The 144,179-nt window shown below is 33.5% G+C and overlaps 11 protein-coding genes and 1 non-coding gene across 12 annotated transcripts; 8 read left to right on the plus strand and 4 right to left on the minus strand.

Moving 5' to 3' along the window:
• Nucleotides 1-7,190: 7,190 nt before the first annotated feature.
• LOC130933619 (agamous-like MADS-box protein AGL62) lies at nucleotides 7,191-8,042 on the plus strand. Its single transcript, XM_057863242.1, has one exon. It carries the CDS (start codon nucleotides 7,191-7,193, stop codon nucleotides 8,040-8,042), a length of 852 nt encoding a protein of 283 aa, XP_057719225.1.
• A 7,725-nt stretch (nucleotides 8,043-15,767) lies between these two features.
• Nucleotides 15,768-21,226, plus strand: LOC130933620 (vacuolar protein sorting-associated protein 51 homolog). The gene is made up of 19 exons (XM_057863243.1): nucleotides 15,768-16,099; nucleotides 16,177-16,231; nucleotides 16,346-16,453; nucleotides 16,551-16,649; nucleotides 16,823-16,900; nucleotides 17,082-17,159; nucleotides 17,410-17,514; nucleotides 17,635-17,735; nucleotides 17,821-17,888; nucleotides 18,468-18,541; nucleotides 18,629-18,695; nucleotides 18,828-18,937; nucleotides 19,060-19,317; nucleotides 19,416-19,523; nucleotides 19,781-19,852; nucleotides 19,993-20,043; nucleotides 20,122-20,346; nucleotides 20,811-20,987; nucleotides 21,107-21,226. The coding sequence occupies exons 1-19, from the start codon at nucleotides 15,768-15,770 to the stop codon at nucleotides 21,224-21,226; spliced, it is 2,286 nt and encodes a 761-aa protein (XP_057719226.1).
• An 816-nt stretch (nucleotides 21,227-22,042) lies between these two features.
• TRNAH-GUG (transfer RNA histidin (anticodon GUG)) lies at nucleotides 22,043-22,114 on the plus strand. Its single transcript has one exon. It is a non-coding gene; the product is annotated as a tRNA-His (tRNA).
• Nucleotides 22,115-22,282: 168 nt separating this feature from the next.
• On the plus strand, nucleotides 22,283-27,401 carry LOC130932792 (DNA replication licensing factor MCM7). The gene is made up of 15 exons (XM_057862208.1): nucleotides 22,283-22,386; nucleotides 22,482-22,549; nucleotides 22,664-22,723; nucleotides 22,835-23,058; nucleotides 23,293-23,470; nucleotides 23,592-23,714; nucleotides 23,823-23,912; nucleotides 24,169-24,311; nucleotides 24,563-24,740; nucleotides 24,987-25,178; nucleotides 25,429-25,601; nucleotides 25,700-25,903; nucleotides 26,087-26,252; nucleotides 26,441-26,662; nucleotides 26,914-27,401. Exons 1-15 carry the CDS (start codon nucleotides 22,350-22,352, stop codon nucleotides 27,013-27,015), a joined length of 2,160 nt encoding a protein of 719 aa, XP_057718191.1. The 5' UTR covers nucleotides 22,283-22,349; the 3' UTR covers nucleotides 27,016-27,401.
• A 1,623-nt stretch (nucleotides 27,402-29,024) lies between these two features.
• On the minus strand, nucleotides 29,025-45,116 carry LOC130933621 (histidine kinase CKI1-like). Its single transcript, XM_057863244.1, has 7 exons — nucleotides 44,523-45,116; nucleotides 32,743-32,865; nucleotides 31,987-32,658; nucleotides 31,476-31,824; nucleotides 30,603-31,192; nucleotides 29,341-30,420; nucleotides 29,025-29,243 (listed from the first exon to the last, which is right to left on the minus strand). The coding sequence occupies exons 1-7, from the start codon at nucleotides 45,114-45,116 to the stop codon at nucleotides 29,025-29,027; spliced, it is 3,627 nt and encodes a 1,208-aa protein (XP_057719227.1).
• Nucleotides 45,117-52,763: 7,647 nt separating this feature from the next.
• Nucleotides 52,764-60,587, plus strand: LOC130935398 (DNA mismatch repair protein MSH6). The gene is made up of 21 exons (XM_057865129.1): nucleotides 52,764-53,800; nucleotides 54,154-54,250; nucleotides 54,383-54,485; nucleotides 54,559-54,612; nucleotides 54,700-54,774; nucleotides 54,919-54,987; nucleotides 55,121-55,201; nucleotides 55,385-55,579; nucleotides 55,844-56,346; nucleotides 56,449-56,578; nucleotides 56,758-56,849; nucleotides 56,947-57,125; nucleotides 57,203-57,405; nucleotides 57,495-57,596; nucleotides 57,938-58,100; nucleotides 58,562-58,851; nucleotides 59,008-59,145; nucleotides 59,335-59,414; nucleotides 59,498-59,597; nucleotides 59,813-59,942; nucleotides 60,048-60,587. The coding sequence occupies exons 1-21, from the start codon at nucleotides 52,969-52,971 to the stop codon at nucleotides 60,290-60,292; spliced, it is 3,861 nt and encodes a 1,286-aa protein (XP_057721112.1). The 5' UTR covers nucleotides 52,764-52,968; the 3' UTR covers nucleotides 60,293-60,587.
• A 54-nt stretch (nucleotides 60,588-60,641) lies between these two features.
• Nucleotides 60,642-63,122, minus strand: LOC130935399 (uncharacterized). The gene is made up of 6 exons (XM_057865130.1): nucleotides 62,895-63,122; nucleotides 62,692-62,763; nucleotides 61,667-61,734; nucleotides 61,441-61,558; nucleotides 61,050-61,130; nucleotides 60,642-60,958 (listed from the first exon to the last, which is right to left on the minus strand). Exons 1-6 carry the CDS (start codon nucleotides 63,030-63,032, stop codon nucleotides 60,779-60,781), a joined length of 657 nt encoding a protein of 218 aa, XP_057721113.1. The 5' UTR covers nucleotides 63,033-63,122; the 3' UTR covers nucleotides 60,642-60,778.
• A 4,521-nt stretch (nucleotides 63,123-67,643) lies between these two features.
• Nucleotides 67,644-68,752, plus strand: LOC130935400 (universal stress protein A-like protein). The gene is made up of 4 exons (XM_057865131.1): nucleotides 67,644-67,973; nucleotides 68,076-68,188; nucleotides 68,270-68,388; nucleotides 68,475-68,752. Exons 1-4 carry the CDS (start codon nucleotides 67,799-67,801, stop codon nucleotides 68,548-68,550), a joined length of 483 nt encoding a protein of 160 aa, XP_057721114.1. The 5' UTR covers nucleotides 67,644-67,798; the 3' UTR covers nucleotides 68,551-68,752.
• A 519-nt stretch (nucleotides 68,753-69,271) lies between these two features.
• On the plus strand, nucleotides 69,272-70,026 carry LOC130935401 (uncharacterized). The gene has a single exon (XM_057865132.1). It carries the CDS (start codon nucleotides 69,337-69,339, stop codon nucleotides 69,766-69,768), a length of 432 nt encoding a protein of 143 aa, XP_057721115.1. The 5' UTR covers nucleotides 69,272-69,336; the 3' UTR covers nucleotides 69,769-70,026.
• Nucleotides 70,027-72,078: 2,052 nt separating this feature from the next.
• On the plus strand, nucleotides 72,079-72,983 carry LOC130936768 (uncharacterized). The gene has a single exon (XM_057866921.1). It carries the CDS (start codon nucleotides 72,153-72,155, stop codon nucleotides 72,732-72,734), a length of 582 nt encoding a protein of 193 aa, XP_057722904.1. The 5' UTR covers nucleotides 72,079-72,152; the 3' UTR covers nucleotides 72,735-72,983.
• Nucleotides 72,984-79,575: 6,592 nt separating this feature from the next.
• LOC130936618 (protein ALP1-like) lies at nucleotides 79,576-80,610 on the minus strand. The gene is made up of 3 exons (XM_057866712.1): nucleotides 80,538-80,610; nucleotides 80,230-80,452; nucleotides 79,576-80,146 (listed from the first exon to the last, which is right to left on the minus strand). Exons 1-3 carry the CDS (start codon nucleotides 80,562-80,564, stop codon nucleotides 79,698-79,700), a joined length of 699 nt encoding a protein of 232 aa, XP_057722695.1. The 5' UTR covers nucleotides 80,565-80,610; the 3' UTR covers nucleotides 79,576-79,697.
• Nucleotides 80,611-80,755: 145 nt separating this feature from the next.
• LOC130933622 (uncharacterized) lies at nucleotides 80,756-83,565 on the minus strand. Its single transcript, XM_057863245.1, has 5 exons — nucleotides 83,416-83,565; nucleotides 83,254-83,319; nucleotides 82,515-82,603; nucleotides 80,892-81,051; nucleotides 80,756-80,779 (listed from the first exon to the last, which is right to left on the minus strand). Exons 1-5 carry the CDS (start codon nucleotides 83,563-83,565, stop codon nucleotides 80,756-80,758), a joined length of 489 nt encoding a protein of 162 aa, XP_057719228.1.
• Nucleotides 83,566-144,179: the final 60,614 nt, after the last annotated feature.

Consider the following 144,179-nt stretch of genomic DNA (forward strand, 5'->3'; position numbering starts at 1 on the left):
ATTATCTACTTGGCAGAAAATTCACCGTAAAAACTGATCATCAAGGTTTAAAAGAGCTGCTGGCACAGGTGGTGTTGACCCCTGAACAACAATTTTATTTGCACAAATTACTTGGATATGATTTTAACATAGAATACCGACCGGAGAAACAAAACCAGGTGGCAGACGCACTATCCAGGCATCCAGAGACAACTATGACTCATGAATTCATGGCTTTCACTTCAATCCATCTCACACTGATGGAGGATTTATTGGAAGGGAATCAGAATGATCCAGCCATGCTGCGCCTCCATGATAAGTTGAAAACAGGAGAATTGGGGCCAGATTATACAATCAAGGAGGGTCTTTTGATGTATCAAGGGCGAGTTTGGGTTCCCGATTTCAAAGGGTTGAGGGAATTATTGTTGCAAGAGTTTCACTCGTCACTTAGGGGCGGTCACAGGGAATTCTCAAGACTTACAAGGCCCTTGGGGAGTCATTTTTTTGGCCTGGAATGCGAAGCCAAGTCCACAGGTTTGTTGAGCATTGTCAAGAGTGCCAAGTCACTAAGTACATTCCTGCCAAGTCCCAATGTTTGCTACAGCCATTACCAATTCCAGTTAGACCATGGGCCGATATTTCCATGGATTTTATTGTACAACTTCCTAAGTCGGCTGGGTTTACAGGGATCTTAGTCGTGGTGGACCGTTTCAGCAAAGTGAGTCATTTCAGTGCTCTGAAACTGAGTTTACAGCCAAAGATGTGGCACAAGTATTCATTACTTTAGTAGTACGGTTACATGGCTTTCCTGTTTCTATTATTTCGGATCGAGACCCGATTTTCTTGAGTCAGTTTTGGAAGAGTTTGTTTGAATTAAGTGGGATTAAGTTACTTTATAGCTCTGCATATCACCCTCAGAGTGATGGCCAAATAGAGGTGGTTAATCGAACACTTGAGCAGTACCCACGCGTATTCACACACACCTATTCGAAACAGTGGACTTCCTATTTATCATGGGCAGAGTTCTGTTATAATGGCTCCTACCATTCTACTATTAATATGACTCCACATGAAGCTTTATTTGGATTTTCCATGAATGTACTCCCTGGGTATTTCTCAGGTACTACGAGTGTTATAGAGGTGGATGAGATGTTAAAGGTGAGGGAAGTTCTGAATAAGAAACTGACTTACTTTATTCAAAGGGCTCAAGATAGAATGAAGAAGCAAGCTGATTCACATAGAAGGGACATGAAATTTAACCTTGGGGATTGGGTTTTACTCAAGATTAAACCCTATAGGCAGCGCTCCCTAACCTTAGAGTCACATAATAAACTGCGGAAGAGATATTATGGTCCCTACAAAGTCATTCAAAAGGTAGGGAAGGTGGCTTACCGATTGGAGTTGCCAGAGTCGTGTGCCCTTCATCCGGTCTTCCATGTGTCAGTGCTAAAACCTTTCCACGGTCCTCCACCAGTGTTAGTGCCATCTGCAGCTGAATTACCGTCTTTCATGCAGCCACGCCCAACCACCGTCATAGCAAGTTGTGTTGTCTCCACTCCAGATGTGGACCTTGAGGACAAGGTCATAATGGAGCGGGGGATAATTGATGCGAACCCAAATCCAAACCAATAAGGCCAGTTGAAGAGGAACCAATTGAAGATATGCCAGAGATATTGGGTCCTAGAAGAAAGAAACGCCCAACTTGGCACCAAGATTATATGATGTAACAAATTGCTTCTAGAATGCCTACCTGTCAAAGTTAGTTACATTTGAGTATGAGAATGATTGATATAGGGTAAAAGTAGCATCAAGAGAGACTAGAGAATTATCATTTGGCCATTAGAGAGTTGGCTTTGGAGTATAATCCTCACTCGAAGCAGTGAAACGTTTGTGTTCGTACTCCTTTTCATTCATACTATTCACTAGTAATACACACTAATTCAGTATACTTTCTTCCCATTATACAAATTCATTACAAATCCTATTACACATCTAGTATACCCTTTGAAAGTGTATCTGAGTGCCGCCATTAATGTACATGACACCTCCCGTACAAGATACTTTCGCAAAAGACACCTCTGTTTAAAAGACACCTCAATTAAAAGACACGTGTATAAAAAGACACTTCATAAAGACACATGCATAAAAGGACACATTCATTAAAAGAACATTCATAATCCACATTAATGGATGATTCATTCGTTCATTTTTCTCCAAATATACGTTCCATCGACGAAGTCGTCGGAGAATGCAGGATTTTTGTTCGCGGCTTCAGGATGACGTCAAGGGATACGCGTTCGATGGCAATCAGGTGATGGAACACGCACGAGTTTTCGCGATAACAATAATTACAATGACCTTGTGGGTAGTTACTCGACACAATCCTTATTATTCAAATTTCTCATTAATATCATTTTTTAAAATTCAAATTTATTAAAATAATTTAAAATTATTAATTATTAATTGAGTTGTCAAAAGTTGACAAATTGACTCTTGGTACCCAGTACTTTTCTTAAAATCTTTCACCCTGTAAAATCTAATCTAGACCTACAACTACAATGCTCCTCTTCTATCGCCGCGTTCCTCATCCGCGCTGCGTTTCTCCGTCAATGCACTCCTCATCTTCGTCATACTCCTCTGCCAGCTTCACCAGCATCAAAAACGCATTTTAGCAACACACTCTTCTTCTTCTCCGTCTCTCTGGATCTCTTCACCACGGTTCCCTGTCTCAACAACGCATTTTTTTTATATTGTAAAAGATTCTATTTTTTAAATTTATGCATAATTTTGGATGTATCTCTATATATTTATTTGGATGTATTTGTGTTGATATTTGTTTGTACTACTCTATTTGATTTGAAATTTTTTATCTCTTTCACATTTTCTAGGTTATTAGAGTACATGGTCTCTCATTCCTTCTTTTTTTTTTTTTTAACAAAACGTTCTATCTTTTTAATTTATGCATAATGTTAAATGTATCTTTGTTTTTTTTTATGTATTTGTGTTAATAATTTTTTTACACTATTCTACATAATTTAGAATTTATAATATTAATATAATTTTGATGTGACAATACCTAATTTTATATGTGTTTGTGTTTTTATATATTTTTTTGCAAAATTTGTGTGAGCAAAATAAGAATTTTGAATGTGTTTTGAAAGTATTATATTTGTTATTTTCTTATTTTATATGTGTCTTGAGTACATTTAAAATACTAAATTAAATATGTATAACACATCTAAAATAGTATAATTGCACACAAAATAAATTATGAATATATTCAAAATGAAATTGTGTTTCAAAACACATTTTAAACGATTTTAATGTCTCATAAAAAAAACTATTTTTTGAAAATAAAAAAATTTGTTAGTGGTATTTTTTTTCTTTTGTTTTACGTGTTTGTGTTGAATTTTTTTTTACTACTCTATTGATTTGGTGCAAAATTTTGGATGTTTATTTTATTCATAATGAAAAGAAAACAATGAAACCATCAACAAAGCAGAACAGTCGAGCCCTAATAAGAAAATAAATGTTGTGCCTATATGCGGTGGTGATGATAATAAAAAACAAAAAAAAATGTAAAAATATCGTAAATTAAAATCTAAACAGTAATTTTTTAATGAGGAGAAAAATTTAATAACCTTAATTAATAAAAAAATTACATGATGTATTCTATTTTTTTATAAATTTAGAATATAAATTTATTAAAAATATTATAATTAATAAATTAAATTTAAAAACTAATTAATGGATAATTATTAAACAAAAATATTATTGTATATTAAAATTAGCACTAAAATTAGTCACTAATATATTTGTGTATAAATACATGTGTGGTTTAATTTATTTTCAATGTGTACTTATATTTTAACATGTATTTTATACTTGTGATTGACTTTGATGGCTGATTTTAGTGTACACCTAACATAACTCACTATTACAAAGAACTACCAATATTACTCAATAGTCCTAAAATGAAAAACGTTACATAAATGTCCCAATGCATATATTTTTGTAAATCAAATTGATGATTTAATTCGAATTACACATTCTGGTACTAAATTGAATCAATTTGATTCGAATTAGCAAGGTTATTGGTAAATCGAAGTTATTTGATTCGAATTAGCAAGGATTGATATTCGAAATATAGCCAATGAGTAATAAATTGAATCTAGTATCGAATCAACTATATTCGATTTACTATTTAACAATCCATATATTGATATATAGTAAATTAAATCAGCTTAATTCGATTTAGTACTGATACATATTATTGACATTTACTATTTATAAGTTAATTGTTTATTAACTTTAAAACATAAATGTCAATAAGAAAATACCCCTCACTTGAATTCAAATAAAATATTAAAAAAATTAAAACGAATAAGGATAGAAATCTAATTTGTGTGTTTTAGTTCAAATTCCATAAGCTATATATTTTTATAAACTTATAAATTTAAAACGGAACAATAAACGATTTTTAAAAATTCACTAAAAATCATTCTTTGACTCATTAGCATATAAAGAATCATTATCAAAACTTTTGATGTTAAAAAAGTTAATATAAAATATGATCTCCTAAGGTGGCCTAGGAGTTAAAACTTGAATTTTTTCTCAGAATAAAAAATAACATATTGTTATATAATATAAAAAGACTAACTATATTTATACAATGTGTAATTTAAAACTTTAAATATATTATTTCTCAAAGTTTAAATATATTTATATATAAATTTGAAACTTTAAATTTAAAGTTTCTCAAAGTTTAAATATATTTATACAATATGTAATTTGAAATTTTCAATTAATTTTAAAAAATGTTGAGAAACTTTAAATTTAAAGTTTCAAATTTAACATATTGTATAAATATATTTAAATTTTGAAAAATAATAAATTTAAAGTTTTAAATTACATATTATATAAATATATAGTTAGTCTTTTTATATTGTATAACTACCTGTTATTTTTTATTTTGAAAAAAATTCAAGTTTTAATCTCTATGCTGCTTTAGAGGGCTATACTTTATATTAACTAAAGTTCCAGTAATGATTTTTTAGATTCTAATGAGTCAAAGAATGATTTTTAGTAATTTTTAAAAATTATTTATTCTGTAATTAGAACTAAAACACAAAAATTGTATTTTTATTCTTATTTGTTTTGATTTTTTTTGATATTTTATTTGAATTCAAATAGGAGGTATGCGCATGCGTACTAAATCAAATTAAGTTGATTCGATTTACTATATGGATTGTTCAATTGTGATTCGAATCAATTTGATTCGATTTAATACCAGAATGTGTACTTCGAATTAAATCAATTCGATTTACGTAGATATATACATTAGAACATCTACGTAATGTTTTTCATTTTAAGACTATTGAATAATATTAGTGGCTCTTTAGTTTATTTAGGTATTTTGTCCTAATAGATGAATAGTATTTCTCGTTGGTTCCTATACTTTTCCTTCTCGTAATAATTTATTAAGTTACTTATCATATTCCTCTGGCGGTTTATGTTTGTATTATTGTTGGCAGTAAACTCCTCACGTGCAAAATACTATTCACTAGCAAATTAAGATTTGATTAGTGTAACATTGAAATTTCTTGAGTTAAAAAGTAAATAGACATACTTATGTTGAGAGAGCTTTTTTCAAGAGCACACACCAGAGAGGCATATGCGGTTCCTAAATAATTCAGTGAAATAACTCGGAGCCTTTCAATATCCCAAAAGTCAAATTGTGTTAATGAACACGTTTTATGTCCTCAGAGTAAATGCTTCCAGTAATCTCATTGTTGCTTTTTGAACAGACAATGCTAGATGACCTTTTGTTCAATCTTAGTTAAGTATTCTGCTGCATAAGATTTTATATTATAATGATCTAGTGGGATGTGCTTTTGATTTTCTTATCAAATTAAGTCTATGTCTTAAGTCACTTGGTGATTTATCAAATCATTATCACCTGATCTTTGGATTTTTCTATCCTCCTTCCATACTGTCGCGAAAAACACCACCTCTTAATAAGAGAAGAATAAAAAATTTAGAATTACTAAAAAAGAAATTTAGAATAGTTAAGAGGCTAAATTTAGAATAATTTATTCTTAAGAAAAGTATTTTGATGAATTGGTCCAACAAATTTCGTGAACTTTTTTAAATCCTATAATTAATAAGCGTTTTAAAAGACTCAAATTTAATCTACATAATAAAACGAGTTAAATCAAATCGAACCTAAATCGAATCAAATTACGAACTTCCATCAAATAATCCGATCCAGCCCATTTAAATCCGTACTCTTACGACTACTTTCCTTCAATTATTGCTCTCTAATTTAGTATAATTAGTAATTTATAATTACTCCTTCCAATCAACTTCACATCCTCGAAATTGATCATAGATTCATACCAAAAATCATAGATAGCTCTAAAAAATTGTTTTACATTTAAATATATTGTTATATTTAAAAAAAGTAAAAACTATAATTATTTTAAGACGAATGGAATAATTAAAATTTTTGATACAATTGTAAAATACAGAAGGAATTCAAACAGTCTTAAAAATATAAACATAGATAGATCAAAAAAATTTTTAAAAAGAAAGACAATCTCCAATTTTTTTATTATATTGATATTATAAAATATTTAGAGTCATTTTGGATAGTCTTTAAAAAAAACTTGATTTTTTATTTTTTTTAAAATCTTTTTTTAATAGATAAAATCTATGTTATATTTAAATTAATTTTTATAAAAAAAATTTAAATATTAAGAATATCTTTTGTTTATGTTGCTTTTTTTTAAGCAAGGTATTATTACAATAAAAAAATTATTTTTCAATAAAACTAATTTTTTAAAAAGATGTATTTAAATAAATTTAAAATTAAATAAAAATATTTTATTTAAAAAAATAATTCAAAAAACCAGTCCAAACCAATTCTTAGTGGATCAAAGACAGATAAAATAAAAATAAAAATAAAAAAGAATAAAATAAAATCCTAGAAAAAAAAAAGATTTTCTAAATTTTCATGGGATCATATTTCCATCAAATCCAATTTGGTTGGTTAATCAAATATTTTATTACCATCAAATTAAATAAACAAATACTGATCATGCCACTCCAAAACTATATATAGACGTCTCTCTCACCCTCACTGTCCCTCTCACTCTCACTCATCAATTCTTTCTTTCTTTCTTTTTCTTTCTCCCCTTCCCTAATCTACAATGGTTTCTTCCCAAGCCACAACACGTAGAAGGAAGATTGAGATCAAGAGAGTTGAACAAAGCAACAAGCGCCACGTTACCTTCTCCAAGAGAAAGTTAGGGCTTTTCAACAAGGTCACGGAGCTCTCCATCCTCTGCCAGGCGGAAACCGCCTTAATCATCTCGTCGCAAAACGGAAAGCTTTACGCGTGTGGTTATCCCTCGCCGGATGCCGTGATCTGGCGTTTCCTCTATGGAGGAGATTCCTCGCCTCCGCAAAGGAACGACGTGCGATTCTTGAAGAAGAAGCAAAAGGAGAATGTGGAAGCTCAAAGGGCGCAGTACGAGTCTGCTCAAGAAGCCCTCAAAGAAGAGAAGAAGCGACTCGACGAGACCAAGAAGGAAAGAAACAGCGACAACAATGGCGGTTGCTTAGGGTTTTCGCAGTGGTGGGAGAATCCAATTGATGATATGGATTTGGAGGAGCTCGTCAAGTTCAAAAAATCGTTGGAACAGTTGAAGACGAACCTGATTGCAGCCACTGACAATAAGATCAACATGTTCCAACAAATGATGATGCCGTCACCAGTTGCTGCTCCTTCTTCTTTAATCATGGCTCCAATGCAAACTAGGTTTTCCAATTTTAATTCAGTCTTGAATAATAATCACGGTGGATTCAGCGCTGTTTATCAACCACAACAGCAAGCATATTGGAATTGGACCCGTAATAACGTCATCAATAATAATGGAATAATTGCTAGTAGTAGTAGTAACAATCTTAATCCTTTATTAGGAAGATGGGATTCTGGGAACAATGCTATTATGGTTGATGTTAATGGTAACGGGAGTAGTGGTTGTTCCTTTTTTTCTTAACATTGGTTTTGGCCATTATTAATGTCAGCTCTTAGTCACATTGCTGAACCTGTTAACTATATAGTACTTTATTACCTTCAATTTCCTTCTGGTTTTGTGAGTCTGTAATAACTTGATTCATTACAAGATTTTTATTTGTTTGTGGTAATTTTTTAAGAGGTCTGCTACACATACAAGTCTTTTTGGCTTACAAGTCTTACAAATCCAATAAAACACACACATTACACTTAATTAATGCATTACACACTTCCACATTCAAGAGTAAATAAAACGCACGTTATTCAACAACTTCCTGTTTTCAAAGTGCGCTACTCACCATGCATTATGAACGACTCTTCTTCTTCCTCCATAAAAACAATTTTCTTGCCAAATTTGAAGATAATGGAATTATAGAAATATACTCAAAGGATTACAGAAATACACCCAAACGGTTACAGGAATTCACCCAAACGATTATAGAAATACACCCAAGGATTACAGAAATACACCCAAAGGATTTAAGAAATACACCCAAAATTCGTTCAAGTGCACCTTATGCATATTTCAGAACTCTTTCTCTTTCTCCTCCTCATCTTCTGCTGCTTCTTCTTCTTCAAAAACGATTTCAGAGCTTGATGTCAAAAAAAATGGAAATCGAGAATAACGAAGAAAGAAAACAGAGAGAAAAGCACGTAAATAAAGAAGAAGAACAGAAAGAGGAAGAAGAACTGCAGCAAGAAGAAGAAGAAGGAGAAAGAGAAGGCAAGAAACGAAAGAAAAGAAGAAGAAGAGGAAGAGAAAGAAGAACGTGCAAGAAGAAGAAGAAGAACGAGAAAGAGAAAGCAAGAAACGAAAGAAAAGAAGAAGAAGAAGGAGAAAGAGAAGGCAAGAAACGAAAGAAAAGAAGAAGAAGAAGAAGAGGAAGAAGAAGAAGAACGTAGACCTTACATCGCGTTTTTGGGGTTTATTCGTTAATTAACTTGTAAAGCATACAAGCCCTAATGACTTGTATGCAGAGCTTTTCTCATTTTTTAACAGGAGTTATTAAAAACTTCCATAATATATTTTATTGGTAACAAATTATAAAATTTGCCTAAATAATTAACAAAAACTCCCACTATTTTCAATATAATCAATTAGAAAAAAGTCCAACCCAAACAAATATTCATTCAACCCATACAAAAAAAAAAAAATCAAAATAGGCTTTGAGAGAAAGGACGTGGATGAGTGAGATCTCTCTGAAACCCTAGAATCTCAATGTCATCGCCACCGGACAATGATTCCATTTAGATCGTTGAGGGAGGGGAAGAAAGCTTCAGTGATGAGGATATTTAAATATAAAATGTTATTAAAATTTCAGTTTCTGTCTCTAAAAATTTCATTTCCCTATGTCCTCACTTTTTTTAGGTACTGAAATATTGAAATTTTGAGGATAGAGACAGAAATTTTAGTACCAATCTCTGAGCCAACAAATATGATACTGAGTCTCAGTCTCTCAGTTTTTGTCCTAGTATTTCAAAACAAATGCTACCTTAGAGTGAATTTTCTTTTTAAAAAATAAAAAATTTTACTGCATCGTTGTACTTTACATACTGGTAAAATATTAAGTTGATCAATTTATACAAGTAAGATCGATCAAGAACATCCCTTACCATATAAAAACTTAAACTAAACAATGAAAATGATAAAGTTTAAGAGAATCAAGATAAAGATGAATTGAGAGATTGAAATTGAATTATAAATACTTATCGTAATTGTTTTGTGTCAATCACAATGGATATATGACTGCTATATATATGGTAGCTGTTATAACTGATACGAGTTAATTTATCTTGCTGTTAAAGCAAGTAGCTTAATTTCTTGGTTTTCTTGCTCTATTCCCTTATCACCTCCTGCAAACTCATGGGTGTTCTAGGAATAACCTTGAGTTTGAGTCGAAATCGATCAAAACCAGCCAGGAACAAAGATTTGGTGAATAGATCCGCAATTTAATCCAAAGCAGAAATGTGCACTATGTGAAGTCTGTTGCTATTGACCCGATATCTAACAAAGTGGAGGTTTAATTCAAAATGTTTAGTTTTGTGAAGCAATATAGGATTGGAAGCAAGTGAAACAGCACTGATGTTATCACAAAAAAGTGTTGGAGGAGTGGTAATTAGAATGTGCAACTCAGTGAGTAAATTTTCGAGTCAAATGAGTTCTGAATCAATTGCTGCTAAGCCTCGATATTCTGCCTCAGCACTGGATCGACTAACAACTCCTTGCTTTCTACTGGACCAAGATACAAGGTTGTCTCAAAAATATACACAATAGCCACAAGTGTTGCGTCTATCATCAAAGATCAGAGCTTCAATTCAAATCTGAGAAAGCATAGAGTTGAAGATTAGTACTAGGATAAAATATCAAACCATGATGAGTTGTTCAAGCAAGATACCCGAGAATTCGTTTGACACATTGCCAATGTATAATAAATGGATTATGCATGTACTAACTAACCTTATTTACAGAAAATGTAATGTCTGGTCTAGTGAAGGTAGCATATTGAAGAGAACCAATAATTGATCTATAAAGAGATGGGTTATCAAATGGTTCACCAGCAAATGCGGTAAGTTTTAGAGTTGTGATCATTGGAGTAGGGACCGGTTTACATCCGTTCATGTTAGCTTTGTCAAGAAGATCAATAACATACTTATATTGAGAGACATGATGAGAACCAGATGACAATTTATGAACTTCAATACCAAGAAAGTAAGAGAATTCACCAAGATCTTTTAACGAAAAAATGTTATGAAGTTGAGAAATCAAATGGGAAATAACAGTGGGATCATTACCCGTAATCAATATATCATCAACATAAATTAAGAGATAAATAACAAGCTTACCAGAGTATTTAATGAAGAGAGAAGGGTCAGACCTAGTGTTAGTGAAGCCAAATGTTAGGGGTAGCAAAGCGGGCCGGCCCGTCCCGCCCCGCCTCATAAACGGGGCGGACCGGCCCGCCCTGCCAACTAAAATGAGTTTAAAATGCTAGTCCGCCTCGCTTTATGGCGGATTGGCGGGTTGGCGGGCTAGTCCGTTTGACTCTTTTTTTTTTGTTTTTTGAAAAATAAAATTCATTAAAATTAACTAAAAAATAATAATTAAAAAATAAAATACAAATAAAAAAAGTCAAATTATAATATAATTTGTTTATTATTTTTTTTAATTTTTAACTTCAATAAAATTGTTCAAAATAATATTTGTCAATAAAATCATCTTTATTTTAAAAAATAAGTCATATAATTTGAGCATATATACGAAATTGTAAAATAAAATAAATAAAGTTAATAACTAAAAGAAGAATAAAAACAAAAAATGAAAAAAATGTTTAAAAATTCTATAATTATTAATTTTATAATAGTAACCACTATTTTATTTAATAAAAAAAATATAAAACTTCGGCCCGGCGGACCGTCCCGCCCCGCCCCGCCAATTTGGCGGTGCGGGTTTGGCGGGTTTTTTTAATTTGGCGGACTCGAAATTCTAGTCCGACTCGTCTTTTTTAGCGGGTTTTGCGGATCAGCCCGACGGGCTCGACCCGTTTTGCCACCCCTACCAAATGTGGATAGGGTAGCTGTTAATTTCAAAAACCAGCTCCTTGGGGCCTGTCTCAAGCCATATAGAGCTCAATTTAATTTGCAGACTTGACCAGAGTTGGAAGATTCAAAACTCGGAGGTTGTTGCATATAAACCAACTCAGATAAATCTCCATTTAAGAAGGTGTTGTTAAAATCAAACTGTCAAATTATCCATTTGTGAGTGAGTGCCAAAGTCAGAATTACTCTTATAGTCGCAGGTTTAATGATAGGTGCAAACACTTTATCAAAATCGATTCCTTCGATTTGATGGTTGCCTATGGCAACAAGCCTTGCTTTATATTTCAAGATCCAACCATCAGGATGTCGTTTAATGGCATACACCCATCTACAACCAGTGATTTTACTGGTTGGGGGTGGAACAACCAAAGTCCACGTTTGACTTTTGGAAAGAGTATGCAATTCTTTTTTCATGACATTCGTCCAGTGTTCAAATTTTAAGGCAGTAGTAACAGTTTTAGGAACATTTTTATAATAATCAATAAATGATGGAGTATTAACAATAGTAGCATTAAGAGAAGAGGGCTCTAAATAGGAGGTCCTATGTATACGTAAGGAAAAAATGGATGGCACTGGAAGAGATGGGGTTGGTGAAGCAGAACTTGAAAGGGAAGAATTAGAAGAATCTGTGAAAGTGGCATGGTAAGGAGTATCATTAACAAAAGAGGGAAAATTGGCAAAATAGTATGAGGATATTGAATTTTGGTAGGTGAGGTAGTATTGTGGACAAACATAGAAAATTAAGAAAATATAAACTCATCAAATAAAATATGTCTACTAATAAAGATCTTACACTAGCATTTATACACTTATAACCCTTATGATTTAGAGTATAACCTAAGAACACACATTATTAGAATTTAAATTTCAATTTATTATGTGTATAAGTTTTAAAAGAAGAATAGCAAGCACAACAAAAAAATTTCAAAATGAAAGAATCAGGCAATTTGTGATGCAACAGTTCAAAAGGGGACTTATTAGAATTTGAAAAGGATTATTGATCTCATCCAGGAAGAAAACAAATGGACATAACAAATTAAAGAAAGGTAAATTTTCATTCATCATCACCATCATATTACTATTTTTAAACACTTAGTTGAACTTAATTATTGATTACGTATTATATTGCCCGAAGTGGCATCACTTTGAGAATGACTATTCAAAATTTTTATATCTAAGCAACGATAAAAATTATTTAGTCTGACAGCAAAACAGAATAATAGTTATACAGAGAGAATTATTTTTTAATATTTTTAAATATATAAGTTATGTTATTATTATTTTTATAAAATAATTTGTTATATCATAAGTTTTTTAAAATATTATTTTATCATGTCATGAGAATGCTATTTAAATTATGCGAAAAAAAATAAATGAAAAATTAGTAGATTTAAAAGAATAAAAAAAATTGGTCTAGGAACTACTTTGATTTACGAAGTTTAATTTTAGAGATTAAATTGAATCATTTAACAAAATTCATGGACTAGATTAAATGGCTTAACAAAATTCAGTTATTAAATCAAGTCACTTGTAATGATGATGGTTAGTAACATATAAACAAATCATGTTATGACATGTGGACAACCATGTCTTGCCACATGACACTTTCATTTACATTCATATGTCACATGTCATTTAAGAACTTGTTTGGGTAAGCTTTTAAAAAAAAAAATTTGAGTTATTTTATTTTAAAAGATTTTATAAAAAAATGAAAGTAATTTTATGTTTGATATCTCATATAAAAAGATTTTTTATTTATCAGTTATGTTTGGGTATAATAATATAAAAGTACTTTTTGTTTATTTATTATATGAAAACATCTTTTTTTAAAAGAAAAAAGATCTTTAAAAAAAGATGTAAATTACAACTTCTTAAAAAAGATATTTTTCATTTTTTTAGTATTTTTACTTTTATTACTAAAAATTTGCGAAATGCCCTAACAAATAAAAAAAATATCTTTTTTTCATCACAATAATAACGCCTGAACAAATACTAAGTGTCATATCATCACTATTACATAATTAGACGTATAGATCAAGGCTTTTTTATTTATATACGCACGAGAAAAACATTATTTTCCATATTGCGTATGACTCAAAAGTATTCCTAAATTGAGCATGACCATTTCATGTGAAGCATCAACGAATTCATTTTAAGGGAGGTGAACACGAGATGAATAAGAAGCTACTATGCGCGACAGAAAACTCACTCTAAGGGAGGCAACCACGAATTGGAGCAAGTCATGTATACCAACCACAAAATGAAGCAATTAGTGATTGATACACGCGAAATGGGGACTTCAATGAAAATGCGCCTCCTTATACACATAATCAAAATAACGATGGACAAAGATTAAGAGAGAAATAAAATTTTAAAAGAAATAAAAAAATATTGGTTGATTATTTTAAGTTTAGTTTTATTTCTAGTGTTGTATTATTTTTTTATTTTAGTCTTTTTGTTAAAATTATTTTTTAAAATATTTTTTATTATAATTTTTCTTTAATCAAGTTAATCTAATTTATCCAAAATTTAGTTTTAAAAAAAGTAAAAGTCATTTTGTACTTAAGTTACAAATGTTATTTATCTTTATCTATTTTGGACAAAAAAATTATATGCCTCATATTTTAAAATATCAAAATTATTTTTATATTTTTAATTAATTAAAAATTTTATTTATTTTTAAATTAAAAAATCAGAAATTTATTTATCATTTTTTCAAAAAATGAAGTGATAAGTCTAAATGCCAATAATAAATATTCTTTTTAAGTACTCTCAATAATAAGATTATTATGTATGATTAATTTTTTATTTATTTTGTCCAAAAAAAATCAACAATTCATACATAATAATCTTATTATTGAGAGTACTTAAATTAAAAAAAAATACTTATTATTGACATTTAGACTCATCACTTAATTTTTTTAGAAAATGATAAATAAATTTTTGACTTTTTAATTTAAAAATAAATAAAATTTTTTATTAATTAAAAATACAAAAATAATTTTCATATTTTAAAATATGAGACATATAAATTTTTTTATTCAAAATATATAAAGATAAATAGCATTTGTAACTTAAGTACAAATGACTTTTACTTTTTTAAACTAAATTTTGGATGAATTAGACTCATTTGATTAAAGAAAAATTATAATAAAAAATATTTTTAACAAAAGGACTAAAATAAAAAAATAATACAATACTAGAAATAAAACTAAGACTTAAAATAATCAACTAATATTTATTTATTTCTTTTAAAATTTTATTTCTCTCTTAATCTTTGTCCATCACTATTTTGATTATGTGTACCAGGAGGATTCGAGAAAGAAAAAGTATAAAGAGCTAATGGTCTAAACATTCAATGTGTAATTGTGTACAATGAAGGTTTAGAAAGTATTAGAGATATGACCATTAGTGTTACATTATCCTGTTAAGTTACGCTTTTTGGATGAGTGAGTTTATAATATGGTATTAGAGTTCTAGATCCGAAAAGTCAAGAGTTCGATTCTTGTGAACTCCAAAATCAGCTTAAGTTACCCTTTACCCATTTCGTGTTCACCTCCCTTAAAATGAAAGCTAATTCCATTTAGTCGATACTTCACATGAAATGGCCATGCACAATTCAAAAATACTTTTTGAGTCATGTCCATTATAAAAAATAGTATTTTTCTCATACAAAAAATAGTCAAAGAACTATCTTAAATAACTGTATTTGACTAAATTGAGTAAACTTAAATTTTAATAGCATATTATCTCATATTTTAATACAACAAATTGAGTATTATCTCATATTAACTTAAATGATTGGTATCAGGAACAAATTAAATATTATCTCAGATTTTAATACAACAAACCAAACATATTATGTCATATACTTAATCTGATTTATACATGTTTTGCATTGATAAGTAACTGTAACCAAAGGCAACTGTCTAGAGTATGGTTGATTATATTGTGATGTACACTGAGAAACCAGGAAAATAGCATCAGCTGAAAAAAAGAGCTCAACTCCGATTCTGGAAACACACACACAAGCCTCCAAATCTCTATATGATTCCCTGATCGAAGCAAGAAGCATTGAAATTCTTCAAGAGAGAAAGTTAAATTAAGAATGATGGGGAGCGATGGCGACGGTGATGCACCATTATTGGACGACAAAGCAAAGCGAATGAGGGATCTGCTATCCAGTTTTTACGCTCCAAACCCCTCAATGTTGTCTCATTCCCCCACCGCCTCCTCCAAGCATTCAACACCCGACGATATCAACTCCTCCTCCTTCGATCCCAACCATTACATGAACATTCTCGTCAATAACTCCAACTTGGAAGGCCTTCTCAAGCGCCACGTTGATATGGCCGCTGAGATCAAGAATCTCGACACCGACTTGCAGATGCTTGTTTACGAGAATTACAACAAGTTCATCAGCGCCACTGATACTATCAAGAGGTATATTAATATCATTCATCATATTTTTATGTATATCTAAATTATCCATTAATAATATGCATGCTTTGTTTGAGCAGGATGAAAAGTAATATTTTGGGGATGGAGGGAAATATGGAGTACCTTCTTGAAAAAGTAAGTCTAGCATTAAATTAATAATTATTGATCATTAGCAAGAATAGGAGGCTTGAGAGTTTATTAGCAATTAATTAATCACGTCTTTCTTTCTTTTTTCCCTAAAAAATCCAGATCATGTCTGTACAGTCCAGGAGTGACAGTGTTAACACTTCTTTATTTGAGAAGAGGGAGCACATTGAGAAATTGCATCGCACTTGTAATCTTCTTCGAAAAGTTCAGGTATTAAATAATGTTCATCAAGTTTATATATATTATTCTAAGCATGATGATTTTGTCTCTCATGTAACTTATACTTTTCACTGATATGGAAGAGTAGTTCATATATGATCTACCTGATAGACTTGGCAAGTGCATCAAATCAGAAGCCTATGCGGATGCTGTCAGATTCTACACTGGTGCAATGCCAATTTTTAAGGTTGGATATGTAGGAATAGTTATTATTATTAACTAATTCAATTTCTTATTTGTCTAATTTTTACATTTTACACATACAAATAGTTTCATGCAATGCAAACCATCTAGGCCTTATATGGCATATCTTTCTAAGTTTAGTTTTAGTTTATTTATTTATTTTACCTTCTTTATCAGGCATATGGAGACTCTTCATTCCATGATTGTAAGCGAGCATCCGATGAAGCAATAGCTATCATAGTTAAAAACTTGCAGGTATAGTTCTTTGGCATTCATGATATGAGGGCTATGTTAGATATATGCTAAGCATCCTACGCTGGCAAACGTGATTAAAAATTTTCATTCAATTCTTTGATAATATGTTGAATAAAAAGCTAATGTTCAATTTGTCATTGAGAAGCCTGTCATCTTAATCAACATTCTCTTCTCCAACCAGGAAAAGCTGTTTTCAGATTCTGAACCTATACAAGTGAGAGCTGAGGCTGCATTGCTGCTTAAGCAGTTGGATTTTCCGGTTTGTATTAATTCCCCCCTCCCCCTCTCTCTCACATTGACATGCTATCCTAATTATTGCATCATGATGGAGCTTTATCAACTGCTGAATATTTTTCTTCTAGATGTTTACTATACGTCTATAAACTATCTTCTTCTTGATGTAAACCCAATTCCAACCCCCATCCCCACCCTTTAGATGAATATAATCATATTATCATATTTGGTGTTTTTAATTAAAACCATGGTGTTCTACTTTTGTCTTTTGGTAGGTGGACAATTTGAAGACAAAGCTGTTAGAGAGGTTGGAACATTCCCTTAGAGACATTCAACTGAAACCTGAAGAGATAAAGAATGCTTCACCCTCTGCACGTGAGGTAGTACTGTCAATATTATTTTGTTTACTTTCAGTTTCATATATATGATATATCTTATTTGGTAGTTATGATTAGGTGATTGATCACTTGATCATGTTTTCTTGCTATTTCTAAACAAAGGTAGCTATTCTCGAATTTGTGGAGGCTATTCATGCATTTCGAGTAATTTTCCCAGATTCAGAAACTCAATTAGTTAAAATTGCTAAAGGCTTGATTACCAGGTCTGCTGCAGCCAGAAGTTTTCTTAATTTCTGTGCTCGAAATTTTCATTTTTTATTTAATACAAACCACTTTATTATTTTCTAGGGACTTTGTAATTACCGAGGAGTATGTAACGACTAGAATTTGTGCGGCAGATCTACTAGGTGTTCTTCGTAAGTATATGACTCTGATGTCCTTTTGAGAGATTAACATGATTTCTAGATCCAGGTGACTCTTATATAAACTTTCTGATCATACCTTGATATGTGAATCATTGTCTTTTAACACCTATATCTTGGATGTGATGTGATGTGATGTGATATTGATTATTGAGTAATTTTTTATATGAACAAGTATGAAATTTCTTTTCTAGTTTAAGTTCTTCCCTTAACTGAAAGGTTTTGAATACATGGTGTGTAATAAATGTTGATCATATCCCTATACTTTCTTTTAAATGTTTATCATCCAAACTTAATCTGTATGGGGACATGGTAATAATATTTTCTTTTCATAACTGTATTGATCTATTTGGTTTTATGATGTCTTTTGGGAAGCATTTTATTGCAATGCACTACATGTATGAGCATGTAGGAGTGAGGAGCTCGCCAGAATCTCCATTTGATGCAATTTATTATGCTTCAAAAGATGTGCAATATCAACTTAGTTAAAAGTAGTGTAGTTCTATGATATCATGGTTTTAAATTGCTATTAACCACTGATATAATATGCTGTTACACTTCACCTGGCCACAGGAGTTATTTGGAATGAATCACTCCTGATGGACGAGGTCTTGCAGGATTCAGCTCTATCTGATCATTTTCTTGAGGTCATTCATCAAACTTCTTCACAATTCAATCTCATGGAAGCTCATTTTTAAAATGGATTTTCATCAACTGGTCCTAAATATTTCCAGGGTGCTAAGGCTGCTGTCAAGCTATATGTGGAAAGTGCATTTTCTCAACTTTTGCTAGATATCTCAGGTTAATGCAGAAAATGTCTGTTTTTAGTTTCAGCTCAAAGTATCCTGCCAATTAGATATGCTTGAGCTAGTTACGAAATTTGCAATTGCAAAATTGTTGTATGATTATGCTGACATAGCTTCCACTTCTTAGATTGCCTCTTAAAAATTTTGAAACGAGATGAAACAGAAGAGTACTCCCTGGAAACTGCTCTAGATGCTAGCACAAAACTTGCTCTCCAAGGAGGCAGGAACCTCTTGCTGGTAAACACATTTACGTACCTAACCTTTTAGATGTAAGATCAGTTGCATGTACATGAACAAAATTTCCCATTGTAAGATTTCTTTGTTATTTCATTTATCTCTCCAGTCATTGTTCATTTCAGGATGTTTGCAAGATTCTAGATGATGGCTCAGGGATTATAGACAAACTAAGAGAGCCAATAATTGATTGGGTACAAGAAGGGTTACAAGATTTTTTCAGGCAACTTGAGGATCAGTTCCAATCGTTTTCAGGGAAGAATAATTCTTCAGCTACACAAATTCATGGGCTGACAGAGGCAGCTGCTTTTGCTGGCCTTGTCCTAGTGCTGGCTCAATTGTCTGCTTTCATTGAACAAACTGCCATCCCTAAGATCAACGAGGTAAAGATCCACTCAACAAACTTGCATTGGTTCCATAAAATTTATTCCTTTTTGTATCATGATGGCATGCCTTAAACAAATTTCTTCCAAATGGTCAGGAATTAGCAGTTTCTTTTTCTGCTGGTCCATATGAATATGGACCCGCCTTTGTTCCGGGAGAGATCTCTCGAAAATTTAGATCAGCTGGTGACAAGTTCCTACAGCAGGTATGCTTTCAAGCCTATCTAGCTATCTATCATCTGTTAGTGTTTGTAGTCCAGTTCTACTTTAATACTTAATAACATGGCTGTGTCAACATTGTGCCATTTTTTGGTTAGTAGAACAGAATGGTTTTTTCTTTTCTTTTTATAGAAATATTTATTCCCTATTTTCCCTGTTGCGACTTTATTTCTTTAACAATGTTTTCTTGTATAAAAAAATAGTTCACAATTAAGCAGTGTTTTACATATTTGATTCTTTTCAGTACATAAATATTCGAACTCAACGAATATCACTACTCCAGAAGAAGAGATTTGCCACACCTAAATGGGTTAAGGTCAGCAATGCTATGTCTATTTTGTTAGTGTTTAAGAGGTTCACCACACGTAATATCACTTCTAGGTGCTACATACACAAAGCTTATATTGAAAGGGCTTGACTATAATTATATGAAATCATTTCTTTTGCTTTGAGCAGCATAAGGAGCCAAGAGAAGTTCATATGTTTGTTGATCTATTTCTACAAGAGGTTGGTTATCTATATTGTATATTCATTACTTGAAGCATTAGAGTAAGATTCTTATTCCAATTGTATATGATGTTCCAGCTCAAGGTCATAGTCAATGAAGTGAAGCAGGTTTTGCCTCAAGATATGCGAAAGCATCGTAGAAGTAACGCAAGCAGTGCTTCGTCGAAAAGTAATTCCTTCCGAGAGGAGAAATTATTGCACCGCTCAAATACTCAAAGGGCGAGGAGCCAGCTTCTGGAAACACATTTAGCCAAACTGTTTAAGCAAAAAGTTGAAATTTTCACAAAAGTAGAACACACCCAGGTATTGAATATTTATCATATTCGTGGTGCACAATTTGAATAAGGTTTAATTACTTTCTCGGTCCTTATAGTTTTGTATGGTCCTTATAGTTTCACCGAATTTTAAATTAGATTTCTATACTTTTTTTTTTCTTTTCAATTAGGTCCTTATACCATATCCGATTTTGTAACTAAGTCTCTACCGTGACAAAAACATTGAAACTAACGGAATATTCTATTATAGTATACAGAACATCCAATCAAATATTAAGCATGTTCGTTTTGTTATAAAGGAATATTCTGTTAATTCCAATGTCCGACAGAGACTTAATTACAAAATCTGATATAATATAGGGACTCAATCGAAAAAAAAATATAAGAACCTAATTGAAAATTCAGTGAAATTATAGGGACTACAGAATAATTAAACCTTTGAATAATTGATTGCAAACATTGTTCATTATCCTTTGTTTATATAAACTGCAGGAATCAGTTGTAATGACCATAGTTAAATTATCCCTTAAAAGTTTACAAGAATTTGTAAGGCTTCAGACTTTTAACCGGAGTGGATTTCAGCAAATTCAATTGGATATGCAGTTCCTAAGGACTCCTTTAAGGGAAATAGTTGAAGATGAAGCTGCAATGGATTTCTTGCTTGATGAGGTTGGAAAAGTAGTTTACAGTTAGTTATAAAATTGAAAATTCTGATGCAGTGTTATATACTCATGAAAATAACAGGTTTAAAATATTTTGTTTTTTTCTTTCGGTGGGGGGTGACACAGGTGATTGTTGCTGCTACAGAGAGGTGCCTTGATCCAATTCCATTGGAGTCCCCCATTCTGGACAAACTAATTCAAGCAAAGCTGGCAAAATCTTTGGAGGAGAACACATCCTCTTCATAAAACCTTATACATTCTGTTCTTAGGGGAATATTTTTTTTGTTATTCGTTGTCCAAATTATAAGCAGGATTAAAGAGAAGGATGCATTTTCCAAAATAAATTCTCACTCTATTATTAAGGCTGCATTCGTTGCACTATCTGAAATGCCGTAAACATTACCTATCATTAATTCGGAATTATTTACATATATCAGCCATATTTGGTACATTATTGTATGATGATATTTGGTTTTATAAACTAGATAATAGAAAATTACATGTATAACACACAATTAGTTGTATAATTTTACATCAAAAAGAAGAAAAAATAACAAAATTTAAAAATCGTTGAAAATTTAAATAGTTCATCTAAATGACAACAGAATAAAATAAAAACTTTCTTTCTCTCGAGAACAGTTTTTTCAATGTGCATTGTCAAATATTGATATTCTTATAAAAGGTTATACACATTTAAGTAATTTTATTATTTTGTTAAATATTAAAAATGGATTGGAATAGGATTTTTATAATTAAAAAGAAATTCCAAGAGAGATAATGAGATTTAAATTTATAAAAATACGATTTGAATATCAAAATCAGCTATTAAAATCAATCACCAATATTTTTGTGTATAAATATATATGTGGTTTAATTTATTTTTAAAGTGTATTTATATTTTAATATATATTTTATATTGGCGGCTAAATTTATAATAACATTTGTGTATAACTGTATATTAGCAAAAACTTTCAATGGTAGATATTAAAATAAAGTGTCATTTATGTATATATAGAAAAAAACAATATATTGATTTTCTATAGAGAGGGAGCAACATGTTCAGTGGCTGTAGTTTAGTGGTAAGAATTCCACGTTGTGGCCGTGGAGACCTGGGCTCGAATCCCAGCAGCCACATAATTTTTGTGCTTTTTGATTTCTTATCTGATATTCGTTAGGGTGTACCGTGTACCCGACCACACCTTATCTCCATACCCTTACCAAGGGGGTCGTTCCCGCCAAAACCTCCCTCGTTCTTTTATAGTTTGGCGCCCAAATTCCATTTCATTCCCACTCTACCCTCTCTCACTCTTCTACCCACTTCTCTCTCGCACGCACTCTCTCTCCGTCGCCGTCTCCTCCGAAGTGCAAGATGAACACCACGGTCCTCGATTTCGACTCAGACAAACGTAAACCTCTCTCTCTCTCTCTCTCTCTCTCTCATATGTTGTTTCTCTTTTGTCATTTCGTTAACACCATTTCCTTCTTTTTATTTTACCGGCAGTTTTGGCCAGTGACTTTCTCAAGAACTTCGCTGACATCAATGGCGAATCAAAATACATGAACATCCTTGTAAGTTCTCCAGCTTCGTTTTTCCCTCTTATTTCTTTCCTCCTAACTTATCCAACTTCAAAGAATACTAACCCTAGTTCGCTTCGTTTTATTTATTTGTCTTTTTGGTTTCAGCAAGATGTAGCAAACCACAAAACTCGTGCTGTCCAGATCGATCTCGACGATTTAATTAATGTAAATATTTTACTTCATTTTCCCTTTACTTCTAGTTTTTGCTTCTTGTTGATCTGATAATCTGTATATTTATGCGTGTCTGTTCACCTGTTGATTTCTGGGGGTTTTCAGTACAAGGATTTAGACGAGGAATTTTTGAGGCGTGTAACCGAGAATACTAGGAGGTACATTGGGATTTTTTCGGATGCCATTGATGAGATCATGCCGGAACCTACTGAGGCCTTCATAGATGATGACCATGACATATTGATGACACAGAGATCAGACGAAGTTGCAGACGGTGAAGATGGTTCAGACCCACAGCAGAGGATGCCTCCTGAAATCAAGCGCTACTAGTGAGTATCGCTTCTCCTCTTCCCCTTTAAATATCTATTGGCTTCGTGCACTATGAATGCTGCAATTTAGCTTGACATTGCAATTTCCTGTGTTTTGGTTGTAGCAAAAAATTCAATAGTCATTAGTGTTATTTTTGTAAGTGGCAAAAAAAATGACTAGATTTTGCAAATTATGCCTGCCCTGACTTATATGTGACACTGCATATAGTTATCTTATTTTTGTGGGAATTGCAGTGAAGTTTATATTAAAGCATCTTCAAAGGGACGACCATATACGATTAGGGAGGTGAAGGCTTCATATATTGGTCAGATTGTAAGGATATCTGGTATAGTGACACGCTGCTCAGATGTTAAACCTTTAATGAAGGTTGCTGTATACACATGTGAAGATTGTGGTTTTGAAATTTACCAGGTAATTTGGGAAATCGCTGCACCAACTGCTCTGTTCCCAATTTTTTTTTTTCTCATTATGTTTTTATTTGTTAGAATCTACTAAATCTTGACATGGTTTTTTCCTTCCCCTCCACAAACAGGAAGTAACAGCTCGAGTCTTCATGCCTTTGTTTGAGTGTCCATCCACCCGCTGTAAAATAAACAACAATAAGGGGAACCTTATCCTTCAGCTGAGAGCTTCAAAGTTTTTAAAATTTCAAGAGGTCTGTACTCAATTCTGTCTCAGTCATCAAAATGTGCGGACTTCTTATTTTTCTGTACAATTACTTGTTTACTTTAACTAAGTAACTGGAGATATGGTTCAACTGCAGGCAAAAATTCAAGAATTAGCTGAACATGTTCCAAAGGGCCATATTCCACGAACAATGACTGTTCATTTCAGGGGAGAGCTCACAAGAAAGGTGCTATTTTCTACCTGTTGACATTAAACTAACAGTCAGAACATAGTTTTATTTATCAAGCATGTGATAGTTGTGTTAACTTCATACTTGGACTTCCTTTACTGTTTATATTTCCTTAAAAGCTCATGAATAAAATCTTTGCTGAAAATAGATGGGCATACTGAGAATTATTGACAAATGATTCAGCTATGGAAGCTTAGCTGGCTAGTTATCTGATTCTGTTTTTAACCCTTTCCTGCTTCTTGTATGTTGTCAGGTGGCTCCTGGCGATGTGGTTGAATTGTCTGGGATTTTTCTTCCTATACCTTACACTGGTTTCAGAGCAATGCGTGCTGGTCTGGTTGCTGACACTTACTTAGAGGCGATGTCTGTAACTCATTTCAAGAAAAAATATGAGGAGTGAGTTACCTTTTTTTTAATCTTAACTGATAATGGCTGGCACTTTTTTTAATCCCACTTCCAATAAATTAGTTTCTGTCAGGTCTGCCAAAAAATACATTTTTTAATAATATATGTTTATTTCTTTTTATAAATAAGCAGCTTTGATTGGGCTTTTTATGACTTGTACAAAATGAAATCCTTGATTAATTTTACTCATAGTAGAGTAGTTGGGGAAACAGCAGCTGCCTAATCAATTTATTCTTTCACAGATATGAACTTAGAGGAGACGAGGAGGAGCAGATTGCTCGTTTAGCAGAAGATGGCGACATCTACAATAAGTTAGCAAGATCATTGGCTCCTGAAATTTTTGGACATGAAGATATTAAAAAAGCACTGCTTCTTCTTCTTGTTGGTGCTCCCCATCGGAAGCTGAAAGATGGAATGAAGGTAACTATAAACATTGAACCAAATATGTTAAGTGGAGTATTTTTCTTTGCTGGATATTCATGTTGAGTTGGTAGGGAATAGAAATTGTTTTCATATGACACTTACCAATTTCTAACGTGTAAATACGACTAAGTTTGTATGATTTTGATTATACATTTTGGTTTTGTTTATTTTGTATTCTGTTTAGCTTATAGTTCCTATGGTATGTTATTTACCTACTACTTATCAGTCTTCATTTAATTGCAGATTAGAGGAGATTTACACATATGTTTGATGGGTGATCCTGGTGTTGCCAAGAGTCAGCTCCTTAAGCATATAATCAATGTAGCTCCAAGGGGGGTGTACACCACTGGAAGAGGTAGTAGTGGAGTTGGTCTAACTGCTGCTGTTCAGAGAGATCCAGTGACAAATGAGATGGTTCTTGAAGGTGGAGCATTGGTAATGCCAGCTTCCATTTTGTAGTGATACAATTTCTTTTTATATTCCCTAGTGATTATGTTGCACTTAAGTTAGCAAAAAATGTGGTAAAACAGTTAAACACAAGCAATGCTGTTAGTGCCTGCAAAATTAAAATGGTGAATGATTGTTTTCTCTAAATTATTTCCGTAGTTCCTATATCAATACATCAATGTCCTCTGAACTGTATTTATCCAGCTGTTAATGTATGATGGAATATTCTGGATTTCAGGTGTTAGCAGATATGGGCATATGTGCCATTGATGAGTTTGACAAGATGGATGAATCAGATCGAACAGCTATACATGAAGTCATGGAACAGCAGACTGTTAGCATTGCCAAAGCTGGGATCACTACTTCACTGAATGCAAGGACTGCTGTGCTTGCTGCAGCTAATCCCGCCTGGTATTGTTATTTCTTTTCAACTAGGTGGTGACAGGTTCTTATTGATGTTCATGCATGTGGTTCCCAAAATCTAATTTTATCTACACTTTATTGTGAAGGGGAAGATATGATCTACGAAGAACTCCAGCTGAAAATATTAATCTTCCCCCTGCCCTCCTATCAAGATTTGATTTGCTGTGGTTAATCCTTGATCGAGCTGATATGGATAGTGATCTTGAAATGGCTAGGCATGTTGTCTATGTCCACCAAAATAAAGAGTCCCCTGCACTAGGATTTACTCCTCTTGATCCCTCTGTTCTTCGGTAATAACAGAAGGATTACTAACTGCTCTGATTTTTATTTATTCGTTTTTGTCATATTGGAGTTTATTGCATATATGATGTCCATTTGATTGCATGATTCTTTGACATCTCTCAGTTTCAAGTATGCTCTTCTTGCTTGTAAAAGAAAATTATTACAAATTAAATTGCTTGGCATTTTTCCAGTGCCTATATATCTGCTGCAAGAAGATCATCTCCCAGTGTCCCAAGAGATCTGGAAGAGTATATTGCAAGTGCATACTCCAGCATTCGACAAGAAGAAGCCAAGTCTAGTACTCCCCATTCATACACAACTGTCAGAACATTGCTCAGTATTCTCCGTGTATCAGCTGTAAGTCCTTTTTTCTTTTAATTGTTGATTCTCCTTGATAATTTAAGTTTCTTTACAGGTTGCATAAAAATTAAGTTCAGATGAGGCAAAGGAGATCAATAACTAAGTATTTGGGATATATATATATATATATTTGGATGGATTAGTGGTCTGTGTGTATGCTTAGATTGTCTCCAATTTCTTGACAGGCGCTTGCAAGACTCCGTTTCTCTGAAACTGTTGCTCAGAGTGATGTGGACGAGGCACTGAGGTTAATGCAGATGTCAAAATTCTCTTTGTACTCCGATGAACGTCAGAGATCTGGTCTGGATGCCATATCAGATATTTATTCCATTCTGCGTGATGAAGCTGCAAGGAGTGGCAAAACGGATGTCAGCTATGGTGATGCACTGAATTGGATATCTAGAAAGGTCAGTTCATAGTTCATACTACCCTATTTGGGCTAAGTTTGACTGCTAACACGTGAGGTTGAAAACTAAAAGGACCCTAAAAATAATAACAAAAAGAATCTTACTTTATTGAATAAAGGGCCGTACACTACAAAAGCATTGACGTTATGAGGAGTGTAGGCAATCTTCAATATGAAGCCTATGGGTTTGTTTTAAAGATCATGTTCTAATCTTGTAAAGCCTGACTGCATTACTTTTTGGCTTTGGAACAGGGGTACAGCGAAGGTCAATTGAAAGAGTGTTTAGAGGAGTATGCAGCGCTAAATGTATGGCAGATAAGTCCCTCGTTTGATATCAAGTTTATTGATGCTTGATGAGGCAATCTGGTTTCAAGAAGCTAATATTAGAGTACTGGGCTCACTATTGGGAATCATGTTCGGTATTCTATATCTTTTACTCGTAGTTTGATTTTTGCCAACCCGGTGTAAGTTCCTTTTATTACGGAGTTGCTATTTTATTTTGGTTTAATTTATTCATCCCGTTTCTAAAACTTTTATGCTACAGCTAAGTTAGGGCTAGTACAAATTAGAAGCACATTAGTTGCTTGTTCATTGTAAAATCTATTAAGGTGACAAACTATTTGACGCGGATTATGTTGATACTTTGTAACAGACGAAGGCAGGAATTGGGGAAAGAAAAACTATGTAGTAGTTTTCACAAGGTTTAAATTAATAATTTGAGTTAGCTATCTTATGGAGACGAGATGTTTGACTATATTTGGGATTAACAAGTAATCTAAAAGTATTCTTTAAAGACATACAAAATGAAAAGTAATAAAAAAAATTATACACTCCCTGTCCCGAAACCTCTGCGTAGGGTTTGGAATGCAGAATTCTAAGGCTTGGCTGTGCACCATTGTAGTTGCAATCTCTACATTATGGTTTGTCAGGAACAAATTTGTCTTCGAAGGTGATAGAATGCACCTAATTTGTGTCACCAACCAAATTGGAATCAGGAGCGACGAACTTTTGAACACTCCCCTACTGCGTCTAGTCCGTGCTATGCTGCTCATCCGTTGTACACCACCACCTCAGAATTGTCAATTTGTCAAATTGAATGTTGATGGTTCTTTCACAGCTAGCTTGGGCAGCGTTGCTTGTGGTTGACTCATCCTTGATAATTCGGTAGTTCATGCATACCTTTGGGGAATTCTTTGTGGTCTTCAGCTGTGGCAAATGATCATGGGAATGTGATTGTAGAATCTGACTCAACTACAGTAATTAACTTCATCAAGGATGGCTGTCTCCCTCGTCATCCTTGCGCTTCTTTGGTGGAAGATATGAAGAATCAGGCCCTAGAAAAAGATTTAAAGAGAAGAATAGAGGACCCGGAAAATAATGATAAAGAAAAGAAAGAATAATAAAGCTTATCGTCATGATATCTTAATTCTTAACAAGATAACAATCGACGGAGGAAGTATCTATTTATTTATTTATAATATATAAAAGTTAATACTAACTTTTTTCACAATAAGTTTAAACTTTTTCTTCTTTATTAACGATATCGCATTAATAATTCTAATGATTTAGCAAAAGATGTTAATCAATTAATTACTATTTAATAAAATATTTTTAAAAAATTAAAAAAAACTTTTATCTATTATTCAATTGAAGCATCAAATACTAATTAAATATAATAAACATATATTAAAAAGTGTTATAATAATAATTATAAAAAATTTCAGTTACAAATATTCAAATTACAACTTATATATATTAATTATTAAGACTCTTACTACTTTTCATTTCTTAATTTTTCATACCAATTGTCAAAAGGTTTTTAAAAAATAATATAACATTTTAATATGTTTTTCATTCTCATTTATTCATTTTTTAATTATTCACAAACAAAAAAACGTATGAAAAGACAAAGTGTAACAATTAATACAAATCAAAAATTAAAAAATGAAAAAAAATAAGATGCAGTTTTGTACAACTTTAATATACATAACTCATGTCTTTTTTAAAAATAAATAAATTCAAAATATTAAAATGATATATTCTGTAAAATATTTTTAATATAACATTTATTAAAATATACTATATAATATAAATAATCTACCTCTTTGCACGTTGCGTGGTCTCACTCTAGTATGTTTGAAAAGCTAGAACATTTTATAAAGGAGTTGTGCAAATTTTACATAACAAAATATGGAGAAAGAATCCAAGTTTCAGTGTTGACTATTGAAAAAGAAACTAGTGAAGTTTGAGCTTCTACAAATAAAATATGCACTTCAACAAGGTTAGCTAGTAAATCCTACCTAAAAAATATACTATATACCCCAAAATATATACCTACGGAACTACCAAGAAATACATAAATTTCACTCTCTAATGGCAACTCTATCGTGTACTTTTGTGATGGCTTCAAGCAAACCCTTTTTGTCAATGGGTTTGACTAAGTGATGGTCCATTCCAGCTTCTAATGGGTTTGCCTCTTCCTGAGTATTAGCAGTTAATGCAAATATAGGAATGTGAATATTATACTCCTTCTCTATCTCTCTTATTAGCCTTGTTGCTTCATATCCATTCATCACTGGCATCTGTTCAATCACAAACAATAACACTAATCAGCTTCATTGCACCCATATGATATCCAGTAATACAATAGAAAACTTGGCAGTGACTATAATTAATTACCTGGCAGTCCATAAAAATGTAATCATATGGAAGATTTGGAAAATCTCTAGTTAGACCCTCTTTAACTAGCTCCACAGCTTGTTCACCATTCTCACATTTCTCAACAGAAGCACCAAGCTGTTCCAAAGAAGCAGAAGCTATCTTGCGGATCGTGTTATTGTCTTCAACCACCATGATTCTCTTACCACTCAAGGGCTTGTCACTGCTTCTTGGAACTTCACACTCTTTTGTTCCTCCTTGATCATGAGATTGATCTCCAATGGATTGTTGTGGTTCCTTCCCACTCCTTGACCTTGAAGTGCCGCACTTTTCTAGTTCAGCTCTTTGAATTGATCCATCACCATACTCTGGAAGAAGACTTAAAACTTGGAACAAAGAGGTACCATGTAATGGTTTATGAAGAACAATGTCATTGGGATCATAATCATCCTCATTTAGGCTATTGAAATCAAGATTAGGAGAAATTGGATTCTCTAACCAAACAACTCTACAAGAAATACAAATGCCTCTCTTGAATTCAGAGACCACCCTGCATAGTTCTTGAAATGGTCCTGCTTTTGCATCAATCACAATCAGGACGAATCCTTGGGTAGATTCAATTTCATCCATGGAAGCACTCAAAGGGGCATTAGTAGAACCATGTGTTGCAGAACTAGAACTAGAACCTGAACTTAAGCTATTCAGACCCTTCTTTTTTATCTTATTGAGGGTATGAGACAGATTAGTCCACTGCTTAACAACCTTAACTTTGATCCCTTTTCTCTCTATGAACCTTTGTGTTGCTCTTCGGCGCTCTTCTCCTTGAATCAAGAGAACAACTCGAGATCCCTCATGCCGAAAAGTGCTAGGGCCGAAAATAGGTAACTTGGGACTCAAGGAACACATGCTTGAACCAGAACTAGTAGCATGAATGGTTGACCTGTGTGATTGAGTTCTGTCAACTGGTTTAGATTCACTTTCTCTTGTGATATCATCTGTTCTTTTCTCACATACAGTGAGGTGCACATTGAACCTGAAACATGTTCCTTTTCCACCATTATCCTTCTCCACAATTCTAATATCTCCATGCATCAATCGAACCTAGATAGGGAGAAAAAAAAAACATGTTAGAATTATTTCCTTAAGAGCTCTTCCCTCCCTCCAAGAATAACTGTCTAATACTCACATTGACAAAATTGTTACATCAAAAAATCAATGTACCTAAACATAATTTATATCAAAATACGTGTGTGACTATAGAAAGCTGCAAAATGGTTACATACCAAAGATCTCACACTGCCAAGTCCCAAGCCAGTTCCACCATGGTCAATAGCAGTTTCTTTGACTTGGACATAATTCTCAAACACAGACTCATGCTTGTCTTTGGGAATTCCTTTGCCAGTATCTTCAACTTCAAATATGAAATCCATGGTATTACTAGGATCTGGTTGGGTTGAATTAGCAGCTTCTATGTCATCATCATTCCGTCGTTCATTATTTTTTCTTTTGATGAATAAGCATGACCAAGGTCTATTTTGGTTAGTAACCCTCATCATGGACATTGAGTTTTGCAATGCAGGTTTCTGTGCCCTTACCCTAACTGCTATGTGTCCTTCATCAGTGAATTTAACAGCATTGTCTAATAAGTTGCATAAGACTCTCTTGAGTTTAACTCTGTCACCTTTTGTGTGTGAATATCTGTGAACTGAGTCATTGAAAGGTTCCAATACAATATCTACTCCTTTCTTCATAGCCACATTATGGTAAGAATCAACTACCTCCTCTAGGAATTGGAACACATCAAATTCTTCTTCTTCAAGTTGCATTTCCCCTGCTTCAATCTTGCTTGCATCCAATATGGAATTCAGCATTCCTATTCATTGTATTTAATGTTAATCAAGTTAATATACCATTACACATGGATGGTAAATATGTCTTTGTGAAACTGTTATATCTACATATAAAATATAGATGCTACTCTAAGAAACAAGAAATAATTTCATCAGATTTTATTGATATAGATTTGCAAGGTCAAAAAGTTTAGGAAGTGATTTTAATATTGAAATGAGTTGCATCTTTCATGAGCAAAATCTTTTTACAAATGAATCAAGTACTTGCAATAAGGGTAATTAAGAGGAATCATTAGGCAATGTTACCTAGTAAATCTTTGGTATAAGAGTCCATTTGTTTGAGATTGGAGTTTAATTCTGATGAAGAAGGGACAAGTTGCGAAGATGACAACTCTATCAAACCAGTCAGGGCTGCGAGGGAAGCACGAACATCATGGCATGCTGTCGCAAAAGCAATGCTCTTATTCTTACTCTTTCTCTCAGCTTCCTCCGTTGCTTCTTTTTGCTTCTTTAGTGCCTTTTTCATAATTACAATGCTAATTGTGCCAATTAAGGACATAATCACCATGGCACTCAGTACCATCAACTCATATCTCTTAAATTCCTTTATGAAACTGATCATTGCTCCATTTTTCGGCACTCCCACAACATACACCTGAACACATATTATATGTAAATAATCAAACAAGAAACTAAAGAATATAGGAAACTTGTGCTCCAAGTAACGATAAACAGGTTCAAAGATAATCAATAAAAAAATATAATTGTTTTTTGTTTGTTATAAAAGATGATAAATAAAAAGATTAAGAAGTTGTACCAATTTGATTCCCATTATCTGAATTGAGGAGCAGTGCGTTAAATACTCAACACCCTGAATCTTCAAAGTAGAAGCAACAACTTCATCATTTTTGCATGTAACTGAACCCTGATAATAACTAGTGTGATTATTCACATATTGAACCGAAACTGTGTCGTTCTTAGAAACAATCATATGAGTATTCTTGATCCCTTCTTGAAGCACTTGTCCATCTTTTGTAGCTAGATACAACATGGCACCTTGGTGATGACTAATAACACTAAAGAAAAAACCAGTTATTTTTGTTGCTTGAACTCCAAGGGAGATCACTGAACCTGTTTTTGTGATTCTTGATGAACTAATGAACAAGAATTCTTGATCATTGCTAAGCTTTTTTCCCAATGTGACAAATCCATCATTTGAACCATGTAGTGCTTCCCCAACCCAAGTTGTATTAACATAGGAATCAAATATTGTTGCATTCCCATATAATTTTCCATTTTCAGGATTCACCGGCTGAACATAATAATGCTTAGAAATAATGGAAGAAGATGTTGAACGATTTGAGTATATTGCGAGAGGTTGACCATGATCACCATTGTAGAATGAAAAAAAGTAACCTTCCATTCCTATGTATGAGATTTGGGCTAATTGAGGAACCGTCTCAAATGATTCAAATAATAATGGAGCAACCTACACCAGAAAATAAATAAAACAAACAAGGTTAGATTAAAATGTTGAAACAATAATATTTGTACTGATTAACATTAAATTAACCTTGGTTTTAATGTCAGAGAATGAGATGTTGGTAGCATTGAGAGATGAATTTATAAATCTTGCTAAATTCTTGGAGGAATAATTCATGGGTTGTATGAGTGTTGTCAATGCCTCAATTTCTGACTGGAATTGAAAGAGAACTTTATGTGAATTTAAATTCACATGATACTCCAAGCGTGTGAACAATACATATGAGCATAGTATCAACGACACAAGTAGAATAAAGTATGTCTGTCACAAAAAAAACATATATAAGTATATTATTAAATGGTAAATAATTAACAAAAAATTATTAATGGTAGTAAAGTACCAGTATGAGAAAAAATGAACAAGGCCTTAACGGCATCGACAAGAACGGCTTCATTGGTCATGTGATGAGGAACAATGTGTATCTTTGTTCTGTGAATTACAAACTTCATCAACTCACTCACCTGTATATATATATATATATATATATATATATATATATATATATATATAAATAATTATAATGCAGGATAGATGTTTTCTGAAAATTTTCCTACAAAAATATAGGAGAAGATCTTTTTTATTTTGTTTCTTTATTTGATATGATATGATTGATTGATTGATTTTAGGAAATATTTTATGTGGGGACCAGATGTTATGACAATTAGCTAACTGAAATAATTGATTTAATGTTCTAATAGTATAATTTAAGTTGTTAAGTTCTTAAACAATACCCATATCACCTAAAATAAATTAATAAGGTAGTTGGATAAGTTAAGTTCCATAGAAATGAAACAACGGCTATAGAAATGAAATTCTATAAAATATTATAAGGTCCTCAATTAGATTAAAAATAAATAGAGTAAAATATCATTTTTGTCCCCAATATTTGGGTCCCAAAGTTATTTCTAACGTTTCGATTATTCTATTTAAGTCTCTAACGTTTCAAAATTGACTCAATGTTGTACAGCCGTTAGGGATCCGTTAATAGAATTAACGGTAGAACAAAATTGAGACGATTTTGAAACTTAGGGACTCAAATAGGACAAAAACGTTAGGGACAAAAACGATACATAGAAATAAATTTTAGTTTTATCCTTCAATAATAACAATTTTTTACTATAGATAGTATTCAATTATTTTTTAATAATATCTACGTAAATTACACTTAATCACATTATTTTCATTCTAAATAAATTCATTTTCTTTTATAATTTTACACTTAAAATTATAAGTTAATATAAAAAACTTTATTTAGAATGAAAGTAGTGTGATTAAGTGTAATTTACTTAGATGTGATTACAAAATAATTGAATATTATATACATTAAAAAATTGATATTATTGAAGAATAAAATTAAAATTTATTTCTACGTATCGTTTTTGTCCCCAATGTTTTCATTCTATTTAAATCCCTAATGTTTCAAAATCGTCTCAATTTTGTCCGTCCGTCAATTCTGTTAGCAGATTCCTAACGATATGATAACATTGAGCCAAGTTTGAAACTTTAGAGACTTAAATAGGACGATTGAAACGTTAGAACTTAGAAATAACTTTGAGATTTATCCCAAACGTTGAGAACAAACACCATACTTTACTCAAATAAATATCAAACTTAAGATATATACTAATGCGCTCCACATAAAATAAGGAGTGTATTGCTTTTTTTATATCACATTTTAAATTTGAGTCATCATATAAAATATAATAAATTGATAATTAAGATTTATTTAATTAATAAAGAGTGCAATATTTTTTACTTGGTAAAAAGTATTTAAACTTTAAAGATGAGCCGACACTTAAAAAAGAAATTGATAACAAAAAAAATCTACCACAAAATGCTTAACATATAAAACTAATAAAATTATATAAAAGAGTAAGTAATACATATATAATTTTTTTATTGACATGTTTCCTTCTTACTAAGCTATTCACCTTTCAATTACTCGGTTATTTTATGCTCATGAGTGACTGAGTGAGCTTCCTCTGATCTCTCTGCAAAAAGGAGAATTTTTTTTCCCTTCAATATGTTTTCCTCTTCTTTTACAACTGTTTAGAATTTAAGTAGAAGCTTATATCACATGCAGCTTCATTACTCAAGTTAGTTCAACATTAATATTTAAGCCATTGGTATTAACCTTTCTTGTTTTCTTTTTGAGTGAATACCCCATTTAATTTCTGACAATTATCTCAAAAGGACAACGAGATCCTTATAAAAAAATATCCGGTTTTTGATTTTTTTTAGACTGATTAATTTTTGTGCAAAAAAAATAACATTAACTTTTTTTGGCACAGGAGCTAATCAGTCCTATAAAAATAAATCTCAGGAGCTGGATTGATATTTTTTTTGTCAAAAACTTCGTTATCTTTTGAGGTAATTATTAGGGGCTATTTTGTGTTTTTCTCTTTTTTTTTTTTTACCTCTAAAACCATCACATTGTGAATTTAGCTTTTAACTAATATCTTAGATTCAGACAAAAACTTGATCATTAGGAAGAATATGATATTTTTCCAATTTATAGCTTTTATATTAAGATATGATTTTTATTTTTACATAAAAATATTTCTACTATTGGATTGGAATAAATTGTTATATTATTATTTAAAATATTTAATTTTTGACAAAATAGCTTTTAAAAATAACTAATATTTTGATTCTTTAATAATGATCTCAATTTGACAAAATAAAGTAATAAACTAAATATAGGAAGAAATATTCAAAATTTTTTACAAGCCTATTAAAAAAATTAGATCTTTTTATCTTTTAAATGTGATGATTTTAATTTTTTAAGTCAATCCTTTATGACAATTTTTTTTAGTGAAGGGTAAAAGATAACAATAAAAAAAAAACTAACAACAAAACTTTATATAATTAAGTGGAGCCAATTACATAAATCAAATGATGCTATTAAATTCTATCTAAATTATGTCTACAATGAAAAAGAATAATAAATAAAAAAATTAAAAAAATAGTATACAAATAAAAATTTTCCTCTAAATTAATTTTTTTAAGGAAAAGTATAGATAAACAATAAAAATACTAAACAATGTGAAGAATAAATATATCGAATGTTCATTTTACTAGTGTACGGATGACTATTTTAATATTAAGATTTAGGTATATAATTTAAAAATGTAGTATATTTTTATTTGATTGGTGGTTGTTCATCTTGTTCAAAAAAATCATTGTTTACTTAGCACTTTTTTTTTAATACTAAAACGTTTTTCTTTTTACTGGAAATAATGAACAAACAAAACAAAGAAACAAAGAAACGCCCCCTTAAGAAGAGCTGATCAAATCAAAATGCATAACTACCCAAGGGTGTGTCCAAGGTGCAGCCACTCAGAATACTAAAACTAAGGGGGCATATGGCCCGGCTTGCCCCGAAATTCAGTTCGGTCTAGAATATTTTAGAAATTAATTTAGTATAATTTTATTGGGTTTAGGGTTGGATAAAGGTTTTAAAAATAGACTAAATTATTATTTTGGGTCGAATTCGAGTCAAGACAAATCCGACTTCACCTCACTCATGTGTGTTTTAAAGGAACTAAAAAATGAATATATGTTTTAAATTAATTTTAGTATTATGTTATATTAATTATAAGCTTATTGTTTTATTTTTAATCATGCTTGTTGAATTAGAAAATAGATCAAAGAAGTATCAAATTAGAATTTATAAACAAATTCAAATTCAAATATGGATATCAATTTTTTGGTAACAAGTTTTTTTTTATAAATAAGTATATCATAAATAAATTTTTTTATAAATAATTTTTTTTATAAATTATTGTTAAAATTTTAAAGATTCGGTTTTTACTGGGTTTAGACTCGATATACTTATGGCCCAAAAATATTTAGGTTTTATCGGATTTAAGGCCGGGTTAAGGTCTAAAAAATAAATTCAGTGTATGGGTCAGGACAAATTCGATTTCATTCGGCCATAAATAATTAAATACCCCTGACTAAAATGATTGTTTGTTCTAATTGATTGATATAATGAAATATTCCTATAACTTTTTTTGAGATTATTTAGAGCATGTATATGACAACTAAGGGATTAGTTTAAGTTGTACATGCAGTTTTTTCACTTATGAAAAAATTATATATTTATCAAAAATTAAATTTTTTTAGAGGCAAAAATAACAATTTATTCTATTAAATTGATATTATTAGATATATAACTTTTTTAAAATGAGATTAATTTAGAGCATGTGTTAGTTATACATGCATGTTTTCTCTTATACAAGGTTTCATGTTAGAATATTGTGAATGTTAAAAAAAAATTGCTGAAATGACAAATATATATAGTTATTAAAAGGAGATAAACTTTTTTTTTGATTTTTTTTTTTTTTGGAGTAGAACTTGCCTGAATTTTAAGTTGAGAGAATTCTAAGGAAGAGGGTGGCAAATTTTCGAATCTTCGTTCCAAGAATTGATGGTAGCTTACCTACAAGAAATTATGAGAAATATAAGGATTAGAGTTTGATAATATATTCTGAATGTGTATTTATAGTGGTTGAGTGAATGAAAGATCTTAATAAAATTCGAATGAAATCTCTCTAGATTTATTACTAATCTAATTGTGATATGTATCAGATATTACTTCTTATGAACTAGCATTTAAAAAACACGATTTTTGGGCTAGTAATAGTCCTAGGCTAAGTTGAGGAATTAGACCATAACACTTTTTTTAGGAGTTAATATTTAATTTGACTTTTGAAATTTAAGATTGGATTTAAATTAATTTTTAAAATTATAATTGTTCAAATCCTGGCCCAACGATAAAGGCCCAGGTCCAAATAAAAGGCCTAGCCCAAAGGACTGAGCCTCGTTAAGCACCGACCTTCATACTAAGAAGTCGGTGTTAACTACGACTTACTCTAAAAGAAGTCGGGCATGAGATTAGCTGGCAGATAAACACTCATTCAAATGAGTAACCGCCCCTAAAATCTCTCTAACCGCTTCATCAAGCCATATCTTAACCTCCCTAAGATAGTGGGACGGTTAACACCCAAAAGATACGGCACTACTCCAACGGTGGTTATTGGCTCACCACTATAAATACACTGACACCCCTCAGGTATCTCTAAGCCCAATACTCTCTAGATCTGCTAACACCCTTGCTAACTTAAGCATCGGAGTGTCTTTGCAGGTACCACCCCCCATTCACTCACGTACACAAGTCGGAAGGAGGCTCCAGCGTGCGTGCAAACTAGCTCGGAAACCACCATCCGCGGACGATTGGGCCAGCCAAAGCCATCCATCTTATTAATCTCTGGTTACCCACCGTAACATTGGCGCCGTTGCCGGGGACCCGAAAGATCATCCATCGATGGCAGACAGATCCCACGAAGAAGGCCATGTGGAGACAGATTCTGAGCAAGAGAATCTGGACACAGGCAACAACGATGTGGACTTCACCCTCCACCAGGAAATCGATAATCAACACAGGGAAGGCACCTCCGGAGTAAAAAAACCCAAAGGTAAACTCCTCAGAAGGGCGCGAGTCAGAAAAAGAAGGACCACCCCATGTAACTGAACTCATGGGATTAGTCCACAGCCGCCTGGAGCAGTTAGAGCAGGAGCGAGAGCGGCAAAAGGAAACTGAAAAGAGCCTAAAAGAGGAGATGGAACGACGAAAAGAGTTAGAAAGAAAACTCTTAAAGTTGGAATCCTCCCTCAAAAGTCGCAACTCCCGTGACGAACAAGAAGAGCCACCCTTAGGTGGGGAGGATCCCTTCAGCGAGGACATAATGAGGGCTAAAGTTCCGAGTAACTTCAAAAGCCCTGATATGGACCTCTATGACGGAACCACGGATCCAAAGCATCACCTGAGCAACTTCAAAAGTCAGATGTACCTAGCTGATGCTTCCGACGCCACGCGATGCAAAGCCTTCCCGACCACTCTATCGAAAGCAGCGATGAAGTGGTTCGATAGCCTCCCCCCGAGGTCGGTTACTAGTTTTGAAGACCTCTCAAGAAAGTTTTTGATGAGGTTCTCAATCCAGAAAGACAAAGTAAAACATGCACCGAGCCTCCTGGGAATAAAACAGGAGATCGGAGAATCTTTACGAGCCTATATGGAAAGGTTCAACAAAGCATGTTTGGAGATTCAAGACATGCCCACAGAGGCAGTCATAATGGGATTAGTCAATGGACTCAGAGAAGGTCCTTTCTCGCAATCCATATCTAAAAGACATCCCGTTTCTCTAAGTGATGTACATAAAAGAGTTGAGAAGTACATCAATATGGAGGAAAACGCCAAACTAAGAGACCTGAGTTGGCGACCTGGGCCCCCTCCCTCAACAAAAGAGAGGGAAAGGGAAACCAAGAAAAAGGAAGAACTCGGTCTCGAAAGGCCAAGAAAATATCACTCTTATACTCCTCTGAAAGTTTCTATAGTGGATGTATACAGAAAGATTTGTAACACTGAGAGATTGCCACCCCCTAGACCCATTAAAAATAAAAAAGGGGGAAGCCGCAGCGATTATTGCGAGTACCATAAAATATATGGTCACTCCACAAACGACTGCTACGACCTTAAAAATGTGATAGAAAAGCTGGTTAGAGAAGGTCGGCTTGATAGATATCTCATAGAAAGGTCGGACGGTCATGGAAAGAGAAAGCGAGACGACATGGATAGAAGAGACCCACCACCGCAGACACCAGAGAGACATATCCATATGATCTCAGGAGGGTTCGCAGGAGGGGGACTTACCAAATCCTCTCGCAAAAGACATCTCAAAAGAGTCTATCAGGTCGGGGAAGAGTCATCCGACCTCCCCACCATTTCATTCACAAAAGAAGATGGGCAAGGAATAATCCCTTGACATGATGATCCAGTAGTGATAACCATGATCCTAGCAAATGCCCATCTCCACAGAACCCTAGTAGACCAAGGAAGCTCAGTGGACATCCTTTTTAAACCCGCTTTCGACAAGCTAGGGTTAGATGAGAAAGAATTAAGAGCCTACCCCGACACCCTATATGGATTAGGGGACACGCCAATAAGACCACTAGGATTTTTGCCCCTTCACACCCCTTTGGAAAAGGGGAAAAATCAAAGACTCTGAGTATAGACTTCATAGTCATTGATGTGGGGTCAGCATATAATGCTCTAATCGGCAGAGCTACCTTTAATCGGCTCGGAGCAGTGGTATCCACTCCCCACCTTTGCATGAAATTCCCGACCTCAGCAGGAATAGCGACGGTAAGGGGAGACCAAAAATTGGCGAGGAAATGCTACAATGAAAGTCTAAATCTGAGAGGAAAGGGCAGAGAGGTTAACACAATAGAGCTCGGTAGCGCAAGGGCCAGAGAAGAGCTGCGACCACAACCGGGAGGAAAAACTGAGGAGATACAGGTTGGTAAAGAGGAAGGGAAAAACACTCATATAGGAGCCAACCTAGGGGAAACTCTAAAACAAGGGTTGGTTAGGCTCCTAAGAGATAATTCCGACCTCTTCGCCTGGAAGGCCTCTGACATGCCTGGGATTGACCCCGAGCTCATGTCCCACAAGCTCTCGGTTTATCCAGGGTCCCGACCTGTACAACAAAGAAGACGCAAGCTCGGCCCAGAACGAGCCCTAATAGTAGAAGAACAAGTACAGGCACTCCTGGAAGCTGGCTTCATCAGAGAAGTCAAGTACCCAACATGGCTAGCCAATGTAGTGCTAGTCAAAAAACAGAATGGCAAATGGAGAATGTGTGTCGATTACACCGATTTAAATAAGGCATGTCCCAAGGACCCTTATCCCCTGCCAAGTATTGATACCCTAGTAGACTCTAGCTCGGGGTACCAATACTTATCATTTATGGACGCCTACTCGGGATATAATCAAATCCCAATGCATGAGCCAGACCAAGAGAAAACATCATTCATCACACCCAGAGCTAATTTCTGCTACGTGATCATGCCATTCGGATTAAAGAATGCAGGGGCCACATATCAAAGGTTGATGAATAAAGTGTTTTTCCCTCATCTGGGGAGTCTAATGGAAGTATACGTCGATGATATGCTGGTAAAGACCAAGAAGGAAGTCGACCTCTTGTCAGACCTCTCTCAAGTCTTTGACACCATAAGGCTGCACGGGATGAGACTAAATCCCGCAAAGTGCGCCTTCGCAGTGGAAGCAGGGAAATTTCTAGGGTTTATGCTAACACAAAGAGGGATCGAAGCCAATCCCGACAAGTGTAGAGCCATCCTAGAAATGAAAAGTCCGACTTGTTTGAGAGAAGTCCAGCAGCTAAACGGCCGACTTGCAGCCCTCTCCAGATTTTTGGCAGGATCGGCACTGAAATCCCTTCCACTATTTTCCTTATTAAGAAAGGGATGCCAGTTTGAATGGACTCCTGAATGCGAGGAGGCATTCCAGGACTTCAAAAAGTTTTTAAGCCAACCTCCTATTCTAACCTGACCAGTACCTGGGAAAGACCTCGTCCTGTACTTATCCGTAGCGAACAAGGCTGTCTCATCAGCCCTGATAAAAGAAGACGAGGTCGGACAACATCCAGTCTACTTCATCAGTAAAGTTCTACAAGGCCTTGAACTAAGGTACCATAAACTAGAAAAGTTTGCCTACTCCTTAGTAGTAGCCTCACGAAGGCTACGGCCTTACTTTCAAGCTCACACAATAAGAGTCCGCACGAACCAACCCATGAAGCGAATCCTCCAAAAGACGGATGTTGCAGGGAGAATGGTTCAATGGGCAATAGAGATCTCCGAGTTCGACTTAAGATATGAAACTCGGACAGCGATCAAAGCTCAATGCCTCGCCGACTTCGTTGCAGAATACGCAGGGGATCAGGAGGAAAAACCAACTACATGGGAACTCTATGTAGATGGATCCTCCAACAAAACGGGAAGCGGCGCAGGCATAATATTGGCGGATGAAAGAGGAACCCAGATAGAGGTTTCCTTAAAATTTGAATTTCCGGCTTCAAATAATCAGGCAGAATATGAGGCCTTGATTGCTGGACTAAAACTAGCAGAGGAAGTCGGTGCTACAAAGGTGATGATATACAGCGACTCACAAGTGGTGACCTCCCAGATAAGTGGAGAGTATCAGGCAAAGGACCCAAATATGAAGAGGTACTTGGAAAAAACTTTGGAGTACCTTGGGCGCTTTGCAGAAACCGTGGTCAAACACATAACTCGGGATCTAAACAGCAGAGCAGACACCCTATCCAAGTTAGCAAGTACCAAACCAGGAGGGAACAACAGAAGCCTGATCCAAGAAACCCTCCAGGAACCCTCAGTAGTAAAAATAGAAGACAAACAAGAAGTACTTGAGGTAGTCGGTTTAAACCTCGGATGGATGAACCCCTTAGTTGAATACATGAAATTCGACATCCTCCCTAAAGAGGAGAAAGAAGCTAAAAAGATCCGAAGAGAAGCACAACACTACATCTTGGTGAGAAATATCCTCTACAGAAGGGGAATATCAACACCATTGTTAAAGTGTGTACCGACCTCAAGAACCACCGAGGTATTGGAGGAAGTACATAGTGCGGAAACCATCTCGGAGCGAGGTCACTAGCCAGGAAAATAATCCGAGCTGGATTCTATTGGCCGACCTTGCAGAAAGATGCCACAGAATTTGTGAAAAAATGTCAACCATGTCAGATGCATGCAAATTTCCACGTGGCTCCACCAGAAGAGCTTATCAGTATCACTTCTCCATGGCCTTTTGCAAAATGGGGAATGGATTTGTTAGGTCCTTTTCCCCAAGCGCCAGGACAAGTCAAATACCTGATCGTGGGAATAGATTATTTCACAAAGTGGATAGAAGCAGAACCATTGGCCACCATCACCGCTCAAAGAAGTCGGAGGTTCCTCTACAAAAATATCATCACAAGATATGGGATACCTTATTCCATCACTACGGATAATGGAACCCAATTCACCGATGCCACCTTCAGAAGCTTAATAGCCAGTATGAAAATCAAACATCAGTTCACCTCGATGGAGCACCCACAAGCCAATGGGCAAGCCGAGGCAGCCAACAAAGTCATACTGGCAGGGTTAAAGAAGAGATTGCAAGAAGCAAAAGGAGCTTGGGCTGAAGAGCTCCCTCAAGTGCTATGGGCTTACAGGACAACACCCCAATCCGCCACTGGAAAAACACCCTTCCGACTAGTCTATGGTATAGAGGCAATGATACCAATAGAAATCAATGAGCAAAGCCCAAGGGTAATTCTCCATGACGAGATCGGAAACATACAGGGGCACAAAGAGGAGCTCGACCTGCTCCCCGAAGTCCGAGAAAATGCCCAGATAAGAGAAACAGCGTTAAAGCAAAGGATGACTGCAAGGTACAACAAAAAAGTCATTCGAAGAACATTTGCCCCAGATGATTTGGTCTTAATCAGAAACGACATTGGAGTCAACAAATCAGGAGAAGGAAAGCTCGCCGCGAATTGGAAGGGACCGTACAAAGTCAATGACGTTTTAGGAAAAAGGTTATTATAAAGTAACCGACCTGAACGGCACTGAGCTCCCAAGGTCGTGGCATGCTTGTAATATGAAAAGGTACTACAGTTAAAAGCGAACTCTACTCCCTGATGTACTATTTTCCCAACTTCATGATTTTTTCCCAAAAGGGTTTTTTCTGGAGAAGGGTTTTTAACGAGGCATCATAGTAGAGGCTAAGGGAAAATAGGCTATTAAAACCCTTAGTAGCAAGAAGGTACCTCCCCAATTAATAAAGATCTTTTTCATCTACAATATCTCTTATAAAATCCTTTTTATTTTCTAAGTCTTCTACAAAACGCGCCGACTTAAGCTCGACAAAACGTGAAAATCACATGAACCGACCTAGATGGTCGTCAGGATAAAAAGACGAGGTACAAGTCGGTGTAAAGAGGTTATATGAGTTGATCGTAAAAAACTCGGGAACAATCCGACTTATAAGCTGAGATGAGAACCCGAGTAGGAAAGCTCGGAAATACTTCGACCCGTAAATCGGAGCGAAGGACCGAGTAGAAGAAAAACGCATCGCAAAAATAACTTAAGTCATAAGAACTCGCTAAAACAAAGTTGAGTATAGGGGATAACAAAAAGAGGTTGAAAAACCTAGGAAAAAGTTTAAAGGCTGTCCCAAAAGTCCTTAAACAAAAAGCTCAGAAAAACAAGCAAGCCAAAAGGAAAGGTTTTCAAGAAAAGATCAAGGGGGATTCAGAAAATCAAAAAAGCATACACGCATAAGGTAATCTAAACCCTTATCCAAAAAAGGGTATCCATTTTGTCAACTTAAAAACCCTTATCAAAAAGGGTATTTTTTAATATTTTGTTTACGGCCTGGAAAGGCCAGAGGAAATTGTTCAACCAACACCACCAAAAATAAATAAATAAAGAGTTTAAAAACGAGGGGCCCACAGGCCGGACCCCCAAATAGCCACAAATCATTTTTTAGGAAGAAAAGTAGACGGATCGCCACCACCGGAGTCAGGAGGAGCGCCACCAGAAGCATCCATGGGACAGGAAGAGATAGAAGGATCTACTGAAGAACTCGGAGCGTCTTTAGACCGAGAAGGGGACTCAATAATCCTCTGCCTCCGAGTCTTCAATTCTGACTCGGAAACGATTACGGGGGCAGGAGGATCCACAATGGCACCATCAATAACAACTTTGTCAGGATGTAAAGGAGAAAGATCCAAGTCGGGAGCAATAACTCTGACTTGCTCCAGGAAAATCCTCCAAGACTCCTCGGCGCCATCAGCAATAGAGTCCTCCAACTCATCATATGCCTTCCGAGAATTCAGCAGATCATTCTTCACAGACACAAGATCATTGAATAAACTTTGATAGCTGGCCTGCGCTGTTTTCCTCAACTCCATCTCCATGTTGCATTGGGCCTGCAAAACCGTCCCTTTCTCCCGGAGGGTATCTCTCTCCTTCCTCAGCTTGGCGATTTCCTTCTTCAACTCTCCCTCATGCTCTTGGTATGAACGAAGCCTTCCTTCCAGCTCCTCGACCCTCGAGGTCATCCCTAAAGAGCTAAGAGGAGCCTTCTCGAAAATATCCAAGAGTTTGCCACAAACCCCCGCCGCTTTGAGACTCTCCTCGATCATAGTGGTAAGGTGGCTCCGAACGGACATATCATCCATGCTTATACGAGCATGAGGATAGATATTCTTTCGGACGAACACAATAGCATCCGCCTTAACCTCACCAGAAGAGCCAGACTGTAAGGTCTTGCGCTTCTTTGGATCGGGGGAAGGTCGAACGACAAGGGGCGGCTGAGAGGGAGCTGAAGAAGAAATCACCATGGGCTTGGAAAGAGTACCAATGTTCCGAGGAGGAGGAGGAGGAGGAGAGATAACCCTGGCACCACCAGTCCGAGCGCGAGACTTGGCTTTGGCCTCCTGGACTCTCTGGAAAGATTCTTGAGCGTTTGTCTTTGCCATTTCTGAAAAAGAAAACAATAGCTAAGGAATCAAACAAGTCGGAATGATCCGTTAACAAGTCGGGAATCTAACAAACAAGAGAAAGCTACCTAGCTGTGCTTGGATAAAGGCCGGAGACCCTTGGAGAAACTTTTTAATATCCAAATACGGGGCCCTCCCCCACACTTCTCGGAGGAACCCCACAATGGCAGCCTCTACTTCATCCAGGTCATCCAGACCATATTTCTCACAAGGGGAGGCCTCCAGCCAGTATAAGGGAAAGCGAGGAGAAGAGTTATCATCCAGAAAAAAGGGGTGGTGACCCTCTACAGCTTGCACTTTGAAAAAATAATTTTTGAAGTCATGGAAGGACTCGTCAAAAAGGGTGAAAATTCTCCGACCTTGTATGGCTCGGAAGGACACCCATTGCTGCTTGTTGTTTAGCCCACTAAAGGGCTTAGTCATATGAAAAAGAAAAAAGAAAATCCTCAAAGAGGTCGGGAAGTCCAAAGCATGACTAATAAATTGATAAATTTTCAGAAAACTCCAAGAATTGGGGTGAAGTTGGGTAGGGGCAACTCGACAGTGGTGTAAAACAGACATCTCAAAATCCGAAAAAGGAAGAAAAACACCCAGACGGGTGATCATACATTCATACATAAAGAAAAAATGAGGGGCCGCCTCATTGGCCCTCCCAAAACAAACCCGGTCTTCTGGACCCGGGACTACCAACTCATACTTTGGCTCATCATCCTCAGAAACACAAATCCTGTGGTGAGTACGAAGATGAGTAATAAACTCAGCATCGACCAAAGGTTCCTCTCCTAGGACTGTGACATCAACCCATTGAGAAAGAGCTTCTACAGAAGACATTTTTCTAAAAACGCGATGAAAACCTACAAAGGAAAACGGAAAAAGAATCAAAAACGAGAGTCCCTAAGGGGATACGAAAGCCTACAACGTCACTTCTCCCTCTCCAAAGAAAATAAAAGCATGCAATCACAAAGCATGTCATAAAAGTAAACACTAACCTTTATCCAAAAGCGAAGGTTGGAAGAAGCAGAGGTCTCCGAACGCAAGAACAAAGCACGAACAAAGAAAGAAGAAATTTGAAAAATTGCAGAAACGAAAAAATGAAAGAGAGGGAAAGTATTTATAAACATGCTAAGGGGCATAATGGTAAAAGCGGGGCAGTCATTAATGAGAATGCACCGTTACCAAAGCCTACGCACATCCCTAACGGACACGACGCTTGATTAGACGTAACTGTCAGAACCAAAAAGACACGGAAAAGTCACGTCGGTTTCGGAAAATCACATCGGTCCCCAACAAGTCGACTACGACCCCGAGTAAAATACTCGAACCCAAGTCTTATAAAGATCTTGGGCTCAAGTAGAGGCACTGTTCATACCCTGGCCCAACGATAAAGGTCCAGATCCAAATAAAAGGCCTAGCCCAAAGGACTGAGCCTCGCTAAGCACCGACCTTCATACTAAGAAGTCGGTGTTAACTACGACTTACTCTAAAAGAAGTCGGGCATGAGATTAGCTGGCAGATAAACACTCATTCAAATGAGTAACCGCCCCTAAAATCTCTCTAACCGCTTCATCAAGCCATATCTTAACCTCCCTAAGATAGTGGGACGGTTAACACCCAAAAGATACGGCACTACTCCAACGGTGGTTATTGGCTCACCACTATAAATACACTGACACCCCTCAGGTATCTCTAAGTCCAATACTCTCTAGACCTGCTAACACCCTTGCTAACTTAAGCATCGGAGTGTCTTTGCAGGTACCACCCCCCATTCACTCACGTACACAAGTCGGAAGGAGGCTCCAGCGTGCAAACTAGCTCGGAAACCACCATCCGCGGACGATTGGGCCAGCCAAAGCCATCCATCTTATAAGTATCCGGTTACCCACCGTAACAATAATTAATTTAATTTAGCTTTTAAAATTTATAATAGTCACTCAAGTTAGTTTTTAAGCTGATTTCTGTAAATGATATATTGATTTTATACGCTAATTTGTTAAGATTTTGACTCTTTATTTATATTTTATGTGACTAAGACCTACTAGATCTTCTAAATGTTTGATTGGCTCTAGAACATTCTTGTAAAGATGATAATGACAAATTCAATTTAAAAAATTTTGCGACTTTGGGAGCAACAATCAAAGTTTTGGAACTCTAATAAATGTTGATCATATGAAATCTGGATAAGAAATTCAAATCACAACAAGTTAATATACTAAATCAACATGTCGTTAACGAAGATTAGCTGAAGGATTAGTGTGAGTTAGGATTACAAATTTTCAGGTCTAATATGAGTCTATTAAAATTTTAAGGGTCAAATTGAAACCGACTTCAAATTTCAAGAGTCAAATTAAGTATTAACTCCTTCTATTAGAGTTTGTTTCAGTTAAATTGTTAGAAAATAAAATTGTTAGAAAAAGATTTTTTTTTAAGGAAAAGTATTAGTGTATTTGACAAAATTTTGATAATAAAAGTAAAAGTATTAAACTAACTTAAATTGGTCGAACGGTTAGTTCACTCGTCTATTTAAGCAAAAACCAGGGTTCAAAAGTTACATATTTAATTTAATACTGAATAAACTCCAAATTAAAGAATTCACATACTTTATTTTGTTAAGTATTACATTTTCTTATATCAATTTACTTTTTTAATATTAAGATATAAGAAAATATAATACTTGACAAAATAAAATATGTTAATTCTTTCATTTGGAGCTTATTCAGGATTAAGGCTTGGTTTGGTAAAGTAGCTTATGAGCTGTCTTTTAAAAGACAGCTTTTTAAGAGCTGCAACACTTGCGTTTAGTAAAATCAAATTAAAAATGACTTTTAACAAGCATAAATACCACAATTGTATTTGATAAAATAGCTTTTAAAACTTAAAAAAAATTATAATAAACATGTTTATAACGAAGAATAATTTATTTCTTTATATTCTTTAAAATTTTATATGATATTTTAAAATAAAATAATTTTAAAATAAAAAATTCAAAATAAACATAAATATAATAAATAAACTCTTTTATTTTTTAAATTTAAAATTTTATATAACTATCATAAAAAATTATTTTATCCTAAACATCATTATTAAAAATACTAAATTACCTAACTCAAATTTTAGAAACTAATAGTTTAAATATTTACTTGATTGTACTAATGTAAATAGAGTTATCATTAGTCAATAATAAAATTTGTATGTAATCCAATGTTAGTACTGGATACGTATTACCCATCTATATATATTGGCTCATCTTTATAAATCACAAAAAATGGATCACATATTTCAAATAAACTACTCTTATGATTATATATCTATATTTACATATGTATATACATGTTATTATAATTTTGACTAATGTTCTTGCAAGAAAAATTTTATAATTGGTTTTCATAAACCAAGTCAACCTCTTCACATTTCAAAGAACAGATAAAAAAGAAACAAACATAATAGATATACTTAAAAAATACAAAAATAACGCACAAATAAATAATATAGATAGATAGAAGTTCATACCTAATATGTGATAGAGATGTATTTATGTTGAAATTTGTGAAGATTAGATTGAAAAATAAAAAATATATGAAGACTTGTGTTAGAATATGTGAAGGTTAAGATAAGAAGCTAGAAATATACGAGGATTTCAACAACAATATAATAGCGAGAAGGGGCTACTACTTTGACGGGATCGGCAGCGGACTTTAAATCTTGGATTCAGGATATGGAACTAGTGAACTTAGACTTATCTGACCGCTGTTTACCTGGTTCAGGGGCCAATCTTGTAGCCGCATTGATAGAATGTTGGTTACTTTGGAATGGCTAGAAGAGTTTCCCGATACAAGGCTATGAGGTGGTCCAAGAGGGTTATCGGATCATTGCCCAATGGTGATGGAAGCTGCAAGGGTCAGAAGGAAGCCGAGACCTTTTCGAAGTCTTGATTCATGGTTCACTCATGAAGGGTTCTTGAGGATGGTGAAGGAGGAGTGGAGAAGTCTAGGGGAGGTGCGGTTCCTGGACAAGTTAAAGGCCATGACGATTCCTTTGGGCAGATGGCATAGAGAGAATTTTAGGTCTATGGACATGAGAATTAAAAAAGTTTAAGGAGGAGATTAAGAAAGTAGACGATATGGTCAATAATGGAGTGCATGATAGAACCTTGGAAGCAAGAAGGAAGGCACTGGTCAGCTCTTGTAAGCGGTGGTATATCAGGAAGGAGGTACATTGGAAGCAGATGTCAAGATCCAGGCATGCAAAGGAGATGGACAAAAATATTCGGTACTTTCACAATTTAGCCTCAGCTCGAAGGAGGATTAACCGGATTGATGCTTTAATAATTCATGAAAGAGTAGTGAGGAATCAAACCAGGATTAAGGTGGCTATAAGAGATTTCTACAAGGACTTGTACCAACAGGAAATGTCACCTAACGTATGCTTTCGAAATGGGTTAGTAATGCAGATAGATGTGGAAGAGGCAACAGAACTGGAGTTGATGCCATCTGTTGAATAGATAAAGGAGTCAGTATGGGATTGCGAGTCAACAAAAGTACCAGGAAGTGACGGATATAATATGAATTTTATCAAGAAGTGTTGGAAAGAAGTTGGGCAGGAGTTTACTGGAGCAGTCTTGGATTTTTTTCGGTCTTCTAGGTTACCTAGAGATTCGAATTTCACTTGGGTGGCGCTGGCGCCAAAGTTTGTTGGGGATAAAGAAATAAAATACCTCAGGCCGATTAGTATGGTGGGTTGTGTGTATAAGGTCATATCTAAGGTATTGGTTCGGAGAATGAGGAAGGTCATGCCAGGGTTAATAGGAGAGACACAGAGTGCGTTTGTGAAGGGCAGAAAAATTCATGATGGGGCATTGATAGCCTGTGAGACTGTGCAGTGGCTGAAGGCTAGGAAGAAGAGTGCTGTGATTATTAAATTTTATTTTCAAAAGGCATACGACCGGGTCAAATGGAGCTTTGTGGATATTATTTTTGCAGAAGATGGGCTTTGGCCATATATGGAGGGGGGTGGATTAAGGAGTGTGTCTGCTCTGCGTCTATGAACGGTTTTGATAAATGGGTCCCCCACTAAGCCTTTCAAGATGGAAAGGGGACTACGACAAGGAGACCTTTTATCGCCGTTTCTGTTTGTGCTAGTTATTGATGTGCTACATAGGATAATCAGGGAGGCGGTGAGGAATGGCCGCATCTATCCACTTTTGGTTGGAAGGGATAATATTGAGCTGTCGCACTTACAGTTTGCAGATGATACCATTCTCTTCTGTCATACTGAGAAAGAGACTATCAGGAACTACAAGCGATTGTTACACTGCTTTGAGTTGATGTCGGGGTTGAGTATCAATTTTGAGAAGTCTAGCTTCATTCCGGTTAATAGTGATCGGCATTGGGCACGTAAGATGTGTCAGTTGCTGAGATGCAAGGAGGAGTCTCTACCAGTCCGATATCTTGGCATTTTTTTTGGAGTAAACCCGAGACTTGTGAAGACTTGAAAACCATTTATTGATAAGGTGGAAGACAAGTTAAGTCTGTAGAAAGCAAAGACCCTAAACAAAGCGGGTAAGCTGGTTCTTATTAAGTCTGTTCTGAATAGTTTGCTATCTACTATCTTAGCCTATACAAGATGCCGAAGGCGGTAGCGGAGAAGTTGATCTCACTCCAAAGGCGCTTCTTGTGGAGTAAAGAGAATGGGAGAAATGAGATACCACTAGTAAAATGGGAAGTGGTGATGGCTCCAAAAAAGGCAGGTGGTCTGGGAATTGGAAACGCAGTAATTCGGAATACAGCTTTGCTCTTTAAGTGGTGGTGGAGGTTCTCGAAAGAGGATTGTCCTGTGTGGAAGAAATTCATCTGCTCCTGTAATAACTTGAATCTGAATGAGATGTTGTGTGGTCAGCCTGTATCTACAAGGGGTCCTTGGAAGTATATTTGCCAGTTACAAATCAGTGAGCCACATGTGAGAGAAAAAATGATCAGGGGTTTGTATATGGATGTAGGGAATGGCAGAACAGTATGATTCTGGGAGGATATCTGGTTACCTCACGGTATTCTTAAAGAGTTGTTTCCAAGGCTTTTCTCGGTCTCAAACCTCAAAGGTTCTGTTATTGGGGATTGCGGGTTTTGGGATGGGCTAGAGTGGATATTAAATTTTCAATGGAGGAGAGAGCTTTTTCAGTGGGAGTTGGCACTAGTAAACCAACTCCATCAGGTTTTACAGTCTGTTCAGCTAACATCTGAGAGGGAGGACAGAGTGGTCTGAAAATTTGATAGATCTGGTATTTATTCGACTTACTCATTTGTGCAGGTGTTGCAGGAAGCAGTTCTCCCAGAGGAAATAACAAGCTATAGCTTCACAAGTGCAATTTGGAAGGGTTTCGTTCCACCAAAGATCGATTTATTCTCTTGGTTTGTGTTGGTGGGGAAAGTGAATACTAAGGACAGACTGTGTAGACTAGGTATAATTAACCTAAATGATCGTACATGCGTCTTATGTGGTAAGTCTGTGGAGTCTGCTTTTCATTTGTTTATAGATTGTGAGATTTCCTAGCAGGTGTGGTGTGCTTGGCTATTCGCTCTTGGAAGAAAATGGACCATGCCTGGTACACTCAAACAACACTTTGAAAGCTGGACGAATGCTGCAGCAAGAAGAGTGAGAGGAGGAGGTGGGTGATTGGCTTCTTTGCTCTTATCTGGATAGTTTGGCAAGAACGAAATGATAGAATCTTCAGGAATCAAAGCTCACGTGTGGTGGATATTATTAATAGATCTTTCTTGCTCTCCGATGAGTGGAGTGGTGGTAAACCCTATGGTTGTTGATGACAATGCCGAAGATAACTAGCGATTTGTCATGACTAGAGTTATCGGGTTGTTTTTTATTATTTTATATGCTCCACCTTGTTGTGTTTAGCTTTTTCCTTAAAAAAAACAATATAATAACGAGAAATATGTGCGAAAAAATAAATAAAATTGTATAAGCACAAGCCAGCTTTAAAAAGCTCCTGCTGAGGTGTTTTCACTTTTAAAAGCCGCAAACACAAATACTTGAACTTTTTAATTTACCAAACACAAAATGAGGTGCTTGTGTTTTTTAAAAGTCAAACACCTCTTGAAAAAAAGTTTTACCAAATCCAACCTAAGTTAAATATGTAATTGACATAAAAATATTTTATAAAAAACTCTTCTCACCTTTTATTGTGAAGAATGGCACTTAATTACTTCACATTTACCTTCCACTATTGTATACAAGGAGTTTAGCTATGTATAATCGTTGGCTTCCTTCCACATATTTTATCAACTTTTATTTTCGCATAAACCGCTACACTCTCCAACAATTTATGCATGTTTATTCTTGTTCAAAAATAACTATAGTATGTAGTGATTTTTAGTCAATCAATTTCTCTTCTTAATTTGCATTAGGTTGTCACGATTTTTTTTGTATTTCGTAAACTTTTCTATTCTGTAGCGATTTACATCAAGTTGTGAAAAAGTTTATTGGAATAACGAATTGTAAAAAGTTATAATTGAGTAATTTTAGTTGTATTTTAATTTATTTAAGTAATTTGTCAAAAAATTATTGTTATTTTTTTTTCATAATTTTGGTAAGAAATTAAGAATCGGGTTAGAGGAGTGAAGAAGGGAAAGTGTAACAGAGTGGAGAGAATTCCCGCCAGAACGGAGAAGCATTTCCCGCCACCTCTTGTAATTATTAATTGGTTATCGCCACTAATCTCCCAAGCTTTGCAATACGCATGCTTCATACTTGATAGTTGATACTACATTACTTTGTCATTTTCTGTGTTTGTTCAACAACACGCACACACATACTGATCGCTAAGATGCGTCGCAACACCAACGGTCGATCGCCGCTGGTGAATCAACAGCGCCAAATCACTGCTTTCTTCTCCAAATCCACTTCTTCTTCTCCTTCTCCTTCTCCCATTCTCTCCGATTCCAAATCCATCAGCAACAATAAAACCTCTAAGTTAAACCCTAACCCTAACCTTACCTCTGCTAGCCCTACCCCTCCCACGCCTTCCCCTTCTAATCCCAAACCCATTCTTCTCGTCGGAGCTTCTTCTCCTCTATACTCCGATGACGTCATTGGAAAAAGGATCAAGGTTTATTGGCCTCTTGATAAAGCATGGTACGAAGGTACTGTCAAATCGTTCGATAATGCCACTTCTAAGCATTTAGTGTTATACGACGATGACGAAGAGGAATCGCTCGACCTTTCCAAGGAGAAGTTCGAATGGGTTCAGGATTCATCATCGTCTGTCAAGAAGCTTAAACGGTTGCGTCGCAGCTGCGACATCCCCATTGTTAGGAAGATGGTGATTGACGACGACGAGAGTGATGGAAGTCCCAAAGGTGTTGATGATGGTAATTGTGGCAGTGATGATTCGGATGAAGATTGGGGGAAGAATGCGGTGGATGAAGGCGCTGAGGAGGAAGATGACGTGGAGCTAGACAACGAGGAAGATGACTATGAAGATGCTGCTGCAGAGAGGTCTAAAAGAAAGTCAAGTGCGAAGGTGGAGCCAAAGAAGCGGAAAATGAGTGGAACAGAGAAACCGGAGCCTGCAAAAAAGAGCAAGAACGTCGGGGAAGCTGGTGGTGTTAAGGGAGCTTTCAAGTTCTCAGTATTGGAGCCTTCAAGTACTTCGGATAGTGAGTGATTATTTTTGGGTTTTATTTATTATTAATCTATGTACTTTGAGACCCAGTTTTCAGTTATGTGACTAATGCAGCTCCTTATTGAATGATTTTTTTATTGTTTTTATTTTAAGTTGGGGTGGGTTGGGGTTGTGGCCGTTAAATCTGGTAATTTTCAAATTTGGAAGTAAATTGCTTGTGGTTGTCCTTCAAATAAGGAAGATTAATGGTCAAATGCAACCTGTTAAGTAATTTTCCCCTTTCAGTGGCATCAGCTTTGAGAGGCTGCTTCTTATATTGTCACTGGATAACTGAACTGCCAAGTTCAATATATTTTGTAATTTATAATTTTGGTCATGTCTTTGAAGCTAAAAAGATATCCAATGGCGTTGACAATGTGGCAATTGATGATGCCTCTGAAAGATTTGCGACAAGGGATGCTCAGAAATTTCGCTTTCTCAGAGAGTGAGTGTTGAATGTTGTCATCTACTCTTTCTGTGCAACTGGTTCTAATCAGAATTGTTATTGCCATGTTTTTTGGTATCTTAATTTGTATATTTATTTTAAAGATTTATGATAAATATGGTCTTCTTACAGAGACCGCAGGGATGCTAAACGAAGGCGTCCTACTGATGAAAATTATGATCCAAGAACTCTCTATTTGCCTCCTGATTTCTTAAGGAGTTTGTCAGATGGCCAGGTAATTACTGCTAAAGTGTTATGGTGAATTCTCAAGGGTGAATGTTATTTATGTGGTCATTTAATGAATGCAGAAACAATGGTGGGAGTTCAAGTCAAAGCATATGGACAAAGTTTTATTTTTCAAGGTTTGAGTTGGTTAAGTTTTGTTGATGCTGTTGACCCATCCCTACAACCAAATGAATTTCAGTTTCCATATTTTTTTGCTGGTACAGATGGGTAAATTTTATGAACTTTTTGAGATGGATGCACATGTAGGAGTGAAAGAGCTTGACTTGCAGTATATGAAGGTAAGTATAAATGTTCAAGAGTTGTAGACCTACTTCAGAATCTCAAATTTTTTATACTGAATCATGCAGATTAATCTCTGGTCAATACTACATTTATACTCCCTCTCTCATGTTGATTTACATCATTACATGTGCTATTGTCAGGGGGAACAACCTCATTGTGGTTTTCCGGAGAGGAATTTCTCAATGAATGTGGAGAAACTTGCTAGGAAGGTTAGCCTCATAAATTACCCTTTTTTTTTTAATTTTTGCATTGCTACTTTTTTAATGTCTGCTGTTCTAATGAGCACGTCCAACAAGGCAGCCTCTGAAACTAAGAACTTACTGAATTGTTTTGGTGGAGCAGGGTTACCGAGTTCTTGTTATAGAGCAGACTGAAACACCTGTACAGTTAGAGCTTCGTCGCAAGAATGGCTCAAAAGATAAGGTCTGATTATATCACAATAACTAGAAAAATAATTCTTTCTTATCCAGTAATGCACGCTTCATGTACTTTCAAATAGTGTTTTATATTTTACTTCTCTTTTTCCTCACATTTGATTCCATTTGATAGTACCTTATTGTTGATAGAAGAACATTGCTCTATAAGTTAGATATCTATTTCTTCTAGGTTGTGAGACGGGAAATATGTGCAGTGGTTACAAAAGGCACACTAACTGATGGGGAGTTGCTGTCAGCAAACCCAGAAGCTGCGTATTTGATGGCACTGACAGAGCAACATGAAAACAACGCAAATGAAGTTTCAGAGCGCATTTATGGACTTTGTATAGTCGATGTTGCCACAAGCAGAATCATTCTTGGACAGGTGCGACTCTACAATTTTGAGTCTCTGGAAAAATCCACATGCATTGACTTAGTCAAAATCTTACATGAATGCTGCTAATGTCAATAATTTGGTTAAGCACCCAATCCTTTTACCTCTATTGGGAATAAAGACAAATGGAGGCAGATAGGGCTTAAGATCTTTTTGGGGGTGGAGATTTTTATTTCAAGGATGCATTTTTACTTTATGTTTATTAATTATGTTTGCTCAGAATCTCAATAATGGGTTTGCTTCTCTGCACCACAGTTTAAGGATGACTTGGAATGCAGTGCTTTATGCTGCATCTTGTCTGAGATTAGGCCAGTTGAAATTGTGAAACCTGCTGAAGTGCTCAGTGCTGAAACAGAGAGAGTACTGCTGAAGCATACTAGAAATCCTCTAGTGAATGAATTAGTTCCTAATGTGGAGTTTTGGGATGCTGAAAAAACCGTGGATCAATTGAAGAGAATTTACAGGCACACTGATGAAGTTAGTCTAGAAGATAATGAGCTAGGTTGCTTGCCAGATGTTTTGCTGGAGCTGGTGAAAACTGTCAATGACAATAAAAGTGCACTTTCAGCTCTTGGGGGTGCTCTATATTATCTGAAACAGGCTTTCTTAGATGAGGCATTGCTTAGATTTGCACACTTTGAGTTACTTCCATGTTCTGGCTTCTGTGATCTTGCCTCAAAACCATACATGGTTCTTGATGCAGCAGCCTTGGAGAATCTTGAAATTTTTGAGAATAGCAGAAATGGAGATTCTTCAGGGTATGCTTATCATTGTCACATTCAATATCGTTACTCCTTTATTTTAATACAATGGGGATATTTTATGTTTATATTTTAACTGAAATGATGATAATCTTACAGTACTCTGTATTCCCAATTAAACCATTGTGTTACCGCATTTGGAAAGAGACTACTAAAGGCATGGCTTGCAAGACCATTATGTCATATAGAGTTAATTAAGGAACGCCAGGAAGCCATTACTAGTTTAAAGGTGGGTTTTCTTGGCCATCATTGTTACTTCTGTTTTTTATGATCCTTCATGATTTTATGCTAGTGGTGCTTAATATTATGCCATTTAGATGTTAAGATTGATTTTATCATAATCAACAGATTCAGAATCAATACATATTAGTAAATAATAGTTTCTTTGATATATGATTTGCTTTTTAGGGAGTTAATTTACCTTATGCACTAGAATTTCGAAAAGCTTTGTCAAGGCTACCTGACATGGAGCGATTGCTGGCCCGCATCTTCTCCACTAGGTAAAAGATATCTATGCAACTGTGTGATGTTTAATTATTTATACTTGCCTCACTGATCATATTCTTAAGTACTCACTTTTCTTTTTCATGAATGTAGTGAAGCTAATGGAAGGAATGCTAATAAAGTGGTTCTGTATGAGGATGCAGCAAAGAAACAACTACAAGAGTTTATTTCTGCTCTTCGTGGTTGTGAACTAATGTTGCAAGCATGCTCTTCTCTTGGCGTTATTCTGAATGATGTCAAATCTAGACTACTCCATCATCTGTTAACACCTGGTATGGTTATCTCAATGAAATATGCTATAAAATTACTCTGGGCTACTGTTTGAGGTATTGTATGTTGTCAACTGTAGGAAAAGTTCTTCCTGATGTCTGCTTGGCTCTGAACCATTTCAAGGATGCCTTTGATTGGGTGGAAGCCAATAATTCAGGCCGTGTAATACCTCATGAAGGAGTTGACCCTGAGTATGACTCAGCCTGTAAGGCAGTTAAAGAAATTGAGTCCAGTTTATCAAAACATCTTATTGAACAAAGGAAATTGCTTGGAGACACATCTGTAAGACCAAGACCTCAGATGGAAACAATGAGTTTAGTCCTTTTATTGTGCATAAAATCAACATTTGAATGCTCCTATTTGTGTTACAGATCACTTATGTCACTGTTGGAAAGGACACATACCTTTTAGAAGTCCCAGAAAATTTGCGTGGGAAAGTTCCTCGGGACTATGAGCTGCGTTCATCTAAAAAAGTAAGGTCAATGTTTTGACAATTTAATGCGAACAAAATTGGAAACTGTTTGGTACTATCTGTTTGATTCTCATGTCTGAATATAACAGTCTGCGGTATTAATTTGTTGGATTCTAGTTCTAAGTATCCTTGCCTTAGTTTAGCCCATTTATTATGCTGGCGGGTCTTGGTATTTTATATCAGTTAACAGAAGTGAATTATTAGAAGTCCTACATTACTTAGGGATATGGCAAGATAGCTTTTATTATTGCTCGACAATATTCACCCTTTGCTTCTGGGTTGAAATATGTCCTTCTAACATGAATTAATCATTCTTTTGATTTCTTCATTTGGTCCATGCAGGGCTTCTTTAGGTACTGGACTCCTGCTATTAAAAAGTTCCTGGGAGAACTCTCCCAAGCTGAATCTGAAAAGGAGTCCTTATTGAAAAGTACATTGCAGAGATTAATTGGACGCTTTTGTGAAAATCATACTAAGTGGAGGCAATTGGTGTCTACTACAGCTGGTACTTATTGCTCTTCTGAACCCAATTAATAGCACTCCTGCTTAAGCCTCATTAGTGACAAGGTTGTCATTTTATTGTATTACGACCAGAAATATGAATTGAAACTGTAAAATTAGTATTTTTAAAATAATGACTTTCCTATTGCCCATGGAGGGGGAATGTACAAACATGAACCTGGTACCATTTGATCAATACAAGATTACAAGAAGATTAAATGAAAATGTGAAAGATGCATGTCTTGTACATGTTCAGCTGTCAAATTTTGTATTGTGCCTATTGTTTGCTCACTATATTTCTTCTGCTGAAATGATTCTCTTTGTTTTAGCCTTTCTTATCTTGATTCAATACACTCCTTTCCTTTAGGATATTTTTTCCAAGATAAATTTTTCATGCATTTAAATAGAAAATCAAAAGCATTTCTTTGTTTATGGCTTAAACTGGATGCCACCAACATATTGCAGAGCTGGATGTTTTGATCAGTTTAGCTATTGCTCGTGATTACTATGAAGGGCCAACATGCAGACCAAGTTTTTTAAGCATGCTATCTACCAAAGACAGTCCTTACCTCTCTGCTAAAAGTTTGGGACACCCAGTCCTTAGGAGTGATTCCTTAGGAAAGGGGGCCTTTGTACCCAATGACATATCAATTGGTGGTCAACACGATGCCAACTTTATTCTTCTAACTGGTCCTAACATGGGTGGAAAGTCAACTCTCCTTCGCCAAGTTTGCCTGGCGGTGGTTTTGGCCCAGGTGAAGCTTTTTCAGTCATGTTGCTTCCTTTGATCTCTTCTTTATATATATATTGGGAGGGAGAAGTGTTGGAGTTTTTTTTTTTTTGGAAACTGCTGAGGTGCAAAAGAGTGTGGCAGAGCATTTGATAATTTAATAACATGTTTTCTTCTGCAGGTAGGGGCTGATGTCCCAGCAGAGAGTTTTGATTTGTCACCTGTGGACCGTATCTTTGTTCGCATGGGTGCCAAAGATAATATCATGGCTGGCCAGAGTACATTTTTAACTGAGCTTTCAGAAACTGCAACAATGCTGGTGAGACCCCTCTGGCATCAACTTTAATAACGTGAAATAAGGGTTAAGTAGGCACGATAATAAGACGGACTTAGGACAAGCTTTATGAACCCTTTTATTTGGCTTGTTACATATTTTAGATCTATTACGTATATGAATTTGATCTGATTAAAGTATTCATACTCTAAATGTGTTTGATGATGAATATAGTCTTCAGCCACTCGTAATTCATTGGTGGCTCTTGATGAGCTTGGGCGTGGGACCTCAACTTCTGATGGGCAAGCCATTGCGTAAGTCTTTTGTGGCACTGGAATACTTCTATACCCTATGATGTCTTTATTAATATTTGATATTTGATTTCTTACCTATGCAGGGAATCTGTTCTAGAACATTTTGTGCGGAAGGTTCAGTGTCGTGGATTGTTTTCTACACATTATCATCGATTAGCTATCGATTATTACAAAGATCCCAAGGTATTCCATGTGTGTTTCATACACGATAATTAAACCCATCCTCCGATGCTCAGAAGAGATATTTGAGCTCATTTGTGTTAGTTTATGTGTACCCATGGGTTCACAAGTAGCCTTTTAAAATATGCTATTGAAGTCTTGCATTATATGTTATGGAATTTCCAGTTTTCTATTTTGTTTAGTAGTTCTTAGTTTGTCTTTCATATATTGTTGTAAAGGTCTCCCTCTGCCATATGGCATGCCAAGTTGGTAGTGGAACAATTGGCGTGGATGAAGTCACCTTTCTTTATAGGCTGACCCCTGGTGCATGTCCCAAGAGCTATGGTGTTAATGTTGCACGGTTGGCAGGTATTATTCTTTTCCACTTTGAAAATTGTCTGCGATTTCTTTTTAATGTGTTAAATAGTTCTTAGCCAGTTCTTGTTATAACAAAGTACATTAAATTTGTTGCAGGGCTTCCAACTTCCGTGCTTCAGAAGGCTGCTGCTAAGTCCAAAGAATTTGAGGCCTCTTATGGTAAATCTAGAAATGCGTCTCTTGAAACAAACTCTCCAAATCAGGAATGGGTTGATGAGATGATAGTTGTAATGAAAATGTTGAACAAGGCTGCTGCAAATTTGAGTTATCAGGAAGGTGGTTGTGACAGCTCCCTCCATGAACTTAAGAGTAGAGCAAGAGAACTTATGCAGCGATGTTAATTGCTGTAGAGAATCTAGATATATTTGCCATGATTCATTTTTTTTGAAAAACAAGGTTTTGGTGGCCAGATTCTGTAGTAATCAATCCAGATGGGATAAGGGCCATCTTGCTTTTCATGTTGGTTGTCCAACATACCACTTTTGTTGATGGCGTGCTTGTAAATAGTTGTAGCGATAGTGATTGGTTACAACTAACAAATTGAAGCCTGACCCGTTGTACATGTTTAGGAGTTCTCCTAATAGACTTGTTTTTAAAGTTAATACAACAGGCGAATTCGGTTGGGCTTTTTCTTCCCCCTATTCGGTATTGTTAGGTCGGTGGGTGATACAAACTACAAGGTATGAATGCTGCATGCGTAAATGGGAAATTCATTTCAATTCGAATTGCTTTTTCTATGAACTTATGTTCAATGTTTCAACCAAAAAATAAAAAAATTGACGAGAAGCATCTTCATAATGCTCCTGATTAATATACATAAATAATGTCTATATACTTGTTGCATATGCATGAAGCCGTCTTGACTCGCTTTCGTCACTTGTATCAGACAATGATATTGCATATTCATAATCCCCGTAGTGTCGCTGAACACTGTTGTGAATGGCTCCGATCGTTCTAATAATTATGTACATGGGTAAAATTATTCCGCTAGCCTTTAGTATAATAACCTACATCAAAGACAAGTTCCATTCAGTTCCACAGCCAAACGCATAAATATCATATATGAGGAACATTGAGTATCAAATAGGATGGACTTACTGTTACAAGTGTAAATGGATAATCCTCCGTTCCACTTGAAAGCACTGCGAATATATGTCTTACAAGCAACACAAATGTAAACTGCAAAAGATAAGTCCAGAGAGTTATTACATGAAGATACTTTAAATTAAACAAACTCAAGGAAATGGGATAGAAATGTGAACATAAACTATTATTATTCAAGCCTTTCTAAATGGAAGCGGCTAATCTAGTTGGCAATATTGAAAGAATCAATGTAAGTCATTGACTCGTTAAATTTTCCAAATCCAGCCAAACTGATTAATTGATTTTGTTGTATTATCAAAGTACAACCTAAGGCACCTACGAAGCTGCTGCAAGAAATAAAGATTCGAATTTATTAACGCCGCCAAGAAAACACGTAAATGCTTACAGCTAATGCAATTGTTCGACAGCAAGACGCGCTTCTTTGAGTTGCAGCATTGCATTCTGGCTGCTCTTCCACTTCATCCATTATCTCTATTCTTCCGTTTGATTCTTCTTCCTCCATCCTTCACATAAATACAACACATTCTCCAAATTTAATATCCAAACACATCTTAATTTAGTCCTAATATAAGTTCACATTCATAGTTGCATATATACATGTTATAGAATACCTAGTGGACATTGCTTCATCATTTATGTGAGACTTCTTAGGATTTGCTGTATATCCAGGTTGATATTGCTGCAAAGAAAAAAACAAAACAAAATCACAATTAACAAACCTGAAATACATACATGTCTTGTAACAAAATATTAAATTGGGTGGCGACACGTCGCCACGTCGGTGAGAACGAAAATATTATATTATATCAATTCAAAACCGTCCCATAGAGGCCCATTATTTTACTAGAATAGTTTCAAAATGGAAATTAATATTAAACCGAACAAGTACCAAAGTATGTGATCCTATTCCCCAACAACAAATAAACATTCCTACATTAACTAAATGTAATACTAATACGGTGGGACTTCTAAATTCTAATAATAGTTAAGAAGGAAAGCTATATACATTGAGCTTACATATAACTATATAAGCCAAACAGCTAAATTACAAAAGGAACGCACCTCAATAATAATAATAATAATAATAATAAGCAAGTTAATATCATTTTGTTGCTATAGCCATTACGTCAAAACCGGATAGAGAAGCTCACCCTTTTTTTCTCGATACCGACAAACAAATATAAATAAATAAATAGTAACACACGACAAATATTTTAAATAGCATCAGTATTCAGTAAAGTTAATTTTCATTGTAATAATAATAATAATGAATAAAATAGTAACACGGTGGTAAGTGGTAACTTTAAACTTTCTCTTCTCTTTTGATATTGTTAGAAAAGTATGAAGGGAACAAGATATTAGTTTCGCTCTTAACTTAATAAATAAGTCAATTAATATCAAGTTATCAACAAATGCATAACTTAAAACACTCTCTTTCTTTCTCCCCTTTTTCTTTATTGAAGAAAAGAAAATGAATATTCCAAAAAATTAATTAGCGTCAGGAAAGTAATTTCTGATTGTAACTTTTTTAAAACGATATGAAAACAACGCTATCACCAATAATTAAAAAATAAAAAAATAAAGAAGAAGAAGAAGAAGAAGAAGAAGAAGAAGAATGATCGAGGTTGGTTCATACCTGAAGACATAATTCACATATCGTATTTCCTTTCTCGTTGCACCATCTCTGTATGCAATCTCTATGAGCAAACTGAATAGTAAAGAAAAAAAAAAACAGAGTTATTGATCATACTTGAGAAGAAAAAGAAGAATAATATTGTAAATAAATAAATAATCGATTGAGAAGAACAAAAGCTGAAGAAAATTTTGATGTGTTTGTACCTTAACAGTTCCAGAACAAGCACATGGTGCTTCCAAGGTTGTTGAGCTCTCAAACTCTTCTTCGTGACATATTCTACAGCGAGGAACAACCGCAGATATTAATTTCGAGTCATTGATTATGATCACAACCTCTTCCATCTTTCTTGCTTCCTATGATCTCTGTTTCTTTCAAGTTTGTTTTCGAATTCTTTCTGATACTCTGTTTTTGGGTTCCCCTGTTTTCTCACTCTCTCTCTCTCGAATCTCAACTTTGTTTATAAATACAGGGCAAAACTTTGGAGTTACCAAAATGCCCTTGCAAGTTCTTAAGGAAAAAGGTGGAAATTATTAAAATAGAAATATTATTAATGTGACTGAATTTCTGAGACCATAATTATGAAGGGTCGCTTTTACCCTTTGCAGGGTCAGATTAGTAAGTAGATTATTATTACTATTTTAACTTCCTTAGCTTTCAGCCTTGTAAGGTTCAAATATTGTTAATTTTGAAATAATGGTTTATAGTAACAAATATGAACTTTATAAAAATTGAATGATTGTTTGGATATAGCAAAATATAAAAATATTATTTATATATTAAAATTAATTATTAAAATTAATCACGTATATTTAAAAATCATATAAAATTATAACTTTTTTTGGTTTTTTAATATATTTATTTTTTTAATTTTATATTTTAAGTTAATAATTAATTTTAGTAATTAATATTCATATACTATTATAATTAATTAAAATAGTAGTACAAAGTATTTATATCTCGATAGGGAGTCGTAGTGTTCATTTATTTGGTCAAATATGTTGACAAAGACATTCGCGGTGTTCAATATTTTCCTTAAATTATTCAGTCAAGTTATAAGAGATATTATATTTTTCTTAGAATATTAAAACTAAATCATTTGAGGATAACCATCCTCTTTATCTTCCGTAACAGTATGAGGATATTTTCCTTTATATGTTGCTCGAAATCGATATAAGAAGGTGATTATTATTATTATTATTATTATTATTATTATTATTATTATTATAACAAGAGGATAGTCTTTTGTTCCTTTTTCTTCATCTTCTGTTGAGATTTTCAAAAAAAGATGTTATATATATATTAAAAATAATTATAAAATACACAATATATTATATATAAATATACGATGGTTGTTTTAGTAGATAACTTTTAGTGTATATATATATATATAATAAATTTTTTTAAAAAATTATATTATTTTTTTAAAATTAAAATTATTTATCATATATGTCATCCTACCCAACATTTCAAAATTATGTTTTCATTTATGGGTGATCTTTTCAACTTTCCCGTTTTTTGATCAAATTTTCCTCCGTTGACAATTAAACATCTCAAAGGTTGGTGACATTGCTTAATCAGGAATTAAATTTTTTCTTGTCTCTAAATAGATAACCAGATTAAGCTACTGTCCGAAGCAAAACCTACATATTATTCATGAATTCACAAAATCTATTAGAGAGATTAGTGCGTTAGTTAAAAAAATATATTAATTACTTGTTATACACAACTGATCTATTAGGCAGTTAATGCTAATTAACTTAAAAATTAATTAAAAATGTTAAAATTGAGAAAAAAGATAAAAAAAATATAATTTAAATAAAAATGATATTTTGTATTAAAATACTTTACTTATAACATTCTTGATTAATATTCCTAGCACAGTTATTAGTAAGATTTAAAAAATAAAAAATAAAAAATAAAAAATAAAACAGAAAACAAAATGGTATGATCCTGTGCACCTTTACTTGTATTCATTTATTATAGTGAAGAAGGGGGGGCACAATTGCAAATTATTGCAACTATGAAAGAAAGATAGGTACCTTATTTTTCCTGTGCTCCTCCGCTTACAGTTCCAACACTGCACTTTACTCAGTTTTAAATCTGGGGCCTACGATCCTTCTTCGCCAACGGTAAGTAACAAACGTTCATAGCAAACTGAAATTTGAATTAATGGGCCCCATTCTATTTATTTATTATTATTATTATTTTCTTTTTCTAAAATTAGAATAATAGAGTTAGATTAATCCAAAACGCGCTCACCCAAATGCATCATTAGCCACATTCGGTGACTCTCCTTTCCACGCCAACCTCCTTTTCGCCTTTTTAAAATCCTTCAATTCCTAACTTATTTCATGATTGATCCATGAACGAAATAACACACAAGTTAAACATATTCTTCAATAATTCAATTCTTATAGTTACATGTTTGACAAATACGATGTACATATAAATATTATTGCGTATTGTGCAATTAGGATCTTTAATTGTGTCCTGCGATAAGAAAATAAAGCTACGATATTTATTGCATTTCATACTGTATGGGAGGAAGCTGACACACGTTACTTAATGCTTAGGTCTTAGTGCTTATCCTTTCTAGTTTTTTTTTTTTTTGTTCTTATCGCCTCCCTTCAAATTGTTCTGGATTTATCCAACAATTATTTGCAATCCTTGTCATTTAGAACATTCACTAATCACAAATTCACACAAATTCATAGGGGTATTAAAAGTTTTCTGGTGACATTTTTTATGGGCAAGTGGTCGGTACAATATTGGATTATGTAGGGACAAGAGCCTTACATTGAGAAAAGTGGACCCCACCCACTCATCTTGTTAATGTTCTTAGCTAAGTACCCAAAGCCGCGTAAGAAAAACTAATATTATTAATAAAATAAACTGAAACTAATTATAATTTATTTGTATAGCTATAGTAATTTATAAACATTGTAATTTATAGGAGTTGGAGCCATTTGTTGGTGGTGGTTTGGTAACCAAGTTAGTTCCGTTAATGCATGTTGTCGTTGTTGAGTTGTGTTTAAGCTAAGTCTTTAATTAAAGTGAATAAAGGAGGGAAGGATGCAATAAATCAACCTAAAATTTGGAAATTTCTATCATTTGTTTGATTAGGAATGTGAGCTAGAAAGGTATCGTTATAGTTGTGAACGTTGATGTCTTAGCTTGAAAGTACATGGATTTGCATGGATAAAAATCATATAAGATTGAGGGTCATGTATGATTAAAAAAAAATTTGAATTTTTTAAATTTTAAATTTTACTTTAGAAAATAAAGTGTGATCTTTTACCATATATTTTATAAATGGGATCAAAAGTAAATATGAGAGAAAAACTATTTAATGATAAAAGATTACACTTTACCTTCTAAAATAAAAATTACAATTTGGAGGATCCAAATTTAAAAAAAAAGGGAAAATAATAATAAATTATGATGATGATAATATGTTTTTATTCCCAAAGGGGAAAAGGGATGGGCCAATATCATAGTTAGGTAGGTTTATTTCTATCTGGGCCGTTGTTGGGTTTGATCACTTCCAAAGTTAGAGGCACCTAAACATGGGCTTAGGTTTCATTAAGTTTAATTTTTAGACCTCTATTAAGCTTACCACCAATTGATGAGTTATGACCCAAGAAAAATAATGCAGCTCTATACAATGAAGATGTCGTTGACTATGAAGAAAAGAACAATGAAAATGTCTGTCCAGTTGATAAAGAATGTCTTGAGAAGAAAAGGAAAGCACATAGGGCATATGCATAGCTGATAGCTCTTCCAAGAGGAGATTGAAGAGTCACAAGTCACACAGTTCCCATATAATCTCCCAGGTTGCTTGGATTAAGTGGTAGTTACAATTTCACCCATCAACCGTAAGTGATGAGGGCAATAATGTGATATTTTTCTGGCCCTTGAGAGGCATGTCTATACCTATACACATGCTACATTGCTACAATGCTTCTATCGACTAAAGTTTTACACTATACACAATTCTTTATGTGCTAAATTGACTCAATTATGTTCACAAAATTATTCTCTTTATTATGTCAAATAACTAGTTACGTGTTTTAAATACTAACGGATCTCTAATCTCTTCAATAGATTTCACACAAACGAACAATTCGCAAGTATATATAAGGGCTTGACACGTAATATTTGAAATTGTGGAGAAAACGCAACATGTACACATGCAGTTAGCTAGTTTGTCTGATTGAGATACTTCAAATTATGAATCTACTTTACAAAGTAAGAAATTAACCCGAGTCAAATAACTATTATAATTATAATTATAATAAAATAACGATGATATTATTGTGTCCCTACCTAAAGATCAAGTAGATATGTGTCATTCTATACATTAGTTTTCTGTCTGCTTTTTAATGATCCCTTAAGCTACGTTATTGTGGGAGGTAGTTTATGCCTTGGAGTTTCGATTCTAACCACTCATTCAATGGATTATGGATATGAAATAGACAGCCACATCCAATTCAATTGCCTGAGATGTAAACAGCACACACTGGACATTGACCTTTAGCTTAATCATAGTAAACTCCACTCTACTTTTATTTGTATCGAATTTCCCACTAAATTAAAATACTTAATTTTCTATACTCTAATTTGTTTGGTTCTTCTTCAATCCTAGTCCTAGTATAATAAAAACATATATAGGGCTTTCCCTCACTTGGATTCTGAACATGACACGGTTGTTTCCTTGTTGATCTTTTGTGCAACATAACAAAATTATAACTTGGCGTAGCATCGTTAGATATTTGGTTTCGCAAGCCAAAGACTAAGTCAATATGTTATTAAGCTCATACTTAGAGATATTTTAAAATAAATTTAAATATTTTAATCACAAATGTAAGTAGTAACCAAAAGTCTAGAATTACATTCTAAGTTCCACTTTTTTCAAGAAGCTAATTAGTCCATGCGACGTTGATTGACAACTGACATAGTATTAATTTCTAACTACTACGAAGAAATTAAATCCGGAAATAACACAAGGTTCTAAGTTCTATATATACATAATCCAATCCCATTTGGTTCAGCATTATCTACATTCTAAGGCCAAAACAAACACTGGTAGTGAAGAGTGAATAGAGGAATGGAAATGGAGAAAAGAGAGAGGAAGATTATGGTAGCTGTGGATGAGAGCCAAGAGAGTATGTATGCGCTGTCATGGTGTCTAAGCAACCTTGTTTCTGACAACGTCGACAACGTTAAACTTGTCCTCCTCTATGTCAAGCCACCCCCTTCTGTTTACCCCTTAGATGCTGCAGGTTTTCTTGCTTAATTAGTTTCTTCCCACTTTAGTTTTTTAGTTAGAATTAAATAAATAATTACTATAAATTTGGAAAAACTCTCTGACCTTTTTTTAACAGGGTACATATTTTCAAGTGATGTTGTTTCAACTATGGAAAAGTATGGGAAGGATTTGGCTAACTCGGTAATGGAAAGAGCTGGGGATATTTGCAGAAAATTGAACACTACGAATGTATGTAGGCGTTCTTGCATGTACCCTTTTGTTTTGTATTTTGTTCTTGAACTTTATACCAATGATGGGTTTGGTATGCAGATGAGTATGGAGAGAGTAATTGGTAGTGGAGATGCCAAGAATGTGATATGCAGTGCTGTGAAGAAACTTGAGGCTGATACCTTGGTCATGGGAACCCATAGTTATGGATTCTTTAAGAGGTATAATTTGGATATATAAAAGATGTGATTATGATTATAAATTTATAATTTATGAATAAGAAGAGTATTGGGTAAACTTGTTGCAGGGCACTCCTTGGAAGCGTTAGTGATCATTGTGCTAAGCATGCCAAGTGTCCTGTTGTAATTGTTAAGCATCCTTGATTCTCATATTTGGAAGCAGGTTCCAGGGCATACCTACAACTATAACTATCTAGCATCAAGAAGAATGGATTTTTTTGTGTGTATATGTACATATATCTAAAGCATAGGGGGAAAAGATGGTTGGGGAGAATGTTTATTTCATTTTATGATACTTATGCTTAATTTCATGTTAAGAAATACTAGTTGTTATTGATTCGGATTATTCCAAGTTGCTGTTTACATCCTCAATCACAAGCTAGAAAGTCCAATAGATATAGTGAAAAAATCAGAGGGTAATTAAGGTAACAAAATGTGAAGCGCAGTGAATATGTGGAATCAAAATTGAAATGAAAAGGTTTGGATGACCGGATTGCGTGTTTTGTGGTTGTGACAGTTGGGTATATGTTGGGAATTGGAATCCATCAATCAATCACTCAAAAGTAGGAAAGATACCATGCACTCACCTCTCAGCTGCACCATTTCTTGAGTATTTAAAAGCAACCAATTTGTGATATGATTGGCCCATAAACTAAACTAAATCTGTTGCATAAAGGTTAGTAGTGCAAGTTACAAATAAAATAAAGGAGAATAATACAAGAATAAAGTGTGCGCGTCTTTTGCACTAATCCAAAAGTTGTCCTGACTCCACGTCATTCCAAAATCAAGTGGTTAATGGCCATGCTTGACCCAACCCACACACTCTTCTTACACTCATATAACACCCTCATCAACTTGTAACTAACTCCTGTTCCCTATCAACACCTATATATACCATTAGGTTTAATTAATAATCAAAATCATATAAACATGGGGAATTGTTATTGTACCTCTAGTAAGACGACGGCCATGATGGTGGACACAAGCGGGAATGTTCACCGGATCAAGCTGCCACTCAACTCCGGGGAGCTTATGATCGAGCAAATCGGCCACGTCATCACTCCCGCAGACGTACTCCAAAGAACGCGACGGATCTCGCCCTTGGGGGCCGACGAGGAGCTCCTACCGGGAAAACTTTACCTGCTGGTTCCGGCGAGTAGGGTGCACTCAAAGGCTTCCCCATCGGAGATCGCCAAAACTCATATCAAGAACCACAAGAGTCTCAAGATGGAACACGGAGAAGACAAAATTACCCCTGTGGGTGTGGGTGTGGGTGTGGGGTTAGGGTACCAAGGGAAAAGAAGATGGAATCCTGTTCTGGACCCTATTCTGGAATCTTCTAGAGAATCTAACTACCCTTAAGCAGTAAAATATAGAGTATACTTTCTCTTATTTATTTGATGGAGTAGTACGTTAGACTCACTACTCCTCTTGTTAGTTAATCACTTCTAGAATCACCTCAATTATACATTTTCTTTTCGGAATATACCCTTAAACATTATGTAATCATTCATTGACACAGATCAAAGCTACAGATGCTAGTCAAAAGCAAAAGCTTCTAGAATGGCAACTACTTCCCTCAAATTTAAGAATAATACCCTTGTTCCTATTTTCAATCTATTTCTGCATTTGGAGGAGACACTAGGACTACTGAGACATAAATTGAAAGATATAAAAATTAAGAGACAAAGACCAAAATAAATTTATTGTATTGTGTTTGGTGCAAAGTATATAGAATTGAATTGAGATAAATACAGAAAATAAATTAAACAAAATGATTTAATTACCCTTTTTTTCTCTTTCCCATTTTTCGCCTCAAATTTCTTCTTCCATCACAAAACAGTCAGAGCGTGGGATTAGCAAGTCATTGAACAAATTCCAACTCAAGCAAAAGGCGTTACTGTCCATCATCTAGATCTTTGTATATCTTCTTTGGTCTGAGTAAAAGGCAATGACCATTAGCCATTACATACAACTAATATTCAATTTTAACACTTTCAATTTGTGAATCATAATTTTTAACTCAATTTTATACAACGAGCAAAACAATAAACAGCAAAACCAAGCTCAGTTTTAGAATAGTTTTGACAATAATCATAAAAAAAAAAAAAAATTCAAAAACACTAACTACGAGAAATTTCACATTCGTTCTTACAAAAATCAAGCAATTGAAAATTTCTAAAACAAAAACAATTATCGATGAAAATTAGAAAAAAAAAATTAAAAAACGTACATCAAGAATGAACGCTACAAACCAATGGTTAAATTAATTATATATTAAAATATGAAAAAAATGTTAAAACTTAAAAATATGTGAATAATAAATATATTTATATACAAATATATAATAATTAATTTTTATTATGCTAATAATATTTTTTATTTACAGATCAAAAGATAGTAGTGGGGCCGAACACTATTTTATTCCCCAACAGCCCAAAATGATGCTAAAACCGTGAGAAAATCTCTCTGATAAAGTCGAAAAAAAATCTCTGATATAGGGTTCTTTCTTATTTTCTCCCACTTCAGTTGGGCTTCTATCAGTTCCAACCGAAAAAAAATTTGTAAGGAAAGAAAGAGAAGTAGGGCCCAAAAGCAGAAAAAATGTTATTGCAGTTTTTTTATATAATAATACATTTCATATTGCTGTGGTATATGACCGACTGACCGTCATTTGCATTTTGCAATGGTTGCTATCATTCTTCTTAAGTTGCAAATTTTATTTTCCACCATCGATATACATCCTGCTAATATGTCACACATTAAAGTTAGGTTTGCAAACCTAACAAGTAGATTTAATACACTTCATCTTTGACCCTCCATCCTTTCTCAACACTCTCTATTTTGTCTAAAGGGCACTTGACAATAATTTTTAGCAATATTTCTGTTCCTATTTTTAAAATGAAGTATTATTCCATTCTAAGGGTTTTAAATATTGCTTTAATTTTAATTAGAGTGTCTTGCATTATATAAGTACAGATTCCTTATACAAATTAAAGTTGTCAACTTAATTAAATCTTGATCTGCGACAAACTAATTTTACTTAAACTAATCCTTTATATTTAAATATCATTATATTACACTTGAAAACAATATTCTACTGAGAAGAACTCTAAATGTATTTTTAGTATTAACAATAAATACACACACAAAATTATTATTATATTGAAATAAATGGAATAGCTCAAAATATAGTGCATCACACACCACCAATAATAATATAATAAAATTAGTTAACTTAGTTGTAGTTGAACGGTTCCTTTTTCCCCTTAAATTCATCTCCTGTTAGGTAATTGGAGAGATTAAGAACACACAAATGGGCCACCATCACCACCTCATCCTATATACATCAACTCACAATCTCTAAATAAAAAAATTACCAAAATCATTATTCTTCAAACAAAAAAAAAAATATTTAATAAATAAATATGGGGAACAGCCCAATTTTGAAGTCAAAAATGGTGAATAAGTAATTATGTACTTGTAACTCAGCTTAGAAAGCCAACGACCCAAACAAAGAAAATGAAACTACCAATTCCACCATTTAATATCCGTCACAAGATGGAGCCGTTTAACCAACACCATCAGTATATCTACATCTAGTTACGTACATAACTAAATTCACATTCTATCTCACTTTAAATTAAAACTATAGTCTTCTCATTTCTCATTCTATTTCTATTCCTATTCCTAGTAGCTATTATCTCATCTCACTAAGCATAATAATAATAATAATAATAATAACAATGGGAAACCACGTCTCATTTGGCGCCTCACATGTAAGGGGCAAAATTGTGTTCTGCGATGGATCCGTTCAAGAATTCGACGAGCCGTTAACGGCGGCGGAGCTCATGTTAGAGCATCCGCAACAGGTGGTGGTGGAGTTGGACTCCGCCATGAAGGAGAGAAGGCCAACTCCATTGCCTGCTGACAAGAAGTTAGAGATGAGAAAAATGTACGTCATGCTTCCGGTGAAGCGAGGGAAGGCGGTGGGACTGAGCGGCGAAGAGTGCCGCCGCATTGTGATGATGGTTAATTATTCTGCCACACTTCATTGCAAGTACAACGATCTTGCGGTGTGTTCTCCAAGGCTTCTTCCTTGGATCGCAAGGCTTTGGCGGAACAATGAAATGTTGCAGAGAAAGGAGGAAAACATGGCGGGAAATAATATTGAACAACAAGTGCCAGAAATCATTGAAGAGAGGCCGGAATATTATCTGAGTAGGCAAATGTCCGGGAAAGGATGGAAGCCTAGCTTGGACACCATTAAGGAGAAGAACAAGATTAAGACAAAACTCTCTCATTGGTTCTTCATTAAAAGTTTTTAATTAGGTGAAAATTTACGTGTATTTATTATTTATGTAAAATTTATAATTAAGAATTATTATATGATTTAATATGTTATTTAATAATTTTTAATTATTAATTTTACATAAAAATAAGTGTACGTGAGTCATCGCATTTAATTAAGTGGCAATTACTGCACAGATTACATTTTTTTAACCAGTATGTATGTAATGTGCATCCTTTTGTTGTTTGTTTAAGTTTCATGTTAACTCGCCTAGAACTGCATAATGAAACAAGAATATAGCAAAATCGATCTATCTTTTCCTCTTTTTCATGTTATTGTATGTCGTTCAATTAAGCCAAACCAAGAGATTGGGAAAATTAGAGCATTGCCCCCTTTGTTTTCTTATTATTTATGACTCTTTTATGTTTTTGGTTGTAAATTACACAAGAATAAAGCATGCATATAGGGGGAAAAAGCATAATTCAGAAAGACGTGAAATGCTTACATAAAGGTGACCACAAAATACTTTTCAGTCGTGATAACAAGTTTTGTTCAGAGAAGGTTTTTATATGTTTTTTATTAAAAAAATTCAATTGACAATATTTTATTTTAAGATATATATTATTAGTTAAACTCATCCTTTTAAAATTTTCATAAATCATTATTTAGATCAAATTTTATTTCTTACAAATAAAGCTGGAAGCGAGTGAAATCTCAAATTCCACTAGTTATAAGCTCAATAAATTGGCTTAATAAAATTGTGAGCCAAATAATTAATTTAGGTTGGTCGAGTGGTCAACTCACTCGTTCGCTTAAGTAAGTGTCGGAATTCGAATCTCGTCTTGTGTATGAAGTAACTAATTGGTGAGATCCTTAAATGAAATTCATATTTACAACAGATTAGTCTTTGACCTGTCGAATTAAGGAATACTGTGAGAAACAAAAAAAATTGTGAGCCGAATTAAATAAACTGAACCATTGATCCTAGGCTTGTTTGGATTTGGATAGAGTAGATCAACGGTAAACCGTTGTCAAAGTTAGTGAGTCTATTTTATACCTTCTATAGTATATAGGCTCATGAAGCACAACCTACCTCCACTGAAAATTGTTGAGTAGGAATACGCACCGCGGCACCGATCTAGTGTTTTTTTTTTTTTTCTTTTTTGTGGTATGGGACTGGCTGATGGGGTTTATTTTGGAGACGAGCTACATTTTTTTGTATTTTTGGTTGCTACTAATTAGTTAATTATACCCAGACAGAGTGGGCCGTATGAGCTATGCTAAAAAAATCTAACAAAACAATCCATTATGAGTTTCACGACCGTAAAGAAAAAAAAAAAAGACTCCTGACAAGAAAATAGACAATCACATTGCCAGGCCTGATCTAGTGGCAACAAAGTATGTCTTGCTAGCAAATATATCGGATTCGAATCCTAGTTACAAGTTATAACGTGGCTGAGGCATGTGATGTAGTGACAAATTATTTGTTTCAAACTAAAGTCACACAGATTCGAATTCTAGCAGTGGTGATTAAGTTAGTGTGTGTGAGCAGGGATGGGTGAATGTATTTGTATGACAAAACAAAAAAAAATCCTAATTATAATTGATAACATCATTAAGCTGATTCGACAGCAAAGAGAGTACTACAGTAGTGAAAAAACATTTTTTTTTTTTTTTTTTTTACTTGCCGAAGAAACATGAAAAAATAGGCTGTTGAACATGTGTTATTTGCCAATGAGCCTTGGCTCTAGTGGCACTTCTCCCCCCTGGGGTTGTCCAATCCACCGACCAAAAAAAAAAAAAAAACACATGTGTTATTTTATTCTTCGAAGGACGGCAAGTACTGACTGAAAGGACCCACGAAGACAAATTAATTAGGTAAGTATAATTTTTGGACTTTTTTATTTTGGATCCAATAATATTTTTTGTAGTTGGGCTTTTTTGCCACATAAATAGATTTGGATAGACAAAAATGAGTTAGTCAAGAATAGTTTAAACTAGACACATGTACTTAATTCTTAGACATCACTTATTGATTTAGGATATCTCTTTGTTGATGACCAAAATAGAGTGTCTATACCCCAAAAACTATAATATTCTAATTCTTCTCTCTTTTTGGGTTTAGCTCCGTTTAACAACAACAACAACTACTACTACTATGTGTAAACAGTAGTATCAATAAGACTATAGTTTATCTCATATAATCAGAGAAAAAAATTATGAGCGGAGGAGAGAGTGGGAGAGAGTGTTCGAATGAGAAATACAGTAAGAATGCTGGTAATGTCGGCGGTAAAAATAAGGAGAAGAGTGTAGGGGAGTTTGTATCTGGAGACAAGTAAGCGATCAATTTGGAAGAGACGACTAAGGTTTTTATATGGACATAATCTCTTTTTGGAGATAGCATAATTATGGTGATTGAAAAGTAGGGAGATTCCACGACCACATGTAACTTTTTTGAAGAAAGCTAGATCTTCTTTGGCTGAACCATATTTTTATGGTAAGGTATAATATTACTAAGGATAATATGTTAGCGAATATGTTCTGGGCTGACGGTGGCAGTAGGGTTGATTACCAATACTTTAGAAATGTTCTTGCTTTTGATTCGATCTACAAAAAAATAAATATTGGAGACCGTTGATAATATTTTCTGGTTCGAATAATCATATGCAGACAACAATATTTAGGTTTGGTAATGGTGTTAGACGACAATATTTAGTGAGAAGTGTCATGATAATGGTTATTTACACAATGATTAATGTGATCATTAATCAATTCGATTTTTTTTGTTTCAGAGATACATTTTTGATTAAGTAGAATTGGGCTGATTTTTTTTGCTATGACTTCAAATTTTGTGGAACTTATCATGATAATAAATTTCAGTTAGAACCAAGTTGGGTTGGTCTAGTGGTTAGCTCACTAGTCCGCTTAAGCAAGTGTCGGGGGTTCGAATCCCGCCTTGTGCATGCAGCAATCCATTGGCCAGCGGCAAACCCTTAAATGGAGCTCAGTACCGCGACGGATTAGTCCTTGACCTGCCGGGTTGGGGGATACCGTGGGAAACCAAAAAAAAAAAAATCTCAGTTAGAAAACAACAATAATAGCTCATCCAAAATATAAATAACAACAACAATAACAATAATAAGAATAAAATCAAATTGGGTTGGTCTAATGGTTAGTTTACTAGTTGCTTAAGCAAGTATCGGAAAATAAAAAAATAAAAAATAAAATAATAATATTAATATCAAATTTAATTTTTTTATAGTTCTTATTTTCAAATAATTTAATTTATACTAAATTTTATATCAATTTTCAATTAATATTCACAAATTTTAAATTTATAAACTATTTTTTTGAAAAAAAATCAAATACTCATCATCTTAAGTCTTAAACCTATATTAATATATTTTATTTATTTATTTTGTCTTACAATATGAATTTTTGTTACTTATTTCTGTCTCATATATCTATCGTACTCCAAGGTATAATACGACAACATAAAATAAAAATATATAAATACAAAAAATAAACATTTCTATTATTTTGTATATTCTAAATGGCAATAAAATGAAAACCAATAAATTAAGAATAACATGATTAACAAAATAATAAAATACGAATAAAAAATATTTAACCATATTATTGAATGATTAAAAAAGAATAGAGTTGTGAAATAAAACTCTAACCAATTTACTTACTATAAAACTAAAATAAATTAATTTTTATTTGTAAAAAAATATTCAAAATCCCAAAAATTGACAATTTTTATTAGATAATCTATTTAATAATATACACTAATCAAATGTACAATAGCTAATATTTTTTCCTACCTTCAGCAACAAAAAAACAATTTCGATCCATACTATGTCTAATGAATAAAATTAAAAATCAAATACCCACAACACAATAGCTCACACTATAACATAACAAAAATTGTTACTAGGCAATAAAAAAGTCCGAAAATATAATCATAATCATTAACATAAAATTATACTTACCTGATTAATTTTTTTTCATGCGTTACAGTCTGCAGTCTTTGATTCCAATCACGATGTGTCGTCTTTAGAGAACAAAATAACACATGTTCAGTAGTTTGCTTCTCCACGTCTCTTCTCTTCAGCAGCTAAAAAAATATATCCTTTATCACGGTAGTATTGGCCAATATATGAAATTCATAGAAGGACGAGCAACGGCGGATTTAAGGGGGCCTAAGGTGGCCATGATCCCCCATTTTTGTAAAAAAAATTAATACTATTAGTTTATTATTATTATATAATTAATATATATATTATAGATTAAATATATTTTAGTATATTAATATACTAAAAAAATTTACATGTTAGTAACTTAATATGTATAAATTATAATGTGTATTATAATATATTAGTAACAATTAACAAATAGGTTGAAAAAATAAAAAATGTATAAATATATAAATAATTAAAAAGTTATTAAAAAATATAGGTTTGTATTAATGTAAAAAAAGTAACAACTATAAAAATTTTTTTTATTTTGATTCTTTCTATGACAATAGCAATAATTAAATAGACTTTTTAAATAATAAAATTTATTAAAACAAGACTTTAAAATAAGATAAAAGATAAATTTTTAGCAAATTATATAATTGTATATATTGAAAAAGAGAATGCTTCAAAATTTATTTCAGAAGATAAATTGATAATTTTAGTTATATAAAATATTACAGAACAAATTTAAAAATACAAAAATCTTAAAATATGTAGTTAAATATCAATTTCTATATAATATAATTATTAATTTTGACTTATATACTATAAATTATATTTTATTGATTTTTTATTTTATTATATTTTAATTTATTTTATATTTAATTTGGTCCCTTCTTATAAAATTTTTAGATCCGCCACTGAAGACGAGTGTGTGTTAGTAATTTAAGATATAATTTGACGAAAAAAAATAGACAAGCAATCAAAAGAAGAAAAAAAAAAGTTTGATTAAATAAATCTAATCTTAATACTAAAAATATTTATGTAATTTTTAGAACCTCAAACACCCCCACCCCACAAAAGTCCATCGTTTTAGTCCAGTTTTTTTTTATTAAAGTCTTTCTAAAGACATGTATTAAAGTTACTCATCCAAGTACAAAATTACAAATATAGTAAAACACAAATTAATTTTAATTTTTCGATATAAAATTTTCATACTAGTAATCTTAATGAGTGGGCTAAAGTAAAACTCTTATTAATATTGCGAGATGCATGGATATTGCTTCTTTAGTTTGCAACAAAAAAAATTGAGACTGTATGTGGAGCAGTGCCTAAATATATGACGGTTATGAGTTATGAGCGAGGAAGATAGCTTGTGAATGGCGCGTGGCAAGCAACTTATTAACATACAGTTGTAAGCGTTTGCATTAAATCCATGGATCCTTCTATACAAACACCATATAGCAATATACCAATTTCAAATTTGCACAAACATTCTTACATGGAAGACATCATAACAGTCCTCGAATGGAAATGCACGCCACTACTGATGTATGATGTGCTTGAGTATACACCAACAACAAGTATGGCCCCGAATATAGTACAATAATGTTTCACATTTCAATTATAATTAATTTTTGCATAGGTTTGTATATAGTTATAGAATGAAATTCTTGACAAGTTCTAAATGGTTGGTTCGTTACATATTTGGTGTCACTACATGTTTAGACTTTAGAAAACCATACGACCGAGAAAATTAGGCAATGAAAGTGCACCTGTATATTAGTAATCTATCTATTATTTAGCCATCGTCAAGAGTTGAACATATATACATTTAGGGTGTGTGTGGTTCAAAGATTAAATTTTATTACTAGGAATGTCATTCCTAGGAATATAATGTCTAGGAATAAGATTACTTGGAATATAAGATACCTATGTTTGTTTATAAAATTTAATATTTTGGAATGTTATGTAATAATCCTAGGGATGAATAAATTTTTGTTTGGTTGAGTTTAAATTTCTTGGTCATATTATGTAATATGTCAAAATTACCCTTATTCATTCAAATTAAAATATTAATGACTAAAAAATAAATATAAAGCTAATTAAATATTATTTTTTTTACATTGATTTTTTTTAATTTACAAAATATCTCTAATAATAAATTTACTAAAATACCCCTAATAATAAATATGTTTAGCTAAAATTATTATTAATTCTAATTTTTTTTAGAATTTACTAAAATACCCCTAATATCAAATATTTTAGCTAAATTGTTTATTGATTCTAATTTTTTAAATTATTAAAATACCCTTAATACTAAATATGTTCAAATAAAATTATTCTTGATTTTATTTTTTTAGAATTTACTTAAATACCCTAATATCAAATATGTTTAACTAAAATTATTATTGATTCTAAATTTTTTTAAATTATTAAAATATTCTTAATATCAAATAATTATTATTAAATAATTATTACTAACATATTCCTAATATTCCTATTATTATTGATTCTAATTTTTTTAAAAAATTTACTTAAATACTCCCAATATCAAATATATTTAAATAAAATTATTTTTTATTCTAATTTTTTTTTAAAATTTACTAAAATATCCCATATCAATATCTTTAGTTAAATTATTATTGATTCCAAAATTTCACTTAATACAATATGTTTAATTAAAATTATTACTTTTTTACATTTTGAATTTACAAAAATACTTCTAATAAAAAATTTACTAAAATGCCCTTAATAAAAATAGGTTTAATTAAAATTATTATCGATTCTAATCTTTTTAAATTTACTAAAATACCCTTAATAACAAATATCTTTAATTAAAATTAACATTATCACAATTAAATTTACTAAAAAAGCATTACTATTATCCAATAAAAGTTACAAAGAAGTCTCAAAAGTAAAAAATTACTTGCACTAATAAGCATACATGCACAACTCTTGTACAAGAACGCAACCACATCAATAAAATGAAATCAATGTTACAATAGACAGCCTTATACATAGAAAAATGAACATAATTATCGTGTATGATGTCTTCTCCTCCATTGGTTCCACATTTCTTGTGCAAGTTGATCCCTCCATCTACCCCAAGCATCGCTCGTCTCAATATGGTAGATCGTCCCCCCATCTACTCCAAGCATATTTTGATCTACTATCTCATCAATAGGATCCACAACCATCACTCTTCTAATGTGATTATGCAAAAGGCAACATGCAGTTATAATTCTTCCTTGAGTTTTAATAGGATAAAATGACCTTCCTCTTAAAATTCCCCATCTTGCTTTCAATACTCCAAATGCCCTTTCAATGACATTTCTAGCTTGTGAGTGTTTCATATTAAAAAGTTCTTGGGCCGTACTAGGTTGATTATGTGGATTAAACTCACTCAAATGATATTTTTGTCCTCTATAAGGTGCCAAAAATCCTTCACAATTCATGTATCCAGCATCACATAAGTAATAATGACCTAGTGTGACATACACAATTGAACAAAATTAATGAAAGATCAAATGGTTACTTTGATAACATATTAAAGTCTCGATAAAATACCTTGGGGAACACTAAACCCATTGCGAAATAGTGCATCTCGCAATACCCTAGAATCCGCAGCTGAACCCTCCCAACCCGCCAGTACGTAGATAAATTGCATATCGGGAGCAACCACTCCAAGCACATTGGTTGTTATGTCACCTTTTCTGTTTCGATATCTAGGCTTATCAGCCTCAAGGACATTGACTTTGATATGAGTACCATCTAAGGCTCCTAGGCAATCCTAAAATCCAAAACAAAGATCAATTAACTCAATCCTAAAGAACACCAACCATATGAGATTTAATAACATTAGCAAGATAAATTACCTTGAACCATTTCCATCGTTCATCCATTTTATCCTGGCTAAATGGTTGAGGTTTCTTCAGTAAGAGATTATGACATCTCAAAATAGCAAGCATACATCATTAAATCGCCTACTAATTGTTTCTTCAGATCTCACAAATTGTCTCTTTATTACTCTAATTTGACGTCATGTGCTATAATATGTAAAAACATGGCAACCATTTCTTCAACACCCATATTCCTACTTGGTTCTAACCTTCCATCCCTTTTAAGCATGTTACACAATGCATGAAAGGCACATCTATCCATTCTTGTGTTTTCTATACATGCTAGATCACTAAAATAAATAATCCTATCACACTAACATCTCTTATTACTTGCCTACTATAACTATCATTCCATTTTCTTTTCTTTTTCTTCAATTGCAATATAATCAAAACATAGCAAATTATCAACAACTTAACCATAAGGTCATTCATTAATTCGAAATGTAAAATCAAGCAGGCAATAACTTTCATCTTCTGTTTAGGATCCATTCTGCAAAAAAAATCAAGCAGGACCAGTTTAGGAATATAAATAACTTTTCTTTTCTTTTCTTTCTGGTAGCAATATCAATGCAGTGGGAAACAACCAGAAAAGACAAGTTTAGGATTATATATATATAAGAATATGATATATATAAATTTTTTATTTCAAAGTTTAATTTTGTCCAAATGGATGGTGCACACAAGCTACATAAGAAAACCATGCTCAATTTATGTGAATAATGAAGAAGTACCAGCAACTCTTGTAGTTAAACACAAAGAGATAATGCTAATAATAATAATAATATAAATTATGATAATGCGAATAGGACAAGTTGAAAAACTTTGGGGTAGTGTGATTTGGTCAACCCCCGCTAGTCAATTGAAATATAAATCAAACTTTTGACGTTTGTGTGGTTAGAGAATAGATACAGTTGTTGTAGTTGGCCACGATTTAAAATTTGTGAATGATAGTTTGGTCAATCAAGGAACTATAAGACTATAATATTGACACTATATATTGTGATGCCCCTCTTGGACACCCGGTCTTAACTTTCTCTGGCCTTAAAAAAAAAATTTGCCACCTAATGAGAGCAGAGAGATTATAACTGCATTCATTACAGATAACTGGGTTCACAATATGTTCTTCAAGCTTCTTGTATTGTTCGTTGTATTATTCTTAGCTAATTTTTGGCACAATGATATGGATAAATGCATTCAAACCATATCATAGGATATAATGGTCCAGATTTACATCCTTTTTTATTTTATTTTTCAGTAGAGCATGACAACAAAATGCTGCCGACTAAGTATATAGATACAAGATTTGCTGATAATTCAGATAAAGGCTATATGATTCTACTTTGATTAGGTAGGATCATTGTATTTTTATAGTAGTGAAATAGATGTTAACATAACTCTATCTTATATATATAAAGGAAAAAAAGATATATTAATTATTAAAAAAGATTGTATGCTGACTGCTCCAGTGAATCAAAATTAAGGTCTTAATTTGTTTTCAGACAGAGACAAGATCAATATGATACTGAGTAGTATTGTTATGAAGGGATGGGCAATAAAGGACATTGTACAAATATGAAGAGAAAAATGCAATGGCAACACTCATGTTGAAATATGTCACACCCCAAAGGAAACATATGATTAGTAAAACCAGGTTAGAGTTTTCTTAGTAAAAAGAAGAGAGGCACTGGGTACATGGGAATAGGTCTAAAACAGTATCTGCAACCCTCTTTTTCACCAAAAGTTACTACTTACTAAAATAAAGAACACAGGATACATGAGACAAAATACTAACTTAGTAAGTGCAAACTCTCTATTCACCAAAAGTTACTACTTACTACTACCTGATAATTATATTTCTTCTTTTAGCTATGCTGTAACTTGGACAAATAACAAATATTATGTAAGATTCAAAGAAAGAAACATTAACAAATTCAAATCCACTAGTTTTCTCACTTGTATATCTTTAGCTTCCTTGGCTTTCTCACTGGTGTGCTCAATGAGGTTTGGATGTCTAGGAGTAGATGATAGTATATGTAGCAGATCTGTTCAGCAAAAGAGAGGAAATAAATTGAACCTATCTATGAACTAGTAGCAAATTCAAACAGCAAATTCTATATCATCATTTAATTTTAATGAAAGGTAATATCCAATAAATTGAATGCTGCAGACATGCTTTATACAAATTAGAGAACTTCAATTCTAATCCAAAACAGCTTGAAGTTTGATTGTAGGATATCAGCAAAAGAGAATCAAAAGCATCATAGTTAAATAGAACACAAGTAAAAGAATGCAAAAGCATAATAGTTAAATTGAGTTGATTAAATTCAAGTTCAGCTAACAAAATTGTAATGAAACAAAATTATCTTTTTTTAGGTCTCAGTGACATAATTGCAAATATCTGGCAGAGTAAAAGAATTGCAAGCAATTTTGGTTCTTGAAAAACAATGAAAAACAGCAAACACATGACTAGGTTATGTGCTCCAAAACTCAATCACCAATTCACCATCTAACCTTCATTTTCTCCCCTTAAATTTCAAACACCACAAACTTAAAAGCACTCACTGTGGAAAACAATTTTTCAACTTGTGACCTTATGCAAACTTAACAACGATGTTAACTACCTCATATCAGTGTCATCATCAAATCATCATAAATTTGGTATCAAAAACATCGTAATCATCAACTTACATACCTTATTCAGAGGGTAGCCCCTGTTTCCAGCATCAATAGCAACTAATTTGCTCTTAGTTAGTATCCCCTGCAACCAACAGAAGAAAGTGAGAGAGGGCAAGAGAGAGAGAGATCGAAAGAGAGAGAGATCGAAGTGAAAGAGAGACAGAGGGAGAGAGAGAACCGTATGCGAAGCACTGGAGAAACGGTGGCAAAGCTTCCTCGTCGACGGCGAACTCGACACCAAGCAAGAGACTGATGGAGAGAGAGACCAAACGCGAGCATGCGACGCGGAGGATCCGGCTAGAGGCGCGGCAGCGACGACGGCAAGCATACAGTGGCGGTGAACCGACGTGAGCTGCGATGATGGAACACGAACGCAAACGAAGGATTGAAGTGAATTTTCTTCTAGAATAAGGTGAGGGGTGGTCGTGCAAACTCAAATCGGCGGCGAGACGGTGCTAACACTGGTGGAGCCTCCATGAATTTGGGGAAGAAGCTCGGCTAGGTTTTAGTTTCGATGAAATTGGGGCTCTGCTAGGGTTTGGGTTTCTGATGAAATGAGGAGTAAAAATCTGAGAAGAAGTGTTGGAGTGAAATTGATAAGGGCATTTTGGTCTTTTCACTTTATTATACACATTCCATTCCCATTGGAATGAAAGATAACCAGGGGAGAGATGGGAATGAAATGGATTGGATTTTAATTCCAAGGAATAAAACATACCCGAGAATAATTTTTTATATCTTGAACCAAACATGAGAATAAAATATTCCCATCTCAAAATTCCTGGGAATATATTTGTATTCCCTCCAACCACACACACCCTTAAGGGTTCTATCTATTATTTAGCCATAATCAAGATTTAAATCCGATACAACATATTAAAATACAACATATTTAACCACCCATCCAAAATCTTGGTTGCATTAAACTGGAGTCATTCTTTAATAATGATGGTTCAGTAAACTAGGAGTCAACTGTTATTTTTATAAAAAAAATAATAAATATTAACAAATTTATTTCTAAATAAATGAAATTAATGTTTAAATATTATAATTTTCTCACAAAAAATATTTGTCGTAAGTAAAAAATTAATTTTATCATTTGTGAATAGATTGGTTATTATACTTCACTTCTTAAAGTGCATAAAATGCTCCATCAATTTTGAAATTAGACAAGGTGATTATTAAGTAATCTTCTAGGAAGACTCTGACTTCGTATTATATGCAAAGTATTCAATCTCTGCATTTGTATTGCTTTTCGGATAAACAAGCTGAAATTCTACAAAACCGAACCAAAAAAAAAAAAAAAAAAAACGCCCATACACTCAAATAAGGATGAGTACGATCCAAGTTAATCACTTGAATTTATTTGAGTTAAATATTTTTTTTCGTCCCTAAGATTTGGGGTGAAAATCAAAATTATTCCCAATTTTTTTTGTTATTAAAATTATCCTCAACATTATAAAACGTTATAAAATCATTTTTTGTTCATAAATAATATTTTTTAAATAATTTTATCCTTGAACAAAAGTAAAGAACTCTTTCCACCCTCACCATCATGATCACCATAAACCACCATAACAACAAATCTCATCATCATCACCATGAATCACCATAACAACAAAATAAATTTGCCTCATCATCATCACCATAGTTACACATAAATCTAACCACAAAATAAATCAACAATCCAGCAACAACAACATAAATTAAAAAGATTAGAAAGAAAGAACTCATGTATATGTTCTTCAAAAAAAAAAAAAAGGAAGAACGAAGAAGAGAGAAAGAGAGCCGCAGTGTCTTCTCCTTTCATTTTCTGTCTCTGTTATTTACTTCCCACCCTCAACACTTCTCCTGTAATATCCCAAGGTTTTTTTTGAAACATTTTAGATTTACTCTCTAATTTTATCAAAATACCCATTCTACCCTTATCCCTTTTATCAAACCCTAATCCTAATCTCAAAATAAAACTCACACCTTTCCTCACACACACACACACACACATTTCAGAGAAAGAGGGAGAAGGAACGGAAGCAAAGAAAAGAGAAAGGAGAGAGTGAGGGAACGGAGAAGAGAAGAGAAGAAGGGGAGGCTGTTCGCCGTCACTACCGTCGCCTTGGAGCACGCTGGCGTCGCGCCTCACCGTTGTGGAGCCACTGTCCCACGCATCGCTGTCGGCACTGACGAATAGGGGAGAGAGTGAGACGTTGAGGCAGAGAGCTACCACTGCGAGAAAAGCGATAGAGGATAGGACGCCACCAGCTCTGTCACGCCTGGTTGCTGCCTAGCACGCCGTCGGAGACCGCTGTTCCCTCACCACTGCTGCGTCGCCGTTGATGAAGTTGTTGCCGCCATCGTGAGCCGTGAATAGAGGAGGGAGAAGGAGGCGAGTTCGTGAGGGAGAAGAAGCAGCGCTGCCACCTTGCCGCCGTACCTCCTTGTTGCCGTCGAGCTGTCCGCTGCCATTGTTGCCGTTTTGGTTTGCTCTTTTCCCTTGAATCGGTTTCACTTTCATATTCTGCCATTCTGATTTTATTGAACCTCTGCTTTACCTTGGATTTTCCAGCACTATTTCTTGTTGTCTTCCATTCAATTTGAATCCAATATTTTCTCTGGGTGCTATGGTCATTGACGTTGCAATAAGAAATGGATGCTGTTGTTGTTGCAACCGCAACTTTTCGCTGCCCCGGTCCAAATCCTGTGTCTTTTCATTTCATTCTACATCGATCTTCCTCACCCATTAATTTCGCACTTCGGATTTGGTCTCTTCGGTCTCTTAGGACCACGTTGTGAGTAGGCTTTACATTTATAATTATTTGACTTTACATCTATAATTATTTTGATATATGCTGCTTGAATTTATGACTATACTTACAAGTTATTAACTAAGGATTTGAATTTGATTTTAATAATGAATTTATTAGAACTAAATATTTATTTTTGTGAAATTCAAATTTTTAATCTGCATATGAGACTGTATATATTTTTGATGAGGTTTTGCATTATTTTAAACTTTTTATCTTACTTGAATATCTATTTTTGAGACCATATATATTTTTGATGAAGTTTGTATTATTTTTGAATATTCAATTTTATTTGAATATGTGTTTTTGGAACATTGAAATATTGTTGATACTCACTTAGATACTCTGAATTTTTAAAGTATATTCGACATTCATATGATTGAAAGGGATTTTTGATGAGACGGTATTATTTGATTTGATTCGATACCTTATATATTTGAAATGTCAAAAGATTGGTTGTATTTGAAATTATATGTTTTGAATTGGTTTGGGAGTCTCGTATTAGAAAACCGTAGTTAACGGCGGTTATGACGTTAACTTAGATGCATCTAACTTAGATCCCGGCTAGCAGGAGTGTTGCTAGCCTAACGTGTAGGCCACATGTTAGATCTGTTATTCTGTTAGGACACACGAGAGGAAAGGACTGCCCATTGAGGTGGAGCCACCCAAGTGTGGACTTTTGATTTGATTTCTATATGAGAAATCCCATATTATTATCAACTATTATTTTCTAATTAAAAATTACTTTAATAATGATGTTTATATGGTCTCATGTCGATTATAGATGTATTGTCTAGTGATTGAGTTGCAAAACTCACCCTATTTTTCTAAAAATATTTTTCAGGAACAATTACTTGATTATGTGAGATTTTCTATTCAAGAGAAATGATCTGCACTGAGTACCTATTCTTTGTCAAGTTTCCAGAAGTATATGCTCCATATGTCACAGGCAGAATGCATCCATATTTATTTACTTTACCTTTTGTTAAACATATGTAACTATTCATTTTAGAAATTGTAAATTTATTTAAAATATTTGTAACTTTCTTATTCAACTTATATTTGAGTCGGTTAGGCTTGCTTGGGAATTATTTTTCTGAGCGCCGGTCATGGCTCATTTTCGGCCGTGACACCTCCCACCTCCATCACACCACTGCCTTAACCCTTTCTTTTCTTACTGCAACAAAGCCATCACAAGTCTAACCTTAACTCTGTCCAAAATCAACAATAACAACACAGACAAAGAGAGAGTAAATCAAAGAAAAATATACAGAAAAAAGAAAATTAGAAAAAAATAAAAGAATGAAGAACAAATTGAAATCCACAGACAGCACCATGTCTTAGCAAAAACCTTCTTCTCATTCCCTCATTTCTAAATCCCGTAACATTCTTCTCAAAAAATGCTTCCAATTCATTGTTTAATTTTGCCGTGGAACTGTCTTCGACCATTACCGCATTTTTGGGCAGAATGAAGACAGGATCGGCAACAACTCATCAACGTCTTCTTCCTCCACCGCGTCGTTCGCAGCGGCTCCTCCTCTGACAACAACAATGACCGCCTGTGGTTCAAGATTTTGAAGAAGTTTCTACTGGATGAAGTCTCTTTATTTTGTGATTCTTTAATTTGTGTGTGATTCTTTGTTTCTGTGATAATGGTGATGGTGATGGTGATGAGAAGAAGATGAGTGGGGTTAGTGGTGAGGGAGAGTAAGATTTTGGGACAAAGAGAGAGAGAAAGAGGTTTGATGATAATGATGAAGGGGGTTAGGGGTTAGTGATGAGGGAGAGAAGGAGACTGGAAGAAAGAGAGAGAGAAAGAAGCTCGGTTATGACGATGAAGCCTGAAGAGGGGTTGGGGGTTAGTGGGGAAGGGAAGCATTTTTTTAGAGGAAAAAATCGTCTTAAAAATGTTGTTTATGGACAAAATGATGATTTTATAATATTTTATAACGTTGAGGATGATTTTAATAACAAAAAAAGGTCGGAGACGAATTTGATTTTCACCCCAGATCTTAGGGACGAAAAAAGTACTTAACCTAATTTATTTTGCACACTATTCTTAAAGTGGGGTTCTACCAAGATTTCACACTTTATCTGATGTAAGGTTGTCTTTGGTATTAATTAACTAAGTCTCTCAAAACAAAACAAAAAACACTAACATAAGAACAACACCTAGAAAACATGAACTATACCTTTGTGATTTTATCCTTGTGTTTATTGTTTGTAGTTCTTTTTAATGGTTTACAGAAGACGAGATAAATTTTATAACAAATAATAAGTAATAAATGTTATCTCTTTTCTTCATACGTAATATATGAGTATATGATAGTTATCACTACAATAGTCAATAAATAAGGGTTTTCGCAACAGTAAAAAACCGTCGTCATAGATCAAAACACTGTTTTTAAACCTTTAGGCAACAGTTTTCTACCTGTGGTATATGCGGCCGTTGCCAATGTTCATAGGCAACGGTTTTTTATCCAAGGCAACGACAAAAAAGATCATTGCCATAGTTAATGGCATAGGCAATGATTTTAATGACCATTTTTAAAGAACAGTTTAAAATCGTTACTAGATAGCCAACAGTTTAGAACCGTTCTCTTCCATGATGTACGTAACGGTTTAAAACCATAATGGATAGGCAACAGTTTTAAACTGTTGTAGTTTTGTTATTAACAAAGACAACGGTTTAAAAGCATCGCCTTCGATGTTGTTTTTTTACAACGATTTTAATACCATTGCCATTTTGTAGCTGCCTTTGGCAACAATTTTAACACCATTACTTTTTGTAACTTTTTGACAATGATTTTTTGTAATTATATAATTCTCTATTTACAATAGTTTTCTCACGTTGCATTGAAATTAGTTCCAACTATTTTTTTTTAATTTAGTGTCAATAAATAACCTTAACTATTTGAATTAAATTACTAAAAAAACTAATTGAACATTTACCATCAAATTTGATTTGTAAAGTATTATGTAAGATCCATAATCACATTATATCATCATTGCAAAATACCATAATACTAGTCTAAGTCATAACTACTTCTAATTATATCATCATCATTTTTCAAAATACCATAATACTAGCCTAAGTCATAACAAACTCGAACTATATCATCTAATTTTGCAAAAAATACAATAATAAAAGAATGTTAAAATAGCTAAGTAGCAAGTAGGTTTATCATCATCGTGTCCACAAGTTCATGACTTTTACTCTCTAACATTTGCTCTTCAAAATTTGTGACCTTAATTAAGTTCATTTTCCCCTTCAACATGGTTTTCCTGTAAACAAAACAAAAAATAACAAAAGTAAGAAGTAGGAAGTAATCCAGCATACCGCATTAGATTAAGCGTTAAACATAAATAATCAAAATAGAAATCTTGAAATAAAGAAATTTATTCATATCAAGTTATCAACAAAAGGCTTGACATAAAGTGATTCATACTTAAAGTGAGCCTTCTTGTTCATTTTTTCTTCTTCATCAACTTTTTAGGTCTAGGAACACATACATATAGGGTGATCGAAGTCAAGTTACCTTTAAAGTAGGTGATGGGGAGTTTAAAAATGAATGAAGCAAGGGTAGATCCCTCTGCATCTATGCATGTTACTTCTCCAACAGGAAAATTTGACTCATATCTACCAGCTCTCCCTGCAATAATATGCATTCAAAAATCCCAGAATAAAATAATATTCAAATATCCAAGTCTCCAAATTTGAATAGAATATAAAAATATAATTTGATTAATTTTTAATAACATAACATAAACTACAATTCTTGACTTTATTTTTTTCTTTTTTTTCAAAATGGTGTTTATCTACTTAGTTGAATCTTGTGTTACTTGCAATCTGTTTTATTTCAGATACAGTCAGGTCTCGAAATTCAAAACCATCAAACTTCTTCAAGGTCGAAAATATGATCCTAGATATATTTAAATTAAGACCCATTCTGATGGCATCACTGGCCACTAGAACATCAAACTCGCTTGTTGCATCATTGAACATGCTTGCCTGAAGTCCTAATTAAAATTTCAACTCAGAAAATTCTTAAGGGTTGATATCCAAATACAGTCCATTATAAATAACACTGGACCACAACTGATTTTTGCTAGCATGATATTTATTGTCAATTATTGACACACGTGAAGTTTTCCAAACAAGGAAACAAATAGCATAAATTTTTGTATGGAAAGAGTAAAACTTGAAATTCAAATATTAGATTTCCATGAAACCAGTGAGAGTCAACAGGGGAGTAAAACTTAGGTAAGAGTCCACACCTGCCTTGTTCGAGTTTCTGGTGGCAACGAACCATATACTACTGAACGAAAATGCTTTCCTTGATTCTCAATTTTCTTCTGAACAATATGAATGCCAACTTTTACTAGTTAGTCCATTGTGTATATAAGACAAGCGAATAAAATATGTAAGTAAATTCACAAAAAAAATATGATATAAAAATTGTAAGATCTCACCTTTAATTTGTAAATTTCTCAGCGTGAAAAGGTTACAATGCAATCACCATTTCTTATATTAGAATAGGATCCAAGAGGGACCTTCAATGGCACTAAGGGTGATAACCTCTCATAATAGTGAACATGCAGCGCACATGAAGGAGAAAATTCTATCAATCAGTAATTACCGAAATGGAAAAACCATAGGAATGAAAATAGCAATAACTATAATCAGTCTACTGGCTTGGCTCTCATTGCTTACTGCCACCACCACTAATATAAAAGAAGAAAAGGAAATGATTGCTTGTTTGGTCTAGGCGATGTTTTTTTGATACCTCAACATCATCACTAGTAACTTTCAATATCTCTTGATTCAAGGTTCTGAAAACCGAACTGATCATCAAATCACTCTAGCTATTAGTTCATTGGTTCATTGGTTTAATCGATTCAATCGTAGTCCAACCGGAATAACCGTTTTATAATAAAATAACAAATAAAATATAAATAGACATACTAAAACATAGTTATAGTCAAATATAAACTTTAAAATATCATCCAAATTAAATAAACTACATCAACCACAATATTATAATCTCATCCAAATACAAATTCAAGAGTCAAATAACAATAACAAAATAAAAAATATTTTATGTATTATAATAAAAACAATAAATGAATGCTGATATATTTCTTTACAGTTGACAATCTAGAGTCGAGGATAAACAAACATTCATTCAAGATTAGATAAAAATGCTTATGAACATCATTAGAAAGTTACTTCTTTTTAATTCTCCACTACCAATTATTATATATTGATGGTTATCAGTGGCTAAGAGAAGGGGGTTGAATCTTAGCTTCTTTTTCTTGTGAATATTATTTTTTACTTTTTCAAAGAAACTTAGGAGATATTTTTGCTTTTGTCTCGTGATGAGTTGAGAGACACTTTATTTTTGTCTCCTGGGTAACAAAACCAGAAGTGAAGTAGAGAAGAAAAAGTGACACACAGATGTATCCTAGTTCAACTACTTAGTGCAATGTAGCCTACATCCAGTCTCCATCACAATTATGATGGAATTTTACTAACTTTTCCAACACATTACATACACCAATGTTTTCTTAGGATCTACCAAATCCTATCTGGGACAAATCCAGATTCAAACAAATTCTAAATTTGACTAGACCTCAATCTAGCTTTCTACATCAAAGTGCTAACCCAACTTGCAAGCAAATTCTCACAGGATCATGACTCAAAATAGAAAGATGTACAAAGAAAATCTAAAATATCTTATGACTTGTTTTCCAAGTTTTACTCACTACCTTTTACCTCTCATTGGCTTTTTCTTATAAACCTCACCATGCTTACCTTTTTCAATGAGACTCAGACAGATTAAACTGAGAAAAAAAATATTAAATGAACAACATGAAGGAGAAGAACTCAACAAGCTTAGGAAGCTATGAGAACCGAACTCTGTGCTTTGTTCTTACTCTCTTACCTTCAACCCCTTGGCCATTCATCCTTATTATAGAAGAGTGAACTTCCAAGGTTGAAGCTAGTTCAAGGTTCATAATGTCTTCTTCACCTTCACAGAGCTTGTAGCAGCATTGTCAGCGAGGAGAGAGAAATTTGAATCTGTTGTATGCAACTTGCTCATTCTCTCTCATTCCTTTTTCTTCAAGCTTCTTCATACTTGACCGTAGAGCTTTGCTTTGACTCCAAATTTGATTTTTGAGCGTTGATAAGCTTCTGACCATAGTTGAATTCATTTTCTTCATTGATTCTTGTTCTGTTCTTGGTACTTGGCTGATTTCTCCTTGGTTCCTTGGTGAAGCATGAAAGGAGAAAGAAACTTTTTTATGTGTTCTGACCGAGGAGTGACTAGCTTCTTGTTTGTAGCCCTTTCTTCTTACTTGGATTTGGAAACACGCCTTTTGTCCTTCAACCTACCATATCTTTTGCACTTTTCTTTTCTTTCTTTCTTCATTGCTGAGTGATGTGGCCGAAGTGAAAAGAGAGAGGAGAGAGAAGAGAGGACTTTTGGCTTTCGGTGGAAGCTAAGTAGGATTAAAGTGATTTAAACTTGGGATTCAAGTATGGGAGTAGTAACCGTATGAGACTTGAAGAATTTTGGGCTCATTTCCTTATTTCCTCATATTTGGTTCATAGACTTGTGATAGGGCTTGGCTTTAGATTTGATGGACCACAATGTATGGGCTTGATTATTTGTTTCTTGGGCCATGTTTATAAAATTATTTTCTCCTACACACAAGCACAACATAATCATATAAACAATTAATAATTCTCCAATAATGTTTGTTCATCATTTTAATCAAATATTAGTTTTGCAAACTCAACATATATAGACACATTCAGTTAGCATAACATAGAATAGGTACTACTAAATTACAATTAAGACTAAGATGATTCATTTGTTCCCTGGTTATCTATGCTTCATGACGAGGATCAAACACTTCAACAGTTGACACCATTGTGCTTCCATCAAAGCCACCAAGTGCATGCCTACAAAGTGAATGGATAAGTTCATAACAGTGCAAAATTAGTCACATAGGTTGTTACTAGGAAAGAAACTAGTGCAAGTTTTAATCTAGGAATTAAGAAATGCATAACTGGCAAAATTCACATGTTGAATTAACTAAACAATCTATGCACAATTAAGCCCAAAGCATAGTTTTAATTGACGTAATTGAACAAAAAACCACAACAATTTGTAGCAAAGCACAAAAAAACAGACCACAACAGCGAAGAAGACAACAACCACCCAACAATCTCAAAAATCACAATAACAATTTTACAAATTAGCAAAAACACAACCCAACAATCTCAAAGACAAACAATAGGTACACAACAATATAATAGCAAATCCAGCCAACAATCTCAATCTCAAAAATCACAAACAATAGCAAATCCAGCAAATAGAAAATCCAGCATCCTAATAACAAGAAATAAGAACAATTTCAATCTCAAAAATCACAAATACAATAATTTAGATAATTAGCAAATTAACAATTTAGCAAAAACATAGCAACTCAATAATCTCAAGAATAACAATAGGTACACAACAACAAAAATTTATTGAATTTAGCAAATAAGTAAGAACAAGACCTAAATAGAAAATTCAACAACCCAATAAAAAAAGAACAATCCCAATCTCAATCCAGCAAATTCAAACATAGCAACCCAACAATTTAGCAAAATAACAACGTAATAAGATCAATAACAGAAAATTATAGTAAAAAAATAATAAACACAACAGAACAACGCGGTGGAAAGAGGTGGACGCGGCAAAACTAGATTAGAGTTCAGTTCATAGTTCACAGAAAAATAAAAAAATCACAATTCACAGTTCATAGAACTTTACAGTAATGAAAAATTATTCAATATAGTTAAAAAAATTACCTAGAAGCTGAATTCCTTGAACAGAGCATGCAAGAGGGAGACACTGAGACAATGAGCACCTTCAAACGGGCTTCGAATGAGACAGCAGCTGTAGTGGAATAGAGTTAGCACCGATGGGACTGTGGCTGCACGACGGAAGCTTCCACATTCGCACGGTGGTTGCGCGATGGAAGGGATGGAAGGTTGCAATGGAGGGGAAGTGAGGGAGCAGGCGGTGACTGGACTGAGTGTGAGAGAGGCAGAGAGCGCGTTCATTTTAAATTTTAATTTAGGTTTTTGATTATTTTATATTTTTTATTTATACTAGTGTATGAACCCGTGCTCAGCATGGAAAATTTTATAAAAGTAAAAAAAAAAAGATTTGTATGTTTGGATATTTAAAAAACACAAAATAATTATTATGTTAAGAAATTTATAAAATTATTATCATAATCAAAGTTTAACTTAAAAATAGTGAGGAATAATTATTTTACACTTTTTTTAAGTAAAATAATTATACATTGATACGGAATTTAAAATAAAATTAAAATATTTATATTAGAATCCTATTTTTTCAAAGACTTTTCTGTAAACAATATTGATGGTTGAATTTGCAGACACTCCTACGTGATTCATAAGTAAAACTTTTAAACCTCTCTTACTCTTAACTCTTGAAAGTGCCACATATAGTTGACCATGTGTAAAAACTGGTTTGGGCAAGTACAATCCAACATGAGATAAAGTTTGTCCATGAGACTTATTAATTGTCATGGCAAACGATACTACTTTGGGAAACTGTCTTCGTTGGAATCTAACTGGGACGATTTTATTTGTTGGTACCATATTCATTCTTGGAATCAAAGCAATATGACCAACATTGTTAGCCATTAAGGCTTCACATTCTATGACATGATTTCTAAGCTTCTTAACTTGTAGCCTTGTACCATTACAAAGACCACTGAATTGGTCAATATTCCTCAGTAACATCACCGAAACACCAACCTTGAGTATTAATTTATGTGGAGGCAAACCAGAGCAATTTATGTTATTCAGTAATTCAAAACCATAGAGATCTAGTTGACTCTCCATATTCCCTTCATCCATACAAATCGAATCCGAACTAAGATATATTTTTTTCCCTCCAGGAATGATAGCCATCAGATGGTTGTTGACCTCTTCAACGATATCCAGCGTGGGAGCCAGTATAGTTCTTGCTTTGAAAAATCCTTTGAGGACATGTTATCCAAAATATTTGGATAAGAAAAATGAACCAACTCATCAAATGCCTGGTCCGAAGAAAGAATAGCAATATCTCTTGGAAGACATATCTTAGATTCACCATCCATATTGTCACATATTAGACCATCACAAACTTTCAACAATCACTCACCAAATTGCTTTGTCTCATCTTGATCTGAAGCAGTCGTCCCTACAGAGAGTCTCATGTTTTTTGTTAGTTTGAGCACCTGACAAAACTTCCAAAGGTAAGACAAATTCACGGTTGAATGAACGATATCTTGTCTCGATCCTCGTGAAATGACAGGAAGAATTTGTCTAAAGTCTCTACCTAGTACAACCACTTTTCCTCCAAAGGAAAAATCTTTGTTATATGTTGGAAAAAACCTCATGATATCACCTAAGCATTTATCAAGCACTTCATAGTAGTACCTACTAACCATTGAAGCCTCATCCCAAATTATAAGTTTGGCTTTCAACAGCAGCATTGCTTGAGAGGAACCAGGTTTGATGTTACATAGAGAATCCTCAATTATATTCAGCGGTATTTTGAACCTTAAGTGTGCCGTTCTTTCATTGGGAAGAAAAGATGCAATACCACTTGAAGCAATGTTTAACACAATATCACCCTTGAGCGAATCTCCGCAGACATAAGATTTTAGAGAAATATTTTTCCAGTACCCCCATGACCATACACAAAGAAAAAACCCCTTCATCACAATACACAGGTAATGCAGCCAACAATATCTCAGCGAATCTAGTTTGACTCTCTATAAAAATATCTCTATATTTGCTTAGTTGTTCGACATCGCCAACAATCAATGCAGCCACTTCAGATGCAGATGGCAAGTTGTATGTCCTGCCATCTGTAGTCCTTTTACTAATCAACTTAAGCTTTATATTTGTGCAATTTTTCTATTGGTACCTATCTCTTGCATAGAGAAAATTCTTTGCCAAACTATTATATTTGTCTAGCATGTTTCTTAATATTGCCACAATTTTCTTATCCCGCTCATTTATAGCTTCATTGGAACTACACAAAAAACACAATAAATTTATGTTATTTTCTCTCACAGATAAAAATAACTAAAATGTTTGACTGGTTTCATGAAAATTACCGAAATGTGCGTATTCGATTATCAATCTCATTTTCTGTGTCATAGATATATAGCTGGACAAATGTTGGTCGTAGACTATCCCCGTATCCAGAGGAAGTAAGCTACCAATGCTATGGTAGTTTTGACCTCCAGGCTTAAAATTTGGAGGAGCAGTCCCATTGTTCACTCCACAGTTAATTTTTTCGGCCATTGATGTAAAACAAAACATTGAATTAAATGCCCTTATGTTTTTTAGGAAATGAATACTTCTTTGATCTCCTCCAGTATGAAGCATCAGGTGGCACAGAAAGTAGAGGAAGCTCGATCTTTCCTTCCATACAACATAATGAAAAATTTGGTTGGGGCGACTGTTTGAATTTAGCAAGCCTTTCTTCAGACCACATCCATGCTTTACAGTGTTAACATTGATAAATAGGATTTTCTATATCCCACACATCTGTCGAATGAACTCTCTTTAGATACTCAGTTGTCATACCGATGCAATTTATTCTATGATGTACACAAAGATGCAAATAAACATATAGATAAAATTTTTACATACCGTCTAAAGTTTCTGAGGATGGTATAAAATTATCTTCTATATTCACATCCGACATTGAATAATCATAACCATTCAAATGGTTTCAACAGTAGAAACCACATACATTAAAATCTTTCAGCATTTCAGTACAGGTCGGTCCGAATAGAGCTGTGGCCTCCTTATCGAACACAATAATAGTTGTTGTAGTAGTACCATCAAAAACCAACAAATTCAACTTATACTTATTTTTTTTATTCAAAAACATCAATTAACACTTGGCCTGTCACCCTTTAGTTATAATAAAATCATAAAAATTATATTCAACACAATTTAAATGTTCAAACACAATTTTTTTAGGCTTATTAGTTTTCAAGATTTTAGTCTAGCATAGGAGACTTTAGTATAAAATTGTTGTAGGTATATGAAATTTTTCTATGCACTTTATTTCATTTTGCCAATTTTTTTGTGTGTAGATAGACGATATTTTCATCAATCAAAGCAATTTTTGTTTTTAATAAATTGTTCTCTTATTGTCTACTAATTATTGGTATTAAGCTAGATATTACTAAATAAATTAAAAAGAGACATAACCAATTGCATAACTATATTGCTTTTTTATGAAAATATTGCATAAAGAATTAAGTTCAATTTGAGTCATACCTATCAACCACATTATTCACGTCTTTATTACAATCATCGCAGAAGTATGTATCCGCATTAGCTTCTGCCTTCACGCTGCAAACATAAGATTTATACTACCAACTTAGAACGGGTTCAACATTAAGAACAGTGGCCAGAACAACAGAGAATCCAACCTACATAGGAACAGTTTGAAAGTAAAAAAAAACAAATAATGAACCAAACATAAAAAAGTAGTTTTCTATAAGGCACTCACATCCGCAGCCGCATGTAACTCCTTTATTGTCTTCCTCTTAGTGGAATATAAAACTTCATCTTCATTAACATACGCCGGTTTGCCAGAAAGTACAGATAGGTACTGCGAGATCTCTCTATAGTACACGCTACTTATCAATCACAACGCCATAAAAATACAGTCAATATGCACAACTATAAATAATTCACAATATTGGTACAATACCTTTTTCAAAGCATCGCAGCCTCAAGAACATCTGGATTTATCAAGAGCCTGGTACCATACATAATGTTCTGTAAAATATTGGTACCAATGTACAATAATTATTACTTAAATGAGTTGTAAATTATACATGACAGAAAAATTATCGAATAGAAAGTAACAAAAAATGTCCTTAGATTTAAAAAAATAACTATAATCTACTGTGAACGTAATTAATTAGTAAAATTTTTTATTTTAGCAATGAGCTATGCAAAAAATATTTATTGCAAATATAAAATAATAAAAAGTATTATATAATAACAAAAATATAGCTTGAAATTATATATTGATTAATTAATTGTTGAGTAATTCAACATAGAATTTACAATAAAAAAAATAAAAAACTAGTGATACAATTTATCCACATGTATATAATAATATTTTTTATCACTTCAAGTTTTAATTTCTAGAACGCCAGCCATTTGCCGGAATTGTTATTACTGTTTTTTATAATTTCACTTGTAATTCCACATGATCAAAAGTGTTAAAATACAAAATACAACACTTATAATTTTGCTTCCACAACATGTAGTATCACACTCTAAAATTTAAAAACTAAAAAAATTACTATTATATATAACATCACGCCATAAAATTTTAAAACTAAAAATACTTATTGAATCGCATCCCAATAATTAGTAGAAATAGCTACAATAAGATATAACCATTCAATAGTGGTCAAATCCTCACATACCTCAAAAATTCTTTACTCTTGCAAATTGAAAAATAACTACCGGTAGTTGTTGCTCACCCGCTGCCACAAGACTTTTGATCCTGTCCACCATCTCTCCAAGAACAGTAATATTAAGCTTTAAACTGCAAGAAAAATGTAAATTATTTAGAAAATAAAAAATTGCTTATATAAACATATTAAGTGCTGTGTAAGGGCATCGAAAAATGTACCCGTCATTATCAATATGAATGACCAACATGTCAATAAGTTTGCCATCCTTCACATATTTTCTCTCACCTTCTACACCTGTCATAACTCCAGCAACGTCTAAAATAAATATCAAATAGAAGATTGTGCACAAATTACCCGTCTTAGTGATATTTTGTCATAAAAACAAAAGAAAAATCAACTTATGTACTTGCTGTAAATCATACACTTACCAACCAAAAAAGGATGTTGAGGAGAGTATCCTATAATATTCCTAAAAGGGACCAACTTAATACCATATAACGGTATTACATCACAGAAAGAGGGTAAGATACTAGTTCTTTTTTGAAAAAATAATAAAAAATGATGTGATGTTGTGCGGTACAATCCACAGTTGTTGCTAACTCTAAAGTATGTAAAAACATACACAGCTCCCTCCGATATCAATGATTCGAACACAAATATCAGTTCTTTACCTACAGAAGCATACATAGTTGTTCCCTATTTTTTCACAAAGCAAAATATTTTATTATTCACTTTCTACACACAGTACTAATAAGGTCCAACTAAATAAACAAATAAAATTTATATAAAATATTTCTTTCAACAAAAATAATTGAATAAATTAAAAAGATGATTTAATTAAAAAATATTAAGTATTAAGTATTAACTAATGGATTTATATTCACCCAAAAGGAAGAATATACATATAATGGATTCAAATATTTAATACTTTAATGTATACTATCATTATATTTTACACAAAATTAATTATATATTAACACAATAATTAAAATATTTAATTTGAAACGACTAATTTTATTGTTTAATGACTTTCACTTGAGTATAACATTTTTGTACTTGACTTTTTTCACACAACTCATGAAAAACAGGTTGAGAATCATGCATGAGAATTAAATGTTATGTAGAAGAGGGTTAAGATTAACGACAATCATGCATATGCGTTAGTCATACTCTTATTATTTTTCTCTCTTTTTTTCCCTCCATATGCATCTTTGTTTAATGTGATTGAATTAGTCTAAAATTTTGAATGCCAAATTAGTGGAGGCTATACTGCTTGGTTCCCAACAGTCAACACTACCTGGAGACAAGGTTGCAAGAACCGAACTGGTCAATAAACTGGTAAGATGACTGGTTTAATGGTTCATTGGTTCAACCAGAGTTTAACCGGTTTAATTAAATATTAAATAAAATTATTACAAAATCTATGTATAATTTTAAATATATAAATTTAATAATTTTTAACTTAATAAAATTCAAAATTTCACAATTTCACATAATAAATTATCTATAATTTAATATCAGAAGTTCACAAACAACTTCAAACATTAAAGTTCATAGCTTAAAATAATCAAAATGCACACAATGACAAACACATAATGTCCTACTAACTATCAAAAGAATCATTAACAGATAAGTTTTCAACTTTCATAAAATTCCGTTAAACATATATACATAACTATTGACTGACAAAAAGTAGAATTGCAACCAAAATAAAGAGAGCATCTGGAGCAAATGGAAAAGTTTTATGGAAAAGCAATCCTAACAGAACTTGTACAATGTACCATTTCATTTGAGGTTCTATATATTGACACGTATGTTCTGTACTTCTGTGTGGATATTGCACATGTGTGTGTAAGGTTGCCTTCACGATCACTTGTTCAACAGCACCCTCGTCACATTTGTGTTTGCATTATTATGCTTGTGTTCCACTCATTTACTCTAGTTTTCATGCTATTGTGCTAGGGAGGGGAAAACACACTACACAGAAAAAAGGGAGGGGAACATAGTTTCAAACTTTCAGCAGCAAATCAATTAATCAACAATATAGTTCTAACTTATGAATCCAAACTAATATGAAAACATATCAGCAACAAAAACTAAATTGAATCGAATTCCAAAATCAGAATCCAAATAAAATTGAATTCAGAATTACATCAACATTCAACAAATTGAATAAATAATGTCTTTTGGCTGTTGTTCTTGTTCCATCTTCAACACCCAGCAAAAATAAGTCAACCTTTAATAAAATTAACTCAAACAAATTAACTCAGAAAAAATATTTAATCGAATCATTTAATTCAATCATATTTCAGAAAATCAGTAACTCAGATTAAGCAAAATTATCAAACTCAGAATCAGAAATCAAAGAACCCAGAACACAGAATCGATATTATTAACAAATGTACAAAACAAGCAATATTAATTAAAGCAGCAGCGCTTACCGGCGGCGAAGGAGGAAGGAAAGTGACGGCGAGGGAGGAATGGGAAGTGACGGGCTGATGACAACAGAACAAGGAAAGTGAACTCGAACAGAGAGCGACAGAAAGCTCGAAACTCAGACACAGAGACAGTGAGTGAGAGAGAGAGAGCGCACGCTTGAAGAGACGACGATCAACCGAGCAACCTTCGCGACGGTGATGCCACGGGATCAACGCTTCCTTCGTGCAACGGTGACGGGAAGAGGAAATATGAGAAGGGATTGGCGATGAGAAGAGTGCAACGGCACCCACGATTCCCGCCGGTGGCGAAAGCACCATCTACCGGATGGTGATGGTGATGGTGGGCTGGTGGCTGGGTTTAGGTTAGGGTAAGGTTTCTGATTCTCAGAGATGAGAGAAAGAGGTGGGGGTGGTGTGGGAACGACGCGTTAGAGGTTATATACCCGAACCGGAAATCCTGAAAAAAATCGATCAGTTCTGGTGGTTCACTGGTTAATTGTCAGTTTGGCCAGTTTTTAAACCGGTTTTTTGCGAATGATTTCATGTCTGAACCAAACCGGTTAAGTGACCGGTTTCTGATTAATCTGGTTGAACTGGCCGGTCTGGTTCGGTTTTCAGAACATTGCCTGGAGATGCTTGGCTCAAATTTTTCTAATACAAACCCCTCTTGTTAGTTGTCACCCATACGGGAAGAGGAAATTTAAGTCTTCAAGATGAGAATAATAAACAAAGAAGTAAGGAATAAGCTGACTCTCAATTTTGTTGTGATGTGCTTATTATTTCTTATTAAAGATATAAATTATGCTTTTTTAGGATGTGAAAGCAAAAGGGACTCAAATTTTCTTATTTTTGGTCGGCATAAACTCTTATATCCAATCTGTATTATTTAGTAATTATGTATCTTGGCATTTGTGCATATCTTTACAAGCTAAAATTTATAATTTTATATAACTGTCTATAAAAATCTTGCTAAAAGTCCCCCCAATCCCTTTCTTTATTGGCCGAATACAACATGAGCTATATATTAAATCTGTTTTTGATTGTAGAATCTTTTTTTATGATGAAAAGCTTATGTTTTCTTGCAGGGAAACACAGAATTGGATTTTGTTTTTGTTCTATTTTTGAATGAATAGTCCCAAGAAAAGCAGAAACTGCTGAGGTTGAAATTATGACAATTATAAGGTGAGGATCATATAAATATAGGACTAAGTGTATGAAAATAGAGAAATAATTGTGTGTATGAATAAAATTAGAAGTACCTGCTCATCCATCAACATCATTTCAATGGAGCTAATGGATTTGGGGTCTTTGAATCTCGGTAAAGACCAAAGTCTAATTACTCTGACATGAATCTTCCAACATTATTTTGGCGATGCAATCATCTCCAATAAATTATATCGCCTAACCATTTTTTCTCTAGTGAAAAAAATAATAGCAAACGTAAATTCTAGCAAGTACGTATGATAAGATTCTAGGACCACACCTCTTAGGCTTTTATAGCAACTAAGAAGCGGTATATTTTTGAGTAAATCATTTAAAAATCAGAGTGCATCCAAAATCACATATCCTCCATAATCCAAAAGAAGAAAAAAATCAGTCTTGATGATTTAAAAAACGAAAAAAGATTTGAATTGAAAATAAAACACTTATTCTACATCATAAATATTGGTAAATCAAAATGTATTGAGTAAAAAAAGGGTATGAAAATAAGATATGAATCCATGCCGTCCTTGCAGCCACTCACCTCCATCAGTTACAGATAGGAAGCGTCCCAGTGCGACGGCGATCTGAACGACAGCAACCTCAGTGAAAGTCTCCTCTTGTCGGTTCGCTATATAACCTCTCTGGTCACATTAGCATCTCCGATCGTCGTCGACCTCCTCGCGGCACAACCCCGTCATCATCCCGTCGTCGTATGAGCAACCAGTCTTCTCATTTTTGCCGTTCTGAAGTTGCCAGTGCCAAGTCGTCGTTCTCCGTTGCCGGCGTATATGCTTGCTTGCTGGGAGAGAAAAGACCCAAAAAGACTAAAAGAGGACTTTGGGTGCGGGTTGAAATTAATTGTATGAGATCTGGATAGGTTTTCTATCTGCCCAACTTGGAAGCGGAATTAGTCTCCATAGGCCCATGTTTTGTTAAGATGCAATGGAGGCAAGCAAGCCAACATGGTGTGGCCCTACTTTTTTATTCCCTTTTAATCATAATTCACAAGTTCTATGCTTTGTTTGATTGTTGTATAAATCATAGATCTACATTGGGCCGCTTAGGAAATTAATTTATTTTGCTTACATTTTAGAATGAGTTTAATTAATAATTTGTTATATAAAATTAATTCATATTTTTAATAAATCAAATCTAATGATATTAGTTAATAATACATAGAATAATTCCGTTTAAAATGAAGAAAGTTTTGCCTTATATTATTTTTGCTTAACGAAATATAAAACTTAAAACTTAACAATCTACGGAATATAAAAGGCTAAGGAAATAAGGTAATTTATAAATTATCTTTAATTTATATATAATATAATTAAATTTAATGAATTCAATTAGAATAAACAATAAATTATTATATAATAGAACAAGTGTATTAACCCGTGCAATGCACGTGATAAGATTGAAATTATAATTATAAATTATTTTGTTAAGATTAATTTAAATTATAATAATTTGATTAATAAAAATATAACATGTTATGTATTATTTATTTTTTCTTAAGCTAGTGTTAAATATATTAACTCTAAAATAGTTATTAATTGGTTTTAGTAATCTACTTTCTTCAATAAATCAAACATATATACTCAATGTGACCATAAATAACTTAATAATACTTAGACCCACCAATAAATTTTTATATGTTGTTTTACCGTCAAATAAGAACATATCAAAATTAGCTCAAAATAAATAATAAATTATTAGAGAATTCTAATATATAAAATTCTCTAATAAATAATAAATAATTTAAATCTACTAAAAAATAACTGAACAATTTTCTTTGATGTCTGCAAAATATATACTTGAAATAATATTATATCAATGTTAGTATATAGTTTTACAATCATCGACCGTATTTACTATACATGACTCCTTTTTAAAAGTTATTCTATACACATATGCAGTTGGAAGATAAATTACTGGACTTTATTTTATTTTTCTAAATTATTATTATTATGCATTATTCATTAATGCTAATTGTAATATTGTAATATAATTATAATAAAGATATTTTTCTAAAATAAATTTAGAAGAGAGAATAGTACTTTTATTTTGGAGGAAAAATGAATTCATGAGGAATTGACACCTCACTTTTATTAGTTGATAATATATTAAATAATAATTTTATATAATTATAATAAAAATATTTTTCTAAATTAGTATAATCATGCATTATTAGTTAAATGTTAATTGTAATATAATTATAATAAATATATTTTTCTAAAATAAATTTAGAAAAGAAAATAGTGATTTTATTTTAGAGAAAAAATGAATTCATGAGGAATTAACACCTCACTTTTATTAGTTGGAGAAAAAATTCAGTTTTAGTATATTTTGTCATTATTATACATTTTTCTCTAATCATATATCCACTGTTTTCTTTTCTTTGTTTCAACATTTTGAAGTTGGGTTTAACTTCTCGTAGTTCTCACTTCTCAGTCATTCTATTAGATGTAGTTGATAACTATTGAAATTCTTCGATTAATACAGGAGAAAAATATATTATTATATGATAGAATTAATATGAGTATATTTTATTATTAAATAAACAAAGTTAATATAAAATAAAATTATACATAAAAAAAAGCAAAGAAAATAAAATTAAAATAGCAAAAGTGATAAAAAGATTATTTTTATAATTTTATTTTGTCATTTCTATGTATAGAAGATTAGAAAATAGTAAATTTTTAACTAAATTAATTTATATTTGTTGTATTCAATTTAAATAAGTAATAAATTATCTTATTTTAATTTATTCCTTAAATTTATATATCATAAAAATTAAATCAAATAATTAATATACATAATTTTAAATTGTGTGACACTTAAATATCTATTCAAATCAATTAGTTGATCTAATTAATTCATCATAATGAATTGTCTTTGATGAGTTAAACAAAATAAATCAGAAGCATACTACGTTGATTCTATCATTAAAGGTAAAAATTTGATTTTTATATAATAGAATAGATAGAATAGATAATATAATAGACGGCGAGAAAGAGAAAGACAAACATTTTAGATCCTAAGTTGTTTCATTTGGATATTGCAATGTGGGTATCACATTATTTTACTTATTCTACTCTATGGACCATTTTGTAACTTTATTTCAGTATCAATGGAATTTCACTACCTTTGAGTACTAAATTAAAATTCAAAATAAAACTGAAAAAAAAATAAAGAGTATAAAGTTATTGATTGAAAAACACTCTAAATAATAAAAAGCCAAATTAACTCTAATATTAAATTTATTAATACGATTTAAATTTTATATAATAGTTAGATAATAGATTAGTAAAAGTAAATGGAAGAATGACTTTAATTAGTATTTCATAAAATATTCATTTAGAATAATTAAAAAATATAAAATTATGATATTATTAAGAATAATACATTTTTATGTTAAAAAAATTATATTTAAATAAAATATTTATAAAATATAAATTTTAGAGTAAAATAGCTTCATGAACATTAATCATTAATCAATTATGAACTAACATAAAATTATAATATAATTTATTTATGAAAAAATAATTAATAATTAATATTAATAAATATAAAAATCATCCAAATACTTTGATTAAAAGTATGAGTGGTTAATTATTATTCATTATTAATAATATTTTGTTCATAACAAAAACTGAAAATATAATTATTCAGATTTAGATTTTAGAAAAATAAACGTAAGTAACAAATGATCTATTTTATCATATATATTATAAATTAATGAAGTAAACTAAGTGATATAATAAATTATAATTAATTAATTGGTATAAATTATAATAAATCATATGATATTTAAAAATAAAATAAAATGAATAAAAAAATAAAAAAAATAGAAGAATAGAAGACTATAATAAAATAAATAAATTGAATGTGATTTTTTTTTCTTTTTACAAATTTTATATCACATCTGCTTCAATAATAATAAATAAAAATACATCAACTTAATATTTAAGAGAAAATGATGAGATAAAATCATAACACAATTCTAAAATAAAAGTTTAAATTAACCTATAATATCATTGCACAACACAAATTAAAAGTACTTTCACACTACAATATACCACACAAATAAGTAAATGACTTAAGCTTAATTATGAATTTGTTATTTATTTATGCATACATGATAACACCATGGTCTATAAATGCTTAATGAATAACATATCATATATTACTCTGAATGATGAGCACCGAAGTTGAAGAGTGTGTGCTGATTTATGTTCATGATAGTTGCCTTCTTGTGACGACGCCTCATAGGAAGAAAAAGAATTATTGTAAAAGCTACCCAATAAAAGAGTAATTGGTAAATGAATGATATTTTCTTTTAACATATATGGTCTTTTATAGTGGTAAAATAAAAATGGAAGACATAAAATTTTGTATTTTTATATTAGAAATAGAATTTGATATTTATCCTAATAAAATTAAATAACTAATTAGTTATATTTAAATAAATTAAATAAAAATATTTTTAAAAATTAATCAAATCAATTAGTCAATATAAATAATTAGTATAATTAATTTTATTTGATTTATTGAATTCAAAAAATAAATTAAAAAATAATTGATTGAATTAATTAGTTGATATAATTAATTTATTATAATTGATTGGATTTAATAAATTAAAAAAATAAATAGAAAAACATAGGAGACAATGATTTTTTTTAACTAAATTAATATGTATTTATTGTATTTAATCAGTATAAGTAACAAATCATCTATGTTATTATGTACCTTATAAATTAATAAATTAAAATAATTGATATAATAAATTATAATTATTTGATTGATATAAATTATAATAAATCATGTGATATTTAAATACCTAATCAAATCAATTAGTTGATATAATTAATTTATTGTAACAAATTTTATTCAATGAGTTATAAAAAATAAATTAAAAAACACGCTAAGAAGTATGTCACGCCCATCATGAAATGCAGAAATTTAATTTTTATATAATAAAAATATACATTCTTACATATGTTATAGAAATATGATTTGATTCCATTAATTTGCTTTTTTTTTAACTTGCCACCTATATTCAGCGTGGAATTTTAATTTTTCTAAAATAAATTTAGAAGAGAGAATAGTACTTTTATTTTGGAGAAAAAATAAATTCATGAAGAATTGACACCTCGCTTTCATTAGTTGATAATGCATTAAATATTAATTTTATATAATTATAATAAATATATTTTCCTAAATTAGTATAATCATACATTATTCATTAAATATTAATTGTAATATAAATATAATAAAGATATTTTTCTAAAACAAATTTAGAGGAGAGAATAGTACTTTCATTTTAGAAGAAAAATGAATTTATGAAAAATTGACACCTCACTTCAATTAGTTATAAAAAAATACAATTTTAGTATATTAAGTAGAAGTATATTATTATTATTATTATTATTATTATTATTATTATTAAAAATATTTTCCATTGATAATTGATAAGTAGTTTAATAATGTATTAAATATGGATTTTATATAATTATAATAAAGATATTTTCCTATAATTATGTATTATTCATTAAATACATTCATTTTGGAGAGAAAATAAATTCATGAAAAATTCACACCTCACTCTCATTAGTTGAAAAAAAACCCAATTTTAATATATTAAGTAGATTATATAAATAAAAATACTTGCTAAGTATATATAAAAGAGGAGATATATAATTATATATAATATAATTGCTATATATGTAACAGATATAAATTGTTATAATTATAGAGACTTACTATAATTATATTAAATTTAATTATGAATGTAAATAAATAAAAGTGATAATAATTAATATTATTTTTTTCTTTTTTACATTTAATATTTACCGTAAATATAAAAAATATTGAGAAAAAAGTAGATACTAACTTTATTTTATTTTATTTTACGTCATGATTATATATCAATCTCAATTACAATAAATAAGATGAATCGGTTGAGCAACTAACAAATTTAACGGGTAAATATTATTTTTCATTTATGAAAAAAATGAAGTAACATGCATGCATATATTAATATAGGAATAATATATACTCACAACTTTAAAATCTTTAAAAATATTCGATTGTATTATCCTTCAAGCCAAAAAATTCATCCTTTATTTTCATTAAATATTTATATTAATTCAATTAGATGAGTGTTTTAATAAAAAGAAAGATTATTATTATTATTATTATTATTATTATTATTATTATTATTATTATTATTATTATTATTATTGAATAATAACAATAATTATTGTTATTAATATTAAATTGGTTATATATATATATATATATATATATATATATTGTTGCTTCTACAATCGTGCAATAATATTTTCTTTTGTAAATCTCCCTAAAAACGGTAAATAATTAATTAATAAATTGCATTTTAATTAGGAAAGTTAAAAATGCAAAAACTAATATTAAAATAGGATAGAACTCGTCGAAATGAGAATTTTGATACCAATTTCAAAGAATTTAGCCCAAAATTGAGGCGAACGGGCTAAACTAATTAAACCTAGCCTAAAAATGGGCCCAAGCCCAACAAGCAGCCCATCATTAATAGAAGAAGACCCTCTCTTCCTCCTTCATTTAGGGTTTGTTTGGATAGAAGAAAGAAAATGGAAGGAAAGAAAATGAGAGGAAAGAAAATGAGTGGAAAGAAAATAGAAAGAAAAGTAGAGTTATTTGTATGTTGTTTGGTTTAAGAGAAAATGGATGGAAAGAAAATAAAGAGAAAATTTTCTTTTGTTTGGATGGAAAGAAAAGTGAGAAGAAAGAAAATCATAAAGTATAAAATTACATTAATACCCTTATAACAAAATAAAGTATAAATATTTTTATTTATTTATATTTTATCGCATTTTATAAATATTTAAAATATTATAATTTTATATATTTAATTTAAATTAATTATTTAATACACATATAATATTTAAATATAAATTTTTATTATAATAATATATTAAAACTATTAAAACTAAATTTATATTGATAATTATTAATAATAATATAACTATGGGCAATATTGTAAATATACAAAAATAATCTTTCTCTTTTAGTTTTCTTGCTTGTTATGGATGGAAAATTTTTTTGGTGGGACCCACAAAAATTTTTTCCTTCCTTTCTATTTTCTTTGGCATCCAAACAATGGAAAATAACATTTTCCATTCATTTTCCTTCCATCCTTTTTCTTTCCTCTTATTTTCCTTTGAAACAAACATAGTGTTAGGACAGCGCTGAAAGCATGCCATGGTGAAAGGGAAAAGAAACATAACTTAACGCTACCTTCAATCCATTGTAACTTCCTCATCCGGGCTCCAATCGTCGTACCGTTCGTGGCCACGTATCCAGCACGTCAAGCTCTATATTTTTATCGGACCAATTTTATGGGTAAGCCTCAATCTCATTTCAGATTCTCATTCCCCCTTTTTATTTGTAAAATTAAGTTCTTGTAATGAGATTTTGTCAAATTTGGTGTTCTAGGTCCGATTTAGCTTGCGAAACTCATCGGGTTTGAGTTACTATGTGTATGGGTATGGTAAGGACACCCTAACCCTAGCTCAATCTTGTATTTATAATAGAAAACTGAATTGGAACATATATACATATATTAGGTGTAGGTTAAGTGGGTATTTATGCATTGGAATTGAATTGGAATTACTTGGAGGTTTATTGGTGACCAATGCTTGTTTTGGAGCTGTTTGATTGAGCTTGGAGGGATTGTTTGATTGAGTTGTGAGGCTGCTTTGGGTGAACTAAGTGATCGGCCAAGATATGGTTTAAGTTTCGCACGTTTAATATTTACGGTGTTGTGAAAGCTTAAGTTAGAGGAACCATAGGATAAGTTGAATTGTTTGTTGTATTTAATGATTAGCCTTGTAATGTTGTTGGAATAGATTTGTTGGTGGATATATATTGAAATTATGAGGTGTGGAAGTTATTAATGGTGTGCTCTTATATTTATTTATGATGGATTAGGATTGGTGTTTGTTAATAAGGATGTAGAGTTGTGTTGTGGTGGTATTGCATATGCTGTAACTAATTATGTAATGATCAGAATTGCATGAGACCAAGTTTGGGCTAAACTTGGGAATATAAGGAAATAAACTGAAAAATTTGGGACCTTTTTGTTAAATATACAATTTATGGTAAATTTTTAAAGTTAGGTTGTTAAATCTGTCTAGCAGCAGAAAAGGTCAAACAGGGCAGCAACTTGTTTGTCTTGCTGTGACTTATATGAGTTGAGTTTTAGAACGAAACTAATTTTGTTATAAAATTTGATTAACTTGCTTTATTTCTCTAAAACTTAAGAATTTTAAGAGTTGAGGATTGGGAGTTGTGAATTTTTGAATATTGGTGGTCAAAGCTGAAAAGAAACAGATTTCAGCAAGTTATGCACCAAGTTCCAATGCTTGTAACTCTTATAGTTGAATAGCAATTGGGTTGAAACTAAGACACACTTGTTCCTGGATGAGCTATAAGTTCTCAAACCAAAATTTAGCTTAATTGGAGTTCTGTAATAAAAGTTATTCAAATTGAAAGGTACTAAGCTTGTTGGTTTCTAAAACAAATTTTGACTCATTTTTACTTAACTTCCAAGTAATATAACTTCTTTATTAAAAATGGAATTAACTTAGAACCAATTGAGAAAGAAACCTGGATGAGTAAAGTTTAACTACATTAATTTTTAAAGTCATTGGATTTAATTTGAATTTTATATTGACTTTTGAATATCACATGCTGCTGCTATTTTTCTAGTTTTATGCACTGCAGAGAAGTCACAATTTTTCCTTTATTCTTGAGGCTAGAGAAATTAGAAAATTATGATCTTTGGTTTGTTAGAAAGCTTATTTCAATATGAACGTCTGAACATAAAGTTTGTGCAATTCCAAGTTCATTTGTTATATTAAAAACAGAAAAGAAAATAGAGTGTCAGAGATGTCTTAGCGATAGTCATGGGTTCGAGAAGTTTAAGTTTAATCTTCATGTAATGTGATTGATTTAATGTTAGAGTTGGGTTGATTTAAGATTATTCAATATTAAAGAGGTTGAGAAGAGTTTGATAAATGGTTTGGTCGGGACCTGGAAAGGGTAAACGTGATGAATTATAAGAGAATGATGTGAAAGCTAAATGAATACATGTTGTTATGGCTATAAAGAACGAATGTAAGGAAATGATGATGATAAATGATGAGATCTGGGAATGACTGTGTGTGGCCGAAATGGTCGATATGGCAAGTTGAGGACGGAAGTTCCCTCTCTTGTCATGATGCAGATGTGGGGAAGGTGAAAAGGCACTCTTCTTCGTATTGTTTTCCCCACATTTTTCTTTGGTTGCAAGGTGGAAAGGCACACTCCTTCGATGTGGAAATGCACTCTCTTTCGTTTATGATCCTCCTGGAGATGCGCAACCTAGAGACCAATGTCTGGGTTACCTACCAGATGTGTCAGATTCTGGCAAAATAACCGACATGTGAGCTCTCGATTAGTAAGATAGACATTCATCATATGCATATGTGTGCTTTGTTTGCTATGCCTTAATTGAGAATGCCTAATTGATATATATCACCTGCTACTTGTATATTTGCTACTTGTATTATCTGTTCATTACTTGTGCTTGAACTTGTTTGGTTGTTTGTTCCTGTTGCATTATGGATGATGGAGGGATGGAGAAAATGGAGAAATGGTTTGGTGATAGGTGTGGATTGAAATTGAGTAAGTTAGGTAGATTTAAAATACCTACCCCTAATTATAGCTTCTAATTAGTAATTAAGTTGGATCATTGTATAACGGAGTTCTAGGATTGCCTATGACATTCTCAAGACCTTATTTATTATACGCGTGACACTTTTATCATGCTGAGAACCTCCGGTTCTCATTCCATATTGTATTGTTATTTTTCAGATGCAGGTTGAGAGGCTCTTCGCTAGGCGTCTGGATCCTGGAAAGCGAAGTAGTTCTTGGGTGTTTTTTGCCTTCTGGCTGTAATAATGTATATATATGTTTAGCTTACTCTCCAAGTAACTTATGTATGCTGCTCCTCTTAGAGGTTGAGGGAGAGATAGGAGTTATTTTAATATTATAGTGTATTTTGGGATATTTTAAGAACACTTATGTATGTTTATATGTATATATATACCCTCCGACCAGTCTTAACTTCGCAAGCTGAGTCAGGGGCTAGTTATGCTGCTTCCTTGGTTGACCTTTATTCTTTTGCTTATCTTTATCATGTTCCTATTAGGTTTCTTAGCAGGCAAGTAATCATTTCCTGAGCGTTGCACTTTTTATTTTGCGATTTTGTTTTACCCGTTTTTCAAGGCTCCTAGTTAAATATCTTTTTCTTTATTATTATATATATTACTATTCTTAGAGGTTGTAATACCTTACTATCTCACTCTTATGACTTAAACATAATACTAAGTATGGTAGGGTGTTACATCTTTCATTTGTTAACTAATTAAACTTGGTTATTTATATTAAATATATTTAATGATTACTAAAAATTAATCATATAATTATCATTATTAATAACCAATTATTAATAATTAATTTATATTTCTCTAAAATATAATTTTCTATCTTATTATTATTATTATTATTATTATTATTATTATTATTATTATTATTATTATTATTATTATTATTATTATTATTATATAGGTCACCATTAAGATAATAACTTGTCACTAATAAAATTTTAGAATAATGAATAAAAAATAGAATTATATCAATATAATTAAAATCAATATAATTAAAATAGTTAAAAATATTTTTGATTGATAATTAAGTTAATAATGCATTAATTATTGATTTTATATAATTATAATAGAGATATTTTCTAAATTAGTATAATTATAAATTATTCATTAAATACTAAGTATAATATTGTTATATAATTATAATTAAGATAATTTTTTGAAATAAATTTAAAAGAGATTAGTATAATTATAATAAAGAGATTATCTTAAATTAGTATAATTATGTATCATTCATTACATACTAATTATAATATAATTATATCAATTAAAGATAATTTTTAAAAATAAATTTAAAAGAGAGAAATAGTGCAATTATTTTGGAAGGAAAATGGGTTCATGAGAAAGTGACACCTCACTTTCATTAGTTGGGAAAAAACTCAGTTTTAGTATATTAAATAGAAGTAGATTGGTATAAATTATAATAAATTATATAACATTTAAAAAGAAAATAAAATGAATAAGAAGAAAATAAAAATAATTAGAATAGATAGAAGACTACAATAAAATAAATTGAATGTGAATTTTTTTGATACATTTCATATCACATCCGTTTCAATAATAATAATAATAAATTAAAATACGTCAACTTGATATCTAAGAAAAAATTATGAGATAAAATCATAATACAGTTCTAAAGTAAAAGCTTAAATTAGAACATAATATTATTACACAACACATATTGAAAGTAATTTCACACTACAATATACCACAAACAGATAAATGACTTAAATTTAAATACGAAACATTTTTTATTTATGCATACATGATAACACCATGGCCTATAAATACTTCATAGATAGCATATCTTATATAGCTCCAAATGATGAGCACGAAAGTTGGAGAGTGTGGTAGTTTGTGTTCACGATAGTTGTCTTCTTGCAACGACGCCTCATAGGAAGAAAAAGAATTGTTGTAAAAGCTATCAAATGAAAGAGTAATTGGTAAACGAATGGTATTTTCTTCTAGCATACATGATCTTTTATAATGGTAAAATAAAAATGGAAGGAATTAAATTTTATATTTTTATATTAGGAATAGAATTTGATATTTATCCTAATAAAACTATTATTATTATCAATATAAATGGGTTAACAACTTGCCACTAATAATATGATTGGATAATGAATAAAAATTAGAAGGATATGAATATAATTAAAATATTTAAAAATATTTTCGATTGATAATTAGTTTAATGATGCATTAAATATTGATTTTATATAATTATAATAAAGATATTTTCATAAATTAGTATAATTATGTATTATTCATTAAACTAATTAAAAATATTTCTGATTAATATTTGATAAGTAGTTTAATAATGTATTAAATATTGATTTCACATAATTAAAATAAAGATATTTTCCTAAATTAGTATAATTATGCATTATTCATTAAAGACATTCATTTTGGAGGAAAAATGGGTTCACTAGAAAGTGACATCTCACTTTCATTAGTTGGGAGAAAACCCAATTTTAATATATTAAGTACATAGATAGATAGATAGAATAGGTGAAACCAGTTTTTATCGGTTCAACTAATGATTTATTGGTTGAATTAATAAATCAATGAACTAGTAGTCTGACTAATTCGACCACCAATTCAGTTTTGACAAGTATGCTAAATATAAATATAATTTGACCATATAATTTATAACATTTAATTATATTTATAAAATTTGATTAAAATGTAAACTTATTATTGATAAATTTACTACCGTGTAATAAACAAATGAAATTATTACGAGACCTAAAAATAATAATTGTTAATAATAAATTGTAATTACACTTTTGATTATTTCTATATTTAAATTCTTCTATTTTGGATGAAAAATTAAATGAGTCAAAAGTCAGCATATTAATTACCACATTCCAATGACAATTAATTATAGATAGATAAATTATTTACAATTTTACTACACATTAAATTCATTCACACAACATGTACGTGAAATTACATCGTTTTTATCAATATTTTTTTTTCGTATTTTTTGTACATCTTATTTTTTATTGGTGTTATTGTTGCTGCGTTTTATTTTTGTTTTTTTTTCCTCCTCATCTTGCTCATCTGATATTGCCTTTTTATTTATTTTTTTTTATTTATCTTAAAAGAGTAAAACAAGAAGAATTATGAGAAATAAAATAAAAAAAAAAGAAGATGAAAAAAGAAAAAAAGTAACAGAAGATGTGGGGGAGGAAAAGGAAGAATTTTGAGTTATACAAAGTTTATCAGAACAGAAAACACCAAAATTTCTTAACAATAACATGTAAATTTCTAAGTTTTGATTCCGAAATTTTGTTAGAAACACAATATTGTTGTTGAAGTTCAATTTTTCGCCACGTTATAGCAACAAAATAAAACCGTTTTCTTTGACTATTTTAAATATATCATTTTTTTATTAAAAAATAATTTTTTAATATTGTTTAAATAATTTAACAAATACTATTTATAGAAAAATAAATTTAAAACAAATATTAGTTTTTGTTTCATTCAATTATCGCTCTAAAATTTAACATATAATTTTTTTTACACTTAAAGAAAAACCTAAATAAATAATCAAAGCCCTAACGCAGACTTCCCACTCGTTCCTTTTCTCTCCCTTTAGCGAGCCCTAACCCACCACCATAACCAACCATTCATCATCTTACGTTAGCCATCATCCCAGAACTTCACGTAGCCCTCACCGTACTATCGAGCCCCAACCCATTGTTAGAGGAAGCAGTTCGTGGTGCGCCGTCGCCGCATCTCTGACTCTCTCCTTGCTGCCATACGTGGGACGTCTTTGTGTCTCTCATCACCGCGTACGAAGGTCGTGTCTGCCTCTCTCCTCGCCGCGTACGTTGGCCGTCTCTGCCTCTCTTATCGCCGCGTATGTGGGTCATCTCTGTCTCTCTCCTCTTCTCGGCGTGTGTGGTCGTTGTTGGTTCTCTCCTCTCCATGGTTGCTTCTCCGCTCCTCGCAGTGCGTGGTCTTCCCCTATCATCGTTGCTGCTTTTGAATCGCACCCTGTCTCGCGATCCTCTACCTCCTCAGCTCGTTGTGGCTCAACTTCTGTTTAGGTAACTCAAGTCTCTTTTTATTAATAGCTAACCTTGTAATTCTCTGGATCTGGAATAAATGTCCCAGTCCCAACTTTATGTCTTGGATGCTCACCAAAACCAAATGGAACACTATCATAATTGGGCCCAGAATTTTGTATCATAGGAAGGAATGGATGATTCTGACTAATGTCACCAGAAGAAGGTAGCATCATATTTGGAACAATACTAGTACAAGTAAGAGGAGGAGATTTTCCCAATAATAATTATGACTAAAGTGGTGGTATTATAGGTGGACTAGAACAAGAAAATGGACCTTGCAATTTTTCTTTTAAACATAATCTTGCATTCTGCATGTTTTTTCAATGGATTGCAAAATCACCCTCCAAAACATCAACTAATAATGTAGTTTCCATGTTCATAGCCACCAGGAATGAAAATGATGACAAATTATTATTATTATCCAAATCAATTAAAATCACATTACTTGGTCCAATTAATGGTAATAATAATAATTTGTCACCATTTTCATTCCCTGTGGCTATGAACATGGAAACTACATTATTAGTTGATGTTTTGGAGGGTGATTTTGCAATCCATTGAAAAAACATGCAGAATGCAAGATTATGTTTAAAAGAAAAATTGCAAGGTCCATTTTCTTGTTCTAGTCCACCTATAATACCACCACTTTAGTCATAATTATTATTGGGAAAATCTCCTCCTCTTACTTGTACTAGTATTGTTCCAAATATGATGCTACCTTCTTCTGGTGACATTAGTCAGAATCATCCCTTCCTTCCTATGATACAAAATTCTGGGCCCAATTATGATAGCGTTTCATTTGGTTTTGGTGAGCATCTAAGATATAAAGTTGGGACTGGGACATTTAGTCCAGATCCAGAGAGTTACAAGATTAGTTATTAATAAGAAGAGACTTGAGTTATCTAAACAGAAGTTGAGCCACACACTACTACATACTTGACTTTTACTAATATTTAAAAAATGTTACCAAATTATATTAAAATGTTACTTGTGTATATTAGTAACATTTTAACAAATGTTAAATATACCCTATGTTACTAAAGAATTTTACTTATATTTTTTAAATATTTAACAATATTTAATAAAAATATTACAATAGATCTTCTATAGTAATATTATGAAAAATGTTACAATAGATATATTTTCTAACACTTAGAAAAATATTATCATAGATATTTTTTGTAACACTTAAAAAATATTACAATAGATATTTTATATAACACTTAGAAAAATATTACCATAGATATTTTTTGTAACACTTAGAAAAATAGTACCATAGATATTTTTTGTAACACTTAAAAAATATTACAAAAGATCTTTAGTAACATCTTTTTAGTTATATTATATTATTTTTTATTTTTTATTATAAACAATATAAATATACCAAAATTAATTACTACAACATAAAATATTTCATTAAATTCACAAATTTACAAAATTAAATAAAATTTTTATAACCTCTTTCATTAATCAATAATCATTGTACAAGTTCGCTTTGTAATACAAATAAAATGAGAAAAAAATATTTATAGCACTTAAACTCTATGAATAATTCATATATATGAAAAGAAGAGTGATACACAGTACATAAAACATAAGTAATTTGCAATCTAAAGCACCAACTCAGTCTCCCCAGCTTCCTGCAGCACGTAGAGAGCTCCAGAAACCTACAAAAAATCTATCATTGCCTTCTTATGCAATTGAACATATTAAGCCAAAAACAACATGAAATCACTTATACATACGCTCCACTTGTCAAATACATGTACGGTGATAAGGGGAAAATTTTTGACATGTACAAAATTTTATGCATTCCTTCCATATACATAGAACCTTACTCCAATACTCCATCCATTCGACATTTATTCTTTCAATCTTTATGCATGTCAATAAAAACTTGTTTTGACAATATTAATAGCAAAAGATAACCTGATTCTACCCCAAAAACAAAAATTCTGAATTAAAATTATAACCTCTTTTATATTATCTATTTACACTCCATTAACAAGCACAATTAAAGTAAGAATGAAAACCATGAGTCTTTGCTGCTGGTATACTAACCCGACTGGAGGAACTATAACTACTTCTCTTAATACAGTTTTATATACATCCAAGGCCTTGAACTCAAGACAAAGGGGATAAGGATGAGCTTACCTACCACTTGAAAATCACTAATGTACTATGCATAAAAAATTAACTATTTCCCACTAGCTAAAGATGATCTCTAATGTTCTATTCTAGGGAATAAGAACTACTTGAATAGTTTAAAAATCAAAGTTGTTGAATTAATACTTGCACAATAGCATCCTTAACCTTAAGTAAGCAACCAAAATGAGAAAGAAAAATGATTTGACAGGTTATGCATGACAACCATTGATTGGGAATTCAAAGCAGCAAATACAATGCTTTCTAAACTATTTATGCGGGCAATAATGGGGGGGAAGCATATGCATGGTGCAGAATTTAAAGTCCACAAAAATTGGCAAGTGTACCGGGTCGTACCAAGTAATACCTCAGGTGAGTGAGGGTCGATCCCACGAGGATTGATGGATTAAGCAACAATAATTAAGTGATTTACTTAGTTAGAAAAGTAGAAAAGAGTATTATGTGGTTTTAATTGCAGTAAACAGTAAATTCAGAGAATTAAAAGTAAACAGTAAATTGATGTGAAGAATGTATGAGAAAACAGTTAAGGTTTCGGAGTTATTTATCTTTCAGATTAACTTTTCTTACCAACTATTTTAATCATGCAAGATTTAATTCATGGCAAACTATATGTGACTAAACCCTAATTCCTTAGTAATTTAGTCTCCTCTAACCTAGTTAACCGCCAATTTCTTGGTCACTTAAGTTCAATTAGAGGGTTAAGTTCAATTCTAGTTTATGTACCACAAAAATCCTAATTATCCAAATATAAGAGAATTATATGTCACGTATCCCGTTAACTCTAGATAATTAGTGATCTAGAAGAAATTGTTTTTCAAGTTGTTGTTCTAGTAAATTACTTTTCCAAGGTTCACAAGAACTCAAATAGAATAAGGGTTATTCTTCCGATCTACCCAAATCCGTAAGATGAAGAACGAAAACAAATTCTTGAAATTGAAATCAATACATGAATTAAAATAGAAGAGTAATAGTATTAATCCATAGAATAAACAAAGCTCCTAACCTTAACAGTGGAGGTTTAGTTGCTCATGACTCAGAGAGAAAACTAGGATTCCAAAAAAACTGTAAACTACCGAATGAGGTGCATAAGAGAGAAGAGCCCAAAAGGCTGAATCTTTTTCCTTTTATATCTAATCCTAATTAATGTAAAATATATTTTCTAAAACTAAATAATATATTTTTCTCTTGTACAATAAAATAAAGTTTAATCAAAATAACTAAAAAATCTCGTGCTGGCTTGTTAGTGAGAAAGCAGACCACTTCTTTTCCTGAGGTTGACGCCAAACTTGGACTAGGCCAAGTTTAGCGCCACTCGATCCGCGTATGTTTTTTGCTTTTTCTTCATCTTGGCACCAAACTTGGAAGATCCCAAGTCTTCCAAGTTTGGCGCCACCAAGGCAGTGCAATTCCTGGAGATTATAGTGATCATGGCGCCAAACATGGAAAATCCTAAGTTTGGCGCCACCAAGGTAGGGATTCTCGAAGGAAAAGTCTGAATTATTATATATTGTTGGAAAGCTATGAAAGTTAGCTTTGCAACTCCACAGAAACCATGTCAATTAAGGAGTTGGAATGCAAGGAGTTCAGGGTTGACAGTATCATCCACTTTCTTCCTTTTCTTCCACACGAACTCTGTCAAATCCGTCCGAATGCTACCTAAAATAAACCAAATTACACACGACTTAAAGTAGCATCCATAATGGCTTAAAAATACTTAAATAATGATTAAACTTAACAATTTTGAGTTAAAATTCACTAGGAAAAGATAGAAAAGATGCTCACGCATCACAACACCAAACTTAAACTATTGCTTGTCCTCAAGCAACTAAAACGATATAGGACCAAGAAGAGAAAATATCTGAGATTTGAGTTATCATTTAAGCTTAGGTTTAGTTATTAAATAGGACTTATGACACTTTAATTCTACATAGGTTCGGCATCTCACTATCCTTTGAAGCTCAGAAATATTAGTATCCTTCAGAACTAGAACTCGGATGATATTATAGATTCTCTTCTTTAAGCGCTAATTGATTCTTGAAAACAGCTTTCCCTTTCTTTAGAACTTCGCGCCTTGAGCTCATCCATGACTCTAAGTGTTTTGTTTTCAAGCTTAACTTGAAACATGAACACCACAAGCACTTAGCTCGGGAATTCTTTGAGTTCTAATTTTTCTTTCTATTTCTCCTAGACAGTGGTGTTTAGAGCATTAGGCATACTTTGTAACAGCAATTGGTCACGGCTTTAAGTGCTCAGTCTCAAGGGTTGCTTGACATTTTCACACCATAAGTATAAGGTTAGGGAAAACCACTCTTTTGAGCTTTAAATCAATTTTTGACCCTCCTAACCATTGATGCTCAAAGCCATGGACCTTTTTCTTTTGATTTTTTTTTCTTTTTGCTATTTGTTTTACTTCAAGAATCAATATTTTTCTTATTTCAGAGAATCTATAATACTTCTCTAGATTCCTGTTCCTCAAGAACCAATATTCTCAACTCCAATATCAAATATGCACAGTTAATTCATACATTTAGAAATAAAGATAGTGCCACCACATCAAAATAACTAGAACAACTCAATAAATATATAATATATATATATATATATATATATATATATATATATATATATATATATATATATATATATATATATATATATATATATATAACTCAACTCTCATGCATTTTACTACTTCTTTTCTTTTGAATTTCTTTTCAGGCTTAATGAGCAATACATGAGACATATTTATATTTTTTTTTTCAAGCTAAAACAAACAACAAAATCAAAAATAACAGAATTAAACTAGAACATAGGAATTGAAATTACTAAAGATCATGCAAATACTCAAACAAAACGGTAGAAAACAGGAATATAATATAATAAGAACAGAAGGAAATAGGAAGTGAAAAAAGGACTGAACCACCTCTGTTATCATGGTGGCCATCTCATTCCTCAGGCTTTACTCCTATGTGAAGATGATTCACCTCCCTTTTGCGCCATTGATGATAAGATAAACAGAGAGCGCACTCTACAACACCAAACTTAAAAGTTTACTTGTCCCCAAGCAAAGAAAAACTAAAAATGGGGAGGGATATAAAAAAATTGCACGGATGAGTAAAAACAAAAATTATTGTAGAAGAAGAAGAAAATAATAAAAGGACAAGAGAGGTTAATTTTTTTTGGAGTTTTGTTTTGTTTTTTTTTTTTAGAGAGAGTGGTGTCAAACTCCAAGGGGGCCAATTTTGGTGCCACCCTGGAATGAAAATTGGCCTTGTTTTATTATTGGTGGCGCCAAATTTCCAGAAATCCAAGTTTTGGCGCCATCCCTTCCATAATTTCTTCACAAGTTACGTCGATTGTGGTGCCAGACTTGAAAATCCCAAGTTTGGTGCCACCCCTCCAGGGTAATTCCATCAATTTACATGCATTATGTGGCGCCAAACTTGGACAAGCCAAGTATGGTGCCACCTTGGCCGTATCTCACTCCTCCAGGGTGTTTGAAATTACTTTTAACATTCTGCATGACCAAAACACATGTACAACAAAGGAAAACTACAGAATTATCATTAAGAGATAAATATAAATAAATAAAATAAAAAAATAAACTGAGCTTGAAATTAAAGGATACTATAGTTGGGTTACCTCCCAACAAGTGCTTCTTTACCGTCATTAGCTTGACGGTTAGTTCTGCTAAGGTGGAGGTTGAACATAGTGCTTCAACTCCTTCATGAATTTAACATAGAGAGGCTTTTGCTCCAAAACTTCAACAAAAGGAATATTAATTTGTAACTTTCTGAAAATTTTCAAGAACTTTGAAAACTGCTTGTCCTTGGTCTCCTTTTGAAGTCTCTGAGGATATGGCATCTTAGTCTTGTACTCAGGAGCCTTAGGTAATGTTGGATGTGTGTCAAGAGTGACTGGAAAAAGATTGTCTACACGCCTAGTTGGGACGTGTTTGACCTCCCCCTTTTTCTCCTCCTTGATGGATGATGTATTCCCAACACCAAACTTAGGTTTGATGTCAGGAGAAATTTTGTTGATTGTCACCAAAGGAGGCTTGAGCTGTAAACCTTGTTGTGCATTATCAGGAAGTTCTTGAAGGGTTGGAACAATAAGCTCAGTTTGCATGCACTTTTCCTCTTCACCTGATGAATGCATATTTTTAAAGACATGAAAGAACAGTTGCTCATCATGTACTCTAAGTACTAATTCACCCACTTTTATATCAATTAGAGCTCTCCCAGTGACTAGGAATGGTCTTCCTAGGATTATGGAGGCATTTTCATCCTCTCCCATGTCAAGAATCACAAAATCTGCTGGGAGAAACAACTTACCCACCTTGGCCAAAGATGTGATTTTCTTACCAATTCCATCCTTAGAGTCTTTGGCATTTTTAAGTGCAACCTGTACCCAACAACAGATGGTACATGCTACTATTTGGTGAACAATAGCTCCATTCTCTGTAAAGTATACATACTTCTTTTATGATACACATATCTACACTTCAAGTTATTCCCACATTACCTCTCTTTGGCGCAATGCTGCTTCCTTTCTATAATGTCATAATGCAGTTGTGTCATATATACTATTAAACCTCAATCATATACCAAGAAAGAAATAAAGCAAGTACCCATTTCTCAAGCTCTCTAACTCTGGCCTCTGCTTCCTTGCATCTCTCTTCCTCAACTCTGAGCTGTGTATCATTTCAACCAAGGTTGGTACTATCAGCATCAAGAGGGAGAAAAAAATAATATTAAAATACCTTGTCAAGTATGCTTTTATTCTCTTCCTGGAGCATATCAACTTGCAGACAGAGAAGATACCTCAATTTGAAACATACAAATCCTCTTTTATGGGAAACGCATACCAAAGATGTGGTACAAGAAACAACTAACCTCATCAAGAAGTGTAGAAGCATCACGATTGCTTCCTGAATCTTTTAGTTGAACAAGGCCAGAATCAAACGGAAACCTGTAAATATTTCGCTAAACTGAGTTACATGATAATGCAGATAGAGGAACTCAAAATTGCTTTTGCAGTTTTCATATTAAAATATCCAAATCCAACAAAGGAAGCATCCGCATCTTATCAGAACTAAAAATAAATAATTTGTAATGCAAAGGAATGAGCCAGAGTGAGTGTGAGAGTGGTAGTTAGTTAAATTTACCTTTTATCCTTTGGGTGGTATTTCCTCCACATACTCATGGGTGCGGAAAAAAATTAAAGAAGTTACTAGGCAAGGTGAATCACCTTGAACAAGAAAACTAGCAAGCAAATTACAAATCTCCCCTAATACTAAGAATAAATAATAATGTATATGACATGGTACATGCCTGCTTCTTTTCATTGGAAATGAAAACAACAAAAATATCAAATTATTTAGCATTGGCTATCCCATCATTGCACAACTTCTTGCAAAATAAATATACATTCTTCTCACTACAAATAAATCACAGGAAGAAAAAAAATAATCATCATAAATAGATACCAAAGCTAGAATATCAGCTTTAGAATGAAGATGATACTTAATATGGCAGTCAACAATAAACATGCATATAGTTGAGGTCTTCTTAGATGTATGAAGAATGCAATATCATCACTATTTTTTTTATTGATACCTACCAATGGAGAATTAGAAATCAAATAAGCGCTAGTCAAGAGTGAAGATGTTGATAAATAGTAAATTAGTAACTTGTGGTGAGGATAATAGTAATTGTGAGGAGAACATGAGTTATAATGTCTCAGTATATAAGTCTAGTTCTATAACTTCAATGAATTTAGAGGTTATTATGTGCTTCATAGCAAATTTAAGTCACAGAAGAATGGAGACTCACATTTACTGTAGGCTCAAATTCAAGCTTTTGCAATTAAAGTATAAAAATGAAACCTAAAAAATAAAGTGAAATAAACATTAAGTTACAACAATGAGCAACTTAGTAGAAATAGGGATATTATCAGTTTATCATAATGTCTACATAAAGTAGAATATAAGTAATTCGTTCATTTGTCTAATTTGGTCCCATTCGCGAGACAGGGCGTGATTCAGAAGCAGCAACGACGACAGGGGCAGGCCACACACTACGAGGAGTGGAGAAGTAGCGACGGCCAGGAGAGAACCAACAACGACCACGCACGCCGAGAAGAGGAGAGAAACAGAGACGACCCACATATGCGGCGATGAGAGAGGCAGAGACGACCAACATACGCAGTGAGGAGAGAGACAGACACAACCCATGTACATGGCGAGGAGAGACGCAGAGATGACCCACGTATGCGCGGCGAGGAGAGAGTCAAAGATGCAGTAACGACGCACCGCGAACTGCCTCCTTCGACGATGGGTTGGGACTCGATGGTACGGTGAAGGTTGCGTGAAGTTCTAGGATGATGGCTAACGTAAGATGATGAATAGTGGGTTATGGTGGTGGGTTAGGGCTTGCTAGAGGGAGGAAAAAAGAACGAGCAGGAAGTCTGTGGTAGGGCTCTGATTATTTTTTTGGATTTTTCTTTAGGTGTAAAAATAATATTATATGTTAAATTTTAGAGCGAGAATTGAATGAAACAAAAACTAATATTTGTTTTAAATTTATTTTTCTATAAATAATATTTGTTAAATTATTTAAATAATATTAGAAAATTATTTTTTTAATAAAAAAATTGATATAAGGATTATAAAATCATTTTTTAAAATAGTCAAAGAAAACGGTTTTATTTTATTGTTATAAAGTAGCGAAAAATTGAACTTCAACAGCAATATTATAAAAATTGTTCTCTAAGATCATCTAATAGAACGGTTTTAAAGTGTTACAATATTGACAACGGTTTTTATGCGTATCTTTTGTACAAATATTTAAATAACAATGAAAAACCGTTGCCTAAACTAATCATTGTAACGGTTACAAAATCGTTCTTTAAAATAGATAAAAAAAATAATTTTATTTTATTATTATAACGTAATGAAAAATTAAACTTCAATAATAATATTTTAAAAAATTGTTGTCTAAAACTATTTAAGAAGACGATTTTAAAATGTTATAAATTTTAGTGTTACTGAACCCCATATTTATAGTAATATTATCACCAAAAAATATTAGTATATAATATTAAAAAATTTTCAAATATTTCTATAATATTAATATTTTAATAATTTAATTATATATAAAAATATATATAATATATATTAATTAAAATCAATAGTCGATCTAAAAACAGTTGAAATTTTTCCAATAATATTATCTAATGTTAGATAAAGGGCATGTAATTTGCACTAGCTCTATATGAAATTGATATGAATGATAACGATGAAAAAGGAATCAAAGGGGCGGAAGAAAGCAGACAAAACTTCTGAACGAAATTATGGGTGCACTCCCAAGTATATTTATTTTTTTATTAAAAAAAATAAACGACTTAAATATTAAAATAAAAATATTATAAAATTCGCCTAATGTATTTGTCAGAAAAAATGACCACATACACACAAGTGCGTACAAGCTTTCGGAAACTTTATTCTACTCCTTATTTATATTAAAATTACTTCTAGAAAAAAATATAGATTTGTTTATAAGATTACTCGTATTTTTTTTATAAGTTTATTTCTTCTATCTTCTGGTCTCTGCTGAAAACAATGCGTACGGACTATTCAAATACTGCAACTTCAATTACCCAAATACAATACAAGCGTTTAATAAATATTTAAAGGGGTATGTCTAAAACGAGTTCAACCATTGTGTGTTTATTGAATGAGTCATATTTATATAGGCTATTAGATTTTATTAGATGAAAATTAAAGACTAATATAAAATAAGAGCATTGATGGACTCTAATAAATATAGAATATCTTAGTACATAAATAAATGCTTTAAATGACAATATTTTAATACACAATACTTTAAACGACAACAAAATCTTTTATTCTTAAATAATTAAATATAAAATATGAATATTTTTTTATTAAAATTATTATTGCAAAAAAATTTTTAATATTAAAAAATTATATTAAAATAATATTTTAAACTATAACTAACATAAATATAAAATAATTAAAATTTTATTTTATATTACTTAACAAATAATTAGATTATTTATTTAAAATTTATTAACTAACTAAGTTTAGTAAAATATTATATATAATATTTTTTATAAAAATATTTTAAAAATAATTTATTTAAAATATTATATAATACATAAAATTAACTTTTTTATTTTTTTCAATTTTTTTAAAAAAATAGAATAAAATATAATTTTAAATACATACCTAAATAAAAAATTAATATTTTCATGTATTTTATATAATTTTTTAAATAAATTTTATTTTTACAAATATTTGTAAAAAATTATATGATATAATAATATATTTAATAAAATAATAGTTAATAAATTTTAAATATAATCTAATTTATTTGTCAAGTAATATAAAACAAATTTTATTATTTATATTTTTATATTAAAGCTTAAAATATTATTTTAATATTATAAAAAATTTTACATAATAGTTAATTTTAATGAATAAAAAAATTGATATTTTTGTATTTATTTAATTTATATTTTTTAGAACAAAAAGTTTCTACTTTTATATAGTAAAATATGTGATAATCTTTTTAATATATATTAGGGGTGACAAAACGGGTCGAGTCCGTCGGGCCGATCCGCCGAACTCGCTAAAAAAGGTGGGTCGGACTAGGATTTGAAACCGGTCAAATTAAAAGAATTTGTCAAATTCGCAAAATTTTATGCAAAATTTTTTTATAATATTAAAAGATTATATTAAAATAATATTTTAAATAGTTATACTGTAATAGATTTAATATGTTTTCTGATTTCAATGTTATTATATGATTATAATTATTTAATATATATAAAAATTACTAGATAGTATATATATAGGGGTGGCAAACGGGCTTAAACCTGCCGGGTCGGCCCGCGTAATCCGTCAAAAAAGGCGGGCTGGGCTGGAAAATTGGGACCGCCAAATAGCAAAAGCCCGCCTAATCCGCATTGCTTAAACCACGGGCTTTGGCGGGACGGGACGGGTTTTCCCGCCGGGCTTAGTATTTTTTTAGCAAGAGGTATTTTTACAATTTTTTTGCGAGAAAAACCCAAATCAGCCCCTGACAATTACCTCGAAAGACAACGAGGCCCTTGACAAAAAAAAAACCCCAATCCGGCCCCTGACAAAAAAAAAAAAACTCAACCCGACCCCTGACAATTACCTCGAAAGGACAACGAGGCCCCTGTGCAAAAAAAAATCAATGTTATTTTTTTTGGCACAGGGGCTAATCAGTCCCAAAAAAATTATCAGGGGCCGAATTGGGTGTTTTTTTTTTGGGGGCCTCGTTGTCCTTTCGAGATAATTGTCAGGGGCCGGATGGGGTATTCACTCTTTTTTTGCCAAAATCTAACTTCCCCAACCTAACTTACAGGAGAATAAAGATGAAAATTGAGTGTTTTGGATTATATTTATTTTGTTTTAGAGACAATATTTATAATTATGTTTTGGATTATGTTTATTTTGCTTTAAGAACAATATTTATAATTATGTTTTGGATGAAACTTGATTATATTTATATTTATTAGATTTTTATAATTACAAAGACTTTAATGTTTGTGATATAAAATTATAATTTGTTTATACTTTTAGAAATTATAATAGTTAAAAGTAAAAAATAAGAGAGATTTTTTATGTATATATATATATTATTTAATAGTTAAAAGTAAAAAAAAAAAGAGAGAATATTTGGCGGGCTATGTGATGATTAGATTTTTAACGGTTTAGAATTCACAAATGAATTCTCGTTGCAAGTATAGTTTCTAAACCAATCGCTAATCCTTTCATACAAAAAGATGTTTGTCACTAAAACAAACCCCTAAAATTTATAAACCGAAGTATTCAAACCTCGGGTCGTTCTCCCTAAGAATTACAATAAAGTGTCTTGTTATTGGTTATGAATTATTTTTGGGGTTTTGATAAGAGGCATGAAAGATAAATGGCAAGAAAGTAAACTAATGGCTAAAAAGGTCTTGGCAAGGGTTGGTGGTCAAGGATCTCTATCCTAATCACTAACCACAATATGAGAATTGGCAAGGATTAATCTCATTAAATCATCCTCTAACTAGTAGTAAAGGAAAGTCAAATGAGCTATCTCAATCCTAGTCCATAAGTCCTAACTCTCCACTAATTCAATTAGTGAGAACTAGAGTAAATGGCTCCCAATCATCAATTACTTGGACATTAGTAACTCAAGAGTTCCTAAGTTACCTTTCCAAGCCAAGAGTATAAAATTCTACTCTAAAATTCAACCAAGCATTTCATCAAACACTTAGAAGGCATAAAAGGAAAGCATAGTAAAATTGTAAGAAAAGTAAATCTACACTACTCAATTGCAAGGAATTAAACAACAACAAATCAAATGAACACAATTATTATGAATTACCTCTTATTGAATTGGAAGAATGTAGAAGGAACAATACTAGATCTCTTATTGAATTGGAAGAATGTAGAAGGAACAATACTAGATCTACAACAAAATATAAGAACAACATAAAGGAAATTACAACAAAAGAGTAGAAGAAGAGGAATGTAGCAACAAAGAATTGAGAGATAGAAGTGGAAGAAAGCAAAGATTAAAACCTAGATCTAAGAACTAATCCTAATCCTAATCCTAGAGAGAAGTGAGAGCTTCTCTCTCTAGAAACTAATTCTAACTACTAAACTATGCTAATGGTAACTAACATGTGTTTCCCTCTTCACTCCTTGGGTTAAATATCATCAAAAATGAGTTGGATTGGGCTCACAAGGTTTTAGAATTCGTTGGCCACGTTTTGCTTTAAGTGAACCAGGTGGCAGCAACGGCGCGTACACGTACTATGCGCGTGCGCACCACCATACGTGTAGCAACTATGGCAAATCTTATATCGTTTCGAAGCCCCGGATGTTAGCTTTCCAATCCAACTGAAATTGTATCATTTGGACCTCTGTAGCTCAAGTTATGGTCATTTAAGTACGAAGAGGTCGGCTTGACAGCTTTCCGGTTCTTTCATTTCTTCATGAGTTCTCCAACTTTTCATGCTTTCTTTCTTCATTCCCTTGATCCAATCTTCGCCTCCTAAACATTAAATCACTTAACAAACATATCAAGACATCTAATGAAATCAAGGAGAATTAGATTTAGCTATTTTAAGACCTAAAAACATGTTTTCACTCTTAAACACAATTAAAGGAGAAGTTATAAAATCATGCTATTTCATTGAATAAATGTGGGTAAAAGGTCATAAAATCCCTTAAATGAAGCATAAGATAAACCCTACAAATGGGATTTATCACTATGCCCGCCGCACGCCCTTAGGCGGAGAGGGTTAGGATTTTGGGACCGCCTCACTAGGCGGGGCGGGGCGGGCTTCCCCGCTTGCCACCCCTCTATATATATATATATATATATATATATTAGGGGTGGCAATGCGGGCCGGCTCGCCCCAACCCGCCCCGCACCACCTAGGCCTGCACCTTGACAAACCCCATTTTGAGGGTTTATCTTGTGTTGATTTCAGGGGTTTTATCAATGATTCCACACACTTTCTATATGAAAATACAAGATTTTGTATTCCTTTCCTAGTTTTGCCCCATGGATGAAAATATGCTGATTTTGCACTAAAATAGATACATTTCTAATCTTCTCTTGATGCCATTCGATGCCGTGACTTGTGTGTTAAGTGGTTTCAGAATATAGGGCAGGGATGGACCAGAAGAGAGAAGGAGAATGGGAGCAAAGGAAGGGAGCATGAGAATTGAGTCTTGGAAATCTCAGCATGGGCGCGTGCGCGCACTTGACGCGTCCGCGTGGATAGAGCAACTAGAAGCCGAAGCCAAGAGTCAAGCCACGAGTCGGCTTGCGTAGCGGCTAAGCCATGATCTTCATGGGCGCGCACGCGTACGTCACGCCTCCGCGTACATTACAAGATGCATCGGTGGTGCGCACGCGTACCTTGCGCGTGCGCGCCGATGTTCGAATATGATTTTTTAAGAAGCCACGTGACTTAGGCGTGGAGTTAGTTGGGAATCCCATTTTTGGGGAATGCCTTGGCGGGAAAAGCTTAAGAAGACCAAAGGAGCAAGGGTTAAGGACTTTTAGTTCATTTTTAGATTTTAGATATTTTTTGAGGGATAGTTAGTTACACTCTTGGAGGAGGAGAGAGAGATCTCAAACTCTCACTAGGGTTCTTCTTCATCCAATTTCTGAATTTTCAATCACTCTTTGGTGAGATCCATTGCAATTCTCACTTTACTTTGTTCATGTCATAGATTTTCTTCTCCAATTTCAAGTAGTAGTTGTAATTGCTCAATTCTCATAGATCTAGAATTCAACTTTGTAGTTTTGGATTTCATCAATACTTTGAGAATTTGATTTTCATTGTTGTTCTTTGACAATTGTTGTTAGTTCCTTGTGTTGCACTACTTTCAATTCTACTTTTCTTCTCATTTTACTATGACTTTCTCTCTTTCTCATCAAATGTTTGATAAAATGTCAACACTAGTTATGGAGTAGAAATTTCTTACTTGGCATAGGGTTGGGTCATTAGAAGAAGTTGAATAGTTGTGTCAATTGTTGACTTGGAATTAGGGATTGCTAATTGACTTGGAGTGCATTAAAGCTAGATTCCCATAAGGTGAAGCTAGGACTTGCGACTCAAGTTGATTATTTTCATTTGACTTTCCCCTATACCTAGGGGATAACTAAATGAGGCATGGCCTAATTGTTATCATCATTGAATGAACTATAAGGATAGAAATTCTAATGCCAACCCTAAGCCAAGTCTTTTAATGATTGATTGTTTGTTTCCTACTACTTTGCTAAAACTTTCAAAGAATCCTAACAAGGCTTTCTAATCAATAAGATGCACACTTTGGCAATTCCAAGGGAGGACGACTCGGGAGACTAGTACTCTCGGATATAGACTATAGGATTGTTTGGTACGAAATTTAAGTGTCGATTAGACTATACTCACGATCATATTCATCTTTGAATTCTAAATCGACATGTTAAATTTTGTTTATCAAAATGGCGCCGTTGCCGGGGAATTTGCTTAGTGTGCCATGTTATTGTTTGGAATAGTGTGTATATATGTACATAGTTACATTTCATTGTAAATTGTTCAAGTGACTAACCCCTCATCATTACCATGAATTTTATTTCCCCTTCATTGCATGACGCGTTCACAACCGAATCCGAGCTTAGTCCCTTTTGATCCGGAAATAGAACGAACTTTGTTTCATATTAGACAAGCTCGGAGGCGGCTAAAGTTTGGGAAAGGTGAAGAGGTTTTCACCACCTCAACCACCTTACTAAAAGTGAACATTGAACCGTCACTCAAAGAAGGCATTAGTCATACTTCCATCAATCTCATTAACAATTCTTCTTTTGTTTTTGGTACTAATACCATGGATGCTCCGAGGAGAGTTACCATCAAGGAAGCGGGTGCACCGGATTATGTCCTTCAACCCCTTCATGTAACTCACCCCAACTTGAATGCAAACTTTGAATTGAAGACCGCTTTGATCAACCTCCTACCCAAGTTTCACGGGCTTCCCGCACAAGACCCTATTCGACATCTCAAGGACTTTCATCGCATATGCTCAACTACTAGACGGGAAGGATCCGATGAAGTTGCTATATGGTTGTTTGCTTTCCCGTTCTCTCTTGAGGACAAGGCTAAAGAATGGTTCTACACTTTATCTAGTGAAGTCACCTCCGATTGGGATCTACTTAGAAGAGGATTCTTGGATAAATTCTTGCCCCCGGAGAAGATGGATAGGCTAAGGAAGGAAATGTCTTGTATTGTGCAAGGTGAGACGGAACCCTATACGAGTATTGGGAACGGTTTCGCAAGCTACTAGACGCATGCCCCAATCACATGCTTGACACTCAAGTATTGCTTGGATACATATGTCAAGGGATGCGAGAGCAAGATAGAACTCTCTTGGACACCTCTAGCAATGGTTCTTTGTCCAAATATAAAACAGCGGAGGAGGCATGGCAACTTATCATTGACTTAGCCGAATCCAATCAACATATGAGACGAAGAGTCAACCGCCCTAGGACCGTGAATGAGGTATCATCAAGTAGTGAAACCACCGCTCTAACTCAATCCTTGAGCGAGATGACATCCATCTTGAGGCAACTCCAATTGAACCAACAACAACCACAACAACCCCAATCATACCAACAACACCCTTCACCACCTCAACAACACAACCAACAATTGGTTCTTCAAAAAGTATGTGGCATTTGTTCTTGCTACTCCCACTACACGGATGAGTGCCCAAGCCTTCAAGAGGATAACACCTTGGCGGCTACCCATAATTTCTATGACCGCCCCAATCAAGGGTACTACCAAGGCGGTAATCCTAACCAAGGGCACCCTTATCAAGGAGGAAGCTACAATCAAGGGAGTGGATACCATAATCAAAATTGGAGAGACAACCATCAACAAGGGAATAGGGACAACAACAACAATGGAGGAGGTCAAAGATGGAGCAACAACTCACAAAACTACTCACAAAACCGGCCATACAACTCACAAAATCAACCATACAACCAACAAAACCCACAAAGAAACTACCAAACATACCAACCACCACATCAAAGACCACCACCCAACCAATCACAAACTCCTCAACTCACATATGCAACCACCCCCTCCAACCAAGACAAAACACTCCGGACCATTATCCAAGGCCAAAAGGAACTACAAAACACACTTGCTTCCGGTCTCACCGGCCTCACCTCTACACTATAAGCTCTTCTTGCATGCATGGATACACCATCAAATCCCACTCCTCAACCCTCAATCCAAAGTGTCATTCCCTCTCAACCCCAACCAAATCCAAAGGGGGGCATCAATGCCATCACCCTTAGATCCGGAACCCAACTAAAAGAGAAGAAAGCAAAGGACTCAAATCCTATCACAACCGCCCAAGAGGAAGAGAGAATAGATATAGAAGAGGTAGTGGAAGAGGAGACACCACAAGTCATAGTTGAGGATGAAGCCCAACCAACAAGGGAGACTACCAAGGCCAAAAGAACCTTGGAAGAAGAAATTGCTCAACCACTTCCATTTCCAACACTTTCAAAGAAAGCTAGAAAGCGCATAGAACTCGACCCCAAAATGGTAGAAATGTTCAAGAAAGTTGAGGTAACTATCCCCCTCTTTGATGCTATCCATCAAGTTCCAAGATATGCAAAATTCCTCAAAGATCTATGCATAAACAAGGATAGAATTCTTGAATTGGAATCCATCCCATTGGGGACTTCTATTTCCGCTTTAATGGGAGCATTGCCCGAGAAGTGTGATGATCCGGGCCCTTGTATGGTCACTTGCACCGTTAATGGAGTTCAATTTATAGATTGTATGTGTGACCTCGGAGCATGTGTTAGCATCATGTCACTCTCCGTCTACCGAGTATTGAAGTTGCCACCACTAAAAAGGTCGACGGCAAGATTTGTCCTAGCGGATAAAAGCATAATAACCGTGATGGGTGTTGCGGAAGACATATTGGTGAATATCAAAGGGTTGGTGTTTCCGATTGACTTCTATGTCCTTGAAATGCCATCAAGCGAGACCGAGAGAGCATCATCTATTCTACTTGGAAGACCATTTTTGAGAACTTCTAGATTTAAGCTTGATGCCTACTCAGGGAACTACTCATTTGAAATAGATGGGAGAATTGTAAGTTTTAGCCTAGAAGAAGCAATGAAGCATCCACCGGAGAATCACTCTCTATTTCGGTGTGACCCAATTGACAACATGGTTGCCGAAGTGCACCTTACAAAGCTAGATGAGAAGTACATGGTTGAAGAAGCAAATGAAGGTCCAAACGAACTAAACACCACACACCATACAAACCATCTGGAAATTCAAACTCCAAAGAATGACAAAAAGATGGAATTGAAGCCACTACCACCCCACTTAAGGTACTCATACCTTGATGAAGCCCAAAAGCTCCCCGTGATAATTGCAAAAGAGTTAACTCCTCAACAAGAAGAAAAATTGCTAGACGTATTGAGGAAAAACAAAAGGGCAATTGGGTGGAGTTTGGCGGATCTAGTGGGAATAAGCCCCCAAGTATGCGAGCACCGCATATTTCTTGAAGAAGGAGCAAGACCGGTCCGACAACCTCAAAGGAGACTTAATCCAACCATTCTTGAGGTTGTGAAAAAAGAAGTCACCAAGCTACTTGAAGCGGACATCATCTATCCTATCTCGGATAGCGAGTGGGTAAGCCCGGTCCAAGTAGTGCCAAAGAAGTCCGGGGTGACAACAATCAAAAACGAAAGTGGCGAACTTATAGCAACAAGAGTGCAAAATTCTTGGAGAGTATGCATAGACTACCGAAGATTGAATGCGGCCACAAGAAAAGACCACTTCCCACTACCATTCATTGATCAAATGCTTGATCGATTAGCCGGTAAATCATATTATTGTTTTCTTGATGGTTACTCCGGTTACTTCCAAATTCACATTGCTCTAGAGGACCAAGAAAAAACCACATTTACTTGCCCCTTTGGAACGTATGCTTACAAGCGTATGCCGTTTGGCCTATGCAATGCACCGGCAACGTTTCAAAGATGCATGATGAGCCTATTCGCGGACTTTCTAGAGCAATCTATGGAAGTTTTCATGGACGACTTTAGTGTGTATGGTGATTCATTTGAGCATTGCTTAGGTAACCTTGAAAAAGTCTTAGAGAGATGCACCAAAACAAACCTTGTCTTAAATTTTGAAAAATGTCATTTCATGGTCAAACAAGGCATTGTTTTGGGACACATAGTCTCAAGGCATCTCCGTAGATCCGGCAAAAATAAATGTCATATCCAGTTTACCTTACCCCTCCTCCGAGAGGGAAGTCCGCTCTTTTCTTGGACATGCAGGATTCTACCGGAGGTTCATCAAAGACTTTAGCAAGGTGGCCTTACCTCTCTCTCGACTACTACAAAAGGACACGGAATTTGAGCTAAGCAAGGAATGTATGGAAGCATATGACAAACTTAAAGTAGCATTGACACAAGCTCCTATTGTGCGAGGACCAAATTGGACTCAACCATTTGAAATCATGTGTGATGCTTCGAATTACGCGATAGGAGCCGCGTTGGCACAACGCGAGGGTAAGATTCCCTATGTCATAGCTTATGATTCCAAAACACTAGACGGAGCCCAATCCAACTACACTACTACCGAAAAGGAACTCCTAGCTATTGTTTTTGCTTTGGACAAGTTCTGAGCCTATCTTCTTGGTTCCAAGGTTGTAGTGTACTCGGATCATGCGGCACTAAAGTACTTGTTGGCCAAAAAGGAATCAAAACCGAGATTAATTTGTTGGGTGCTTTTGTTACAAGAATTTGACTTGGAGATCAAGGATAGGAGTGGTTCCCAAAATCTAGTGGCGGACCATTTAAGTCGCCTCGAACACACAAAAGGCGACACCACTCCTATCAATGACTCTTTTCCTTTAGATGCTTTGCAAGCAATCTCGGAAGTAGTTCCTTGGTATGGCCCAGTAGCAAACTATTTGGTTTCACGCACTTTCCCTCCCAATCTCAACAAACACAAAAAGGATAAGCTGAAAAGCGAATCCAAATACTATATTTGGGATGATCCCTATTTGTGGAGGTGTGGAGCGGACCAAATAGTGCGACGGTGCATACCTCAAACCGAATTCCAAGCAATCTTGGACGCTTGTCATGCTTCCGAAGGAGGTGGTCACTACGGCCCCCAAAGAACGGCAAGAAAGGTCCTTGATTGCGGATTTTGGTGGCCAACTCTTCTCAAAGATGCTTCCCTCTATTGCAAATCTTGTCCCCAATGCATTCGGTTTGGAAACACTTCCAAGAAGGACGAAATTCCCCAACAAAATATGCTTTTTTGTGAAATCTTTGACGTATGGGGAATCGACTTCATGGGACAATTTCCAAATTCCAATGGCTTTCTCTACATCTTGTTAGCCGTCGATTATGTGTCAAAATGGGTGGAGGCAATCCCCACCCGAACGGATGACGCTCATGTTGTTTATTCTTTTGTGAGGAACAATATCATTTGTCGCTTTGGCTCCCCAAGAGCAATCATAAGTGACCAAGGATCCCACTTTTGCAACAAAAAAATGGACGGACTCATGAGAAAATATGGCATCATACACAAAGTCGCCACGACTTACCACCCTCAGACAAATGGCCAAGCCGAAGTTTCTAACCGGGAAATCAAACATGTGTTGGAAAGGATTGTGAAGCCGAATAGGAAGGATTGGAGCACTAAACTCTCTGATGCACTTTGGGCCTATCGAACGGCTTACAAGACACCTATTGGCATGAGCCCCTTTCGGCTTGTATATGGTAAAGCATGCCACTTACCGGTAGAGATTGAACACAAAGCTTATTGGGCCGTAAAGGAATGTAATATGAGCTTGGGTGGGGCCGGAGTAGAGAGAAAGCTTCAATTAGTGGAATTGGAATGTTTGAGATTAGAAGCTTATGACAACTCTAGACTTTACAAGGAAAAGTTGAAAGCCATCCATGACAAGAACATTAGGAGAAGAGAATTCCGACCCGGTGAACTAGTCCTTCTCTACAACTCAAGGTTGAGATTACTACCCGGAAAGCTTAGATCAAGGTGGGATGGACCCTACCAAGTGGAGAAAGTAGAACCTTATGGGGTCTACCACTTGCGCCACCCATCAAGTCCGGACATTTTCAAGATAAACGGGCACCGTCTCAAATTGTATCATGGTGAGCAAAGAAAGAATTCCAAGGAATTTGAAGTGTTCCTCTTGAGGGATTCACCTCTTGAACAAGAACTTTGAGCTATTGAAAGTCCAACTTAAGGACGGTAAACAAAAGTGCTAGGTGGGAGACACCCCACCATGGTAAGATCTTCCTTTGTACATAGCCATTACATCATTCTTTAATTGACACTAGCTTAACACTTGACTTCATGTTTGATAGCTAGATTTCAATTCTAATTCTGCTTTATTTGTTGAGTTCATTGGTAGTTTATCAAGTTAAAACGCCCTGCTATAGTGCTGAAGTGGCTGCTTGGGGGGTGTTGGAATGTCATAAGTAGTGCAAAATCATGCAAAAACTTTTGAAAAAGCACCCTTCTACGCGTGCGCGCACCTGGCGCGTGCTCGCCCTTGAGGCATTTGGCGACCACCCACGCGAACGCGCACCGTGCGCGGACGCGTGGGTTGCGAAAAATGCCCCTCCATATATTTACCCGAGAGTTACGCCCACACCATGCCAGCGCCATGCCTGAAGCATAGGCCACTTACGCGTGCGCGCACATGGCGCGTACGCGCGCTTGGCGAAATCTGCAGATCGACGCGCTAGCGTACTATGCGCGTCCGCGTCGATCACCTTTTTGCACTCCTGGTACTTATTCCAGAAAGTTAAGCCACTCTCGGGCCCGCACTAAGCCACCAGCCCAGCACCTCTGCCGCGTGCGCGCACCTGGCGCGCACGCGTCCATACACTAACCACACGAGGTGCGCACGCGCCCCTTAGCCGCGCACGCGCCCCTTGTTCTGCACTCTCCTCTAGGCCACTCCACAGAGAGTTAGGCCCACCCCAGGCCCTTCTCATGCCTGGGGCATAACCTCGTTGACGCGTGCGCGCACCGTGCGCGCGCGCCAATAGCCCTGCAGCCAACTTTTGGTACCTCGTCCAGAGAGTTGTGCCACCTCTATGCCACTCCTGTGCTGCCAGCCCAAATGCATGGGCGCGTGCGCACCGCACCCCCACTCCGCCTTGCTCTCTTGCGCGAGCGCGCACCTGGCGCGCACGCGCGGGTGATCGGCGCCAACTTAAGAAGGGGGCATACTTACCCCCCTTCATTCTTTTTCCACTTTCCTTCTTCTTCTCATTCTTTCTACTACCCACTACCATTTCTTCCCCCACCCCTACCACCTACCTCCGGTGACCCAACATCACCCCTCCACCCTCCATCACTCCACTCTACAACTTCTCCTTCCATATCCTCTTCCATCTCTCAAGGTACTATACTAAGCTACCCTCTTACTCCGCCTATCTCGTTTGATTCTTAATCATTTAGTTTCATTTTCTTCTAGGTAGCTTCTTTCCTTTTCTCCTTCCCCTTTTTAGTTACTTCTTTAGGGTGTTTTTGTTTTTCCTTCTCCCTTTTTCGATTTAACTCTTCATTGGCATTTGAGTCTCAACTTCTCTTGCATTGGAAGATGAGATGTGTTGCTTGATTTTCTTACACCCATTGTGCACTGTAGTCATTAATAATGGATTGTGGAATGTCACATTGCTTTCACCTTCTTCTAATCACATACTACAAATAGGATGCATGCCAAGTGTTCGACGAAAGGCATACTTGAGTTTTGAGTTCATTTTGACTACATTGTCTCTCAACTAATCACTTTTGCGTGCATCCCCACATTCTCCAATCCATTCACTCACCTTTTCTTAACTTGCTTTCCACTTGTGGTCTTTCAGGGCGTATGCTTCTCATGCTTCTTACTTGCATGCTTAATCTACCCTTGTACCACATGCAAATGAATTGCCTTGCTCTTCACATGTTATCTTAGTTACATGTTGCAGCTGTCATGTAATAATGATACCCACATTCTATGGCACAACTTTTCATTGCATCATCACATTTAATTACGCTTCTTTGGGTTTGACGTTATCCCCTTTCTTTGATATCACTGGATGGTAATCAAAAAGAACAAAGGAAAGGCTCCAAAGAAGCCAGCTTCCAATAACGTGCGCCAAGAACTAACGGCCAAGCCACTCTTAAAAAAGACTAAGGGCCCCGTTGATATTCTAGAGAAGGACAACCCTCCAAAGGATTCAAACAAGTTCCCCAACCGCTACTGCGAACTTGTTTACTCAAGAATGATTGAAAGGAATTATCACCCGGAACCCCTCCTAGTCCTTCCGGCTCACCTCAATCCGATTGTGATGCCACGTATTGACCGGAGGCATTGGAGGTTCCTCTTGAGGCAACCAAGGGAGGCCAATCTCTCATGGGTTGTGGAATTCTACTCCAACTACCACTCACCCCTTCTCACATCAATATTTGTGCGCCGGAAGCAAGTGTCAGTCACAGTGGAAACCATCCGAGAAGTCCTTGGGATTGGGCAATTGTCGGATGGATATGATGCCTACCAAGAATTCTTGGCTACATGCGATGACCGTGCATTCGATTGGGACGCGATCCTCCGCGTAATTGCTTTACCCGACGCATATTGGATTCGGGGGACCATAAAGCAAAGACCAAAAGGTTTAGACGTCCGCCACCTCACTCAAGAAGCCACGGCATGGGCCCAAATTCTAGCTCACTACGTGCTCCCAAGCACCCATGGGTCATCCATTACCGCCGAGCTTGCCTTATTGATATGGTGTATCCTAACCGAGAAACCGGTCGACATTTTGCATGCCATCCGCCAATCCATGGGGCGCATTCATGCCAAGGAAAATCTACCATTCCCCGCTATGGTGACCGAATTAGTTGCAAAGGCCGGCGTCAACCGAGAGGCTAAAGATAGGAGAACCTCAATTCTGGTCGAAGGTGATGTTATTCCGACCAAGAGATGCCTCAAGCCTCCGGAATTCACCAAGGACATTGGCCTACCCACACCAACTCGCAACACTACCACATCATCTACACCACAAAAATCAGCCACCCAACGCCTTGAAGACCTTCACAAGAAATTGGACCGTTATGAGAGGCGTAACCAACGCCGATATGCTCATGTGAAGAGACTTCTAAGCGTAGTCACACCACCTATAGAGGAGCCAGATATCTCCACATCCACCGCAACTTCAAGCGGGGATACCGATGACATTGGAGATGAGGGACACTCGGGACTCGACCACCCATTGCGCCTAACCTATAGCACGGAGGACCGTGCTAAGTTTTAAGTGTGGGGAGGTCGGCCGACCGATCTCCGTAGGTAACATCCAAATAAATTCTTGTTCCTTGAACTCCTTTGTAATTAGGATAGTTTGCATGATTAGTTTTTAGTGACACCATTAGCATGATAAGTTTACTTGGTTGGAACAATGAAACTCTTTCTTAGGAAACCAATACTTTGGGGCAACCGTGGCATTGCCAATTTTAAAATACTTTGATGCCAAATTTGCATGAAGAATTATGTTTTGGAACATGGTTTTTGAGCTAAGAACACAAGCAAGTGAGATTTGAGCCTAATGATGTGGTTACATCTTATAACCACTTATTTTTCCTTCTTGTGTGCATTATTCTCTTCCTATGATTGTAATCTTCGATTTGTTTGATTCTTCATGTCCATTATTTTGTGTATACATGCATTTATATGATTAAGGCCATCATTTCGTTAGCTCACTTACCCAAATAGCCTTACCTTTTATCTTCCTTTGTTAGCCATATTTGAGCCTACGATTAACCCACTTTGTTCTTAATTTAGCACATTACAAGCCTTAAAGCGGAAAAACAATGAATGTCCTTGATTTGGATCTTTGATTAGCTTAGGCTAGAGTGTGTGAGTATCATTCAAGTGTGGGAACCTTGGGACATTGGGTGAATAAAAGGGTATTTTGATTGTTATTGAAAATATTGGGAATTGGGTACATACTTATGTATTGATCAAATGTAAAACCTTATGCATTGATGTTCTTGTATATAGGAAGAAAAAAAAATGAATGCGAAAAAAAAAGAAAAGAAAAGAAAAGAAATAAATATGCGGAAAAAAATATATAGAAAAAGAAAGAAAAAAAAGAGAGAGAAAAGAAAGAAATAAAAAGGGGACAAAATGCCCCAAAACAAAGTATAGCTCAATAAAATCAATGCATAAGTGTTGAGAAGTGGAAAGAAAGTACATGAGTATGTGGAAAAGTGAAGGATGGGTAGCTAGGTTAGCACTTAATTGTATAGGTTATTATATAGGTTAGGTGGGAAGTTTAAGCTTATCAAAGATTCAAATTTCAAACTCACTTAATCAAATAGGCATCCTACCTTAACCCTAGCCCCATTACAACCAAAAGAAAAGACCTCATGATAATTGTATGCATGCATTGAATAATTGTTGATTGTTAGAAGAAGAACAAATCTTAGAAAGCATGATTAGGGGAGAATTGAGTGAATCAACCCCAAACACCGAGCGACTAGAGTGCAAACACTTCCGGTGAGGGTTCGAAGCTCAATCCATTGATTCCCGGCTCTCACGAGCATTCCTCATGCACTTGCATATATCACATTTGATGCTTAAAATTGGCAAGTCCCATACATTGACCACCATCGTGTCCCATATGCTCGCATATGTCATGGGAAGGTTGATTTGTTCCTAACCAAGTGGGTAATAGCACTAGTCATAGTTGCATTCATATAAGTAGGTTGCACTTCATGAGTCTTATACTTTTGTGATCCCTCGGTCTTCTGTGTTTCTTTTACATTCCTCTAAGCATGAGGACATGCTAGAATCTAAGTGTGGGGAGGTTGACGAACCCCATTTTGAGGGTTTATCTTGTGTTGATTTCAGGGGTTTTATCAATGATTCCACACACTTTCTATATGAAAATACAAGATTTTGTATTCCTTTCCTAGTTTTGCCCCATGGATGAAAATATGCTTATTTTGCACTAAAATAGATACATTTCTAATCTTCTCTTGATGCCATTCGATGCTGTGACTTGTGTGTTAAGTGGTTTCAGAATATAGGGCAGGGATGGACCGGAAGAGAGAAGGAGAATGGGAGCAAAGGAAGGGAGCATGAGAATTGAGCCTTGGAAATCTCAGCATGGGCGCATGCGCGCACTTGACGCGTCCGCGTGGATAGAGCAACTAGAAGCCGAAGCCAAGAGTCAAGCCACGAGTCGACTTGCGTAGCGGCTAAGCCATGATCTTCATGGGCGCGCACGCGTACGTCACGCCTCCGTGTACATTACAAGATGCATCGGTGGCGCGCACGCGTACCTTGCGCGTGCGCGCCGATGTTCGAATATGATTTTTTAAGAAGCCACGTGACTTAGGCGTGGAGTTAGTTGGGAATCCCATTTTTGGGGAATGCCTTGGCGGGAAAAGCTTAAGAAGACCAAAGGAGCAAGGGTTAAGGACTTTTAGTTCATTTTTAGATTTTAGATATTTTTTGAGGGATAGTTAGTTACACTCTTGGAGGAGGAGAGAGAGATCTCAAGCTCTCACTAGGGTTCTTCTTCATCCAATTTCTGAATTTTCAATCACTCTTTGGTGAGATCCATTGCAATTCTCACTTTACTTTGTTCATGTCATAGATTTTCTTCTCCAATTTCAAGTAGTAGTTGTAATTGCTCAATTCTCATAGATCTAGAATTCAACTTTGTAGTTTTGGATTTCATCAATACTTTGAGAATTTGATTTTCATTGTTGTTCTTTGACAGTTGTTGTTAGTTCCTTGTGTTGCACTACTTTCAATTCTACTTTTCTTTTCATTTTACTATGACTTTCTCTCTTGCTCATCAAATGTTTGATAAAATGTCAACACTAGTTATGGAGTAGAAATTTCTTACTTGGCATAGGATTGGGTCATTAGAAGAAGTTGAATAGTTGTGTCAATTGTTGACTTGGAATTAGGGATTGCTAATTGACTTGGAGTGCACTAAAGCTAGATTCCCATAAGGTGAAGCTAGGACTTGCGACTCAAGTTGATTATTTTCATTTGACTTTCTCCTATACCTAGGGGATAACTAAATGAGGCATGGCCTAATTGTTATCATCATTGAATGAACTATAAGGATAGAAATTCTAATGCCAACCCTAAGCCAAGTCTTTTAATGATTGATTGTTTGTTTCCTACTACTTTGCTAAAACTTTCAAAGAATTCTAACAAGGCTTTCTAATCAATAAGATGCACACTTTGGCAATTCCAAGGGAGGACGACTCGGGAGACTAGTACTCTCGGATATAGACTGTAGGATTGTTTGGTACGAAATTTAAGTGTCGATTAGACTATACTCACGATCATATTCATCTTTGAATTCTAAATCGGCATGTTAAATTTCGTTTATCACACCTTAAGCGGGACGGGCCAGCCTGCCCCGCCAACTAAAGTGGGTACAAAATGCTAGTCGTTTGACTTTGTTTTTTTTAAATAAAATTAATTAAAATTAACTAAAAAATAATAATTAAACAATTAATTACAAATAAAAAATAGTCAAATTATAATATAAAATTTTTAAAATTTTTTTTTTTAAAATAATATTTGTCAATAGAACCATCTTTATTTTAAAAAATAAGTCACATAATTTGAACATATATACGAAATTGTAAAATAAAATAAATAAAGTCACATAATTAGAACATATATACATAATTTAGCGAATTTTTTTAATTTGACAGATTTCAAATTCTAACCCAACCCACATTTTTTAGCGAGTTCGACGGTCGGCCCGACGAATTCGACCCGTTTTACCATCCCTAATATATATAAAAGAAGATGATCATATATTTTATTATATAAAGATAAAAAAAATTTGTTTTAAAAAATATAAAATATAAATACAAAAAATATAAGTTTTTTTATCCATTAAGATTAATTATTATATACAATTTTTTTATAATATTAAAATGATATTTTAAACTACAATATAAAAATATAAAATAAATAAAGTTTATTTTATATTACTTAACAAAATAATTAGTTTATTATATTTAAAATTTATTAACTAATTACTTTGTTAAATATATTATTATATAATATAATTTTTTATCAAAATACTTGTAAAAGTAAAATTTATTTTAAACGTTATATATAATACATAAAAATATTAACTTTTTTATTTAGGTATGTATTTAAAATTATATTATTTATTCTGTTTTTTTAAAAAAAATTAAAAAATAAAAAATAATATTTTCATGTATTATATATAATATTTTAAATAATTTATTTTTTAAAAATATTTTTAATAAAAATAGTTAGTTAATAAATTTT

The sequence above is a fragment of the Arachis stenosperma genome, chromosome 6 (genome assembly GCF_014773155.1).
Source record: "Arachis stenosperma cultivar V10309 chromosome 6, arast.V10309.gnm1.PFL2, whole genome shotgun sequence".
Classification (NCBI taxonomy): domain Eukaryota; kingdom Viridiplantae; phylum Streptophyta; class Magnoliopsida; order Fabales; family Fabaceae; genus Arachis; species Arachis stenosperma.

Excerpts from the sequence above, each read along its gene's own strand:
- LOC130933619 (XM_057863242.1), top strand. The coding sequence starts at position 7,191 with ATGGTTTCTTCCCAAGCCACAACACGTAGAAGGAAGATTGAGATCAAG.
- LOC130933620 (XM_057863243.1), top strand. The coding sequence starts at position 15,768 with ATGGGGAGCGATGGCGACGGTGATGCACCATTATTGGACGACAAAGCA. Across the intron at positions 20,044-20,121 it reads TTGATCTATTTCTACAAGAG|CTCAAGGTCATAGTCAATGA; the intron begins GTTGGTTATCTA and ends ATGATGTTCCAG. Across the intron at positions 20,347-20,810 it reads CAAAAGTAGAACACACCCAG|GAATCAGTTGTAATGACCAT; the intron begins GTATTGAATATT and ends TATAAACTGCAG.
- LOC130932792 (XM_057862208.1), top strand. The coding sequence starts at position 22,350 with ATGAACACCACGGTCCTCGATTTCGACTCAGACAAAC. Across the intron at positions 24,312-24,562 it reads TTCAAGAAAAAATATGAGGA|ATATGAACTTAGAGGAGACG; the intron begins GTGAGTTACCTT and ends ATTCTTTCACAG. Across the intron at positions 25,904-26,086 it reads CTTGATCCCTCTGTTCTTCG|TGCCTATATATCTGCTGCAA; the intron begins GTAATAACAGAA and ends GCATTTTTCCAG.
- LOC130933621 (XM_057863244.1), bottom strand. The coding sequence starts at position 45,116 with ATGGCAAAGACAAACGCTCAAGAATCTTTCCAGAGAGTCCAGGAGGCC. Across the intron at positions 32,866-44,522 it reads AGTTGAGGAAAACAGCGCAG|TCAGAAATTGAGGCATTGAC; the intron begins GCCAGCTATCAA and ends TTTCAATTCCAG. Across the intron at positions 31,825-31,986 it reads AGATAATGGGAATCAAATTG|GTGTATGTTGTGGGAGTGCC; the intron begins GTACAACTTCTT and ends ATATGTGTTCAG.
- LOC130935398 (XM_057865129.1), top strand. The coding sequence starts at position 52,969 with ATGCGTCGCAACACCAACGGTCGATCGCCGCTGGTGAATCAACAGCGC. Across the intron at positions 56,347-56,448 it reads AGAAATGGAGATTCTTCAGG|TACTCTGTATTCCCAATTAA; the intron begins GTATGCTTATCA and ends ATAATCTTACAG. Across the intron at positions 58,852-59,007 it reads TGGCGGTGGTTTTGGCCCAG|GTAGGGGCTGATGTCCCAGC; the intron begins GTGAAGCTTTTT and ends TTTCTTCTGCAG.
- LOC130935399 (XM_057865130.1), bottom strand. The coding sequence starts at position 63,032 with ATGGAAGAGGTTGTGATCATAATCAATGACTCGAAATTAATATCTGCG. Across the intron at positions 61,735-62,691 it reads TATGTGAATTATGTCTTCAG|CAATATCAACCTGGATATAC; the intron begins GTATGAACCAAC and ends TTTTCTTTGCAG. Across the intron at positions 61,131-61,440 it reads GTCGAACAATTGCATTAGCT|TTTACATTTGTGTTGCTTGT; the intron begins GTAAGCATTTAC and ends TATCTTTTGCAG.
- LOC130935400 (XM_057865131.1), top strand. The coding sequence starts at position 67,799 with ATGGAAATGGAGAAAAGAGAGAGGAAGATTATGGTAGCTGTGGATGAG. Across the intron at positions 67,974-68,075 it reads TTACCCCTTAGATGCTGCAG|GGTACATATTTTCAAGTGAT; the intron begins GTTTTCTTGCTT and ends TTTTTTTAACAG. Across the intron at positions 68,389-68,474 it reads AGTTATGGATTCTTTAAGAG|GGCACTCCTTGGAAGCGTTA; the intron begins GTATAATTTGGA and ends AACTTGTTGCAG.
- LOC130935401 (XM_057865132.1), top strand. The coding sequence starts at position 69,337 with ATGGGGAATTGTTATTGTACCTCTAGTAAGACGACGGCCATGATGGTG.
- LOC130936768 (XM_057866921.1), top strand. The coding sequence starts at position 72,153 with ATGGGAAACCACGTCTCATTTGGCGCCTCACATGTAAGGGGCAAAATT.
- LOC130936618 (XM_057866712.1), bottom strand. The coding sequence starts at position 80,564 with ATGGATGAACGATGGAAATGGTTCAAG. Across the intron at positions 80,453-80,537 it reads AACGATGGAAATGGTTCAAG|GATTGCCTAGGAGCCTTAGA; the intron begins GTAATTTATCTT and ends TTTGGATTTTAG. Across the intron at positions 80,147-80,229 it reads TGGGTTTAGTGTTCCCCAAG|GTCATTATTACTTATGTGAT; the intron begins GTATTTTATCGA and ends ATGTCACACTAG.
- LOC130933622 (XM_057863245.1), bottom strand. The coding sequence starts at position 83,565 with ATGCTTGCCGTCGTCGCTGCCGCGCCTCTAGCCGGATCCTCCGCGTCG. Across the intron at positions 82,604-83,253 it reads GGGGCTACCCTCTGAATAAG|ATCTGCTACATATACTATCA; the intron begins GTATGTAAGTTG and ends TTTGCTGAACAG. Across the intron at positions 80,780-80,891 it reads ATGATAGTTATAGTAGGCAA|GGATGGAAGGTTAGAACCAA; the intron begins GTAATAAGAGAT and ends CATGCTTAAAAG.